The sequence below is a fragment of the Callithrix jacchus genome, chromosome 20, assembly GCF_049354715.1.
Source record: "Callithrix jacchus isolate 240 chromosome 20, calJac240_pri, whole genome shotgun sequence".
NCBI classification, from domain to species: Eukaryota; Metazoa; Chordata; class Mammalia; order Primates; family Cebidae; genus Callithrix; species Callithrix jacchus.
The window spans coordinates 7,016,906-7,141,104 of record NC_133521.1 but is presented as its reverse complement, the minus strand read 5'-3'; the positions used below and the strand labels follow the sequence as shown (position 1 = coordinate 7,141,104).

Sequence of the window (124,199 nt, the reverse complement as noted above, 5' to 3'; positions counted from 1 at the left end):
AGGTGCTCATGAGACAACTGAGGGCTTTTCAAAGTTGCAGAAACTCAGGTCACATGATAGCATCATGATCATAGCATCAGAGTTAAGAGCACAGGCTCTGTAGGCAAATCCACCATGTGCCAACTGTGTGACCTCAGGCAGGTTGCTTAACCTCTCTGGTCTAAGTTTTCTGTTCTGTAAAATAAAGTCAATAATAATCCCTATTCTGAGTAACTGTGAGCATCTAATGAGATATCTCTATCATGTGCCAGGCACACAGTAAATGCTTCATATGGGCCTATGATGACCAAGGGTGGGAGTAATGCTAAAATCCACAGACTGATGGCTCTGGGAAGGCCAGACCAGGGGGCCAGTGAAGGGGGATAAGCACAGAAACGGCTTCAGCAAAGTCCAGGTAATGGCCTCACCCTGGTTCCTCCTCCTGCAGGTCATCAGCACCACAGCTGGAGCAGCAGTGAGGCAAGAATCCAGGAGGAGGTGCTTTGGGGCTGGGCGTAGGCTCTTGGAGGGTTTGTCCTGCTGGGCACGATGACTCAGGGCTAATTTCCCTCTGTTGCACTCTTCTAGAGAAAGCTCAGTCTGGTAGCCTACAAGTCAAGCCCACTGGGTAGACAGAGGGTGGCTGACCTCAGATTCTAGGCAACTTGATCAAGCAGGGGCGATTTAGTCTGGACACCTTAAGCTAGTCCTGCTTCATACTGATAGCTTGGTTGACAAGTCCCAGCCTGGTTATAATCAATGTAATTTAAATAGTAACAACCCCCCACCCTCTACTGCCCTCAGGGGAGTGGCCACTTACAGTGCATACTGCAGGAAGGGATACTGGTGGCTGGCTTTCTGTTTTGTAGGAAGCCATCCTGAAGAACCAGCTTTGCAATTCTCTCCTTGAAAAGAGAGAGGCCTGGGTGTGAAGTTTCTGTACATAGCAGTGGGGAGAGGAGGCTGAGCTGACCCCTGCTCCTAGGTGTCCCAGCTTTCCAGTAGTTTGACTCTAGGATATGAGTATTGGGTTGAGAGTGAGGGTAAGGACTGGGATTCACATCTGGGGTGTGATGTGGGGCTGATACTGGTTCTAGAATGCTGGGGTCTTATCCGCTGCCGGGCACTGGGCTAGACGTTTCCATGTATTTTCTCATTTAATTATCCCAATAAACTGGCAAAAGAGGTGTTATAATCCCCACGCAATAGCTGGACAAATCAAGTGTCAAGGAGGTGAAGTTGCTGGCTGAGGTCCCACCAGTGGCAGGGAGTGGGGTCCCCATTCCTCTTGCTTCTCAGGAAACTGGAATTCTTTTCCTCATTGCATAGATGAAGAGGCTGCAGCTCGGGAAGAGAAGCAACGGTCCCACTGCCAATCAGTGGAGTCAAGAATTTAACCCACCCCTCAGGCTTCGAATCCACAGCCCTTTTTAGTCAGCCCGGTGGGGAAAGATTTCATGGTGGAACTGCCGGCCCCTTTGAAAAGCTTCACACAGGTGTTTGGCCACTTCTTGTGCCCAGAGGCGTCTCCTCTACGCAGTCCTGCAAAGGACAGGCCAGCTTTTCTGTCCCCTGGCAGGGGCCGCTGGAGTGTAACAGACATGTGTATGGACTCAGGGGTAAGGTCACTGGGATTTGAATCCCAGCTCTGCCATTGGGCATCTTTGACATATACAGAAACAGCAACAACAAAACCCTCTCTGCCTCCCTCTCCTCCTCTGTAAAATGGGATAAAACAATATTACACATCTTATAGATCACTGTTTAGTGTTCTGAAATCAGGCCATAGGTGTGAAGTGCTTACAGCAGTGCTAGGCCTATGGAATTGCCAACCGCCATTGTTCTGGTGCACATGGACAGCAGTGTGGGGCTGGGTTCCCATCCTTGAGCCCCCTCCACTCCCTGGGTCTGAGTTTCCCTGCTGCTGCTCAGTTTCTTAGCACCCACTCGCCTCCAGTTCCAAGTCTGGGATTTTGATGCCCCAGAGGGGTTTCTCAGTGACCCAACGCAAGCATTCATCTTTTGAGTGCGTGGGACACACAGCATCATACAGGTCTCCCTCTGTAGCTCATGAGCCCATGTGCTCAGCACCCCCCGGCATTCTTATGGCTGAACTTATTTCACCTCCTCCCTTCACCTTTGCTGTCAAGGCATCACTGAAAGCCTGTGGGTGCCAGGCCCTGCACCAAGGATAGATGCTGCCCTGCAGGAGCTCTCATCCGGAGGTGGCTTTGCCCTCTCCAACCTCCAGCAGACAGCAATGTCGGAAACGTGTGTGGTTTGGTGGGTGCTACTGGCATCTGTGGAGCTCTGCTAACTTAGAATGTAACCTAGAGGAAGCTCTTACCTGACTTTTTGTGCTGCCCCAGCCCTCCCTACCCCAAGGCCCTGTGGCTGTCAGTCCCCAGCTTTCTTCACCTAGAAAGATCATCTGGGACAGGGGAGCCTAAGCCACAGATGACATTTCTGGCCCTTCCTTTCTTTCCTATGAAGAAGTGTCTCTCTGCTTTGCAAGCTAACAGTGTTGTTAACGTTTCCCACATGCTTACTGTGTTCAAAACCTTTACACAGTTTTTGTAATGAGTAGTCCTCATCACCACCCTGGGAGGCAGGTGTTATGATTAATCCCAATTTTGCAGGTAAGATAATTGAGGAAGAGAGGTTAAACTCGTGTCTGTGGTCACACAGGCAATAGGAGAACTGTGATGTGTACTCCAGCCAGGGATGCTGCTGAACACCCCACCAGGCCCGGGACAGCCTCCAGGACAAAAAGTTATTCAGCCAAAAATGTCCGTGGCGCTGAAGTTGGGAAATTCCAGTCTGTTGGACAACATAGACACGTGGCCAAATGATTAAATTAAATGTGAGGAGGCTACAGCAGAAGGAGGGACAGGATTATTTCGAGGTCCAGAAGTGGGGGGAATAACCGCATCAGAGGGAAGCGAAGGCAGTGGCCGTGGGGGAAGTGACAACATCCCTGTCTCCTCCGTGTCTTTGATATGTTCCCCAGCTTCAGTTGACTTGTCAAGGCTGCAAATACAGCCCTCCTGACGGTTCAAGCCCCATCTGCCCTGGTAATTTCATTTGTACCCCTGGATCCAGCCATGCCTGAAGTCTTGTACGCTCTGGTAGGTGCCTCTACGGGTCTCTATTCCTTAGACTTGTTTGAGTTTAGTTCTAATAAATAGATAAGCATTATATTAGAAACACACTCACAGATCTTGGGCAGAGTTTGCGTCTCCCTGACGCGCCTGATGGCTCCAACTCATAGCTGCTGTCTTCCTTCTCCTTATAGTGCATTATTTATCCTATGGTTGGTGGCTTCTGTTAGTGGCAGCTGCCGTCCCTGCAGCATCAAAATATCCAAGCATCAATGGAGCGATTGAAGTGTTCCATCAGCCCGGACTGGGGGAGCCATGATCAGATGTGGCTCGTGGAACAGCTGCCCGTGCAGGGCTGGCAGTTAATTAAAAGCCCCACGCACTTAGTGATTAACTAATCACAGCATGGTGGCAGTCGGCGAAGCCGCGGTGACTTTTCTGCTGGAGTCAGCTGAGAAGCTCCAAATGTCTGCCTTCCGGCTGCCGGTAGCAGCAGGGGGCTTTGGGAGCCCTAGTGTAGGCGTCCCAGCAGTTTATGGAGCAGATTCCCAGCTGTGCCTCTTGTTTAAAGCTTACAGGAGAAAGAGTGAAAGGAGACCCTGGTGGGAGGAGGAAGGCGTGGCCATCACTGCAAGGGCTGGGCAGGGTGGGGGCTGGAGAGGAAGGGATAGGGTGCTGTCAGCATTTGGAGACACTCTGCAGGTAGAGGCTGAGCCTGATGAGATGTCAGGAAGGTGGCAAGGAGGGAGGTAGTTGGCCGTAGGTCCTGGGCGGAGTCCTGGGAGAGAGGACACAGGACTCTTTATCTCAGGGCAGTGTGGTCCAAAGGTTAAGGGCGTGCTAGAACCAGACTGCCGGAGCGCACACCGCGGCTCTGCCCTTACTGCCCGGATGACCGTGGACACAATTGTTAACCTCTTTTGCTCAGTTTCCTTACCTGCAAAATTTGGGTTAATAATAACACCTAGTTCCCAGGTGGTGGTGAAGATTAATCCACATAAAGGTTTTGAACACCATAAACACGTGGGAAATAGTGCAGAGAGACGCTTCTGCCCAGGAAAGAAAGGAAGGGCCATAAGCCTGAACCGTGATTTTGTTTCAATGTCCCAACCCCAGGGGCTCCTTTCAGATGAAGGAAGCTGGGGATTAAGAGCTATGGGACCTTGAGGCACAGAGGGCTGGGGTGTCAGAAAGGCAGGTGGGAGCTGCCCCCATGTTGCATTCTAGGCAGAGCTGCAGGGAGCAGCTCAGGGGCTTTGTCTCCATGGAAGACCCTGGGCTGGTGACCCTGGAGCCATGTGGCATAGGCAGCTGGCTGCCCCTTTCCCACTCTGTCCTGCCCTCAAGCCCAGTTCCCTGGCTCCTGATTCTGATCAAGCATCACCCTACATGACTGGGAGTAGCTGTGACTTCAGCATCATGAATGCTGCCTCCAATTCTCCAGGGTCCAACAGGAAAAGTTCATACAAGGCTTGTGCCCCTGTGGCCTGCTAAGTGTGAACTCCTCCAAGTCTCCCTTTCATGGGCCTGGCTGGGCCATCGGGCAGGCACTGGGGTTGCAAGCCTCAGCTGCTGACCTGACTCACCTGGACCAGACATTTGTTGGAAGGAGCTGGAGTAGCTCTAGGTGGAAATCTGGGTGTTGGGAAGCCTGAGCTGAGGGCAGAGCCACGTGCCATCTGCCTCTGCTGGCTGTGCCATCTTTGTGTCCCTCTGAACAATTTTTGGTGGGGAACAGAGCTGACCAGCTGGGCTGCTGCTCACAGGATACCCCTCTGCCGGGGGTGGGCAGGGCCCTTGACAAGGGACTCAGAGTGTATCCCATGAGGAAGGATGGTTCCCCAAAGCAGGATTGGGCTGCTAGCATCAGAAGAGGGAAGTGAATACTGAGGTATCCCTTCCACTGAGCTAGGTCCAGGTTTCTGGGAGGGGCATGTGGTTGGGCCCGGAGCCCCAGGAAGATGCCCTCCCTCTGCCCTTACATCTGTCCATGCCCTTCTCTGAGGGGCCGGGTCACAGCAGGGCAGCGGTCAGCAGGGGTGTGTCCCTTCTCGTCCCTCCTGTGTCTACCACCAAGGGCCTGTGTATCTGGAACATTTTTCACATTCTGAAGAATGTTGAAGGTGGGTGGACACAGTGTCCTGCAATCAGAAGATGAGGAGTGACACTACCACTCTCAGTGCTGCATGACCTTGGCAAGCTCTCTGAAGTCTCTGAATCCTTGTTTCCTCCCTGGGAATAAGGAGACAGCGTAGACAGGGAGTGCTTTGAAAAGTGTAAAGTGCGTGGGTTTGGTGACACCTTAGGAGGGAGTTGCTGGTGTCGGCCCCACTCCCCACAGTGTCCTCCTTCTCCTCCCTTTCCAGCCCTTTGCCCTGGGGGCAGGACCCTGTCCCTGCATTGCTGCTGAGGAGGCTGCTTTGGGAGCTGCCCCAGCACCTTGTCACTTCTCTGTTGCCCAGCGAGGAGACCTGGCTGAGAAGTCAGCAGAACTGGTGGCAAGCAGGGTGCCTGCAGGCAGAGGCCAGGTGGCTGCGGGTGAGGGTGTGTGGGCATCCGGGGAATGGCTGATGTGATGATGGCATTGGAGGGCGGGGCAGGTCCTCGCCACCTCAGACAAGCTGGTCCCCACAGCCTTGGTGCTGCACAGAGGACATTCAGGGCATGTTCCCTATAGAAGAATCTGAAGGATGGATCTCTCAGCCAGAATTGCTGGAAATAAATACATGCCCTGGGCTCAGAGACCGTCACTGATTTGGTGAGGAGCTGTAGGTTTTAAAGACTGGTCACTCACCAGGTCATACAAGTAAGTTCCTTGTCTTAATCACTTTGGGCTGCTGCAAAAATGCCAGAGGCAAGGTGGCTTACATAACAAACATTTCTCACAGTTCTAGAGGCTGGAAGTCTGAGAGCAGGGTGCCAGCGTGGGCGTTTCTGGTAAGGGTTGGCTCCCTGGGGTGCAGATGGGCACCTTCTCCCTGTGTCCTCACCTGGCAGAGAGCAGAGAGAGGACGAACACTCTCTGTGTCTCTTTTTATAAGGACACTAATCCCACTCAGGAGGGCTCCGCACTCATGACCTCATCCCCTCCCATAGCCTCCACTTCCTAATCACATTGTGTGGTTAGGCTTTCCACACGGATTTCTGGGGGACAAACATTCAGTCCACGGCATGCCTCTACACTTGACATAAAGTGTTCATGTCTACTTTCTCCTTTGGCTTTATCTGCATTTCACAGGTGAGAAACTTAAAGCCAGGGAGGCCAAGAGACTTTCCCCAAGCACACAGCAGTGGCTTAGTGGGGTTTGGTCCAGAGCCGACCCTCAGCTATGCTGGACACCATGTGGCTTATGAAAGACCAGCTGGGGAGGGTAGGGAACTCTTAGAATGGGCTTCCAGAAATCTGCCCATGGAGGACTTGTGTGAAAGTGAGTCACTGGGAAGTGTTCCAAGAAAGACCAGCAGGGACTGGAGAATAATCTACATGAGAAAAAGGACTTGTCCTGTGGAAAGGGAGGCCAGGGTGGCTGCTGTTACATGGGGCTTACGGCCTTGTGTCCTGCTGGGACCCAAAACTCAAACAAGGGAGCAGATTGGTGGTCAAGGGCGGGCCTGAGCCCCCTTTATCCTGGGCTCCACTGCCCTCAGTACATGGCTTCTTCCTATGGGACAGCACATGCACCAGCTATAACACCTGCCTTCCCAGCCAGCAGGAATGAGGGAGGGAGAGGAAAGGGGGCACCACTCCTTGTAAGAACACTTCTCTGAAGCCTTACATGATGCTTTGACTTCCGGGTTTTTGGCCAGATCTATGTTCGCGTACACCCACAGCTAGCAGCTAGCAAAGGAAGCTAGGAAATATGGGCTGTGTTCCCTCCAGCCTGTGTCTAGCTAGAAAACGTGGGTTCTGTTAATGAAGGAGGAAAAGAGATGGATGAAGGGGCACAAGTAGCAGCCATTGTCACAGCCAGAGGGTGCAAAACTTGGACTTGACACAGTTTGATTTCCCCAAATCACAGATTTGCGCAGCAGCCCTGTGTTTGGCCAGAACTTTCTCTGAGGGGTCCATGTGGAGCCCATCTTCAAAAGGGGTGGGTGCAGCTGGACTCTAGAAGCTCTGGGTCCACTGAGGGCCTCTCCTGTGGCATCAGTCTCTCCATGAAGGAGCGGCAAAGGATGGTAGTGTAGACAGAGCTCCCTGGAAGCTTACTGGGGGTGGGCAGCAGGGGAGCTGTAGCAGACTAAGCCCCTAGCTGGGAGCTTGGCTCTTGAGTTCCTGGTTCACCTCTAGTTTGGTAGGTGGCCTTGGGCAGACCACTTAACCTCTCACATCCCTCAGGCTCAGCCCCATCCTCTGTAAAATGAAGATGATATGGGGAATTCAGGGCTGGACATGGGCGAGACAAGAAGCTCTCAACTCATGCATAAAATTCAAGAAGGCACCAAAAAACTCAATAATGAAGATGAATAATCAAGAGGAAGAAATCATGCAGTTTTTTTTTATTGTGGCCGAGTATACATGACGTACAATTAGCCATTATGCCGTTTTAAAGTGAACAGTTGAGTGGCAGTAAGGACGTTTCTGCTGCTGCCCAGCCATCACCAATACCCTTCTCTACAGCGCTTTCTCTTCCCCGTTAACCAAAACTCTGAGCTCCCCCTTCTCCCCAGTAACCACCATTCGACTTGCTGTTTCTATGACTTGTACAACTCTAGGTACCTCATAACAGTGGAATCATACAGGATTTGTCTTTTCATGACTGGTTTATTTCATTGAGCATAATGTCCTCAAGGTAGCTGGGTTGTTGCCTGTGTGAGACCGTCCTTCTTTTCAAGGCTGCATATTATTCCGTTGCATGGATAGACACCATTTGGTTGATCTCTTCATCCAATGATGGGCACTTAGGCTGTTGACTCCTCTTGGCTGTCATGAATAACACTGCCAGGAACATAGGTGAATGAGTATCTGTTTGAATGCTCACTTTCCTTAATGCAATATTTTTAATAAAATCAAAATTTATGCCAAAAATCCACAATGAATGAAATATCATTTTTTGAGAGAGTATTACTTTGTCACCCCAAAGAGATGAAAACCAATTCAGTCCCCCAAACAGAACTGCCCCTTTAGCCATTGAACACTTGGTCTGCTCCTACTGTGTGCCAAGAGGGACCGAGAGGGTGGCAATGAAGATTGATAAGGAGAGGGGTCGACAGTGGCCCTGACTTTAAGACACTTGAAGAAATGGAGTTTTGCTCATTCATCAGGAATTGAGGTGGGTGGGGAAATGTGGTGTGCAGGAGGGCAAACTGGGGGGGGGGGGAAGGGGGGGAGGGGGCGAGAAGCCAGCTTGGTGCATCCTTGGCTGTGTCTGTGAGATATGTGACTGGGGTGGGTGGTAGGTGTTTGTGTAATGTATGTGTATTAGTGTGTATGCACACTTATGAGTGTGTTTGCATGTGTGAATGTGTGTGAGAATCTGCATATGTGTGTGCCAGTGTGTGATTGTGTGTGTTTTCACAAGTGCGAGAATGTGCAGGTGTGTAATTGTGTGTGGGCATGTGTATGAGTGTGAGTGTAGGCGTGTGCACACACGTGTGTGTGCATTGTGTCTGTATGTGTGTAAGTTGTGTGTGTATGCATTGTGTGTGCGTGTGACCATGTACGTGTGCCTGTATACATGTATGAGTGTGGGCACGTCCATTTGTGCGTGTGTGTGCATGTGTGTGCGTGTGTGTGCATATGTGTGTGTGTGTGCATGTGTGTGTGTGTATGTGCGTCAGGGGTGGGGTTGCTGGCTGAGGAAGGGCCATGCTTGGCTTGGGCTGTCTTAAAGGAGACAGAGTGGCTCCAAGGCATGGACCTTGCCTGCTATCTTGAGATGGACCAGCAGATGGCGGAATTGCAACGGGAAAGTCCGGGACCGGGATGTTGGGGAGGCGGAGGAGGGAAGGAATGAGAGGGAGGAGGCAGAGCATCTGTATCTGTTGGAGCTGCCATGATAAAGTACCATAGACTCGGGGGCGTAAGCAACAGAAATTTATTTATCGCAATGCTGGAGGCTGGAAGTCAAGATCAAGATACCGGTGAAGCAAGGCAAAGCAGTTGCCTCGGAGGCCTCTTCTGGGGCGTGTGGGCAGCTGCTGCCTGGCTGTGGTGGTCCCTGCATGGGGAGCGACCACTCTTCCTCTTCTCATAAGGAACCCAGTCCCATCGGATCAACCTCATTTAAACTCAGTCCCCTCCTAAAGACCCTGTCTCCAAACACAGTCACAATGGGGGGTTAAGAATGCATTCATGAGGGATGCAAACATTCAGTCTATACATACCATGGAGTGGGAGAAACAGATAGGGAGAGGGGAGAGGGGAGAGGGGAAGGAGAGAAGGAGAGGGAAGAGAAGGTGGGGCAGAGCCAGTGGCAGTGGTTCAGGTCCAGACACCTGTGTGGGCAGCCTGGCCGTGACTCCACTGTGACGCTGAAAAGCTCCTTCTCCCTTTGGCAGCTCATCCTCACCTCTAAAGGAGGTGATGGCTCACCCGCACCTGCTGAAGTAGCAACAAACTTGCAGAGAGCAGCTCTCAAGTGCATCCCCGCCTTTACACCGAGTGACGCAGCAGCCTGGAGGGGGCACTGCCACTGTCTCCACCTGCAGATGAGATTGGGGAAGTGAAGCAGCTGCCCAGGACCCCAAGGCTTCGTGTGGTCTAGGTGGTAGGGAGGGAGCTCTGAGGGATTGGAAGATATAATACAGACCCAAAGGAAGATCAGAACTCCTTGGCACAGCCCATGTTGACAAGCTGGGCCCCCAATGGGGGTCTTTCCTGAGGCCTGAGAAAGGGCTGGCTTGATGGGTGTCCTTTTGCAATGAGCATAGGCCCTCGAAGCCCGCCCAGAAATAAAGGCTGCAAGAAAACACTCCCAGACACACAGTTGCTGGACAAAGCTGCCTGAGACGGGGGCCTCTATCCAGCTTGGGTGGGCTGGTGGAGAAGCCCTTCCAGCTCTTAGTTTTCACTGTTGTGGTGTGCAGTGCCGAACCAGGAGGACAGTCTACTCCTCCTCTCTTGGAGACACACGAGGGATGCTTAAATCTAATAAGTTAATCTAGACTCCTAGAAACAAGATTAAATTTTCAAATAAAGGCAGGCTCTGACAGCTAAGGCATAAATCTTTTATTTAAAATAGAGACTAAACCCATTCAAATGCAATCAGCAATGACAGATGCAGATATAAACAAGCTCTGATGGAATAGACGCGGTGCGGGTTTGTCCGCTCCTGGTGACAGATTGCCAAGGGTGACCTTAAGGACAGTGTATGATTATCAGCAAACACTGGCACCTCTGCATCCATTTCCATGGGGCTTGCTGGCTCAAGGTGGTGCCGGGAGCAAGGTAAGTGTCCTAAGGAAATTTCCCATGCAGGTGGAAGGAGCCCGCCATGGACGTCTTGGTCCCACTCTTGCCTTGGACGTCTTGGTCAGCTGCCACAAGAGGGTAGCAGAGAGGGGTTCGCCACGTCTGGAGGTGCCTGGAGCACCAGCAAAGGAGCTGGAGCTGTGGGGAGCTGTCAGGATCAGGTGGGATGTGTAAAGGCAACAGGAGCCACGTGGCAGCATTTCCAGGAGCTGCCAGGGCAGAGGGTAAAGGGACCAAACCCAGATGGGCCATCTACTGCTTTGGCTGTTTATGGTGGACACTTCCAAGTGCCAGACATCGTGTTCCCTGCATGATCTCATTCAATCCTCACATCAAGCCCTTTTTACAGATGGTGGGCTGAGGCTCAGAAGGGTTAAGTGCCATGCCCAGAGGTGCATAGCCACTCAGCAACAGAGCTGAGACTCCGCGCCAGGCTGGTGGTTCCAGTGTGCATGCTCCTCCCTCTGACACTCCAGGGCTCCCAGACACCAAGACACACCAGAGACCATATTTATTCTAACTCAGGCCGAGTGATTTCTCCTAAATATCGCCCCCTTTTGGAAGTGTTCAGATGCTTGCTGTCAGAATGCTTCACAAGGGCACAAACTCAAAGTCACCACCACGAACACACATCCCGTGAGGACGAGGGTTCCCCAACCGATAGCCCATGAATCCGCCCTCAGGAAATGTGTAATAAGATGCTGCAAACCAAATGAAACTCCCACAGAAACAAGACTTTTATTAGGTAAGTCTGGGAAACATTGCCTATGCTAATCCCTTCTAGAGTGTCACAAAGCATGTTAAAATATTAAAGGCTCTGAAAAGTCCTGCAGAAAAAAGAATCCCGTCAAATTTCCCCAACTAATTTGAACATGAATGTGTTTTCTTTTCCCTCACTGGGCATCATATCATATCAACCTGTATTCCAAACGTTGATCTGAGACTTTCATCTCAAGTTGGCCTGTTGCTTCCTGCTTCTCCAGAATGTATAATACGGCACATAACATTTCACCTTAAAACCTTAAGGCTATTTACAGATGCCCAGAGGAGCCAAAATTGATGTTGGTGGTTCTCAGTCTCTTTAGAATAAGTCTCCCTGAGTAATTTGATGAAAGTTGTGGATGTTTTCCTGTGGGGAAAGGAGAGGCACTCACATTCATAGGTGCAGACTGATAAATTCAGATTCAGGTGTTCCTGGGTTAGCCTGAAGCCAAAAACCCCTGATTCAAGTCACTGTCAGCTAATGTCCTTGATGCCACTGGCAGCCAAGCTCTGGGCCCTGCCAGGGTGGGGTTGGAGCAAACCTGTCGGGGGCAGGGTCACTGAGAGGGTCTGAGAAAAGGGGTCAAATCCACTCCTGGCCTTCAGACAAAGGAAAGCAGGAGAGCGATGGCAATCACACATGTTCAGTGGACTGGCACCCTCCAGTGGCCCGTGGTGTGAGCCGGGGGGGTTGAACAGGTTGGTGGGCAGAGACCCCCATGAAGGTCTGAAAGACCATCCCACACCCTGTGAGGGCCTCAGGGCTCCCATGCCTTTCTGAGCCCCACATAGCCTAGTGCATAAGGATTCTGCTGCTGATGCTGGCCTGGCAACAATTCTCTGTCCCCCTTCTTCTAGGAAGAGCACCCCAGTTGTCCTTGGGGAATCACCATGCCCCACACCTACCTCAGGTACATTGCATAAACTGGACCTAATCCTGGACATAGGGGTGGGCTCATGACTCAGGCCTCGACAATCAGAAGATACCACCTTTTTGGTCACAGTGGTTGGTTTAGGGATAGGAATGGGACCAAGCCAGAACAATGAGTGCTGAGGGATATATTGTGGGGTTTTACTGAGAAAGAGAAGTTATTCTGTGGCTGTTGATAAAAAGATGTATCTGGAGCTACTGGTGGCCACCTTGACCCATGAGGGGAGCCTGCCTGAAATGGTCAGAGGTGGGAGAGAGGCTGGTGTCCTGAGAGACAGTTGGTGTCTGCAACCAGCTGTGCCTGACAGTGGTGCACTTGAAGGAATCAGTACATTTCCTTTCTTGCTTAAGACCGTGTGAGCTGGATTCCTGTCACTTGCAGCTGAAATAATCCTAATAAACACATTCCCAGGCCTGTGCCAGGTGGCTGAATTAGAATCTCCATAATGTGAAATGCACCTGTCTTTCTGGGGAATCTCATGATCTAACAGCTCTCACTTCAAAAAGTGTCCTCTGACTTTCTACCACGGAGCATGCAAGAAGCCCAGTAGGGAAATCCAGGATTATCCACAGGTAGGGGTGGCTCAGGCTGAATGCACCCAGAAAGCCCAGGAGTCAAGGCATTTTATGGGATTTGTCCTTAATCTATTCCTGCTCTTAAACTCTCAGATGGAACTCACACTTTCTGATTGTGGCAACTTCTCAGCTCTGGACAGGAGGGAGACACAGTTCTGTGGTTCTGTGTTCAGTAAGACCCATTTCCTCATCTTTCTGCACTCCCAGCTCTCCATGTATGAGCTGAAGTGATGTGTACCAATTTCAGGCTTGTGAAACCATTTCATGGTTTTTTCCTCTGGCTTGACACAGATAAATACAGTGACCTTAGAAGCCATGTCAGAGGTGCAGAGCAACAAGGAGCAGGGTGCCTGGGTACCAGAGTGTGCCCTGTGACAAGTGCCAGGCAAGCCTTGTGACAGGCAAGAATCCTTGTTTGGGGCTTTACACAAGTCAGAAAAAAATATCTACTGTGTTAAACCACTGATTTAGGAGTTTGTCTGTGATTGTTGTCTCCTTAACAGTGAAGTTTTATGAATTCCAGATAACTTCCCTACCTATTGATTCATCTGTGCCTTTTACAAACTCTGGGTGGCAGTCTGAGAATGGCACTTTACAGATGACAGTGCTTGTCCTATTTTACATCCTTGGTGGGAGGCTAGAAAATGGTTCTAAACAGAACTCAATTTGATACAGAGGTAAAAAGATGACCATGATGTGTCCTTCCTGAGCTCTGGCTCCCCCCTCATCATTCAGGTCATTTGGTGGATGCATCTCTTCCCTGGAACTCATCTTCCCACCCTCGCTGCCCCATCCCAGCTACAGGGAAGACTGAGGGCTCTGCCTCTGTCCGCAGTGCTGAAATGGGCAATATTTACAGAGCAGTGTAGCTGAATGGGCTGGGATTTAAACGCTAGACAGAACTGGGCTTTCTGTGTAAATATGTGTTTCCTTGGGTAGTCTTTCCACCTCTCTAAAAGTTATGTTTTTGGTCTGTAGAAGGAGAATGTTGTAGCTTCTTCATGGGATGGTTCTGAACATCAAATAGTGTGGAGAAACTATTGATGTAGTTGTGTCCTTTTCCATCCTCTGTCTTCCATTTTTTATATTGAACTTCCTCCTCTTCTCTAGCAAAAGTAGCCTCCAAGGGCTAGACCTCTCATTCTCAGAGGTTTGAGTGAATTAAGAGAAAAAGCAAACAGTCTCCAGAGAGATTGTCTCTCATGAATCGAGCTGCGATAGGCCACAGGGAGTTACAGGATACCCTAAGAGTTTAAAGGGAATCTGAAGCTTGAGGAAAATATGGGTTTCTTTGTTCCTCAGGTTCTCATTCTTTTGTGAAATGATGGGTAGTGGGTGGTGGCTTAGGGGCTTCCAACCCTGCAGAATGTGAACATGTTTTAGTATTCCTGCAACCCATTGATCCTCATCTTTGTAAAAGTTTTGTCAGCGAAACACACTGCACTTATTAAAGAATAACAAATTCATTTCCCCAATTTTATTAATAAAAGACATTTAGAAATGATTGTGCAATAAAAACAGTATTAAGCTTCCCAGTTTAATGAGGTGGCTGATGCTTTAGTTAGTCTGTGTGGCCTCATTATCATCTAATGCATGGATTCCCTTAGGTTTTCTGAATTTTTGCCAAGAATTCACAGGCCCCAATGCCACTCCTGTGAACCTCAGCACAGGAATCATTGCTTCAGGGGGCTCTCAGGATCTTTCCAGCTTTGACCTGATCCTGTTGAGCTCTGATGTACTAAGAGGGGCGGAATGGACCCACAGAGATCTCCCCTGGTACACAGCTTAATCCACACCTGGGAGATGGAATTCATCACCCCCATGACTGCCTTCACAGTGAATGGAGGATCTGGAGTAGCAAGAGGCTGAGTGTGTATGTGTGGCTGGAGAGTTAGTTTATTAATGAAAAATATTACAGCCAAAGGAAATAATCATTTGGCCCCATTTCTGTCCACACACACTCTCCCAGTTGCACATGGCATAGGAAGCCCATTTGAAATCAGGATGCTTGGTGGACACAAATTGGAGTTAGGGAGTTATCTGGATGGTCTTAACGACATTGTCTGCAAACTATGATGGCTGTTGGGATCCAACTTCCCAGAGTTAGATCCATTCAGGCCCACTGAGGAACCAAGACCCCACTGTGGCCCAGATAATGCTAGAAGCAATGTGCTAACACTCTGTCTCTGGGCTCTGAGATGCTCAGGCTGCAGCCCTTGTTACCTGCATTCGGGTTCAGTGAGAGCTGAGTCTGATCCCACAGTGGGATGGGCACCTTGGGCTGGTCTCCCCGCACTGGCACAGGGGACAGCAAGCCCCCTTCCTCATGCTGCCAGCCTCCTCTTAGGATAGCTTGTCAGTTTGCTTTTGCCTCACAAGTGCCACCCTCAAGTTTGGATGACAGCTATAGACAACTAAACTGTATCAGTCCTGGTGCAGTGAGAGAGGTCAGGCATTTATAGCGAAGGGCTGATCAAGCATGTTCATCCCATCCGCATCCAAGGAGAAGAGGAGGTCGCTGTGAGAGAAGTGAGGATCCAGGGAGGGGACATCAAAGCTGACTCAGAGGATGCTGCCATCACAGCAGGTGATTTCTGCATCTTAAGCTTAGGTTCTGTTGCCATGCCCTGGACCTTCAGCAAGGAATTGCTTCATGCTGCCTCATTTCACAAAGGATGTGCGATAATTTATACAAGGAACACACAAAACAGGACAAAGAAAATAGGTGAGTAACCCAGGGTGGGACTAAATTAAGAGTCTTCTGCAATGGCCTGAAAACTTGGGTCTTAGCCTCCCAGTAGCCAAAGCATAGATGAAAACATGATTGGTCCCAGAATGACAATACAGTGAGGTAGAGGATTACATGGAGCTTTAATGTGGGCACAGGGAGAAAAGCTCCTGACTTGGCCAAGAAGGCTCAGGAAGGCTCCCTGGAGGAGGTGACACCCAAACAGGATGCTATCTCTTTCAGGGATCTGTGGCACAAAAATAATTGAATTCTAATGAATTGGACAGAGCCTGAAGGCCAGAGTTGCCTAATTAGTGGCCCCATCCTAGTGAGAAATTGTCAGTATAATAATTGTATTAATTATCTATGGATGTATAACAAATCACCCCAAAACTTAATGGCTCCAAAAAAATGAACATTTGTGATCTCATACTGTTTCTGTGGGTCAGGAATTCAGGAGCTTAGCTGGGTGGTTCTGGCTCAGACTCCCTCATGAGCTTGCACCTGGGCTGAGGGGATCTGCCTCCAAGCTGCCTCATTCACAGAGCAGGTAAGTTAATGCTGGCTGTGGGTAGGAGGTCTCAGGTGCTCACTGTGAGGACTTTTCCATGGGGCTGCTGGAGTATCCTCATGACATGACAGCAGCCCTGCCCCAGAGTAAGTGACCCAAGAGAATCAGGTGAAAGTCACAGTACCTTTCAGGACCTAGCCTAGGAAGTCACATTTTGCCATTCCCACAATATCCAATAGTACATAGATCAATCCTATTCAGGTTAAATAGCAGGCATGAATACCAGGAAGAAGGGATCATGGAGGTCATCTTGAGGCTGGTATAATTAAAGTGTTAATAATAATAAATGATAAAGGTAACAACCACAGCCAATATGCAGTGGGAGCCTGGGCATTGATCTGATTCTTAGAGAAGGATCTGACGTGTATGATTCTCATTGAATCCTCTTAGTGACTTACAGTTTGGGTACTGTTATCAACCCTACAATAGAGAGGGGAAATGATGGCTCCGAGAGTTTGTGTGAGTGGCCCAAGATCACACAGCAAATAAGTGGTGAAGTCTGAATTTGAACTGATGTTTTTATGAGTCCAGAGTCCATTGTTTTGACTACAACCCTTTACTCCCTCCCTAAGGTACCTTTCCTTTCAAGTCTAGAGGCACAGTTCATCTAGACCTCTCTCTCTTCAGAAAGCAAGCCAGAAGGCCTTGGGAACTGGAGCAGGAGAAGCCACTCCCCTAGGCAGGCTGGCCCTGAGCCTAGCTTTGCAGGCCTTGGCAAGGCAGAGGATTTACTCTCCTTCTGAGGAAGACTCAGGCTTTTCTTCTTCCCTGACTTATGAGCTGTGTAGGTGAAGGGCGTGTCTGACCTTTTCAGTTACTTCTTTTCATGATCACTATAGCTGCTGCAGAGAAATAAACTTGGTTCATGTTTTCCCAGCTGCTGGAACCCCACCTTCCTGCATGCTGATGGCTGCCATGGCCCAGGTGCTCAGCAGAGGCAGGACAAAACTGCCCAGGCTCAGAGTCAGGAACTCCCAGGAGGGTTGAAGCTGATGGGGCCACATGGGGTCCACGGAGGCCACTTAACTTTAAATCTGCTCTCAAGACCCCACTCTCCTCTCCAACTCCCACCGTTGGCCCAGGTCACCCCCGGGGAACTTACCCCACCACCATTACAACCCGCTGACCCCCAGAGAAGGCACATCTCTCCCTGAGTCAGGGGGTCAGCGCCACCTGTGTCCTCCCGGGCCCCACCTCCTCTCGTTTCCCCACTCAGAATGAATGCTCCCTCATTGCTGTGCACATTGTGTGGTCTTGTTCTGTCCTCTACTGTGGCCCCCATTACTTGCAGCTGTACTTATCTGCAGACTTTTCTCTTTTAAAGAAACAAAGGGCCATGGTTCCTATCTGGAGGAACCATAGAGCCCTCCTCATCTTCTTTTTGAACGGCTCGGTGCATTTCTTGTCTCTACCCAGTGATCTGTTAAGGTGAGAATGTTAATTTCTCTGAGTGGGAGTATGGCAATATCACCCTGAGACAAAGGTGCTGGCATTCTGAGATGCACTTAGAATAAAACCCCAAATCCTTACCATGGCTGTCAAGGCACTGCAGGGTTTGGTACCAGCCCACCGTGATCTCACCGTCCATCACTCTTGCCCTGGCCCACTGAGCTTTAGCCACAGAGCTGTGACCCTGACCCTGCTCCTGTCCAGGGCCTTTGCCCTGCTGCTCCCTCTGCCAGAGCACACACCCTGCTTCTCTGCAGGCTGGCTCCTTCCCGCCACTTCCATCCAGCTCAGCCCTCCCTGACTTCTTTGTCTTGCCCAACATCTCTTCATTGTAGTCTCCCACTGTATTTTCCTCACTGCATTTATCAATTTCAGAAATCACTCTTTTAAAAATGAATTTCACTTTATTGTCTTTTTTTTTTTCTTTAGAAATGGGTCTCATTCTTTCTCCCAGGCTAAATGCAGTGACATGATCATAGCTCACTCCATCCTCGAGTTCCTGGGCTCAAGTTGTCCTCCCACCTCGGCCTCCAGAATAGCTGGGACTACAGGCACAGATCACCATGCCTGGCTAATTTATTTCTAATTTGTTTTTTGTGGAGACAGGGTCTTGCTATGTTGCCCAGATTGGCCTTGAACTCCTGAGCTCAAGAGATCCTCCTGCCTTGGCCTCTCAAAGTGCTAGGATTACAGGCATGAGCCATCATGCCTGGTCTATTATCTTTATCCTCCAGCAGGACATAAGCTCTGCATGGACTGGGATCTTGCCCGTCTTGCTGGCTGCTGTGTCCTTAGAGCCTCAAAGAGTGCGGGGCATGTGGGAAGTTCTTACTTCATGTTTGCTGAATGAATAACAAGTGGTTGCACACAAAGTAGTCCCATGCAAACCTCTGTCTTTCCCATCTGAGGAGTCTCCATCCTAGCCCCTAGTGTCTTGCCTTTACCATGGAACACATAGTGAATGAAGTGAATTAAAGAGTCACTTGCCCAGTAGGGTATCTTTTTAAGGGACAGAGCAAATCATGTGTTTCTCCAACCCCTCAGCGTCTTGAGGAGCCACTGCTTAAAGCGCCTGTTGAATTGAATAGAATCCTTTGAAACTGCTGTATCACCAACTTTCGTAATTGAAGCAAAGGGGCCTGTCTGGTCCTTCTAACGTGACTTGTTGGGGAAGCTGACACTTAGAGTTCTCATTCTCAGGTGTGGGTTCCGGATCCTGTGAGTGCAAAGGCCACACCTTACACAGCAGATGTGTTGATGGAAAACGGGGCGCATCTGCCTAAGACGCCAGGTGTCAGAGGAGTGGCACAATATCCTTCTGACACTTGAAAATTGCGAATTTGAAAGCTTCCTTCTCACTTGTCAGCTGTCCAGGCCTCCCCTGTAAAGATGGATTCCTTGCCCTCTGAGGCTGAATGCCCCACTGCCCCAGGACCAGCCAGCAGGCATCGTTAAGATCCTACAGGGGACACAACAGCTCAGGTGTCCTGGGCACTTGAGTCTTAGTGTTTTATCAGGATTATTTCAGTTACAAGTGATTTTTAAAAAGAATTATACCACCTTGAGCACTGAAAATTGTTGGGTAGAAGTTGCTTCAGGCGTAGCTGGATTGAAGGAAGAAACTGGATCAATTTCGGCTTAGTTTATTCTTCTTATGGGGAGAGGCTCACTGTGGGGCAAGATGGCCTCTGAAATCCTCAGAGTCACTTGTTTCATTGTCCAGTCATTATCCACTCACTCCATTCTAGCCATTCATTTTTTTCCCCCTGAGATGGAGTCTCGCTCTGTCTCCTAGGCTGGAGCGCAGTGGCGTGACCTCGGCTCACTGTGACCTCCACCTCCCAGGTTCAAGCGACTCTCCTGCCTCAGCCTCCCAAGTAACTGGGACTATAGGCACATGTCACCATGCACAGCTAATTTTCGTATTTTTAGTAGAGATGGGGCTTTGCCATGTTGGCCAGGCTGGTCTTGAACTCCTGACCTCAGGTGATCCATCAACCTCACCCTCTCAAAGTGCTGGAAGCTGCCATGCCCGGCCTCCAGCCATTCCTTTTATCTCTGGTCCTCGAACCAGGCACACTCCTGCCTTAGGGTGTTTGCACTGGTTAGTCCATGTGTCTGGAAATTCCTAACACCCACCCCTGCGTTGCTGCACTCCTCATTCCCTGACCTGCACAGCTTTGCTCACATTTACCTTCTCAGTGAGGCTGATCCTGACCCTCCTATTTAAAATTAGAACGCTTCAGCCCACCCAGTCCTTCTTACCATGCTCACTTTCCCTCATAGCAATTGTTACCTTTCTTTTCTTTTGAGGTGGTTTCTTGCTCTTATTGCCCAGGCTGGAATGCAATGGTACAACTGCGGCTCACTGCAACCTCTCCCTCCTGGGTTCAAGCGATTCTCCTGCCTCAGTCTCCTGAGTAGCTGGAATTACAGGTGACTGCCACCATACCTGGCTAATTTTTTGTATTTTTAGTAGAGATGGGTTTTCACCATGTTGACCAGGCTGATCTCAAACTCCTGACCTCAGGTGATCCACCAGCCTTGGTCTCCCAAAGTGCTGGGATTACAGGTGTGAGCCACTGCACCCACCAGCTGCAATGACTGCTTTCTAACATTCTCTATGTGGCACTTATTAATTATCTCTATTGCCCTATTATCCACTAGAATGTCTGTTGTGTTCACTGATATATCCCAAGAACCTGAAGGGCCCTGTCACATAGTAGTTGCTCAATTTGTTAGAAGAATGAATGAAGCAGAAGGAAATTAATTTAACATCCAGACATTGCAAATTCAGCAGTGAAAAAAAGTACCTCCCACTCCAAAACCTCCATGCTTTTGGATATTACTTTCTGGTGGGAATGGAAGACAATAAATGAGATTTTAAAGAAGCACTACATATAGGGCTTTGCAGGTGGCAGTGGGGGCTGGGCAGGAAACACAGCAGACGCACAGTTGAGATGAGCCCAGTCCCTGCTGTACGCCGAGAACCCAGCGAGGATGGAGACCGCTCTTCTTCTGTCATTTTAAGTTTATTCTTTTTGGAAGCAGCAGAGGACAAGCACACTGCTAATGATGGTAATAAAGCTTCTCCCAGATTTGTTGACAAGTTGCGTTGGCTTTATTTTCATTCCCTTCTCAATTTGGGAGTGGGTATGGGCAGCCTTCTGCCAACCCACCATTCCCTTGTCATTTCCCACTCTCCTAATTTAAATGAAGAAATATGCAGATTGGCTGGGAGCTGCTGGTGTTTGGAAATCCCACTTGGAGCCAGCTGCTGCGTGGAGAAGAAGCAACCCAGACCAATAAGCGGGTATTGATTTGCATTGACATTAATGTCTTTTTGTATTGACACAAGTATCTTATCAAAATTTGCCTGGGGGGAAACATCCATCTTCATATTGACTTAAAATAGAAGATACTGCAGGGTGGGAATTCTATCTCTATCGTATAGACCTCTGCATACAATTGCATAATCAATATTTCATCATCAAATTATGATCTGGCTTTCAATGTTTTGCAGAGGACCTGGAGATGAGTCATAAAGTGCAATAATCTGAAATGCAAAGGCTTTTTTTTCCATTTTAGTAAGAGCTGGGGACACTCTGTGGCCATCCTGTGTAGGCAGCAGAAAAGACTCACCTGGCTGCAGGAGAGATATGGTGGAAGCGTTTGTAGACAAGAAGCTGCCTACACGTTACCATTGCTAGAGAATTAATGATATGAATGACTATAGTTATTATTCAGCCACTTTGCTGTGCCCCACCTGAACCCTCTCTGATCCCTTCCGTTGCTTCACTATACCAGTGCCTTCAGTGTTCGTCAGGTGCCGCTCTTGAGGAAGTGCTTGGGTGATTAAGTCCCCTGGGGGCAGCGCTTAGCCTGAGACTGAGGAGTAGGGGATTAGGAAAGCCCAGCTCCCTTGCCTCCAGGACAATGCCAGGAGTCATTGACATCCCAGAGGTCCCCTGGGGATCAGGTGGAAGCTACTCCCAAGGGGCTTTGTTTGGATGACTGATTCCCTGTGCTTGGCTCCCTGACCCCCTTGTCCCATTTCTTCCACTCTGTTATTGTCCCCTGGGAGCATTTCCTTAACACAACACATGTACCTGAAGCCTTGTCTCCAGGTCTGCCTCCGGAAAATCCCACTGAACATGCACCATTCATTCTTCAAATGGTTATTGGTTCTCTACCATGTGCCACGCACTGTGGTCGGAGCTAGGGATGGAGCAGTAAGAGAAGTAGGCATGGCTCACGTCTCTGTGTTCATTTTGGTGCTGTTGGCTATAAAAAGAGATAAATTAAACAGTGTCTTATCATCTCACATTGGCGGCAAGTCAGAGGGCTCTGTTGCTACAGCCGCTCCGTGGTGTCATTAGGGTCCTGGTTCTTCCCATTACTCTGTTGGCTGTGTTGGAGGTTGGTTTAGTCTTCAGGCTGGGCGTGAGTGGCTGTAGCACTTCCAGGCACCGCATCCAGACATGGTGACACCCTGAGGAAGGAGAGAGGCCGCTTCCCGTGGCTCTTCAAGTAAGGACACTTTGCTTGAAGCTCCTGCCTCCCCAGCAGAATTACCTTTGTCTCATTGGCCTCATTGAAATGGGTCCTGTGCCCCTCACCGAGTCATCCTGGCGAGGGGATGGAATTACCAGTCAGGTTTCCTCTGGACCTAGGAGTCGGGCTGGTTTCTCCTGAGGCTCAAGTGGGGCTTGAGTGGGACTGAGATTGTGTTGGAAGGAAGAGGGGAACTTTGTCCCGGGCTTTCTCTGTCACCCTGCCCTTTTGGTCTCCTTTGTGGCACTCCCGTTGGGCTACAATCAGGCTCACATTCCTCTGTGATTTCGTCTGTCTCTCTTACTACATGGTAACTCCCTGAGGGCGGGAGCCCTGACTGTTCTGCTCAGTAGTGGTCAATACGACCATGATTATAATTAGCACAATGTCATGCAGATAATGATGATCAATAAATACTTGATGAATAAATGGTTGGTAATATAAAGGGAATGAATGCATAAATGAATGAATGTGTGCGGTTTAAAGAGATGTGAAGAAAAGGTGGGAGTGGAGCTGTCCTGTGACAATAGTGGCAGCAAGGGGCCCCTCCTTTCCAAGGCAGCTCAAGGATAAAACAGGAGGGGGCTTCCTTCTTCCCAAGGCAGCAAGGTGGCAGCTCTGGGTCAAAGAGACTGAGGCTCATGCTTTGGCTCTGATGCCAGCTGTGTGGCTTCAGGCGTGACTCCTCCTTTTTTGAGACTTGCCGTCTTCTCTAGAGATATTGTGAGAATTCAGTCATTGGACAATTTGCTGAGCACCTATTGCATAAAGATGCTGGAGTGCATGTAGGAAAAGTACAGGGTGTTGTGGAAATATTTATGGGATCCAGCTGCAGGCTACAGGGGCGGTGCTTAAGCTAAGGTCTGAAGGATGCACAGGCATCAGCAGGTGACTGGGGTGGAAATGAGGGGAAGGGAATAAAGCAGGCCCTGAGGCTCTGAGATAGGAGCCAGGCTTGTGTGAGGAAAATGAGGCCTGAGTTTAGGGTGAGAAGGGGGGCATGGCATGAGAGGAGGCAGTGAAGCCAGCTGGGCAAGACTGAGGAGGCTGTGGAGGCCACAGCATACCTTCTACTGTGTGGTTCTTTAAAAAAATATTTAATTTAATTTATTATTTTATTTTATGTTTTAGATAAACTCTTGCTCTGTCACCCAAGTTGGAGTGCAGTGGCACAATCTTAGCTCACCGCAGCCTTGAACTCCTGGGCTCCAGTGATCCTCCCACCTCTGCCCCCTGAGTAGCTGGGGCTACAGGTGCACCCACCACACATAATACTGTAATTTACTCCATGTAGTGGATACTATGGAAGGGATCTGGATGGAACGGCAGCTGATGAGATTCAGCTGTTAAATGGAGGAGACACTCAGCCATGTGGAACCATGCAAGCGGCTGCTTCGCTTTCCCAGCAAGTGGCTTGAACTGGTGCAGCAGCAATGGTGAAGGAGAGGGATGGACTGATTTGAGAGCTGCTGCGAGGCAGATCTGGTAAGCCAAGGAGAGTCAGAGATCATGTCCTTGCTGGCTTCAAGGACACTTGTTCGCACCTGCTTACCGAAAAGTACAAACCAGGTCCTCCCCGTCAAGGAGGATAAACCCAAGGGTTTGCAGAGGGAAGCTTTCTTTCACTCTGAGCCCAGGGTATGAGAGGAGAATCAGGCATAATGCAGTTAAGAAATACCATGTAATCAATCACACCAGCTCAAATAAAATGCAATGTCCAGACGCGTTGCCTAGCATTTTCTCACATCAAACGGAGGCCCAGGGGAATCACCAGCATCGCTAGAATATTGTTATTTGAAGCTGGAAAGGGGATCCTCATTTTTGGTGGATGGAAATGTTGGTGGGGGGCAAATGTAAGAAGTGTTCAGGGTTCTAAGTTCTAGAAAAACGATTACACTTGTGAGAAGGGGCTACAATGCCATCAAAAGTGTATGGGATTTGGAGTTGGAAGGCCTGCCTTTGAATCCCAGATGGCTACACATTAGCTGTGTGAACTTGGTGGGTCACCTAGCCTTGCTGATTCTTTTCCTCATCTAGAAAAGGGAGCTGATCACAGTTGCTTCAGAGGCTACTGTGGAAATAAAAGGAAATACTGATAGTGAAAGTGTTTTGTCAACTGCAAAACAATATCAAATATTGGGGATTATTAAGAAAGTATTTTTTAAGCAAAAAAGTCTAATTGGGTGATATTATTGAATCGATGTTAATTGAGTGTTAGGAGAATGTCTTTATCCTTAAGAGAAACATGCTGAAATATTAGGAGGGAAATGTCAAAATGTTTAAAACATTCAAATGGTTTGGAATAAAACAAAATTGTACAACTCAATGAATGAACTGTTTACCTATCTATATCTATTAATGTTTTCAAAAATGTAGCAAAACATTAACCACTGGTTAATCTAGGGAAAGGATAGCAGTGTTTATTAAGCTATTTTTAACATTTCAGTAGACTTGAAAACTTTCATAACAAAAATCAGAGGGGAAGTCACTTCCAGGTGGGCAGCAGGTCTAAATATGGAGGCAAAACAATGCCTCAGAAGGTGACAAAGGGCAGTGTCTTCATGGTCTTGGGTAAAGGTGGCATTTGGTAGGCAGGAAACACCCAGCCTCTCCCCCGGCCCTCCCATCATCTTCTCCTAGTTCCTCCCTTTGGCTGAAGTCAATGATAAGTCCAAAGGCAGAGCCCAGTGATGAAATACAGGATTGGCCTTCAAAGGCATGGAGCCAGGAAGAGGGTAAAGAAGGGCAGAGGATGGATCTGAAGGGATAACTAGAGAAAAACCAGCACCTCTCCTTTTGTGGGACTTGGCAGATGGAAGTTCAAATGCCAGATAATCATTTTTCCCAGCCTCCCAATGCAAACCTGGCTATCCCTTCTCCTGTAAAGTCTGTGGCTGGATCTGGCAAGTCTTTTCCTTTCTAACTAGAGAACAATGCATGATGAGGAGCTGTCCTTCCTTCCCTGATTTTGGATATTATGGTGTGAGGATATGATGTCAGGAGCTGCTGCAGCCACTCTGCCACCAAGAGGATGGCAGAGCAGCCACCAAGAGCCCTGACACTGTTGAGCAACAGGACCAACCCTGGGCCTCCTGCTGCTAGACTTCCCGATACATGAGAAAAAGTATCTGGTGTTGGGGTTCCCTTGTGGTCGGGTGTCTTGTCTCTTGCTGCCACTAACATCTTAGTCACAGTCGAAGTAACTTCCTTGTCTCTTTTCCCTTAGTCACACCCTCCCCCCAACATGCTAGATTTTCTACTGTGATAGTAACGAGAGAGAGAGAAAAAAAAAAAAAAAAACAGCAACAATGAAGGCAAGGAAATGGGAGCCAGACACAGTGGCTCACACCTGTAATCCTAGCACTTTGGGAGGCTGAGGTGGGTGGGTGGAATTGCTTGAGTCCAGGAGTTCAAGACCAGCCTGGGAAACAAGTCAAAACCATGTTTCTACAAAAAATACAAAAACTAGACAGTGTGGTGGCATGCACCTGTAGTCCTAGCTGCTTGGGAGGCTGAGGTGGGAGGTGTGGGAAGTGGGAGGATCGCGTCAGCCCGGGAGGTGGAGACTGCAGTGAGGCGAGATTGCACCACTGCAGTCCAGTGTGGAAATGGGCCCTGAGGAAGAGAAAAGCACTGAGGTGCCATCTATCATATCAGAGGTGGGGAATGAAGAAGCACACATCATGGTTTGCATTTCCATACAGGGTGCAGAGCTGATGGATGGCGGAGGCAAGGCTTCACTTATGGAGTACCTGCCACAGTGTTCGCCCAGACCTCTGGATCCCTAGTACCAGCTCTGCACACCCATCTTGCAGCTTCTAAGTGCTGTGCTGCTAAGAGCTCCCCACCCCAGGACTCTGCGAGGCATTTTTCTCTACATGGGTTAGTCATTGGCTACCTTGGGCTCTGGAGCTGCATCACTCTTGCGAAGAGCCCAGGTAGCCAATGACTAACCCATGTAGAGAAAAATGCCTCGCAGCTCCTTTGCCCAGGCTGCACTAATTCTGAAGCATAATTTATGCTGCAAAGCCCCTCATGGGATCTGGCTGAGGCTGAGGTTTCACCCCAATTGCTTCTCCACCCTCTTACTCATCTGTCCTGGGACAGCTCTGTAGAAGATGCAGTAAAGTCACATGCAGTGGCAAACAAGACTCCATGGGGCCTTCGCCCTGAGATCCTTGGCCATGGCACCCTGATCCCTGCAGAAAGCACCCAAAATCCCTCTGCAGGCTCTCCTGTAAGGCAGAGCTTACAAAGCCCACCACTGTCTGACTCTTTCAAGGATTTACTTCATTTGCAAGTGGCTTTTCTCAACACAATGTCATTAACTTCTGCAGAGACCTGAAAGTCGGCATTTATGTGAAGATGAAGCCTAAGTCCTCAGGCTCCCTGTCCTGCTCAGTGCCTTTCCTGCAGGGCAGAGACAGCCAGGAAGCCGGCAGCAGAAAGGGGACATTTGCCTGGACACAGACTTATTTATCTTCTCCCACTAAACTCTCTACTTTTGCAATGAAGTCTTTGCCCTCTGCTGACCCCAGGACCTGTCAAGACCTTGAGCTTGGTGGAGTGTGCTGCCAACACTGCTTCCCTTATTACCCATTTCAGTCACTAATCTGGGACTACATCAGTGGTTCCCAACCCTGGCTGCACTTCAGATTCACCTGAGAGTTTTTCCAAAATACACCACCCCTCCTTCCCAGGAATCTCTGGCATAGGTATGAGATCCTGGCAGGTATGGGAGAAAGGAAAATAAGAGAATTTGCCTGGTAACCATCAGGGGGAAGGAATTAACTGCTCTCTAAAACCATGTTAAAAGGTCAGAGCCCAGCACAGTGGTGCATATTTGTAATCCTAGCACTTTGGGAGGCTGAAGCAGGAGGATCACTTAAGCCCAGGAGCTCAAGGCTTCAGTGAGTTAAGTCATGCCACTGTACTCCAGCCTGGGCAACAGAGTGAGACCCACACCACTGTACTCCAGCCTGGGCAACAGAGTGAGATGCTCAGGCATCAGTCTTATTCTAGCACCCTAGGTGACTTCAATGAGCAGCAGGGGCTGAGAACCGCTGCTTCACATAAGGGAGCATGTCCTGGGGGAGCCAGGAAGGTCTTCTGAGACCTGATCCTGTTGGTTAACTTCATTTCTCAACAAAGGGCTCCTAGATCCTCCTGCAGTTCTCAAGTCATCCTTGTGGTTTGTAAAATACTGCTTTCTTTAGAAATTTAAGTATGTGGTGCCTCTGAAACTGTGAACATTTCTGAAGATCCTCATTAACTGTTGGTAACTGTAAAATTTAAGGAGGCAGAAGCAGAGGGACACGTATCTGGAGATATGGGTGGCTGCTGCTCCCAGCATCAAAGGCGTTCGTCTGCATTCATCCTGTAGGTGGAAGCTGCTGCTCCCCCGTGGAGGGCCACAGAATGTGCTGGATTAGGTGTGGCTGAAGTGTGCGATTATGCACTCTGTGTACAGACTTTCATAGAGCATGTTAATTGTAAAGTGCTTACTAGATCATAAACATTGCTTTTTAAAAAAAAAAAATCAGAGTTTATCACTTGACAAAAGACAGAATTTTCCCCCACACACTCAGAAGTACCACTCTGAGTAATAATTTGGCCCTTACAAAATTATCATTTTCCTGTTATTTTCACCTGTGTTCAAGGGAAGGAGCAAAGTTTGATCTTCAAATGAATAATATAAATGTCAATTAATTAGCCAGAAAGATCTGCTTTTTTTTTTCCAGTCTAAATCTTTTAATGCCCACCTTCAAAGGCAATGGGTATTTGAGGGAGACAGTTTCACATCAACTTTACCATTCCACTTCAGGAAATTCTGACTATTTATTTATTTATTTTTCAGAAAGGGTCTTTCTCTATTGCCCAGGCTGGAGTACAGTGGTGTGATCATGGCTCACAGCAGCTTTGATCTCCTGGGAGTAAGTGATCCTCCTGCCTCAGCCTCCCAAAGTGCTAGGATTACAGCATATACCACTGTGCTGGGCTCTGACCTCTTAACATAGTCTTAGAGAACATGTTAATTCCTTCCCCCTGATAGTTACCAGGAAGATTCTCTTATTTTCCTTTCTCTCATACCTGCTGGTTAGGAAAGACATTATCTTTCCATTAAATTCTTTATTTGACTTAGTATACAACATCCCATTTTGGGTATATATAGAAAACTAAGATTATTTGTTTGACCTCACGCAGGAAAAATAATCATTTAATGAATGGTATTTGCCATTTCTAGTCAGGTTTTTTTTGAGGATGGTGATAAATAGATGCAGCGTTTATCTACTGCTCAATACCACGTCACTTAGCTTCCTGATCCCTACAAATATTTTGTTCTGAGTTGTGGTTATGCACTGAAGAGAAGTATCACCACTTCCGGCTCACACACCTGCCACCTGCAGCTTGACCTTTGCCCATTGCTTTGTGGTTTTGTTACTTGTGTACCATCCTTCTACTCCAGCAGGGGGTCTCAGCCCTGACTGCCCATGGACAGCACTTGGGGCTTAAAAAAAGATGGGTGTGCCAGCCCTAGGCCCAGAAATTCTGATTCCATTGGCTTAGGATGGGGCTTAGGCACAGGTATATTACAGCAGACCCCCAAGGAAGTCTAATGTGCAGGTGGTTTTGAAAGCACAGTTGTTGCCCGTCAGGTCTTCCTGATAGCTGGCAACATTGTGTCCTCTGCCTGGTATCCATAGCACCTGCGATTGAGTCTGGTACAGGACAGAGACTCACGAGTCTGCTGTGAATGATGCACTGAATGTATCTGGAACGAACTTGGAATCCGGGTTTCCTCATGCCACAGTATCACCCTCTTCTGATGCATTCCTCAGATGCTAAATTAAGCAAGAAGCCAGAGTGTCAATTCTAAAGAAGCAGGACTGCTGGAACATGAATTCGCCACGGTTCGCCCTGGGTCCATGTTCCATTACTTGTTAATATTCAAAGACAATGCCATAGAATTTAGTCAGTAAAAACAAAAAAGAAAAAAAAAAAAACCAGGTCAGTATACTGAAAAGGAATATTAAGTTATTCAGAAATGCATGGCAATGGATTGCAGACATGTGAAGCAAAATCAGGGCTACCTAATTCCTCCTGAGAATGCTGTGCAGAACAGACGTCCCTTTCTTCCATGTGGCTTAAAAAATAGCTACCTACACTTTGGTAGGCCGAGGCAGGTGGATCATGAGGTCAAGAGATCGAGACCATCCTGGTCAACATGGTGAAACCCCGTCTCTACTAAAAATACAAAAAATTAGCTGGGCATGGTGGTGCATGCCTGTAATCCCAACTACTCGGGAGGCTGAGGCAGGAGAATTGCCTGAACCCAGGAGGCAGAGGTTGTGGTGAGCCGAGATGGTGCCATTGCACTCCAGCCTGGGTAACGAGTGAAACTCTGTCTCAAAAAAAAAAAAAAAATAGCTACATAAAGATAAATTTTTAAAATAGTTACCCGAATACAAAAACATAAACCCAAGTAATTCAAGTGACCTGTGCCTAGTCACATGGAACTTACATTCAAACGTGGAAGGTAGGTAAGAAACAAGAAAGCAGACAGCACAGAATTCAGGCAATGAGGGTGGTGAGGATGAAATCGCAGGGGCCAGGGAACAGGTGCAGCCCTGGCAGTCATGGAGGATCTCTGTGATGTGGCCTGGAAGCTTAGGTCTGGATTTCTGAGGGTAGGGGATAGCAAATTCATGGGTGCAGAGGCAGGAACGAGCTGGAAATGTGAGCAACAAAGTCTAGGGGCTAGAACTTGGCAGGAGAAGGAGGAGTGGTAGGAAATGGGACTCAGGAGCTGGGCAGCACGGGGTTCTGCATGCCAGGGAAGGACTATGCATGGAGATAGTAAAAACGGCAAAAGATGCCATCAGTTTTCACTTAACAGAATTGCTATCACAAGAGAGGTCTGTAATAGGAGATGGGCTGAGTGAATTTTCTAGCCCTGGGGAAGCCATTCCATTATTGGGTCAAGCCTCACAAAATCACTTGAGTAAAACAATAATTGCAAGAATTTTCTTTTTTTCCTGAGTGTTGGGATGAGAGAGGGGACTGTTGAGTCTATTCTTCCCCTAGATGTCCACATAGCCTTTTAATTTTATTTTTCTTTTATTAGACAGAGTTCCAGTCTATCACCCAGGCTGGAGTGCAGTGGCGCGATCTTGGCTCACTGTAGCCTCCATGTCCTGGGCTCAAGCATTTCTCTGACCTCAGCCTCCCGAGTAGCTGGGACTACAGGCATGCAGCACCACGCCTGGCTAATTTTTGTATTTCTGTAGAGATGGAGTTTTACCATGTTGTCCAGGCTGGTCTCAAACTCCTGGGTTCAAGTGATTTTCCCACCTAGGCCTCCCAAAGTGCTGGGAATACAGGCACGAGCCACTGTGCTTGGCGCCCCGTCTTGTTATTGTCTTCATTTAAACCTCTGTTCAAATGTCATTTCCCCAAAGAGGCCTTCTTCTCTGCTTCTGGTGGTCTTCAAGGTCTCTACTATTACAATATGTTATACTGTATGTCTATTTGTTCATTTCATACTTCCCCCTCCCTACTGGAATGTAAATCCCTGAGGTCAAAGGCTTCATTTATTTTGTTTTCTGCTGTACTCAGTACAGTTCTTGTACTCGGCACATGGTAAGTGCTCAGCAAATATCTGTTGAATGAATTAGTTTGAATAAATGCCATTGGGTTTTGCGGCATTTATTTGGGCACAAAGGACTTGGGAAAGCCCTTGTGTTGCTATGCTTCTGTTTCCCAAGCAATTCGTGTCCTTTCTAATCTTTATGCCTTAATCACTTTAAATGTACCGACGAGCACAATTGACCAATTAATAGCTCTTATGCTCTTGTTACATCATTTGTAATCCATGATGCCCTTTCTATTTGTAATGGCCTTTCAATTTTTCATGACCCAAAATGGACGACATGCATAATGAATACAAATAGCAAATTGATTAAATGTAATGCATATTCTACTGCTTGCTGGGCTTATGCCTGTTATTAATGACAGAAATCCAGCAAATTCTCATGAAAACACCGATGACATACAACCTTTAATGCAAGATGTTGGAGCACTAGGGGTCCTAAATTTTCCTAATTACTGAGCAACAGCAGACATTAATTTCCCAGATGGCAACCTTTGTAAATAAGAACATCAGCATGGCTGCTTTGTCCAAGTTCTTTTTGCTGAGCACAAAACCCATCATGCAACCCATTTTTACTCCACCAGACTATTTGTGTTGTGTTTCAAACAAAAATACACTTGAGAGATTGCCTTACGAGCAAAGTATAAAGGAGGCCACTTGTGCAAAATCAAATTTATTGTCTGCTCAGGGATTGCATGTTTTTTTGGAGCCCTAATACACCGTGATACAGATGCCACATAGCTTCAGTTTGTGCACTGGGCATTAAAGCATCACAAAAATGATAAAACAAAACAAGAAAGAAGACATGACGCAATGGACAATATGGTCAAGGACATGCTTTGAAGAGACCTGCCTGGCTAAACGTGCAGTCTTGGTTTCAGATTGCCAAAGAATGAGCTGGTTTACAATAATAGGCTGTGTGAACAAATCTTCTTTCCCCATTAGTGGAAAATTTCTGGGAAGCAGGCATTTTCTTTGACACATTGGGGCACATGATGACTGGTTTACCTAGGTTGGCACTGGAAAACAATGAGCGCTTGTTTGATGGGTCTATTAAGAGGGAATGAAGTGGATAGGAGCATTTATTGAGACACACCCACACTCAGAAAGTAATGTTCACAGCATGCTGACCACTGCTCCTGTACTCTTCCTCCTGAAGCACAAATGGGCCACTCTGCAGAAGGTAGGTGGGGTGAGAGAATGGGCAGCTGTGATCCTGGTCCACTTCCCCAGCAGCTCCTCCGATGAGACCTTGACAGGTCTACCTCCAAGACAAATCAGGCTCTGAGTCAGTGGAATTCCAAACCTGGGAAAAGCAGAGCTCTGCCAGAATGCACGCTGCCAATTTGGGGCCCAGAGTGGTTTTGATGATACCTGGGTCTAGGCTTAGTAGATTCCCTTCTACCTCTGAAAGTGTGCACATTGGGGTTGGAAACTCCAGAAGTGACCCTGAACAAGTGAGTGGTGTATCAGGAGACACAGAGAGCCTGGGTAGTGAGGGAGAAGTGAGACAGGGAAGGAAAGGTGACCACACAATATAAGATGCATTATTAAGTCAGCTACCACAGAGGGTGACGGCAGTTGAATCTCACAGGGTAACTCTGGAAAACTGCAAAGTAGGTGGCTTGGAATTACTTTAGCCAAGTGGTGAGGGAGCTGGGGTATTTATACCCATATAACCAGCAGCCATTGCTTAAGAGTGCCCCCAGAGAGATATCAATTCCTAGGCAATTTCACCTTTCTATGCCTATGGACAAAGTGGGTTCCAGGAGCCTGGGGGCCATATGTCTGACAAAGATGCAGTGGATATGGGTGGAGCGCCCATAGAGACTGCTTCAAAGTCACCCAAGGACTTAGGAACCCTTCCAGCATATACGAAACCCATGTCCCCACCCTACCTTCTGAAGGCATCACCATTACTCAAGATCAAAATGTCTGATTCATGTATACAGTGCATTAAGTACACTTTTGAATGTGATCTGAAAGGGGAACGATATTAGCAGACTCTACCTGTCGAATTTTCCACTCCATGGAGATGGCTAGGCAGACTTCCTGCTAACATTTAGAAAGCACACATGCCCTCCTCCCCTACTGTCATATGTCTATGTGAGGGAATAAAGAATTCACAACTAATTCTAAGAAAAGAAACTAGGAAGAGAAACACTGACTATAGAGTAAGAGAAAGCAACAGCACTGACAGAGACGGACAGAAAGGAAAGAGAATTTCATTTATTAAAATTGGAAAAAAACGCAAAAATTCTTGGTACCTTTAAATGTGTTCCCTAGATGAAGCCTGAGGTACTGTGCTGGAACTTTCTGACTGCCATATGGAATCTGGTTGTCAGACGGCCTCATTTCGTATGGCATTCATCTTGTAAAGCCAAAGAATTCCTTAGCATCTTCACTTCTTTGGTACTTTAGTTGCAAAAATCCTTTCTTAGTGCATAACAATGATAATAATTAGAATTTATTTCATGCTTACTATGTGTGAATTGTTTTACATGTATTAACTCATTTAATACAATAAACCTATGGTTAGCTATTTGTTTCCCCATTTCACAGGGAAAAAAGCTGCGGCTCAGAGAGGTTCAATGACTAGCACAAGATCACTCAGGAAGTGGAGGTAGATTTAAATCCAGAGGGTCTGATTGCAGAACCCCCACTTTTTACATCTCCATATTTTATTCCTTTCATGTACCCTAATCACTTACCTAGATAGGCACATGTTTTTACAAACATAAATCCTTCCTTAATTGTTTCTATCCCAGGGATGTGATGGCTTGACATTTTACACCGTGGTAAGTGCAATATTTTCACATTAGTAACATCCTAAAACAGTTTATTCAAGGAGCAGAGAGGCCTCACTTTCCCAAGGATGACATCTTGTTTCCCCGCCGCATGCCCAGGTCTCTCAATAGCAAAGCCTTGCGAGTTTTATTTCACATCCATCTTAGCATCACCTGTTCTCTAAATCTAGGGAAACTCACTGTGGGTTACAGGAAATCCAGCAAATCAATTTTGTTTGCTTCTCTTGGCTATCAGATGAGTCTACTCAACCAGTGGACTCCATATTGAGTAAAAATATAAAACATGCAAATGGCACTCCATTCTTGTTTGTTAGCTTTTTACTAAATAAAAGAAGGAAGTCTGATCATAGACAGAACCAGTGCTTAGAAAGCACTTAAGTGATTGTTTATATTCACATTTATTATGGTGTGATCTGAGTCTAAAAAATAATTGACTTTTTTTTTTTTTCCAGCAAGGCTTATGTTTTTAAACACAGACCCCGAGAGGCTTCTCATTCTCCTAAACATCTTTCCAGGCAGAGATGAGAGGGAAAGAGCTCATGCCTGACAGTGCTAAAAGCCTATGGTTTGCTTTTCCGTGATGTTTCTATTACAGTGTAAGTGTGTATATGGTTTAAGTACATATGCACAGAAATGCTATCTGCTAAATTTGAAAGAAAGATGGCTCTCCCACTCCTAACACTTAAGAACTCAGAAAAGAGAATGCTTTAAGAGGCAGCAAAATCCACGACTACACACAGATAAAAGACCCTCTTATTTTTCTAAGTATTTGGAGAATTAGTCTACAGAAGGACTATAACAGGAACTACCAAAGTGAGATGGGATAAAATGATAGAAGTGCACCTAGGGAACCGTTTCAGTATGCAAGAGTGTGGAGTGTGTGTATGTGTGTGTGTGTGTCCCCATTTACACACATACAAGAGAATGATTAATTTTAAGCAAAAGCATTTAAGGATTTTATCATTCTGTCTTGATTTATTCTTTCCACATGTTCATGTTCAGTAATAACAGCAGCTCTGAAAGTGTCAGAACCAGATCAGTCAGGAGGATTCATTTAGGAATTGTGACCAGTCACAATGTGCCTTTATTTAGCCAACCCTCATAATAAGTGATTTCTATTACACGGGGCTGCTGTGTGATGAGGTGGAGAGCACGTAACCGAGGCTCTCTAGTCAGACACCCGCAGAGCCTATGCCGTCTACACACTCACCACAGCTCCTGCCCCGGCATGGGGGAGGCAGGTGGAGGGATGAATGCCCTTTTGGTTTGGGGCCTGTCAAGTCTCCTGAGTCTGGAGAGGGCTGGGCTGTACTGAAAATTACTCTAATTATGAGATGTGAATTTTTGATGCATCATTGTTTCTATAAACTCCTTCTGAGTCTATCTAACCTCAAACACCCAGCTAGAAACAAATATACGGAGATGGTAAGAGATTGTGCATAGAAGTCTTTCAAGATGGCATTAAACATACTAAGACTATTAAGTAAATAATACCCATGTAAATTTCAAAGAGCCATTAGCTGAGTCTTATATTTACAAAATACAGTCCACCATCTACTGCTGACTAAGCTTTCTTAACTTCTTAATAATCTGGAAAATGAGATGCTAGGACATTAATAGTAACCCAGAGAGATTGATGAGAAATTGAAAATTCTGCAAACACAAATAAAAAAGACAGATAAGCTTAAAAATGGAAATGAATGCTAAATCAAATGTCTGTCTCTAACAAGTTGACAAATTCTGCAAGCCACAGATGCTCATAATTGGAACACTATAGAAAATAAGGATGTTAAATTAGAAAAGAACTCAGTAAGGTTAGAAAATCTATCTACGGTATTTAAGTGTCCTGGGTAACAGACAACATGAGATAAGAGGAGATCTTGGGCCAGGCACGGTGGCTAACACCTGCAATCCCAGCACTTTGGGGGGCCAAGGTGGGTGGATCGCCTAAGCTCAGGAGTTCATAACGAGCCTGGCCAACATGGAGAAACATCATCTCTACTAAAAAAATACAAAAGTTAGCTGGGTGTGGTGGTGGGTGCCTGTAATCTCAGCTACTTGGGAGGTTGAGGCAGGAGAATCATTTGAACTTGGGAGGCAGAGGTTGCAGTGAGCCAAGATTCCACCACTGCACTCCAGCCTGGGTGACAGTGGATCTCTGTCTCAAAAAAAGAAAAAAAATCTTGAATATCATGATGGGAAAAATCTCTAGAATCAACTTGGTGGTGAGGAAGGGGATGTTCAGAGATGGAATTTAAGGTTGAATCATGGACAACCGAAGGTTTAGACTAAAGGAAAAATAAAGGTACCAAGTGCAAAACCTTGCTAAAATCAACCTGTGAGACAAGTAGCAAAGCCTTGCAAGTTTTATCTCATACCCATTGAGGCATCGTTGTTTTGTGGAAGATATTGAATGAAAACTAGAAGTGTTCTTTATCCCCTCAATATTCAACTGATTTCCAAAAATGCAAGCTGTTAAAGTATGACATAACTTCATAAAAGAGTGTAATTTCTGGCCGGGCGCAGTGGCTCAAGCCTTTAATCCCAGCACTTTGGGAGGCCGAGGCGGGTGGATCACAAGGTCAAGAGATCGAGACCATCCTGGTCAATATGGTGAAACGCCGTCTCTACTAAAAATAAAAAAAAAAAATTAGCTGGGCATGGTGGCACATGCCTGTAATCCCAGCTACTCAGGAGGCTGAGGCAGGAGAATTGCCTGAACCCAGGTGGCAGAGGTTGCGGTGAGCCGAGATCGCGCCATTGCACTCCAGCCTGGGTAACAAGAATGAAACTCCGTCTCAAAAAAAAAAAAAAAAAAAGAGTGTAATTTTTACTTCTTGGGAAAGTCAGAAGAATTAAATGCAGAAAGATTTATAAAATAACATTTTGGTTTTATTTTATTCAATTTCACTATTTTTTTTGCTTAAACTAATGCTTAGATAAAACTTACCATGTATATCATGCACCATTTAAAACACTTTGTAAACATTAACCAATTTAATCTTAATGAACCTAGAATGTACTATTATTAAGCCCTTTTACACAGGAGAAAACAGGCTTGGAGAGATTTAGTGACTTGCTCAAGGCCACAGAGCTAGTAAAATGTGGAGCCATACACAGGCCACCGGGCTCCACAGTGTTTGGAATCACTATGCAATGCTGCCTTTATAAGTAAAGGAATCAACAAGTGACATATTTTGATGATCTTGCTCTAATTTCTCAGCTTCTAAACCTTTGAAAGATTGAGAGAACATATGATACAATTGTACACTCTTTAGAACAGGAGAAAATTTGAACTTAAAATATACCCATTTGTCTTTATAATTATATATGGAACCTTAAGGATCCTTTAAAAGATTAAATTGGTATTTCACATACACACAAAACAAGAATAGATGGATTGGAAACACACATCTTTCTGTTATTCCACCATATCTTTTACATTGAGATCAGATTAGAAAATGATCAGGATAAATGGCCAAGAATAAAATTCCCCCAAATGCTGCATAAACATTCTACCGGAAAATGTGTGACAACATTTTTAAGAAGTGTTTCCTGCCACAAAGGCTGAAGAGGGTGCCAATGTTAACATTAAAAGCTGCAGCCTGAAAAGAATAATGTCCTGAAGGGTAAACTGCATTTCCCTACAAAGGTTTAATGAAAAAGCACCCTTAACTTCAGTCTTGACTCTCTTAACTTGTAATTTCACCAATAAGACAACAGTATTAACTCACTAATCCAGTCAGGAAACATTTATAGAGCTTCAATTTAGCACTGAGACTATCCCAAAGTGAATGAGACACAGTTCCCACTTCTCAAAAAGTCCATTTAGAGAATATAAACTTGGACAAATAATTAACAAAACCACGAACTAAGTGTTAGAGGCTACAAGCTCAGAAGCAGCAGCATTAAAAAAAAATATACAATGTGCTCCTGGGTCAATACAGTGGAATGAGCACATGCATTATTTCTTATCCTAACTAAAACCCCACTAAAATGCGAGTAAATGCCAAATTTCCACCTCTAGCCAAAATGGAATAATAGGAACTTGATTTATCCTCCCACCTAACCTCCCTCACTCCATCCCAGGACAAAATATACGAAACAAAAGTACACAATACGCTGGACATCAGCCAACACTCAGTGATCCTTGAGAGAAGGGAAGCAAATGAGATGGGCCTGGTGATTTTTGAGCTCCCTGCCTGGAGAGAAGTTCCAGGCTACAGCATGAGAGGGCACATGCAGGCAGAGCCCAGCGGGCTCCTCATATTGAGTAGATGAAGCTGAGTCTGAGGAGACCGAGGCAGGTGGAGTTTACAGAGAAGAGTACTGGAGTTGAGAGTGCTTCACAGAGAGAAAACACCAGGACTTTCTTGCTGGGCATGGTGGCTCACACCTGTAATCCCAGCACTTTAGGAGGCCAAGGAGGGGGGATCACTTGAGGTTAGGAGTTCGAGATCAGCCTGGGCCAACATGGAGAAACCCCATCTCTCTCTCTCTCATATATATATATATATATATATATATATATATATATATATATATACATACACATATATATATGTATACATACACATATATACGTATATATGTATATGTATGTGTATACATATGTATATATGTATATGTGTATATATATGTATATGTGTGTGTGTATATATATATATATGTATATATGTATATGTATACAAAACAAGTAGCCAGGCATGGTGGCATGCACCTATAGTCCCAGCCACTTCGGATGCTGAGGCAGGAGAATTGCTTGAACCTGGGAGGAGGAGGTTGCAGTGAGTTGAGATCATGCCACTGCACTCCAGCCTGGGTGAAAATAAATAAATATAAAAATAAATAAAGATAGTCCTTCTTGAGTATTCAGCAGAGTACTGAAAAGTATATGTATGTGAGTAAACTACCTAAGGCCAGGTGAAAACCCACACAAAAGGGCTGAATAACAGTGCCTGCTACTCACAATAGACCCAGAATTGGGAAACCTTACATTTCTCTGACTTACACAGAACAGTTTGCCTCAATTGTAGGGAATAAAAACACCGAAACCAAGCACTGCTTTGGTATCACCTAACAAATCTTAAAAGTGAGGACAAAGGATAAAACTGTTTCTAAGCAATGAGACTGTGTCTCAGATCAAAGCTTGAGAATATTGATAGGAGTACAAAAATGTCCGGTAGCAACACAGTAAAATATACAATATCTGGTACCCAGTCAATAATTAACCAGCACACAAAAAGCAGGAAAATCGGACCATAAGAGGATATCTTATCAATCAATCGAAATGGACCCCAAATTAACACAGAATTACTAGTTACTATAACTGCATTTCAAATGTTCAAAAAGTTAAGTAGATACATGGAAGATATTTCCAAAGGTTAAAATAAAATTTCGGGAAAATTACAATGTCTAAGATAAAAATTACATTGGATGTGAATGATGACAAATTAGAGACTGCAGAAAACAAGATTACTGAACTTGAAGACATGGCTATAAAAATATTTAAAATGAAAGACAAAGGGAAAGAGAATTTATAAAATGAGAGCATCCGTGAGCTGTGGGCTAACTTCAAGTAGTCTATACTTAGGAAATTGGAGTCCCCGAAACAAAGAGAGGGCAGGAAAGAAAAAACTTAGAAGGCATAAGGATGTAAAATGTCCAAATGTGATAGAAACAATAAAACCAGAGATCCATGAAATTCAATAAACTCCAAGTGCAAGAAGTATACAGAAAATTAAAGCAATGTACATCATAATCAACTTGCTCAAAACAAGTGAGGAACAGAAAAGCTTAAAAATACCTTCAGATAAGGTACATTATATAGAGAGAATCAAGGCAGGGATTATTGTATAATATATTTCTAGACAGAAATAATGCATGTGAGAAGATAATGATGCAGTATTTTTAAAATACTGAAAAGAAAAAACTGTCAAACTAAAATTTTATATTTAGTAAAAGATCTTTTAAAAATAAAGGGGAAATAAAGACTTTTTCAGACATACAAAAGCTAAGAGAATTCATCACTATCAGATTTTACCATAAAATTAAAAAAATTCTTTAAGGATTATGAAAATAATACCAGATGGAAACAAAAATTTATACACAGGATGAAGAGTATTGGAAATGGGTATGTATGTACATATGTGTATGTATACGCATGTACATATATATATACAGATGTGTGTGTGTATGTTTTACTTCTAACTTAAAAAATCACTTTAAGAGACAATTAACTTTATTTTTATTGTTCTTTAGGTTCTGGGGTACATGTGCAGATCATGCAGGATTGCTGCATAGGTACACACATGGCAATGTAGTTTGCTGCCTCCATCCTCCTGTCACCTACATCTGGCATTTCTCCCCATGTTATCCCTCCCTGACCTCCTTACCCCCCCGCTGTCCCTCCCTTGGACCCACCAACAGACACCAGTGTGTGATGATCCCCTCCCTGTGTCCATGTGTTCTTATTTTTCAACACCTGCCTATGAGTGAGAACATGTGGCTTTTGATTTTCTGTTCTTGTGTGTTTGCTGAGAATGATGGTTTCCAGATTCATCCATGTCCCTACAAAGGACACAAACTCATTGTTTTTTATTGCTGCATAGTATTCCATGGTGTATATGTGCCACACTTTCCTTGTCCAGTCTATCATTGATGGGCATTTGGGTTGGTTCCAGTCTTTACTATTGTAAACAGTGCCACAGTGAGCATACATGTGCATGTGTCTTTATAATAGAATGATTTATAAGCCTTTGGATATATACCCAGTAATGGGATTGCTGGGTCAAATGGAATTTCTATTTCTAGGTCCTTGAGGAAGCGCCACACTGTCTTCCACAATGGTTGAACTAATTTACACTCCCACCAACAGTGTAAAAGTGTTCCAATTTCTCCACATCCTCTCCAGCATCTGTTGTTTCCAGATTTTTTAATGATTGCCATTCTAACTGGCATGAGGTGGTATCTCAACGTGGTTTTGATTTCCATTTCGCTAATTATCAGTGATGATGAGCATTTTTTCATATGTTTGTTGGCCTCATATATGTCTTCTTTTGAAAAGTGTCTGTTCATATCCTTCACCCACTTTTGTATGAGTTTGTTTGTTTTTCTTTTCTTGTAACTCTGTTTTAGTTCTTTGTAGATTCTGGATATTAGCCCTTTGTCAGATGGGTAGATTGCAAAATTTTTTTCCCATTCTGTTGGTTGCCAGTTCACTCTAACGATTGTTTATTTTGCTGTACAGCAACTCTGGAGTTTAATTAAGTTCCATTCGTCTATTTTGGCTTTTGTTGCCAATGCTTTTGGTGTTTTAGTCATGAAGTCCTTGCCTATGCCTATGTCCTGAATGGTTTTGCCTAGGTTTTTTTCTAGGGTTTGACAATTAACGTTAAATAAAAATAATATCACAATGTGGGGTTTATAAATCTGTAGAGGTTAAATATCTTCCAATAATTTCAAAAAATATTGGGAGGGGGAAAATAAATATATACTATTGCAAAATGATTACACTATATGTGAGCATAAAATCACTTGAAAGTAAACTGTGATATATACTGTAAGTCCTAAAGTAATACCTAAAAGACAACCAATGAGGAACACAAAAAGAAACTGTAAAAACTGTTCATTTAATCCAAAATCATGCAGGAAAAGAGAGAGAGAGAGAGAGAAGAAAAGAAGAGATGGGAGAAAACCCTCCCACAAAAACTAGCATATAAACCTAATCACATCACATATCACATGAAATATAAATGCTCTAAATGACCCAATTAAAAAGAAGAGATTGTCAAATTGGATTAAAAAGCAAGACTCAACTATATGTTACCTACGTGAAACACATTTCAAGTGTGATGGCACAAACAGGTTAAAAGTGAAAGGATGAAAAAAATATATACTATGCTTGACACCAATCAAGGAAAGCTGTAGTAATATCAAACAAAAGAGGTTTCGGATCAAAAAGTATTACCTGGGATGAAAAATGTCATTTCATAATGATAAGGAGTCACTTCATCAAGAAGACATAAATAATCACAAATCATGTCTATGCACCTACTAACAAAGCTTTAGTAGACATGAAATAGAAACTGGTATAACTGAAAGAAGAAACATGCAAATCCAAAAATATAGTCAGATTTTAAATACTTCTGTCTCAATAATATATAGAACAAATAGAATGAAAATCAATAAGAAAATAGAAGATCTGAGCAACATCATCAAGCAATTTTTAAAATGAACATTTATAGAGCATTTCACTCCCAAAACAGCAGAATACACATTCTTTTCAATAACACATGGACATCTATAACAATAGATCAGACAGTGGTCCATAAGTCTTTTTAAATTGAAAATAATTAAAGTCACACAAAATGTATTATCTGACCACAGTGGAATTAATTAAAAAACGTCAACAGAAAGATCTCTGGAAAATCCTCAAATATTTGGAAACAAAACAACATACTTCTAGATAATTCATGGATCAAAGATGAATTCAAAAGGGAATTTAGAAATTATTTGGAACCAAATGAAAATCAAAATACAATATATCAAAATTTGGAGGATGCCACTAAAACAGTTTTTAGAGGAAATTTTATAGCTTATATTAGAAAAGAAAAAAAGTCTTAGTTTTTTCCCTTAAAAAACTATTAAAGAAAAAGAGCAAATCAAACTTTAAGTAGAAGGAAATAATGAAGATAGGAACAATGACACAGTAAGAAGAAAAAAATAGAAAAAGTTAATGAAACAAAAAGCTGGTTCTTTGAGAAGAACAATAAAATTGATAAACCTTTAGCCAGATGTTGTTGGAAGGAGGACTGGCAAGATAGCCAAAAAGGAACAACTCTGGTGTGCAGTTCCCAGTGAGAGGGATGCAGAAGGCTGATGATCTCTGCATTTCCAGCTGAGGTACCTGGTTCATCTCACTGGGACTGGTTAGACAGTAGGTGCAGCCCAAGGAGGGCAAGCTGAAGCAGGGTGGGGCGTTGCCTCACCCAGGAAGCACAAGGGGCTGGGGAGCTCCCTCTCCAACCAAGGGAAGCCGTTAGGGACATTTCCTGGCACTCCGGCACTCTGGCTCAGATACTGTGCTTTCCCCACAGTCTTCACAACCCACAGACCAGGAGATTCCCTCTGGTGCCTACAACACCAGCACCCGGGGGTTCCAGCTCAAAACTGGGTGACCATTTGGGAAGAAACTGAGCTAGCTGCAGCAGTCTTTTTTTTTTTTTTTCCATACTCCAGTGTGCCTGGAATACCAGCAAGACAGAACAGCTCATTCCCCTGAAAACGGGGGCTGAAACCAGGAAGCCAAGTGATCTGGCTCAGCGGGTCCCACCCCCCACAAAGACCAGCAAACTAAGATGCACTAGCTTGAAATTCTCGTAGCCAGCATAGCAGTCTGAGCTCAACCTGGGACAGTCGAGATTGTGGGGAGGGGCGTCTGCCATTGCCGAGGCTCCAGTAGGCGGTTTTAACCTAGCCTCTGTAAACAAAGTCACTGGGAAGTTTACATAGTGACTGGGCAGAGCCCACAGCAGCTCAGCAAGGCCTCTGTGGCAGACTTTGTCTTTAGACTCCCTTCTCTCCGGGCAGGGCATCTCTGAAAAAAGGTAGAAGCCCATTAGGGATTATAAATAAAGCCCCCACCTTCCTGGGACAGAGCACCTGGGAAAAGGGGCTGTTGTGGGTACAACTACAGCAGACTTAAAAGTCCCTGCCTGCCAGCTCTGAAGGAAGCAGATGATCTCCCAGCACAGCATTAGAGCTCTGATAAGGGTCAGATTGCCTCCTCAAGTGGCTCCCTGACCCCTGTGTATCCTGATTGGATATACCTCCCAGCAGGGATTGACAGACACTTCATACAGGAGAGCTGTTGCTAGCATGGGGCAGGTATCCTTCTGGGACAAAGCTACCAGAAGAAGGAACAGGCAGCAGTCTTTGCTGTTCTGCTGCCCCCGCTGGTGATTTCTAGGCAAGCAGGGTCTGGAGTGGACCTCCAGCAAACTCCAGCAGACCTGCAGCAGAGGAGACTGACTAAACTAACAAACAAAGAAATAGTTTCAACATCAACAGAAAGGACATCTCCTCAGAGACCCCATCCAAAGGTCACCAACTTCAGTGATGAAAGGTAGATATATCCATGAAGAGGTGAAGAAACAAGCGCAAAAAGGCTGAAATATCCAAAAACCAGGACACCCTTCTCCTCCAAGGGATCACAGCTCCTCACCAGCAAGGGAACAAACTGGATGGAGAATGAGTATCAAACTAACAGAAGCAGGCTTCTGAAGGTGGGTAATAACAAAATTCTCTGAGCTAAAGAAGCATGTTCTAACACAATGCAAGGAAGCTAAGAGCGTTGAAAAAGATTAGATGAAATGCTAATTAGAATAACCAGCATAAAGAAGAACATAAACAACTGTTTGGAGCTGAAAAACACAGCATAAGAACTTCCTGAAGCAGACAGAAGTTTTGATAGCCAAATCAATCAAGTGGAAGAAAGGATATCAGAGATTGAAGATCAACTCAATGAAATAAAGCCAGAAGGCAAGATTAGAGAAAAAAAGAGTGAAAAGAAATGAACAAAGCCTCCAAGAAATATGGGATTATGTGAAAAGACCAAATCTACGTTTGATCAGTGTACCTGAAAGTGACAGGGAGAATGAAACCAAGTTGGAAAATACTCTTCAGAATATTATCCAGGAGAACCTCCCCAACCTAGCAAGGTAGGCCTACTTAGCAAAGCAGGCGAACATTCAAATTCAGGAAATACAGAGAACACCACAAAGATATTCCTCAAGAAGAGCAACCCCAAGACACATAATCATCAGATTCACCAGGGTTGAAATGAAGGAAAAAGTGCTAAGGGCAGCCATAGAGAAAGGTTGGGTCCCACAAAGGGAAGCCCATCAGACTTACAGCAAATCTCTCAGCAGAAACCCTATAGCCAGAAGAGAGTGGGAGCCAATATTCAACATACTCAAGGAAAAGAATTTTCAATCCAGAATTTCATACCTAGCCAAACTAAGCTTCATAAATGAAGGAGAAATAAAATCCTTTACAGACAAGCAAACGCTCAGAGATTTTGTCACCACCAGGCCTGCCATATAAGAGCTCCCGAAGGAAGCACTAAACCTGGAAAGGAAAACCAGTACCAGCCACCACAAAAATAATCCAAATTGTAAAAACCATCGACACAATGAAAAAACTGCATCAACAAATGGGCAAAAACACCAGGTAACATCAAAATGGCAGGATCGAATTCATACATAACAATATTAACCTTAAATGTAAATTGGCTAAGTGCCCCAGTTAAAAGACACAGACTGGCAAATTGGATAGAGTCAACACCCATCGATGTGCTGTATTCAGGAGACCCATCTCACATGCAAAGACACACACATAGGCTCAAAATAAAGGGATGCAGGAAGATTTACCAAGCAAATGGAAAGCAAAAAACAAACAACAACAACAAAAAACAAAAAAAAAAAAAAAGAAAAGAAAAGAAAAGAAAAGAAACAAAAACCAGGAGTTGCAATCCTAGTCTCTGATAAAAACAGACTTTAAACCAACAAAGATCAAAAGAGACAAAGAAAGGCATTATATAATGGTAAAGGGATCAATGTAACAAGAAGAGCTAACTATCTAAATATATAGGCACCCAATACAGGAGCAGCCAGATACATAAAGCAAGCTGTTAATGACCTACAAAGAGACTTAGACTCCCACACAATAATAGTGGGAGACTTTAACACCCCACTGTCAATGTTAGATCAACAAGACAGAAAATTAACAAGGATATGTAGGACTTGAACTAAGAACTAGACCAAGTGGACCTAACAGACATCTACAGAACTCTCCACCCCAAATTCACAGAATACACATTTTTCTCAGCATCGCATTGCACTTATTCTAAAACTGACCATATAATTGGAAGTAAAACACTCCTCAGAAAATGCCAGCAAATGAAAAAGAATGGAAATCATAACAAACAGTCTCTCAGACCACAGTGCAATCAAATTAGAAATTAGGATGAAGAAACTCACTCAAAACTGCACAACTAAATGGAAACTGAACAACTTGCTCCTGAATGACTACTCAAAAAATAATTAAATAAAGGCAGAAATAAAGATGTTCTTTGGAACCAATGAGAATGAAGACAAAATATACCAGAATCTCTAGGACACATTTAAAGCAGTGTCTAGAGGGAAATTTATAGCAATAAATGCCCACAAGAGAAATGAGGAAAGATCTAAAATCAACACCCGAATGTCACTATTTAAAGAACTAGAGGAGCAAGATCAAAGAAATTCAAAAGCTAGCAGAAGACAAGAAATAACTAAGATCAGAGCAGAACTGAAGAAGACAGAGACATAAAAAACCCTTCAAAAAAATCAATGAATCCAGGAGCTGGTTTTTTGAAATTATCGACAAAACAGACCACTAGCCAGACTAATAAAGAAGAAAAGAGAGAAGAATCAAATAGATACAATAAAAAATGATAAAGGAGATATCACTACCAAACCCACAGATATACACACTACCATCAGAGAATACTATAAATACATCTATGCAAATAAGCCAGTGAATCTAGAAGAAATGAATAAATTCCTGGACACCTACACCATCCCAAGACTAAAACAGGAAGAAGTCAAAAGTCTGAATAGATCAACAACAAGGTCTTAAATTGAGGCAGCAATTAATAGCCTACCAACAAAAAAATGTCCAAGACCAGACGTGTTCACAGCCAAATTCTCCCAGAGGTACAAAGAAGAGTTGGTACAATTCCTTCTGAAAATATTCCAAGTAATACAAAAGAGGGAATCCTCCCTAGCTCATTTTATGAGACCAATATCATCCTAATACCAAAACCTGGCAGAGACACAACTAAAGAAGAAAATTTCAGACCAATATCCATGATAAACAGCGATGCGAAAATCCTCAATAAAATACTGGCAACACAAATCCAACAGCACATCAAAAACTTATCCATCACAATCAAATTGGCTTCATCCCTGGGATACAAGGCTGGTTCAACATACACAAATCAATAAACATAATCCATTGCATAAATAGAACCAGACAAAAACCACACGATTATCTCAATAGATGCAGAGAAGGCCTTTGACAAAATTCAGCAGCCTTTATGCTAAAAACTCTCAAACTAGGTATTGATGGAACATATCTCAAAATAAGGGCTATTTATGACAAACCCACAGCCAATATCATACTGAATGGAAAAACACTGAAAGCATTCCCTTTAAAAACTGGCACAAGGATGCCCTCTCTCACCACTCCTGTTCAATATAGTATTGGAAGTTCTGGCCAGGGAAGTCAGGCAAGAAAAAGAAATATAGCATATTCAATTAGGAAAAAAGGAAGTCAAATTGTCTCTATTTGCAGATGACATGATTGTATATTTAGAAGACCCCATCATCTCAGCCCAAAATCTGCTTAAGATGATAAACAACTTCAGCAAAGCATTAGGATACAAAATCAATGTGCAAAAATTACAAGCATTTCTGTACACCAATAACAGACAAACAGAGAGTGAAATAAGGAGTGAACTCTCGATAACAATTACCTCAAAGGAAATAAAACACCTAGGAATACAACTAACAAGGGATGTAAAGGACTTCTTCAAGGCTAACTACAAACCACTGCTCAAAGAAATAAGAGAGGACACAAACAGATGGAAAAACATTCCATGCTCATGGTTAGGAAGAATCAATATTGTGAAAATGGCCATACTGCCCCAAGTAATTTATAGATTCAATGCTATCCCCATCAAGCTACCATTAACTTTCTTCACAGAATTGGACAAAACCACCTTAAATTTCATATGGAACCAAAAAAGAGCTTGCATAGCCAAGACAATCCTAAACAAAAATCAAAACAAAACAAGAAAAAACAAAGCTGGAAGCATCATGTTACCTGACTTCAAACTACACTATAAAGCTACAGTAATCAATACAGCATGTTACTTGTACCAAAACAGAGATATAGACCAATGGAACAGAACAGAGGCCACATATCTACATCATCTGATCTTTGGCAAACCTGACAAAAACAACAATGGGGAAAGTTCCCTATTTAATAAATGGTGTTGGGAAAACTGGCTTGCCATATGCAGAAAGCTGAAACTGGATCCCTTCCTTACAACTTCTACAAAAGTTAGATCCAGATGGATTAAATATTTAATTATAAGACTTAACACCATAAAAACCCTAGAAGAATACCTAGGCAATACCATTCAGGACATAGGCATGGGCAATGACTTCATGACTGAAACAGCAAAAGCAATGGCAACAAAAGCCAAAATAGACAAATAGGGTCTAATTAAACCAAAGAGCTTCTACAAAGTAAAAGAAACAATCATTAGAGTGAACCAGCAACCATCATAATGGGAAAAAAATTTCTGCAATCTACCCATCTGACAAAGGGCTAATATCCAGAATCTACAAAGAACTTAAACAAATTTACATGGAAAAAACCAACAACCCCATCAAAAAGTAGGTGAAGGATATGAACAGACACTTCTTTTTTTTTTTTTTTTTTTTGAGACAGAGTTTTGCTCTTGTTACCCAGGCTGGAGTGCAATGGCGTGATCTCGGCTCACTGCAACCTCCGCCTTCTGGGTTAAGGCAATTCTCCTGCCTCAGCCTCCTGAGTAGCTGGGATTACAGACACGTGCCACCATGCCCAACTAATTTTTTGTATTTTTAGTAGAGACGGGGTTTTACCATGTTGACCAGGATGGTCTTGATCTCTTGACCTTGTGATCCACCCGCCTCGGCCTCCCAAAGTGCTGGGATTACAGGCTTGAGCCACTGCGCCCAGCGACACTTCTTAAAAGAAGACATTTATGCAGTCAACAAACATATGAATAAAAACTCATCATCACTGGTAATTAGAGAAATGCATAACAAAACCACACCAAGATACCATCTTATGCCAGTTAGAATGGCAATCATTAAAAAATCTGGAGACAACAGATGCTGGTGATGATGTGGAGAAATAGGAACACTGGGTGGTGAGGGTGTAAATTAGTTCAACCATTGTGGAAGACAGTGTAGTGATTCCTCAAGGATCTAGAACTAGAAATACCATTTGACCCAGCTATCCCATTACTGGGTATATACCCAAATAATTAGAAATCATTCTAGTGGGAAGACACATGCACACGTATGTTTATTATGACACTGATCACAATAGCAAAGACTTGGAACCAATCCAAACGTCCATCAATAATAGACTGGATAAAGAAATTTTGAGCCAAGTCAATTCTAAGCAAAAAGAACACAGCGGGGCGGGGGGGGGCATCACACTACCGGATTTCAAACTATACTACAAGGCTACAGTCATCAAAACAGCATGGTACTGGTACCAAAACAGAGATATAGACCAATGGAACAAAACAGAGGCATCGGAGGAAACACAACACATCTACAACTATACAATCTTTGATAAACCTGACAAAAACAAGCAATGGGGAAAGGATTCCCTGTTTAACAAATGGTGTTGGGAAAACTGGCTAGCCATGTGCAGAAAGCAGAAACTGGACCCCTTCCTGACACCTTACACTAAAATTAACTCCAGATGGATTAAAGACTTAAACATAAGACCTGGCATGATAAAAACCCTAGAAGGAAATCTAGGCAAAACTATCCAGGACATAGGAGTAGGCAAGGACTTCATGAACAAAACACCAAAAGCATTGGCAACAAAAGCCAAAATAGACAAATGGGACCTAATGAAACTCCACAGCTTCTGCACGGCAAAAGAAACAGTCACTAGAATGAATCGGCAACCAACAGAATGGAAAAAAAATTTTTGCAGTTTACCCATCTGACAAAGGGCAGTTTACCCATCTGACAAATATCCAGAATTTACAAAGAACTCAAACAGATTTACAGGAAAAAAACAAACAAGCCCATTCAAAAGTGGGCAAAGGATATGAACAGACACTTTACAAAAAAAGACATATATGAGGCCAACAATCATATGAAAAAATGCTCATCGTCACTGGTCATCAGAGAGATGCAAATCAAAACCACATTGAGATACCATTTCATGCCAGTTAGAATGGCGATCATTAAAAAATCTGGAGACAACAGATGCTGGAGAGGATGTGGAGAAAAAGGAACACTTTTACACTGTTGGTGGGAGTGTAAATTAGTTCAACCATTGTGGAAGACAGTGTGGCGATTCCTCAAGGCCTTAGAAATAGAAATTCCATTTGAACCAGCAATCCCATTACTGGGTATATATCCAAAGGACTATAAATCGTTCTACTATAAGGACACATGTACACGAATGTTCATTGCAGCACTGTTTACAATAGCAAAGACCTGGAATCAACCCAAATGCACATTGATAATAGACTGGATTGGAAAAATGTGGCACATATACACCATGGAATATTATGCAGCAATCAGAAATGATGAGTTTGTGTCGTTTGTAGGGACATGGATGAATCTGGAGAACATCATCCTCAGCAAACTGACACAAGAACAGAAAATGAAACACCGCGTATTCTCACTCATAGGCAGGTGATGAAAAATGAGAACACATGGACACAGGGAGGGGAGTACTAAACATTGGGGTCTATTGGGGGGAAAAGGGGAGGGCCAGTGGGAGGGGGAGGTGGGGAGGGATAGCCTTGGGAGAAATGCCAAATGTGGGTGAAGGGGAGAAAGGAAGCAAAACACACTGCCATGTGTGTACCTACACAACTGTCTTGCATGTTCTGCTCATGTACCCCAAAACCTAAAATGCAATAAAAAAATTTAAAAAAAAAGAAATTTTGGCATATATACACCATAGAATACTATGCAGCCATAAAAAAGGATGAGTTCATGTCCTTTGCAGGGACATGAATAAAGCTGGAAACCATCATTCTCAGCAAACTGACACAAGAACAGAAAACTTATAAATGGGTGTTGAACAATGAGCACATGTGGACACAAGGAGAGTAACGTCACACACCGGGGCCTGCTGGGGATGGGAGGGCTAGGGGAGAGACAGTAGGGGGTGGGAGGATAAGGGAGGGATAGCATTAGGAGAAATAGGTAATGTAGATGATGGGGCAATGGATGCAGCAAACCACCAAGGCACATGTATACCTATGTAACAAACCTGCACATTCTGCACATGTACTTCCGAACTTAAAAGTATAATAATAATAATAATAATAAAAGCTTTAGCCAGACTTATGAGGAAAAAAAGGGAGTTGACAGAAATTGCTAACAGCAGAACTGAGAGAAGTGGAATCACTGTACTGTTCCCAGATGCTAAAAATATAGAAACGGGGATGTGAAGAATTTATGCCAACAAATTCAAGAACTTAAATGAACAAATTCCTTGAAAGACACAAATTACCAGAGTTTACTCAAGAAGAAATAGATAACCTAATAGCCCTTTATCTGTTAATAAAATTGAGTTTGTAATAAAAAAAAACCCTTTCCAAAAAGAAAACTCCAGGCCAAATGGCTTCAGAGGAGAATTATTTCAAGTATTGAAGAAGAAATAATACCAATTCTACACAACTCTTCCATGAAATTGGAAAGGAAGGAATATTTTCCCATTTATTCTGTGAGGTCAGCATTGCCCTAATACTAAAACTGGACAAAGACACTATAAGCAAAGAAGACAGACCAATATCCTCATGAACCTAGAAAAATTCTAAACACAATTTTAGCAAATTGAATCCAACAATATGCAAAAAGTAATGTATTATGAACAAGTACAGTTTATCTCAGGAATGCAAAATTGGTTTAACACTCAAAAATCAATCAGCAATCAATATAATCCACTATATTGCTAAACTCTAAAACAAAACCATATGATCATCTTAATAGATGCAGAAAAGGCATCAGAATAAACCTAACATACCTTCCTGGAAAAGCTCTCAATAAAGTTAGAATTAGAGGGAACATCCTCAATATTACAAAGGGCATATACAAAAGAAAAAAACATCCAACTAATATCATACTTAGTGGTGTAATACTCAAGACTGAATACTTATTACTTAAGCCCAAATTTCCCTCCCTAAGATCAGAAACAAGACAAGAATGTCTGCTCTCACCACTTCTATTCAATGATGCACCAGAATTCCTAGCCAGGGGAATAAGTTAAGTAAAATAAATAAAAGATCAGATTGTACAGGAAGAAGTGAAGTTTTGTTTATTTACATATGACATGATTGTCAACATAGAAAATCCAATGAAGTGTAGAAAAATGCTGCAATAAATGACTTTAACAAGGTGCAGGGTACAAAATTATTCTATAAGCATTAGTTGTATTTCTATATGTTAAATGAATAATCAGAAAATGAAATTTTGAAAAAGATACCATTTACAACAGTGGCAAAATATATGAAATACTAAGAAATTACAGGAAATAACTGAGTTGGCATCTTTTTAAAAATCCAAACTACTTGGGCATAAAATCTTATATATTATTGTGAAATTTCAGAATCACAAAAATAAAGATCCTGAAAGTTTCCACAGGAGTAAACAGATCACCTCTAAAGAACTGCGAATCAGACTGACAAGAGACTTCTCAATGGCCAAAACATAATTAAGCTAGAGGAAAAGGTTAGGATAGTAATATTAAGTATCATCTGACACAGCAAAAATTGCATGTTGTTTTAAAGTGGCAAAGTAAAGGTGTAAGCATACTATTCATACATGTGGAGCCAGCCACCAGAAGGTCTATCAATAGAATGGGTTAAAACTGGCGCCTTTGGGAGTACAATGAGAGGAGAAAAAAGATGGGGTAGGAAATAAATTTAATACATAATCATTTAATAACCCTTTTAGTATTATGTGGTTGTTTTTTAACTATATGTATGATTTCAATGTATTTTTACAAAACACAGTGGGTGCATGGTAACATCAGAGTCCAGAACAAAAGAAATGGACCCTTGAGTAACATGGCTGCACTTTACATACGGCTGTGACTGTGTGCATTATAGCTAGTATCCTGCTGTTTTCTTCCCAATATAAGCTTCAATTCCTCTGGAGTCATTGTGCTGTCTCCCTCCTGCCACTTGCCCCATCTCTGTCTCTGTCTCCCTCTCTCATGGTGACAAAGAGCCTTGTTGCTCTGTGACTCTGATGGAACAGTGCTTATGTGTGAAGCCAAATAGTGTGGAGACAGATGGCCTGGCAAAGTATGTGCCCTGAATACACAGATGATGACCTCGTACCAACAAAAACAGACACCCAAAGTTCTGTATGTTTCATTCATTCTAAGTTGATGCATGATTTTAATCAGTAGGGCCCTGAGTCTCATAAAAAAAAGTTATTCCTTTTTCAATCTCTTTCTATTTATATTTCAATCTCTCAATTCTATTCATATCAAGGAGGATAATCTTAGTTTGGTAGGCTTTTAAACAAGAACTCTTGTTAAAAGATTTCATTCTCAGACCTCTGGCTCAGAGTATTTCGCTAATATTTGTTGTATTTGTGTTTACTTTATGGTTACTGTCTATTTTATATATGACAAGTGAAACTGGTTTTCCATCTATGGCTAGTGGCAAAGGTTAAATTTATCCTTTTAAATAAATTTACAAACAATAAGTAGGTAGTTTAAGAATATTAAGCAAACAATAGCATAGGAGGCAAGTTGTTAGGGCAACATTTGTCAAGATGGTTTGCAAATAACTGAAGTTTGGGGAACACCAAACTGGTAAAAGCCCTGTCCTGGCTGACCTTTTTCAAAATTTGTTTTTATTTATTTTATATGTGTATATTTAGGGGTGCGAGTGCAGATTGCTTACGTGTGTGTATTGTGTAGTGGTGAAGTCTGAGCTCTGGTGTACCCATCACCCGAACTGGCTTACCTTCTTCATAGGGCTCCTGGCAGGACTGTGAAACAGGAAGGGAAGAATGTCCTCATTTAGGTTGGACACTGGCAGCATTTTCTGGGCGAGAAACTCTGCATTTGCTCATGGTTTTTAATAATCACCCAATTACATGCAACTGTTTTGAGATATATCCCAATTTGAAGTGCACAATAAAACCTAGAATACAGCCTTGGGAGTTGTGGGCCCATAGTTTCTGAAAAGTAGATGGCAGGGAAACTGCTGAACTGTTTCTTTTCCTTCCCAATTACAAAAAAAAAAAAACCCCACCAAAACATAAAAATGAAAAAACCCTCCCACGTTTAATGAATGTGCTCACCCTCTCCACATATGCATTGCCCCAAACTTCAATCCATATAAATTTGTGAAAGAAAAGATTCGGATCAAAGCTGATTATCATCCCAGGCTGCTGAAAATGGATTTTAGTAGCGATTACCACTCCCTCCCCACATGAGGCTCCCCTACAACCGAGGGATGGACAGCAAGGAGTCAGCACTGAGTCTCAGCTCCAAACCTCAAATGAATCTGGTTATTTTTCTAATAATAAGTTTAAAGTGATAACTGCAGCATATTTACAAGGAAATTTGGAGGGAAAAAAAGAGTAAGATTGAAAAAAATTAATCTATGTCAAAAACAATGGTGACAAAGGCACCATAAATAAATTGAAAAGACAAGCCATAGTATGGAAGACTAACATATGGAACACATACATACAGTGTGTATATGTATATATATGTGTGTGTGTGAGTGTGTGTGTATTCATATGTATATGTGTGGGTACGTATATATATACATGTATACACACAAAACTTCTACAAATTAATTAGACAAATTAATAACCCAATATAAAAATGGTCAAAGTGTTTGAATAAGCAAATAATAGGGAGGAAACACCAATAGCCAATAAACATATGACAAGTGGTTCAATCTCATTAGTAAGAAGAGAAATGTACATTAACTCCGTTTTGGAGAGCCATTTGACTCTATCTAAAATGTGCATATTCTGTAACCCAGAAATTCCATCGGTAGTATAAACCTAGAGAGGCACTCATGTGCATAAGATGTCATGCACCACAGTGGCATTTTTAATAGTGAAAAACTGGAACTCAATTGCCCCTGAATAGGAGAAAAGCTACATAAATTACAGCACAGGCACAACATGAAATGTTATGAAACAATGAAGTAGGTCTATATGAATTAACAGGGAAAGATCTTAAAGAAATATTAGCAAAAAGCCAGCTACAGACACATTCGATTTTATACCTAAATAGGGGAAAAAGCCTTTTCAAAACAATGCTCTCTAGTTGCTTAGTGCTATAGATTCACACTATTGTGCTTAAATGTATAAAAAATATTTCAGAGGATTCAGACTAACCTGGCAATTGTTACTGGGAGGGACGAGGATCTTAGGGAGAGGAGGGCTTATAGGAACTTGTACGGTGGTAGGGGTCCAAGGTGATTTTTAACTTATCTATAATGCTTTGATGTTTTCAAGGAGTTGATATTTATGTATTACTTGAGTAATTTAAATAATACTTCAGTAATTTATATAATGAAACAAAAAGTTGATTAAAAAAACAACACTAATGATCTAAGAAGGACTGAGAGAAGTGGACAGAGAAATTAGCCCAGCAGCATAGGGTCTGTCTGTTAGTTTACCGAAATTCGTGAGAACATGAGTTGTCATAAATTCATCATGTGGAAGGCCTTTCACGATGGGGTCCCCTCCTATTTGTAAGCGAATTGACTCTGTGACTGTCCAAGGCTCACAGGCTCCTGGGGCCCATCCCTCCCTCAACAGGAGAAAGGATTGAGACCTCACTAATAAGACTCAAAGCTACAGTCTAAGAACCCTTGGTCAGAAGGAACTGAAGAAGAAAATAGTACACATGCAGTGTAAAGGAATCTTTGTCTGCGGCTGTATTAAATTGTTATATCCACATATTGCACGTTAGCAGCCAAAATGAAGCTCCCTAATGTGGTCTCATGGCAATAATACTGTAAAACAATACAAATTGGTAATAACTCGCCAGTTTCTCAAGGTGGAGGTCTGGAATTGACAATGCTTTTCTCAAAAACCACAACTTGGTAAAAGGCACAGCTATTAGAAAACAGATTCTCTTCCTAAATGCCTTGAAATCATGTCCTTTTTAATTGCCCAGAATTCATGTCACTTGTGTGAAAAGCTATAAACATACACAATCATAAAAACACACTTAGACATCCTGAACAAAATCAATGCCATATTATTTTAGTTTATTATTCCTTGTAGAATTCACACGGGTCTTCCTACTTTGATATTTATTTATACCAAAGAAGCAAAAGAACATAAATGCCACACTTGGGACAGCACTAATGCTAGAATTGAGTAGAATACATATAGCTTCCACCTTAATTTAAAAAACTAAAGCAGTCTTTACAAATCAACCTCACATAATATAGGACAAAGCTGAAGGTCACTGTATTATTCATTTTAAAAGGCACTGATAAGGATTAAAATTAAGGTTCATGAGGTTTGAAGGACTGTTAGCTTGCATAAATGGCTTCTTCCTTCCTAACAGGGGATGATAGAGGGGGTGTGAGGGGGGGTTGATGATAAATAGTACAAAAAAGGATATACTTTTTTCTTCCCCCCTGGGCTTTGTTATTCATCTCTTATTGGAACTCCTAAGCTCTTTATTCAAGAGGTCCTCTGCTATTCACAACTTTGCTGCTCTTATGAAAAATTAATGATTGCTTTCTCTTTAACAGAAAACTGCCTTATTTTGCAGAAGATTAACAAAGAGGATGCAGTGCAGAAGTGACTCCCTCAGCAGGAGAAGCTTCTCTCACACCAACCCATTTATGGCTGGGGGAAAATACCCCGTTAGTTCAAGGATAGCAAATAAATAGATGCTGTGCAGCCTGGTACAGATGGCAGAACAAGGACTACATCCGTCATAAAAGGGATGTGCCAATGAAAACAGCCTGCCCCCAACAGCAGTCTGACCCCACGCCCTGCTCGCTGACTCCTTTATGCAGGCACCGAGTGCCATGCTGCGTTTGCAAGCTATTGTTCAGCAGGCGGATTTTCTGCTTGGGGTTAACAGGTGAGAGCAGTGATCCCATATGCAACAGCAAGAGCAAAATAGAGAGAATGCTTTTAGTTAAGCTGCCAATGCTCAGCAAACACTTCTGAAAATATCACAGCTCAATATTGCATCATTCATGAATGGAAGGGCTGCAGGGTGGGTGGGGAGCGGGGTGCTTGTTTCAAAATGATTTACCAAGGTAAGGAGAGAGTGCAGAAATGCAAACATAAAATATTGTGGCTTATGTTCGGTCCTATGCATGCATCTGTTTTCATTTTAACATCTAGTTGTGGCCATCAAAGATTTCTGGTGAAATTCCACTTTCACTATTTAAAGTCCCACATTGTTACATGATTTCACATGTTAATTTCACTCAGTCTTTCATGACCACATGTCTGCTAGAGTCCCTAAAGCCAGAGAGGTTATATTAATTAATAGTTTGTTAGTAAGGGACCAAGCCTCAAACTCAGCTCTTCCCACTCTGAGCCCAGCACTCCGGGGAAGCTGTGAAGGGGCATTCACACGCCCTGATCCTGGCATCCAGCCAGCCAGGAGCTGCGGGCAGAACACATGAAAAATGCTTGGAAAGAACAAAGGGACCTGATTCCCTCACACCTGTTAAAATGGCTATTATAAAAAACGACTGCGCTATGGCACTCCAGCCTGGCGACAGAGTAAGACTTTGTCTCAAAAAAAAAAAAAAAAAAAAAAAAAAAAGGTAGTTTTGTATTGATCAGTTGTGCTGGGCACTGTCTGTAGCTCATCTATTTTTTGGTGTCACTAATGGCATATGAAATGACAGTTAGAGACGTCAGCTGCTCTTTGACTTGAATATACTTTCCAGAGAGCATTAAATCTACAGTGTTTCTCCTCATTTGTTAGAATCTTAAGGTAGTTGAGGGACAATGACTGCGGGCCTTGTAGTGTGTTTTCTCTATGCCAAGCACTGCTGCAGGACCCTCTGAGGCGTTACCACTCAGTTCATCTTCACAGCAGTCCCATAACACTTGCAATGCTATTTTATAGATACCCCATTTTGCAGATTAAGAAACTAAGAAACAAAAAATTAAAGTGGCTGACCTAAGGTTTCCAGCTAATAGGTGGGAAGGCTGGGATTCAAAGCGGGTAGACTGCCTCTAGTCTGCTATGATTTCTGTCTAAAGACAGATGATATCTAAAATAATTTTTAAACATATGACATCATTTTCAGCATAATTATAGATAGCAGACCCAAATAACCAGAAAAATCCAGGAAAAAGAGCCATTAATAAATACTTTCAAAGTGTGCAAAGAAGAGAAAAATCCATTTTTGCTATATAAGCTCTTACAAGGATTTTACTACTGTCAACATTTTATTGTTAGATATCAAAAAATCATTACCCCCACAACAAAACATTCACAATGATATAAAAATGGACTTTGCTCCTTAAGGAAATGCTATAAATATGCACAAGAAAGTATTTTTCTCTGAGAAATGGCAATCAGCCAATAATTCAGCATGTCACATATGAGTCTCCTCCCTTTTCCTAGAATTTAATACATGATGATTTAACAAGGCTTGTAATCAGTTCAACAAGAATGAGAAAAGAAATTTTAGAAGCCACTATTAAATCTAAAATTTTAAACTTCTACATGACAAAATAAATCATAAGAAGGTTAAAAGACAAGCTGTACATAGGGAGCAAATATTTCCAACATGCTCAGTAAGAGAAGATTGCTAACCAGAAATGATAAAGAACTCCTACAAATCAGTAAGACGAGCAACTCGAAAGAAAGCAGCATAATTAATAGGTTCAAGGATTTCACTGAAAAGGAAATTCAAATGGCCAATGAACATGGAAGGATGTTGAACTTCACTAGCAATCAGGGAAACTCCAAATAGAACCACAATAAGCTACTTACTTCAGATGGACAAAATTTTTAAGTTGTTTGGTATCAGATGTTTCTCTCAGTGTGGGGAAATGAGCGTGTTCATATGCTGCTGGTGGGTGTCCAAGCCGGAAGTGCTTCGCAAGTACCTGGTAATATCAAAGATGAGTGAAGCCTATAATCTTAACATTATCTGCGCAGAGAAATATTTGCACAGACGCACTGGGGGATATGTACGAGGACATTCACTGTAACATGATGGGAAATAATGAAAAACTGACACAACCTAAATATCCGCCAGCAAGAAATGAATAAACTGTGGTGTGTGCCTAGAAATTAATAATTATAGAATGACTCTGGATGTAAATCTATCAAAATGCACACAGCTCAGAAATGACAAGTGGAAAGATGGTGCACAACAACACACAGTGTGATATCATTTATAGAAATGTTTTCTAAAAAATTCCCACATCAACAATATCATGTACTTTTAAGTATATGTGAATATACATGTAAAAGTTTACAAAATGCACTGAAAGCATACACACCAAGTTCAGAATAGTATCTATTTCTAGAGAATAAGGAGAGTTACTGTGATTAAAGTGATAGACAAGGTGGGGGAGGGTTAAGTCAATAATATGCTTTTTTTTAAAAAAAGGGGAGAATTAATTCACATAGTTTAAAAAATATTATATACAAAGGAAAAAAGACTGACTCAAATATGACCGTGATTAATTCCTGTTGGTGAAGATTTCTTGGATTGTTCTTTCCTCTTCTTTTTAAAAAAGTTTTATAAATTTAAAATTTTCCAAAATAAAAAAGTACAATAAAAAATCAATAGAAATAGAACTTGTAAATTTCAGCTAAATCTGCAATGTCATGCCCTACTTCTTATGATTAGATTTTCTTTACTTTTATCTTACACACCTATGCCCCTAAGTAAGGACAAATTAGAGTCAGAACACTTTGGTTGTCCTCTATTTCTTTCAATAAAAAGGAACATAATGTATTTGGAAAACTGTTTTTGGTCTGACAGTGCTTTAAAATTAGAGAGGCATATGTTTCATAGATTATGGATGGCACCATTTAGAAGACTTCACATTCATGGGTGGCAGCCAAAATCCCATAAAGATGTTGTATCTTTGGATTTAAATAACCGTTGCAACTAAGAGTTAAATAACTGTGCCACTCTTCTGGTCATATTTAAAAAGCATAATAGTATAGTGGTTTAGAGCTGAGCTGTTTAATACAGTCACAATGTGTTCTCATTTAAATTGAAATGAATTAAAACTAAATACAATTTAAACTGAGTTCGTGGCTGACAATGTGTTCTCATTTAAATTGAAATGAATTAAACTAAATACAATTAAAAACAGAGTTCACGGTCAGGCACAGTAGCTCACACCTGTAATTCCAGCACTTTAGAAGGCTGAAGAGGGCTGATAAACTTGACATTGGGAGTTCAAGACCAGCCTGGCCAACATGGTGAAACCCTGTCTCTACTAAAAATACACACACAAAGAAAAAAAATAGCTGAATATGGTGGTGCATAGCTGTAATCTCAGCTACCTGGGAGGCTGAGGCATGAGAATCACTTGAGCCTGGGAGGCGGAGGTTGCAGTGAGCTAAGATAGTGCCACTGCACTCCAGCCTGAGCAACAGAGCAAGACTTTGTTTTTTAAAAAAAAAGTTCCTCAGTTGAACTAGACACATGTCAAATCCTCAGTAGCTATTTGTGGCTAGAGGTGACCATATTGGACAGCACAGATACAGAACATTTCCTTCATCACTGAAAGTTCTATTGGACAGCACTGGCTTAAAGCCTGGAGTCTAGAGGCAAGCTCCCTGGATCCTGGTCCCAACTCTACCATTTGTGAACTACCTGGTTGAAAGCAATTTTCAAATCCATGTGTCGGCTTCATCTCTAATATCAGGAAAATTGTGAAACCATCCTCACTGGGTTGTTGTAGGGATTAAAGGACTTAATTGACATATACAAAGCTTATATTAACAAAATAAACATCATATAAACCACAAGCGCTGATTATATCTGCCAGGTGTCTACCTGATGGAAGGAAGTACCATCCGCCCTCATCATCTCTTACTTCCAAGGCCATCAACACATGGCAGAGGAAGAAGCAATGGTCTGGTCATGGTGAGAAGATCCTTGCTCTTCTGGGCCTGATGGCTCCTGTACTGAGAACAAACCACAGGGCCCAGAGCGGGGGAGACAGAGACAACGGTGAGGAGGCCACTGTAATAATCTTAGCAGCAGGTGATGTCCCTGGGCCATGATGGTGGCTGGGCCACTGAGAAGCGGTCAGGTTTTGGAGTTGAAGTTATATCCTGACGGACCAGCTGTGGCATATGAGAGAGAGGAGTGAGAATCTGCAGGTTATCTATTCAACTCTTGTTCACTGTCCTTATTTAGTACTTAGATCCAGAAGCCCAATACAAAGACTTGCATTTGTCACTACGAGGTCGTTGCCAGGATATGCCAAGTAAGAATGACACAGAGGAGAAAAGTATGTCAACATATTTTCTTATATAAAAAGGGAAGTGATAAATCATATATTTAAATGGTTACGTACAGGAAAAGAGAGGGAAGTGAGGGGATGCTAGACTTCGAATAGCTCGTTTTGTGGTTTCGACTTTGCAATCATGTAAATATTTTTATAATGATAAAATTAAATTATGTTTAAAAAGAAATTATTAAAAATTTAAAGAAAAAGCAAGTGAGCCCAACTATATAAACAGTTGGTGGTATAGCTACACACAGAGGAACTACTCTAAGTAATTCTATAACATGATAATTTGACAGTACATCCTTGGTGGGATATATCTGAAAGACAAAGAAAAAACTGAACTCTTTTCACCAGCCATATTGTTATCACAATTTCTGTATAATTACTCTGAGGGTGATTGTGTGTCATGTGGGATACAGCAAATCAGTAATTACACGGAAGTTATTTACAATCAGGATTTTCAGCGTAGGAGAAGGGATATGTTTACAGGTGTGATGTCCATGAAGTGAAGTAAAAACAAGGTTGTCCTGAATTTGAATTGGACATGTCAGATTGGATTAATCTTTTTGTTTAAAAATTTGTGTTTTCTTTGTCCACTGTCAATAATAACCAGCCCAGAAGCAATGAGCACACTTACCGCTCAGAATGTGGTCTCTAAATAACAGTTCCCATTGAAGAAACCAGGAATCCTAAGAGAAATGGCTGATTCCCGGTCTGGGGTAGGATACATACAAGATGCACCTGGAACATACCAGAAAGCAAGGAAGCTATCAAAGACAATTAGGGCCATGTCAGAAGTAGTCCAGAGCTGACTTGATTGGGCTCCAACTGGTCAAAGACTGAACAATTTAAATATTGATAAATATGATAACTGCAATCACCATATAAAACATATTTGACACACGAACTCTTAATAATATTAATTATAAAATTAACAAGTACACATTCATTCATCACCTTTGGAAGATGCCAGGAAACACCACATTATTTGAAAACTGGTACGTATAGGGAAAAATAAAGCACATATCCTACCTATTCTGTCTGAACTATACCCCAAGGGAGCCAAATGAAGGAAGAGGAAAATTTTCTCTTTACAGAACACTTAAGTTGACGAATGAGAAAAACGATAGAATATTTGTTACAGGTTGCTGTTTTTACAAAATGTAATTAATGAACATATATAGGCAATAATCATCAATAGCTGTTAATGTCACAAAAATAAAGATTACAAGACATTATGAACTTTCTGATGGAGGTATAAAATACTATGAAACAATCTTGCTGTCCCCTTCCAAAGGCAACAAAACAAGGAAACCCCTGTGTCTGATAAAGCCAATTCCCAGCAAATAGAGGAGACACAGAAACAGGTTTACAGCACTGGAAAGAAGCAATCAGAGAATTTCTGACACTTTATAAAACAAACATCCAGGTTTCTTTAACACAGTAACAATGCTAATAACAACAACTAAAATAGGAAAATGAGTGAGGGAGAAAGAGGGAAGGGCAAAGAGGGGAGAGGAGGGGCAGGGGAGACACGATGGGGGATTTAAAGAGACTTAAGGAACATAGCAATGAATCAATATACACGAACAATTTAGATCCCAATTCAAACAAACAAACAACAAAAAATAAAATAATTGGAAAAAAGAAGACAAGCAGGAAACTGTAAACACTAAATGTATACCTGGTGATATAAAGCCATATTATTAATTTTTCATTAGTTCTTCATTAATATTTTTAGGTGTGGTATTATATGGGGTTTTTTGTTTTGTTTTTGAGATGGAGTCCCACTCTGTCACCCAGGCTGGACTGCAGTGGCGTGATCTTGGCTCACCACAACCTCTGCCTCCTGGGTTCAAGAGATTCTTCTGCCTCAACCTTTCGAGTAGCTGGGATTACAAGCACCCACCACCATGCCCGATTAATTTTTTTGTATTTTTGAGTAGAGATGAGGTTTGACCATGTTGGCCAGGCTGGTCTCAAACTCCTGACCTCAGGTGATCCACCTACCTTGGCCTCCCAAAGTGCTGGGATTACAGGTGTGAGCCACCCGGCCCAGCCTATGGTTATGTTTTTTAAAGAGTCTTTTTATTTTTGAGATGGGGCTGGAATATTTACAGATGAAATTATGAAATGTCTTGGATTTGTTTCCAAATAATTCACTATGTGTGTAAGGGTGGGCAGGGGGAAGAGGCAGGTAAGAGTATAAAGAAAAAAAATGGACTCAGGAGTTGATAGTTATTGAAGTCAGATAACGGTATGTAAATATTTTTCCTTATAATTTTGTTCCTGCTGTGGTAACTGCCTACTCTGATTAGGATTCCTCCTGGATCCCTCCCCTCCTCTCTCACCCGCACATCCAATCCTTCGGCAGGTCCAGAAAACTCAACATTTAGAGCATGTCCTAGGCCTTCTCCACTCCCTTCTGTCAGCTGCTACCCTAGCCTCAGTTGGACCATATCGGTAACCTCTAACCAGACTTCCTGCCCCATTCCTGTCACAAGGAACAAAGCAAGTGTAAAGGGAATAACTTCATTTGAACTTGAAGGGTGAGAAGTTTGCCAAATCATCTGGGGTGGAGGCATTCCAGGCAGGGGGACATGATGGTGTCTATCAGCACCACGTGGTTGGTATGGAGAGGGCAAGCAGCTCCATGTGACTAGAGTTCAAGAAGCAATGAGACATAAGGCTGGACAGCAAGACACAGGATGAGGAACAAAATGCCACGTTATGTTTCCCTGTTAATCCAAGGACAATAGCCAGTCATTGGGGAATTATCTACAGAAACTGACGTGGTAAGATTGGCACATTCAAGAAAGAGCTCTGGGGGCAATTCAGGGGAGGTTGGGTTGGAGGTTCCTGAATTTGGAACTCAGAGGCCAATTAGCAGATTACTGCAATCCTTCAGGCGAGACAAAATAAGTGACTGCACTAGCATGATGGCAGCAGGAATGGAGGTGGGCAAGATATTTGTTTGGCAAATCAGTGGGATTTGGTGGTTGATAGGCTGTGCCATCAGCAAGCCAGGAATCTAGCTCTTGGTGGGTTGTAGAGTCATGAACTGGGGTATTGCAATGAGAAAGAGATCAGAGTTTTTAGGGGAAGGCATATAATGAGTTAAGTACTGCATATATTGGTTGGTAGGAAATCCGGGTGGAGGTGTCCAGCAGGCAGCTGAGTATTTGAGTCAGGCTGAGGACGAGGATCTACATGACAAACATTTATTTTTATACACAGCATGTAGTCCAAAGGAAGATATTAAAAGAAACTGATTTTAGCAAATTCCACAGCAGAACTGCAACAACAAAAAAGCAATTTTAAGTCGTAAGTGTGGAAGCACTTGAATAGTTTTAAAAGTAGGCACCTGAGCTAGTGTTTTAACAATCTTTCAACTTCCTTCACACCTTCTTTACTCTGTTCCTACTTTCTGTTCTCTCTCTTCCTTCTTTCCCCTCTTTATGCATTTTATTTTTTATTATTTTATATTTCATTTATGATTTTATTTACTTTTAAGAGATGAAGTCTCATTCTGTTACCCAGGCTGGAGTGCAGTGTTTTGATCGAAGCTCACTGCAGCCAAGTGCTCCTGGGCTTAAGTGATCCTCCCACCTCAGCCTCCCGAATAGCTGGGACCATGACAGGCTAGCTCTTGTATTTTCTGTAGAAACAGGGCCTTGTTATGTTGCCCAGGCTGGTCTTGAACTACTGGCCTCAAGTGATCCTCTTGCCTTGGCCTCCCAAAGTGCTGGGATTAAAGGCCTGAGCCACCAGACCTCTTTCTGTATTTAAGATAATATTTATGGAAGAGTTTACCATGTACCAGATGTGGTGCAGCAGACATAACGATGAATAAAACCTGGATCCGAATACAATGGATTTGGCATATGCCCTCACGGACTTCAGTCGTATAGGAAAGACAGACATTAAACAAATGCTCAAAAATAATTGCTTAATTATCGACTGCTGGAAATCTGAAGGACAGGTGCATGGCAAAGCTATCCACACACGGGACCTTAAGGAAGGTTTCACTCATAAAGTGTTGATTTAACAGAGAATGATGAATAGGAAATTTTACTAATTGAAGGGGATTGGAAGAGCCTTCCAGGTAGACTTAGCATGTGCAAGAGCCCAGGGGCAGGGGAAAGCAACTGAGAACCGGAAGAAGGCCAATGGGACTTGGGGGTTGGAGACAAAGGGGAACTTATTATAAATGAGTTAGAGAGGCAAGTGGGGTCAGCCCACGCAAGACCTTCTAGGCTCTAGGAAGTGTTGTCTTTCTTGAATGGTAAATAGGAAGCTATTGAACAATTTTAAGTAAGGAGTTATACAATCAGATTTGCATTTTAAAAATGTAACTCTGCTGTGTAAAGAACTGATGGGAGGCCTTCAGAATGGATGATGGGAAACCAACTGCGGTAACCTAGGAGAGATGATGGAGTCATTCCACAGTGTGAGTGTGTGTGTGTGTGTGTGTGTGTGTGTGTGTGTGTGTGTGTGTGTTTGAGATGGAGTCTTTCTCTGTTGCGCAGGCTGGAGCGCAGTGGTGCGATCTCAGCTCACTGCAACCTCTACCTCCCTGTTTTATGTAATTCTCCACCTCAGCCTCCCGAGTAGCTGGGACTACAGGCGTGTGCCGCCACACCCAGCTAATTTTTTGTATTATTAGTAGGGATGGGGTTTCACCATCTTGGCCGGGCTGGTCTTGAATTCCTGACCTCGTGATCCATCCACCTCGGCCCCCCAAAGCGCTGTGATTACAGGTGTGTGTCACCACATCCGGCTGTGTGTGTGTGTGTGTGTGTTTAAGGAGGTAACATCTGTGGTGAATAGGCTATGGGTGAGAGAGCCGGCTGCCAAGGGTGGGCATTTGTATTCGTCCAGCATGGATATTTGCCATAGTTGTAATGAAGACAGAGGTTTGGGGTCTTGTAGGAAAGCTATGGAAAAGAAGGATGGAGGAACTCAGTCAAATGGCTATTTGTGTCATCCTGGAACAACTTCCTTGCCCTCCAGGAACTTCGAATCTGCTCAGATGAGCCTGGTACACAAAAGCCAGCTCATTAACACTACTTGCGATCAGAAGAGGGATACTGACACCATGTGATCCAGGAGTCAAGAGAAGAGCCAGGGTGGGCCAGGTCAGGGAGTTCTTTCTGAAAGACAAAGCACAGAAAAGCAGCTTTCAAAATCCTTGCAACACATCCCTAAAATCCATATAGAAAACTGTGTTTGGTGCAACACTGGAAACAAGCATTTCTTATGCTCACATTAAATATCAATTATATTCATTTCATGACACTCTAACAAAAGCATATATATTCTGCTCTTGGCAAAGAATTGGTGTCTACAAATGTCAAAAATCATACCTAGAAATTTCAGATATTTATTATTAGTTGATTCCTTCACCTTTAAAAAATATAAGACAGCAAGTTCCTATTTTAGCAGGAGAGTGGTAAATCAGAAATGAACAATTAATCCTTAAGTAAACAGAAGTGGCTCTGGAGTCCCCTGGAAGTGGCTGTCCTGGGACACCACCCAAGTTTCCAGCTTTGCAAATGGGTTTTGTTCTCCCAGACTGAGACACGGTGTACTTTCTGTCTTGGGCTTGAAGACCCACGGGCTGCCTGGACCTTGAAGGAGAAGTAAATACTGTTCCAAGACCACATCCTCAGCCATCCCTGAGGACACACTTGTAATCATGTGGTTAGAAAAATCTTTTTCTGCCGTATTGTTAATATTGAGGGGGGACCAAGGGAAGTGGGCACACAGAAAGGGTGACTTTTGCCCTTTCCTGTGTCCTTCTCCATCATTTGCATCTAAAAAATAATTCTATTATTGTAATTTTTAAAAAGGAGAAATGGATATTCTTTTACCTAAATAACACATGATTACAATTCTCATAGTTAGGGTTTATGAGAAAACAATGTTTCCATATTCTGTAATGGAACCCAACATCCATGCAAAGACAAAGGATGAAGCTTTCTCTTCAGTATGCTTTTTCAAAGTAAATGGTTATTTTAGCACAAGTTACCAGATGCTTTGAAAGGATCAGGGGTTACAGTGCCTGAATCCTTGGGGAGACCCACAGCTGCTAGTAATTGTATGGGGTTCAATTTCATGACCATTCTTCCATGTGCCTTATTTAGGAGGGTAGATATTAATGAAGAGGAGGCAGAGATGAGCAGCAGGGAATCTCGTGTGCTGACACAAATCCTGGAGAATTTCTACACGGAGACTTGCAAAGAGAGATTCTTGACACTGTGTTTGTGCAGGTCACATGCCACATCCTCTTTTCCCAAGCCCAGGAAGGAAAACCATGACTTTTTGGCTGGCATTTGCTAACCTTTAATGGTACAAATTGTTGAGCCATATGATAGAGCATTCTAAACAGCAAATGAGGGGGGGAAATAGCAGTTTGTTAAATTCAATAGGAGAAGGACACTTTGAGATCACATCGATCTTCTGGGCTCAGGTTCTTAAAATGTGAAGTGACATCCCCAAAGGAGATATTGAATAAAGTGAATAGAAAAATGTTAGTGACATATTGATAAAGTCTCATAGGCAGCTTGTCTTCTACTTGGTCCTCCAGATCCACTCTCTGCCCCTCTACAACATGCTCTGTGCTCATTTAGAGGACTAAGGGCTCCCTGGCCCTCTGGCTTCCACACAGGGCTTTTGAAAAGCCCCCGTAGGGGACCGTAGGGAAGGAAGAAAGAATTGGAGTACTTAACTCCCTACTGAGGAGTTGCCCTGGCTGGCTGTGTCTTTCTAATGCAGTCTTGGCTCCTGCCAGGGACCTCTCCACACATAAAACCTTGTGTTTGTCTCCAGGTCTGGTAAGCACCCTTCCCCTTGCCTCTTCAGGCCTGGGGTGGTAAAAGCTCTCCAGTGCTACTGGCCCTGGAGTGCAGCTGTTCCTGGTGGCTTCCCTGCATCCTGCCCATCCTTTGTAAATGTTCGCTTTATTCAATTATCCTCCAGTCACTCAATTTGAGTATGCCATGGTTTTCCTGCTAAGTCTCAGACATACCATTAAAGGAAGCTCTTAACCAGGGTTCTGGTGTTCTGAAAGTTCTAGTGGACATCTGTCATTCTTTTTGCACCTTCTATCACCCTTGCCCCTCATCTGCAGCGCCACCCAGTAACTGAGCTGAATCTGGGGATTTCTCACCTCATGAGTTTGTTTGCATGAATTTATCAGTGGGGTAGGGACAGGATCTCACTCTGTTGCCCAGGCTGGAGTGCAGTGGCACCATCACAGCTCACTGCAGCCTTGACCTTCTGGGCTCAAGTGATCCTCCTGCTTCAGCCTCCCCAGTAGCTCGGACCACAGGTGCACACCACCATGCCTGGATAATTTTTGTACTTTTTTCTTTCAGTAGAAATGGGGGTCTCACTGTGTTGTCCATGCTGGTCTTGAAATCCTGGCCGTAAGTGATCCCCTTGCTTCGGCCTCCCAAAGTGCTGGGATTACAGGTGTGAGCCACCATGGCCATGCCCAGTACCTCATGAGTATTGATGGGGGGCAGCGACCAACAACTCCACAGAAGCCAGATGCTTGCTTTCCCAGCCTCCCTTGCAGCTAGGGCTCAGACATGTGATCCAGGCTCAGTCAATCAGATAGTGTTGACTTTTGGCATGACATGGGGTGAGGAGGGGCTGTGGGGAATCCATTTGGGTTGGGGTGGCAGCTGCACTGGGAGCCACATTCCTATTCAGAGGGAGCAGCAGAGTCTGGCATCAGGCTTGGGGTATGGGAGATGCAGCCAGAGTCTGCACCCAGCAGCAGTGGGAGAATGGGTTCTCTGTGGAGAGTCTTTGTATTGCTCCTTCCTCTGGGGCCACCAACATCTGTCTCCATGAACCTCTCAGAGCCTGTAAGCAACTCAACAGCCTTGAATTCTTTCCCTTCCTGCCTTAATGAGCTAAGGTTGTTTTACTACTTGAAACAAAGAGCCATGACTGATATAAAAACCAAGCCACATCTTTTTGACCCAAAGATTCTGGCATCCTCAAATACTCATCTCATTTGAAGTTAAAAATAAATCCATGTTTGAGCATCTACTCTGTTTCAGTTACTGTGCCAGGTGTTAAAAAGCTAACTAAGAGTGACAAGTAAATAACTATCATTGCCATGATAAACAGAGAATGGAATCTTGGTTTTAGAAATACGAATACAAAATGACTAATTCTGCCTGGAAGGGGCTGGAACATTTCAAAGAGGTAGTGAGCTGGGCCAGTGGAAGAGCATAGGCAAGGAATAGTGGTGTGAAGTTGCCTGGCATGTTGAGAGAAGAGAGACGGGCTCAGAAGGATTGCGGTAGGGCAGAGAGGGGGTCACTGAAGGTGAGGCTGGGAAAGTGAGCCGCCAAGGCTCAAATGCAAACGGAACTTAATTTTCTGTGCAAGCAGGAGAAGCCACTGACATGGGTTTGGAAGATGGATTGAAGGTTGGGTGGGGGGAATGGAAGCAAGAAACCCTCTCTCAAGAGGCTATCTACCCACAGCCAAGGCCATGAGATTGAAAATGAAGGCAGATATTTGAGAAATAGTTAAAGAGACATGAGGGGTTGCTGCCCTGTGGGTGTGGAGAGCTGAGGAGAATTCAAAGATGATCCTCATGTCCCAGCTGGAAGAAGCAGGCAGTGGCAATGTTTCTAATATATGCAACTCATCACATAGCACAGGTTTGGGGCGGAGAGAGAAAAATGACATGGGCTTTAGGCATGCCCAGATCTTTCCTCATTTAGGCATTTACTAATACATGCATTTTCTAAGCTGATACCTTGCATTTAATCACTGGTCCATTCAGAAGAGAGAATGAGGTTGCTTTAAACCTGGTTGCTATCATTTGACTTCCTTGCTATTTCACAGGGCTATTTTATTTGCTACCGGTATACCAAAGCCGTAAACTGCACAGTCATCCAGGATATTGTTGGTTGGAACATATAATTCTTTGGAAGGGCTAAAAGTCAGTTCTTTACATTCTCTCCATATGAACCTTCTCTCCACCCTAGGGTTGATCCACTTATTTAGTCCACTGCCAGTACCGCACTAGAACCCGGGCAATCACTGGACTTCAGGAACAATACTAGCCGTCTCTGTTCTGTCTGCTGTTGACTAGCCCTGCTCCATTCCTGACCCTGATTTCTCCTGCCAAGCTCAATTTTTTGAGAGCTGATGGCAAGCCATGGCTTCCCAAAACATTATTTTTAGGTCAACTTATAAATTTCAAGAACATATTTGGCTCCGCTTCCTGAGATACTAAGCCTACTTCTTGACAGCATTTGCCTTTGTTGTAAATAGCAAAGTTCTTCTAGCTGAAGTATGTGGATGTGGTGTCTGATGACATCTTTAGCTTGGATTCTAAAAAGGCACTACCACTGTGCATTTGGCTAAAGGGAACACATGCTACCCATGAATGCCTTCCATTTACAAATGCTCAGCTAGCACACAAAGCTAAGGCAATGCAATAAGTACTATCCTACAATGTTACTCATTTCTGAAAGCACAAAATGATGACTGGTATAGCTTTGGAGATGTTTTCTGGAAACCAAATACAGGAACAGCTTTGTTATTCCACACCTACAGCGTCAGAAGAGGCACAGTCTTTTATTCATGTTTGAACATCCTTCCTTCTTGAACAATCATCTACAAAGTGAAATGATTCTCTACTAGACCAGGAGCAATTTGAGGACAGAATCAGTTTCTAATCCATATTCTAAATCCACACTACCTGGCACAATGCATGTTACATGTTAGGGTCAAATAAGAGTTGGTTGAATTAACCAATAATACACAACAAGGGAATTCATAAAGAGAGGGGAGTAATTCCCTCAGCTTCAGTCACTGGGCAAGTGGAATTGCTTGGGTACTGGTCGTGCCTAAGACAGAGCTGGCGACTATTGTACTGTGATGCAAACATTTCAAATGAACAGGAAACGAGACTCACGGATAAGCAGTGTAGTCTTCAAGACAACACCGTCTTGGAGTTATAACCATGCTACATAAGCAATAAATTATGAAGGCTGAGCATGTGAATAAAATTTAATGTTGTCATAAATTTTACAACAAAGTTAAGCTGACACATTTAATGACATGCGTATCATTAGTGTGCAGCATTGTAATCAGACATTGATAATGAGCAGTTCACACCAGTGACTGTAAGTGTCTTTACTTGTGTTCAGCCAAACCAACCGCTTGGTATTATTTTCTCCCTTCTTTGTCATTAGTTTCCATACCTACAATAACCATCAGTGGTGCATCCAAGCTCCCTGAATACCAGCCTGCTGCAGGTAGCAGAGAGCTGCACTATAAGCCCAGGCTGCTCCCAAGAGCCGCTCCATCTGCACTGGGGCCCCACAGAGATGAAGGAATGCAATCACCGGAAGGATGGAGAATGTTCTCTGTATCACCGTCAAGTCGGAAGGAGTGGAGGGCAAGAGTCCACCTGGTTCAAGTGGAGACAGGGAAAGAGCGAGAGAGCCTGGGCTGAGAAGGCCATTGCTCAAAAAAGACAGCTCCAAATGCCAAATCTACAGCAATTGTACAGCCCAAACATCTCTGAGCAATAGGTCTCTGGTTCTCTTGATGTCTAGACCAACAATTCCCAGTTTGTTATTCTCAGGGAAGAAGCCAAGATATCCAGAGACTCTCATTCTGCTATTAAATTCTAATCTGAATTACATTAAAATGATTAGGCCAAACAGCCTTGGCGAAATCAGGAAGGCACATTCACACTAAAGTGAAAATGACTCACAGCTCTTTTGCTATTTTTGGGGTGGGGAGGTGCTTTAGAACATAAGGGGAACTAAAGAATATTCCCGTTAAATACAAGGCCGAGAAAAGGGAAACTAGTGGTGACCGAGACAAATCATCTCTTTTACACTTGGCCTGCTCTACCTATTACAACTCCGGGGTGAGGTGGGAACAAAAAGATGCTGTGTATCGAAGCATCTTATGCCATCCTGCTGTAGTGGGGTGCAGTTTGGAGGGGTCACTGATCAAGCAGAGACCCACAGAGTGTTTTGTTCCAAGCTAGAAACAGAAATGCATAAAATACATCCTTTCCAGCATCAGCAGGGAACCGAGTAGTGGTAGTGGAGACCTATTCCAAACAAGAAAGAGGACCACGAGAGGTAGAGTGCCAAGACCCTACATCCCAGTGCCACTGCTCATGACTATAATTTTGGGTAGGTCACTTAAAGTCTCTGGACTTCAGTTTTGCCATCTGTGAAATGGGGATAATACTATCCATCATAAAACTGGTTATGAGGCTCATCACGTAGGGCATGTCTGGGACAATGCGCTGCTAATGGTTAAGAACACAGCTTCCATTTTCTGTTCTTGTGTAGGTGGGTGATGAAAAATGAGAACACATGGACACAGAAAGGGGAGTACTAAACACTGGGGTCTATTGGGGGGAAAAGGGGAGGGCCAGTGGGAGGGGGAGGTGGGGAGGGATAGCCTGGGGAGAAATGCCAAGTGTGGGTGAAGGGGAGAAGAAAAGCAAAGCACACTGCCATGTGTGTACCTACGCAACTGTCTTGCATGCTCTGCTCATGTACCCCAAAACCTATAATCCAATAAAAAATTAAAAAAAAAACAAAAAACAAGACAATAAAAAAAAAAAAAAAAAAAAAAAAAGAACACAGCTTCCAGGGTCTGACTGAACAGGCTGAAATCCCTGCTCAGCACGTTCCAGCAAGGCCCTGGGCGATCTATTTAACTTTTGTTTTCTTACCTGTAGGCCAAGACAAAAGTACTTACTTTGTAAGATTATCTCAATGATTAATTGTAATAATGCATGCAGAGAATGAAGCACGGTACTTGTTATTTGTTAGACTAGCTATTAAAATGTATAAAATACAGAGTACTATAAGGATTTTAGGATATTACAAAGACTCTTTGCTTGCCGCAATAGTTCTGGGCCCTTTCAGATAGCTAAAGGCAGAATTCGTATAGGTAAATGTGGTGTTCTAGTCTCTGCTCTGGATACAGAGGGCTTACCCTGTTACTAAAGTTGTTTAGTAAACGTTGAACTGTCATGAGGCCTAACAGTTAGTTCTAGTTACTAGATAAAACATTTGCTTTGAATGGTATTTCAATTGCCAGGTTCCAGATTATTCTGGTTCACAAACTCTTCTTCGTATTTTACAAAGAGGCTAAAACCAGTATGCTATCACAGAACAGATGTGCCATTTTCAAGGTATATTAAACCATGATTCACTATAAAATTGCTCCTACTGGCAACAAATTCAGAGCAGACTGGACTTTATTTGGTAAAGAAACATTGAGTGGAAGAGAAAGGACATTATTTAGGTATTTTCATTTTCAAATTACTGTGGTTTAAACCTGATCAGCCATCGTTACCCATCTTTGGTCTGCTAAATAAAGGATTCAGTACATTTCTAATTTACAGAAATTCTTTTAACAAAAGAAAACTGAATTTGATGGCCAAATCAACATTAAGCATTATACACTTAAAAAACCACAGGCAAAGACACAAACATGATGGCACTAACTTTTGTTACAGTATGCTTACCTGTGGTCTCCTCTCAACCATGTTCTTTCATGTTAAGCTTCCAACATAATGTGAAAATGAAGCAGACACATTTTGCAAAGCAAAGCATACCTTAAGCAAAATATTATACATCTCAAATTAACATTGTTACAAAGTCTTAAAATTTAATAATTTTATTAGTTTAAAAGTTTGGATGTCTGAGTCCTTCTATCCCAAAACAAGATCTCTGACAGACTTCCATAGCTGTGTAATACCATGTTCACATGACCCTTTCTAAAATTACAAATCTGAATATACCATATGAGGATAAATTCCATCTTTTTGAAAACATTCAGGAAAATGAGGTTGGTATTTATAAAATGAAGCTGTCCTTGGGTGATATCCTAAGACATGTCAAGCCAATCAGCTTCTAACTGTAAAAAAAATATTGGTAGGAACAAAAGTTGGGTGGGAGAGGAGTAGCTTAACTTTCTGTTAGGTGATGGGAAAGAAACAGTAATACCATATCTCAATAAAATGGGATTTAAAAATATTTAAAATACTAACTCACTGAACTGACAAAGAAATATAAATCATTCAGAAATAAACTCATTAGGTCATCAAATCCTGTTAAATCTCCAATTGGGAAGAGCAAGGTGTACAATCCATTTATTCAAACTCATGGGCTCCCTTTGCACACCGTCAGTTTACTCCTTAGCATGTTATTAACACACATTTTCCAAAGGATGTATTAGTAAATTGTACACATCTACTTCTTGGCACCATCATACAACATATGCACTCTTCTCATAGTTAAAACGTGGATGGTATGAAAATTAGAAAAATAAATGCCTATTACTACGTCATGGTCAGGTTTAAGGCACGTGAATTTTATCTTCATACAAAAGATTAAAACCTAGATATGAAAAGGTAGTGCAGTATCAGTGACACATTACCCCTCAGTTCCCAAAATGTCACATCACAAAAATATCCTGTAATTGCTTGTGGCTTATTCCTTGGCTTTCCTCTTTTCTCTCTGCATCTTTGTAACAATTTTTTAAAACTGGAAATATAATTGTTGGCAATGCTAACAGCTGCAGAAATGATTACAAGGTGTGGAGAAGCTTAACGGGAACGTCAAGAATCTGTTTCTGGCAGTAATACATATGGAACATCGTTCAGGACAAAAGAGAAGAAGAAAAAAAGGAGAGGCGTTTATCATCTTTAAGAATTTTCAAACTAAACCTCATTGCTTAATAGTAAAATGAAGATTCCATATTTAAAGTTAAGTCACAGCTAACTACTTGCTAAAGCATGACATCACCATCATTGGAATCAGTGGAAGTGTCTTTTTGAAGGATGGTGTTGCAGGAGAATCCAGACAGGTTTTTAGAGCCAGGGGATAGAAAATAATTCTACCTCTGTCAGTTGAAAGACCTTAGGCAAATAAGTTTACCTCTGCTGGATTACACCCCAAAGTTTGGACATTCAAAAATGTGATATTAATAACCACATGAAAGTCTCATGTTGAGGTAAATACATATTTGTTGGTGAAAGATATGTTGGTTCTTAAAAAGACCGCACTCTGCAAATGTAGGCTATTGTTTTTTTGTCAGTTGTCAAATTCTATCCAGCTATACACACCTGTGTGGCCTCCTAATGGTGTCTTTCCAATGGTTAAAGGTTTATCAATAAGACAGTTTTTCTAATGGAATTAACCCGATGCTTTTCTTAAACATGTAACCTTGAGTTCACCTCACAAAATGATGCTTTGATTAGAGCAATGTACATAATAAAGGTTACCTAATTTCTTAGACACTAGACATCATTCACAAAAAAGAGAAGTGATTTTGAAAGGAATGTACTTGCACTGGGAAGAAAAGTTTTCTAGTTCTAATGATGAATGATGTATTGGTGAAAGCAAAGGAACAGCCTGTCTTAGAGGCACTCTACGAGCTTCCTCACATGTGATTTGCAAGGCTGAAAAAGAGGGAAAAATGCCTCGACGGTGCCAATGGTGAGAAAACACCAAAACTACAAAGCAGGTTTCAAAAACTATACTCATAACCAAGGAAAATAATAAAGCAATGTGTTTACTCTACAAATTTCCCTCCATAGTTTATACATTTTATAATTTCTGTAAATGCAGCCTATAATAATTTTGCATCTTGCTTTTTTTTACATTTAATATCAAATGGATTTTTAAAGGGCATTTGAAAATTAAATACATAGGGAAATATACATCAAATGGAAAAATGCAGTGAGTGATGGAGATATCATGAAGCACCCCAAATATTCTCATCTCATTGAACAGAAACAAACATGTTCTCATTTAGAATGAGTGGGAGTAAACTGATTTAGGCCTCTATATTTAACCTCTAGGCAAAAAAGGTAGTCCCATCTAGCAACAATATTATGGGGAACAAAAGAAAAAAATAACTCTCTAAATTTGCAGTAGGGTCTTTCTTTTGGAAGTTTAAATCCCATCTATTACCAGCTCCGTGCTTCAGGCCGAAAATGGATCTCCCTGAAGGAATGACAGAATTTTTGCCAAGTGACTAGGATATATACACCATTTTCTTTGCACAGTGAGACATATGCTTTAAAGAAAACTGGTTCAAAACAGGCAAGTGGGTTTCCACAAAATAAATGAGAGCCCCATCAAGGGTTTCCTCTTCAGGGCTTTGGGTCTGTGCTTGCGTGGTGGCTCTTTGTTTCATCTATGGGTAATGGCGCCACACAGTTTTTATAATTTCTTACACTAATGAACTGCTATAAATTTGTTTTTGGTATTCCAGAGAGTCCTAACTTCAGCTTCTGGGCCATGCTGAGGAGGCACCCCATATTCTAGACTTACCTTTTGCAAGGTGTACTCTCAGCATTGTGGGTGATTTCCATGGGAAAATATTCTATTTAAAAAACTACTGTCCCAGCATAAAATAAAAAATCATCTATGAAGATGCAGGAGACTCGGAAAGCTTTCAGTTATGTTCGCACAAGCACAATGTCAAAGCCTCCTTTCCCCACTCCACAGGGGGGTCAGGAAGAGAGTACTCAGCTGTGAGAAAAGACATACAGAAGAATTCATGTAGTCATGGGAGCAGGGGCATGGTAGATCCTCCAAAGAGGATGTGTCAGACACTTCATGAGCCCAAGTGTGCTGTAGGGTCTGACCGGCAAGATGCTGGTTCACTGATGTAAAGGAGGGAGGGAAAAAGCTTCAACCAACTAGAAAAACAGTCTCTATGCATGCTATTTTTTATTTTAAATGCAGGTATCAATTCCTTCTCTCAGAGAGTACATTTTAAAATAGGACATATTTTTAAAAATATTTAAAGGGCACATTAAAATTAAAAACTTTTCAAGACATAAAAGGTATGAATTTTCCTTAATCCTTGAGGAAAAGTTTCTTTTCTCATCCATGTAAATCATTGATTTTGTTTTTCTTTACCTCCTTTATTACTCTACATTGGAAAAATAAACTTTTCCTACACTAAGAAAAAGGAAACCACTCTCAGTTGACAAAATGTACTAATGCAACACAATGATTACCTTCACCTTTAATTTACAGGCAGCCAAATTCAAAATCCCTAAAGTGGCTTAAACTTAAAAAATGGCAATGACAACCTAAAAGGTATAATGTTGATTGGAATAGAGATTTAATTGAAAATGGAAAATTATCAATTTTCCAATTAAATCTCTAGATAGAAATTTTAAAAATTAAAAATCATATTTAAGAAAAGCCAAATATTGAGTTGTGAGTTATCTTTTTAAGGATGCTTCAGCAGAACAAACAAAGGCTTTCACAATTGTGTAGCAGCCTGGATTAGGTGGGTACCCTGACCAAGGAGATGGGGATGATCTGGCTTTAGTATTCCAGTGATAAAGTTTATAATGAGAATCACATGTTGCTATGAAACCCGGTCTCTTCCTCAGACGCCTTCCACAGAAGGCAAGAAGCTTGGTCAGTTGTTTGCTGATGATACCTGGTTCCACCAACAAAAAATATCTGTCACATGGTGGGTAGTCAAAATACATTTGTTGAATATATATAGAAAAAAAGAGAAATGTATGGTATGTTTGTGAAGCTGTGTCAACTGTGTGTACACTGCTATTGAGGTACACGAAGAGTCTTTGTTTTAAATTTGAGAATGAGGACTTTCAGTGGACTATATCTATAAAAATAAATGACAGACATTATTGTCTGAAATTTTGTACAGCAAGAGAAGAAAAACCACCAGAAAGAGCCAACTCACCTGATAGGCCTGGATCAAGCATGTGGTCATGAAGAACACCTTGGGACTCTAACTCTGGCACTCCTGCAAGCTGGGTACCTGGGCAGGAGGACAGCAGCAGCACTCATGAACTGGGCAGCATCTGTCAGTGAGGGTTGATTGCACGGATTCTCTCATCCCAGCCTTATAATTGGCACATCAGGTAGATACTTTTTCTGACTTTGCTGATGAGAAAACTATGCACAGAGGTCATATAGCTTAACAAAGGGCTCTCAACTAATGAACACTAAAATGGGATTTTAGCCTTTCTTTGTTTCTGGTCTTAAAGCCAGTACCCAAGAACCACTGCACTGAATATATTGTTTCAGAGAAACTTATACTTCCTGGGTCTCGGTCTTTAAAAAGTGAGCAGTTAACTTAATAAGAATTAAGGATCAATGATTAAGGTTCAAGGCACTCCAAAATTCTGATCTTTATTGAAAAGGCTATGGAAGCCTCACGTTCACAATTCCCTATCATCTTGATATTCTTGGTTCATTAAATATTGGAAACCAACTTCATAGTAATTGAGGTCAGAAAAAAGTACTCATGACATTTTAGAATGTGGTGACAAAGCCACAGATACATTTCGATGCACCTGTAATGACTTAAAACTGTTACAGCATGCAGTATGTTACCACAACAACCAAAGAAATACTAATTCACTCAGTCTGTTTTTCTAGACCAGTAAACACTAGGATTAAATAGATATTTTCATTGAATTTATTCTAGCTTTCATTGCCATTTATAGATAGCTTACTTGTCAAAGATTACTTTCTAATTGTTTTGTTTCCTAACTAGCCTGTAATACTTTGGTAAGGGCCTCAAATAATAGTAGACAGTAGGTGTAAAATCGATGGTTACCCTGAATGGATAACTAAAAGGATGCCTCGTTGGTATCTATATCTTGAAATACACTTTATTGTGCCTTGCTTTCAATCTGTGACTTTAAAATCTAGAAATCACCTATTTTATGTGATAACAATAAAATCCTTCTTTGTTGTAAACATGTGCAAATAAAGTTTACAAGCTTAAAAAATTAAATAGGAACACTTTTACACTGTTGGTGGGAGCGTAAATTAGTTCAACCATTGTGGAAGACAGTATGGTGATTTCTCAAGGGCCTAGAAACAGAAATTCCATTTGACCCAGCGATCCCATTACTGGATATATATCCAAAAGATTATACTATTATAAAGACACATGCACATGTATGTTCACTGTAGCACCCGTTTACAATAGCAAAGACTTGGAACCAACCCAAATGCCCATTGATGATAGACTGGACAGGGAAAATGTGGCACATATACACCATGGAATACTGTGCAGCCATAAAAAAACGATGAGTTCCTGTCCTTTGCAGGGACATGGATGAACCTGGAAACCATCATTCTCAGCAAACTGATACAAGAACAACAAGAACAGAAAATCAAACACCGCATGTTCTCACGCATAGACCGGTGTTGAACAATGAGAACACATGGACACAGGGAGGGGAGCATCACACACTGTGATCTGTTGGTGGGAACTTGAGGAGGGACAGTGTGGGGTAGGGAGTTGGGGAGGGACAACACGGGGAGTAATGCCAGATATAGGTTATGGGGATGGAGGCAGCAAACCACATTGCTATGAATGTACCTATGCAACAATCCTGCATATTCTTCACATGTACCCCAGAACCTAAACTAAATAGCAGTAATTGTCAAGCTTTCCAATAGCGAAACACATTTTGGTAAGGTTTTCATTTTACAAAAACTCAAAATGGCTTTATGAGTTCACAAAATAATGTGGTATTCCTCAAGATATTAGCATATTCTTACACTGTAAGAGCATTCAGGCCAGGCGTGGTGGCTCACGCCTGTAATCCCAGCACTTTGGGAGGCCGAGGCGGGTGGATCACGAGGTCAAGAGATTGAGACCATCCTGCTCAACATGGTGAAACCCCATCTCTACTAAAAATACAAAAAATTAGCTGGGCACGGTGGCGCGTGCCTGTAATCCCAGCTACTCGGGAGGCTGAGGCAGGAGAATTGCCTGAACCCAGGAGGCGGAGGTTGTGGTGAGCCGAGATGGCGCCATTGCACTCCAGCCTGGGTAACAAGAGCGAAACTCTGTCTCAAAAACAAAAAAGAGCATTCAGTAAAATTTACTTGGAGATTGAGCATTTGTTTCTTTAAGAAATACTTCTTTCAGTATTTTTACTTTAATATTATAAAAGCTATAATTTACTTTAATATTATGAAATCTATAATTACATTCAGATCCAGTAACTATTCCAGTAGTTAATTTTTAAAACTTATGACGAATAGTTTTGTTTAAAATATGTAACTTTGGTAATATGAAAATCTGAATTTGTAATAAAGAAGAGTTTGCATTTCTGATTTTTTTCTGATACACCAGTGATGGAATAACTAATGGTTCCACAGAGGACAAAATGTCTCAAATCTGTTGGCTCCGAAGGTGAAGCGAGATTTTGTACGGATACTTTGTTCCCTGAGATGCCAGGAGGAAATGGAATTAAACTCACATAGCTCAAATGGAGAGGTTTTAATGAAGGGACAACCTTCAGAGGTGTTGGCAGGGTCAGGGGGAATCAACAAGAGATTTTTAGAACTCACGACTGGCAAACCTTCCCATGAAGATGGAGAGGCAGGAAGAAGTGTTACTGGAGTGAGAGCTTGAGCCCAGGGGAGGAGGATGGGCCACGGAGCACGAGGCACTATCCTGAAAGAATCCTCTGCCAGAAACTTTTCAGGGTCATTTCTTCACACTCTCTGCAGGGAAGCAGGGAGACAGCAGGAAGAAATATCCTGACCTTGCTCTCTTCCCTCTGCTGGTGCCTTCCATCGGCCAAATCCACCCAGAGGCCAGTTGGTGGCAGTTAGCTTCCAGGGGCAAGAGGAGGGAAGAGGAGGGCAGAGACTAGCTCAGGGGTGGGGTAGCATGTACATTGGGGGCTCAGTTGTTCAAGTACCTGTTACTGAGGCCTGATGAGGGTGGGAAGACCAAGCTCCTCTGACCGAATTTCTAAGAAATCTACCAGAAATAACATTTGGGGATTTTTTTCCACTTAATGATTTTTTTTTTAAATCCTCTCTCTCAGCCCCATTTCCCATGCATTTTCCTCCCTTCAAGCTGTGTTTAAATTCCTTCTTTCATTTTCCTTCTGGTAACAAAGAAATCTGTGGTTCAAAAGACTTTTCTCTAAGACTCCATCCTGTTAGTTCTCTGAGCTGTGGGAAGTATTTATACAATTGCCAGTGAATAGAAGATCCAGGAAATTTCCTTAAGATCCCTGACAAAATTGCTGATAACTTGCCCCACATGTTAATACAGCCACTCACGGATGACAACACTTACCATTTCTTTGATAAATGCCAAATGCATTTCAAGTATATACCTGAAATAGTTGTTTAAATGCTTTCTAACCTATTCATTTTATATATGTGCATGTGTCCGTTTTGCATATCTTCTGATGATAGGACAAATGTAAATAAATCAAAGAATAATCAAAGCTACCATTTTCAAGAAGCCTTCTTTGTAGAACCAGAAGAGTCTTAAATAGGCTTGTCAGGTATGCGTCTCTTCTTATCGCTCAACACCAAGCCCTGCAGGCCAGGCATCGTGTGGGTCATCTTTACTGTAGGCCCAGGTCCTGAAACGGCGTCGGGTACATGCAGGTACTCCATAGATGTTTGCTGAATTGGCTAAACCTTGGTTTGTCCCCATAATCAACCACTGCAAACAGCACACAGATAATTACTTGTTGGAAAGATTCCAGCTAGTGTTTGATGTTACCTATGTGGTTTTCTCTCAGGAACAGCTCTGTAGGGTTACATTATTTTCTGTTTTTTTTCTTTGACCTTAATATCATCTACTTCAATAATAGCTTCATACAAAATTTCTACCAGCACATGCCACAGCAGATTCAAGGCCTTGTTTTAAAAATGGTGCCAGTAGCTCTTAATTTAGAATATATATAGTCTCTCCTGAACATGGGCTAAGAAAATGCATAATTTGGTAATAACAGAAGAGCTGAAGACACTTTAAATATATTGTTTCATTTCTATAAGATAAAAACACTTAAGAATAAAAATGTTATCAACAGACCTGTCCTTCATTAAAAAGTAAAACTGTGTTTTCCTGCATCTTATTAAAGTGTCCAATTACAAACTATTTTGAACTGTAACTTTTAAAAATGTAAACAGCAAAAATGTTGTATTTAAAAAGAATTTGAACAGGCAAAAAAAAAAAAAAAAATACATCCAGAAGATAAAGGTTTTGGTGACAGTTAAAATACTATTTAATCTTTGGACAACTTGGAATCATTCCTACATTTTATAGTCTAGTTTAGGCATTAATTTGAAATAATCTTGAATCTTGAAATCCTAAATCTAACACTCTTCATAACAAAGTAGCCTTTCTCTTCTGCTTTATGAGCAAATGGACTAAATACCAGGGAATGGTACTGTCTGGGCTTTTGAAACAAGACTGAAAGAGATGAAATCCTGTTTGATATGTATAAACATTAGAAAATCCATTTTGAATTAATAAAAGGATAAATTCATTCTATATCCTGTGAGAAAATGGTTCCCTTTCCTAAAAATGTTCTCTCGTTCCAACAATAGAGGGTTGGTTTTTTCCAGGGTGTGGTGTGGAGAGTGTGGGGTGGACGGAGTTGCCACGAATATGGCATCTAGCAAGATTGCTGTTATATTCATTTCTCAAAATGCACTGTGGTAGGAAATTTAGAACGCAGTGAGAGAAAATAAACCTTTGACTTTAAAATAGGAGGCCACATTTAAAGCAGCAGGTAAAGTATAAAAACAGTAACAGTATAAATTCTTTATCTGCAATCTTACAGTTTCCTAAATCTCTGTAACACATCACTTTAAAAGCCTCAGAGAAGTGGTTCTATAATTATTTACCAATAATTCAACCCCTCAAAAGCCTTAGCAAGTTAAACCTTATAGTCTCACATTTTAGAAATGACCCAATTTGATCCTTTTATTCTTCAGAATCTCTTTCTCAAATTTTCATTTGTTTTCATTAATTGGTAAATAATGAGAAATTTTAGGTACCTTTCCACAAAGAAATGAAATTTCCACCTTATCAGGAACCTAACAAATGAAGAGATAGAAATCAATTCCAACAGAATATTACCAAAGAAATCTTTTGGTATAGACTGTTACAATTATTTATTTATATTTATCTGGCTCTACTGTTTGAGGTACATTTCCACTTCAAAGCTAAACCTCAAATAACATCATAGTGATGCTTAGCTGTGGTCTTGAAGACCGAAAAAAACCATCTATTGTCACACATCTATTGTCTTGACTACTGTATCTGTTTTTATCACCATTCTGATAGTCTGCAATGCATTGCAGCTCTCCCTTTGGGAAGGACTAAAGGAGACATCTGCTGGTTCCGCTTGCTCGGCATCCCTGCCCTAATTTTCCTTTGGAGAACCCCTTTGTTCTAGGCCACGTGAAGCTAATGCCAAACCCCATTCCAGGGGATGCACCTGAATCCAACCTCGATCATCTAAATAGTCTCTTCTCCATGTTTAGAGAAGAGCAAGCGACTTAAACCGCCCTCGGAGGAACAGACCTGGGACTTCAGCTGCAAATATTGAAGAATATGTGTTCTTCTTTCTTGCTAGGACTAAGCTGGTAGTACGTTCTACGAGGCTATCATATGGAAACAACTTGTCTGAAAATGGAGCCACAACTGTGAAACTTATCCTGGTAACCTTGATTGATAGATCCAGAGATCCAGCCCTACCTTAAATGGCAGGACCTAACTTGAGGCTTTTTGCATCAACCAAATAAAGTCCTTAAGCCAGTTTAAGTCGGTTTTGTCACTTGCAGCTAGCTAAAAGAATTCGGACTCTAACGATGTGACAATAGCAAAAACGAACATGACTGCTTTTAAGGTTTCTAATGGATTTTCCTTCCTATATACAGGATTTCATTTAATCCTCACAGTTCAGAAAATCACGTGTCTATTAACATTCATTATTTTGAACACATACTATGTGGACAAGGGACAGGGAAAGCCAAAGGAGTAATCAATGTGAAATCTCACTTATATGGGAGGGAAGTGGAAGTTACTCAGGGCACTTAACAGATATCATCAAATGAAAGAATAAACAGTATGGGAGAGCCAGGAGGTGATATTTCACCAATTCCTGGATGAAAAATTAGGAGATGAACTCTGGCAGCCTAATGAGAATGGCTCAAGCAACAGGACACAGAGAGGGAGTTAGGTTAGACATGGAGTTCTTTAGAGTTTTCACCTCTGCATGGGTGCAGCTGTTGTCAGTGCGACAGGGAAAAAGGAAGGGGCTGGGTTTGCAAGGCAGGGAGGGAGGAGACTGCGAGTCAGTGAAACAGGGCCCTTAGAATGACAAGTCTGAACCAGAGAGGCTAAGACTGAAAATACGAGATGGGTAACCACTGGCATATAGATGGCAGTTCAGGCTTGGGCAATGCCCACCCGAGCGTCAGCATGAAGTGCTGAGGAGGAGGCTGGCCACCACCTCCCTCTGGGTAATTGTAACGCTGCTTGTGAGCTCCTGAAAACAGGTTCTTTCACTGCCCCCATCTCTTGCTCTTGATTGCAACCCAACATTCAGGAGGTACCCAGTAAATACCTTGGAGTGATGGAAAACGCAGCACCAGGGCACTGAGAAGCCCCCAGGGCGCCAGGGGCTGGTTCTATAAGGGTGCCCCTCACGGTCCCCTTCAGCGCGCGGCCAGAGCTGCCAGTCTTGGCCGCTACCCAGGATGCAGTCTCATTATTCAGCTCTCACCTCTTAAATTAGTGCCTGCTCTCACATTAGATGTAATCACAGCTGGCAACGTTTTCTGGGGATGTCTCAGAAAAATCTGAGTTGAAAAAAATATTTTTGTGTCATTTAAATTCAAAGTAAAATTGCTGTTTCTTCCCCGCCCCTTCCTTTCCTCCTGGCCCATCCAGCGACCCGGCAGGGCTCACAACCGAGGCAGGGGTCGGAGGAGAGATTTCCTCCATATAATTCCTTAAACAGCTATAAATGAAATCTCAAAAAAAAAAAAAAAAAAAGAGATCTAGAAGCATAGACGTGGCTGCTGGCGATCCCAAAGCTGGGGGACAGCGTGCTCTGGGAATGGCCAGCCGGGCCAGAGGCGAGCCCCTAGGCCGAGGGCAGGAACGCTCTGCCTGTGTCCCGCGTCTCTACAGCTCCCGAGGCTGTGCTGGCTTCACCGAGCACGCCAGGTTCAAGGTCGCCCGGCGGGGACCCGAGCGCCTAGAGCCGGTGGGCAGCGTTCCAGCCAGCCTCAGCCTGGGGTCCGGAGCCGCGCTTCTGCTTTGGACTTGACTGACAGGTCCGCTCGCCCTCCCGCTGCCAGGTTACCCGCCCGCGTTCACCCTTCAGGGCTGGTATCTCCCGCACCCGGGCTGGAACGCCTGGAGCGCGCCCTTCCTCTCCCAATCTCGGCAGCTCTCCACTCTCCCCGAAACTTGGCGAAGCTGCATTTTGACTTTCACGTTTTTGACTAGGTGTGTGTAGTTCCAAGTCCATACTTGGGGCGAATATCCACTTAGGGTAAAAATTATTCTCGAAAAATTGCCCATAAATCTCAGGATCTGGTGTCTACACTCAAGGAAAGGCTGTGCAGGTACGTGCGAATAAAGCACGCCTTAAGGGTGCACAGTAAATAAAAAGTATGAATACAAAATGTAAATTTTAAGTGCAAAATAGAAAAGCAGTACTTGTTACCGCCCCGCACGCTGGATTTTAAGGGGCACGAAGGCTAGCCTCGGCTGCTTTTGCTCAGCCCCGCGTCCTCAGCACCCAGCTCAGTACCCGGTATTCCGTACCGGTTCAGTGATCTCTCCTGAATAAGTGAACAAATGAAGAAATGAATGAAGGACCGCTGGATCTGACCCCCGCGGCCGGCGGGGCAGTCGCTGCGGGAGGCAGGAGAGAGTGAGAGGTCAAGCTCCGCCGTCGCGGCCGCCAGCTGGGGCACGGGGAGCGGAGACGCTTGGCGCCCCGACTCCGCACCGAGTCCCCGCGGCGAATGCCAGGCCAGCGGCTCCTGGGCACCACGTGCGCCTACCCGGAGCCGCGCAGGCCCCGCCCCGCCGCGCGCGCACGCGCCCAGCAACCCGGCCGCCGCGACCCTGCGCTGGCTCGCCCCGCGCGCCGGCTGCCCTCGCGCCCGCGCCCGCTGGGGGGCGCTCCTCTCCCACCCGGCGCGCCCACACGCGGGCGGGCTCATCGCAGCCCTCAGCGGTTCCACTCCCGACCCCGGCGCGTGCCGCCTCCTACCTGAGGGCCGACGAGGGGGGCGGGCGAGAGGGCCTAGGGGGCGGAACAGGATCGAGGCTCCAGGCGGGAGGCGAGAAAGCGAGCGGCCACGGCGGACCCTCCGGGCGCGGACGCGGGCGCGCGCCCGCGCTCCCCGCCCGCGCTCCCTTCTTCGACTCCCGGCCAGAGCCCAACCCTGCTGCCGCGCGCCGCCCGCCTCGCCGCGCCTAATAACAACGGCGCCCGGGGTCAGGTGGCCGCGCGCGGACAGCGCCACTATTGGCTCGGTGGGGAGCGCGGGGCGTCAGGATTGGCTGAGGGGCGTGGCCACCGCCGGGGCGGGGGCGGGGCCGTGGAGGGAGGCGGGCCGGGAGGCGGCGGGGGGCGGGGCCAGGCCGCGATCCGCGCCTTTGTGCCCGGCGCGCGCTCTCCGCCCGCTCCGGCTGCGGCGCCGGCTGCATCAATAATTCAGAGCAGCGGTGGCGGCGGCAGCGGCGGGTGCGGGCAGGAGGCGGCGGCAGCAGCGGGACCGAGCAGTAGCGGCTATGCATCCAAGTGCGGCTGGGCAGCCGCGGCACCCCTGAGGCCCGGGCGGGGCTCCGGGAACACTGCGCTAAGGGGACGCTCGTCCCGGAGTGCGAGGAAGAGCAGTAGCGTCCAGAGCGGCGGCGGCGGAGCTGCGCAGGGAGCTGAGGAGGGGGCTTCGGAGCGGGACTGGGGCGGGGGGGCAGCTGGCGCAAGCAGCCCCGGGGGTGGGGGGCGGGGTGGGCGCCGGCGGCGCGATGCTGGGCGTCGTGGAGCTGCTGCTGCTGGGGGCTGCGTGGCTGGCGGGCCCGGCCCGCGGGCAGAATGAAACGGAGCCCATCGTGCTGGAGGGCAAGTGCCTGGTGGTGTGCGACTCCAACCCCACGTCGGACCCCACGGGCACAGCCCTGGGCATCTCTGTGCGCTCCGGCAGCGCCAAGGTCGCTTTCTCCGCCATCAGGAGCACCAACCACGAGCCGTCCGAGATGAGTAATCGCACCATGATCATCTACTTCGACCAGGTGAGTGCTCTGTCCTCCCGCGGCGTGCAGATTGGGCTGGTTAGGGAGGGGTGGATGGAAGACCGATGCCCGGTCCTCTCCAAGGGCTCTGCAGAGGCGCAGGGACAACAGTCCGGGACCGATTCCTGCCCGCTCCCCTTCGTTCCCGTCTCGTTGTAGGTACTAGTGAACATTGGGAACAACTTTGATTCAGAACGCAGCACTTTCATCGCCCCGCGCAAAGGGATCTACAGTTTTAACTTCCACGTGGTAAAAGTCTACAACAGACAGACCATCCAGGTCAGCTGCTGCCTCGGGCTGGGCCCTGGCCCCGTAGGGGGTAACTGGCTGTAGGGGTGCTCGGGCTGTTCGGAGGTGGAAGACAGAAGCGGCGGCTGCATGTGCTTCGGGCTGCTTGGAGGGACAAATAGCGGGGCCTCTCAGTTCTGCGGCTTCAGCTGCCCTCTGCTATCCCTGTCTCTGGCTCTTGGGATCCAGCCCCGTAACCCCCCGAGGCAGAATTTTCTGCCTCCGCCTTCTGGGAGCCTCCGAAGGGTTGCTGGACTGCAGCGACTTCCTTGTAACAGCTGTTGTTAGCGCCCCATACAGCTGCCACTTGGGGAACCTTCCGAGACTCCCCGGGAAGTACTGTCGACAGTACCCCCGATCCCTTGCCCCAGCTCGGAAGCCTAGGAGGCTGCTAGTGTGCTTGTCTTCAGCACCACGGACAGGGCACCTGTTTTCCCCACTTGCCCCCAATTCCCACCCTATGCTGATTCTGGGTTTTTGAGCTAGCAGCGTTTGGTCCTGGAGGGTGAGGGGAGGAGAGAAGAGGGAGGGAGGGGGCGTTAGTGCCACTCTCTCCCGGCTCCAGCCTTGTCCCAGCAAGCACTCGCCTGCTCTCCAGGTACCTAAAGGTGTCCAGATTTCCCTTGGGCGCCCAGAGAAGCGGGACACACAGCTGGGGAGAGGGCGCAGGCCCTTGGCTGACGCTGCCACCACAAGGGCAAAACCAGGCAGTGGCGGGCGCGGTTGGATGGGGGCGGGAATTGAGCCCGTGGTTTGGAGAGGAAATACGGAGTGCCGCTGGGAGCGAAATTTCTAATCAGAAATCACAGTGTCTTCTCCACTGTGTCCTGATAACTGGGACCAGGCGGGATCAGGGGCTTTTTGTTTGTTCATTTTTGTTTTTTCGGGAGCGCTGGAGGGACCTCGAGTTGCTGGGTGTTTTTGTTTGTTGTTTGTTTTTTGAGGCTGAGGGGAAACCGGAGAGAGGTCAAAGGTCTCAGGTCGCTAGAGCCACCTCACGGGTTTATTAAATTGGATCATAGAGCACAGTCCAGATTCACTTGGAGCGCTCATTTGAGAATCTGGAATAAGAGCAACTCCCGTTTTGGGAACAGATCCTTCCTCTCACCCAGGTGTTAGGTCTTTCGCCTCACTGGAGCCTCAGCAGTAAGCTGCAAAGCCCCTTTCCTCCTTTCGTCCCCCTACCCCTCCATGCTTCCAGGCCTTACAGGATGTTAGCCGAGTGCGGGGAGGTTCACTCCACCGCAGCTTCGGTGCCTGCCTAGGTTGCGCCTCTGAATCGGGCCTTTCTCTTTCTCAGGTGAGCCTCATGCTAAACGGGTGGCCAGTGATTTCAGCCTTCGCTGGTGATCAGGACGTGACCCGGGAGGCCGCCAGCAACGGAGTCCTAATCCAAATGGAGAAAGGCGACCGAGCATACCTCAAGCTAGAGCGGGGAAACTTGATGGGGGGCTGGAAGTACTCGACCTTCTCTGGATTCCTCGTGTTTCCTCTCTGACTGGCTCATAGCCGGAAGGGAGGCAGGGAGAGGGCGAAGCCAGGAAGGGGAGTGAGAAAGAGGCTGAAATTAAGAGGGCGAGAAAGCAGCACGACTTGAAACTTCCTACAGGTTCCCTAACTGTATCTGAGTAAAAAGGTGCAAGCCCGGCGGTGGGACAACTTTGTCCATTTCCTTATTAGGAGAAATAAATTCCGCTTAGCTCTGCGCACTCCCATTTCCAAAAATAAACTAGCCTCCCCATGCCAGTTACAGTAATCAAGAAAGAGACTGCCTTGTCATTGTTTCTTATCCCCAACTTCATGTTCCCTGCAAATTATTTAAAGAAACTATGTATTTCGCTACATAATCTGAAATCTTTCTCCCAAGCCCCCTCTGAATTCTTCTACCTACTGAAATCTAATATATTCCCCACCCCCAACCGTTTTTTCCATTTGGAGAGGGGGTAAGTTTTTTATTTATTTATTTATTATTTGGATGGGGGAGGTAGTTTTAATTTGGCAAGTGTTGCTCTTCTTAAAACACCGCTCAAGTTAATTAGCTGAAGATACTTTGAATCCTCGGCTACTTGTTAGCAGAGAAAGGACTCACCCTTAGTGGTGACTGGTTTAAAAATATGAATATATATCATTTGTACACGAAGAACTCTTCCCAGTGGAAACTGGCTGTGTTTCCGTATTTCTATGTCCTATTCGGAGTGATCGTGAAATCTAAGGCTGCTTGATGTTCTGATGCTTGTCAATGCCGTCGTGCTCTGTGGCTCCATGAAACGCCACGGAGCTTCTTCCGGACGCTTCCTCTTCCTCTGTAACATACGTGTGAATAGCCAAGATTTAATTTTGCTTTAATCCAATAAAGTCGAAGTGGGACTTTTATTTTTCTGAAATAGCTTTCTAAACTCGGCATCTTCTCCAGCTGCGAGGTTGGGGGTCGGGGGTGCCTGAGGGCGAGGTTCGGAGGGGCAGGAGACTTCGGGGAACGCAACCAGAGAAAGGCCTGGGCGCGAGGGCTTCATCTCAGAGCCGGCCTTGCGCTCCTTCCTGCGCCAGGCCGGGGCCAGCACTGTATTCGCCTGTGTTCACAGCTTTGGGGCAAAAGAAATGTGGCGGAAATCCTGCTAGGCCAGTTGCGGCCGCCCGCCCGGGAGCGAAGTTTGATTTTTTTCTTTGCGTTCCAAATGCATCAGGAATAGTTCCAGTTTGAGGACCCAAACCATCCTGCCTGGAGCGGCAGACGCCACACGCCTTCTGTCCCTGGATGTCTCCCACGGTGTCTGCCCGGCAGTTCCCGAAGCAGCATAAGTTTTATATACCGCCTCTGAATCCGGAGTCCACCCGCCGCATACTCTGGCGCCCAGGACCTATGAATCTGCTCATTCACAGGACTTCATTCAAGAGGTTCGTCCAGGAGTCTTGATTGTATCGGAACATAATGTGAAAGCAAAATTGAAATAAACGACTTCGTTTTAAGGCTGACCCAGTTGCTTCAGCAGCGGGGAGGTCGGGAGCAGCCTAGAGCCAAGGGCGGGGAGCTGGGAGCTGCAGCCGGGTGGGTCCCTGCAGTTGTGGTTCATTTCAGAGAAACTTTTTCCTGGCTCAGTATTCAGGAATGAATTTAATTTTCTCCAGGGGCGTGGGGAGAAGGGAGAGTTAATAATAGAAAAATAAGCAACGTTTCTCGGATGGATGTATCCCAGTGGCTCCTTCGAGTTAGAAATTCACGGAGCACAGGGCCTCTGTTGAAACCCGGGCTCGCTCTTCTCCGCGTGCAATCGGGAGAGCCTCGGAGCAGCTCTTGCGGGAGCCCTCGCAGCCCAGTGGCTCCGGGTCCGCTCCTATCTCTGGTAGGGACTTCGCCCGGCAAGGAGTGGACCCAGTACTTTTCTGTTTCGGTCCAATAGTTTCCCTTCTACCCTGTCAGGCCCCAGGGAAGTGGGAATGAGAAAGAATAAAGGGCCTTAAAGGGATTTAAAAGAAAAACTGTGCTTTTAACTAAGAGACGTGCTTTCTCAGCACTCTCGGAGACAGTTGGAGCCTTTGGCAACAAAACTAGCTCGACCCAGCAGCTCTGCTGGAGCACAGTCAGCCCTCCTGGCACGTGGAGACCCTACAGTCAGTAGGGTGCGCTTAGGCGCGAGGGTCTGGGGTCCCGCAGGTTGAAAAGGCACTGCTCAAGGAAGCTGCCCCTGAACGGAAGGTGCTCGCTGGGCTGCAGGTGGGTGGGTCACCTCTCTTCCTTAGGGCGAGAACCACTAGGGTTCTGGTCTCCATGGCTTCCTGTTCTGTGGGACCACCAGGCTCTGTGCCAGTGGAGTGACTTTGGCAAGTCCCCTCTCAGGCCCTAAATTTTCCCATCCAAATCAAGACAGGGAAAAATCTAAACATCTCCCAGAGTTCCTCCTGCTCTGTGGATCCAGCCCTCCTGTACTCCAGACCAGGAGTCTGCAGATTCTTTTGCCTGGGTGAGTCCTGGAGTGCTAGGCCTCTGGCTAGGGTACAGATCAGGGAAAACCTGTGCATCCCAGAACTGGGGCTCTCTCCTGATCCCCAGCTCTGGAGCCTGGAAGGTGAGTACAGTGGGAGCAAATTGTCCCCAAGTTGGAAGGAGAGGGGTTGATTTTCCTTTGATTCTGCTGTAGCTCTGCAGACCTCCTTCCTGGGAAAGGATTCCTGCCTCCCACAATGTCCAGACTTGGTAGTGGAGACCCTTCTTAATTGAGCTCTAGACTCCCTCTTCTTTCTCCACCTGCTGACTCCTTCCCTTGCCATTGGATGACTTCATCTGCCATTGTTGTCTTTATGCCTCCACACCTGCTGTTCTGATTGAAGTTCAAGCATCCCTTCTCTCCTTCACTTTGCAAAATCCTGTCTTGCTGAGGACCCAAGAAGCCCAGCTGAAAGGCTGCCTCCTCTGGGAAGGTGTTCTGTCCACCCAGCACAAGCATTGCTTCCCTGAGTTTCAACGCCCCTTTTGCATCTTCCAACCAGGCCTTGTTTCATGCTAGTTGGGAAGGGAGACATCTGGGGCTGGGCTTGTCTTTTACTTTGTGTGGGTTCCACAGGGCAGAGGCAGCCCACACAGCACTTAAGTGCTAACTTGGTGAGCTGCCCCAGAGGGCTTTCGTAAGATGTGGGGCTCCATGTCTCCCAAACTGCCCTTACCATCAGGCCTGAGCCTCCCAGTGGCCTGAGTGGGGCTGTGGATAGCTCTCCCCAGGGACCTGGAGGTTCAAGGCCTTAGGGGGATGGAAAAGGAGGGACACTAGGTAGAGACTACCTTCCTGCCCCCAGCCAGAGGTTAGGGAGGGGACCGATTCTGAAACCTACACCTCACAGTGGCATCCTTTAATGCCTAGAATCCTTTGGGCTCTTGCGGATCTGGGCCCCACCTCTTGCTTTCACCTAAAATAAAATCCTACGGATCAGAGTCTGTAGGGGTTCCAAGGCCACTTCCTCATTCATTCTTATCCTGGTTCCAAAGGCTCCTCCCCAGCCCAGGTCATCTTGGTCACCTCCTTGGAGAAGACTTCCATGCCTTTCTTCTCCAGCCTCCCTCTTTGGAGTGTGTGGCCTCTATTACCAGCCTGCCTCCTCCTTCCCCGCACCTCGCCAGTTCTCCCAAGGGCAGAGGCTATGTCTTACTCTGTGTAGCGTTTCCAGCACCCAGTCAGGCTTAAAGGTACGGTGAGAGGAACTCAGGGAGGCTTCTAGGACCCAACGAGCCCAGACCTGGCTACTCCGCCCCGGTTCTCCACACTGCGCTAAGCGCGGGGGAGCCGCGCAGGCGAGGAGCCCAGGGTGATCACTGTGGTCTCTGCTGTCTGCGTAGCAGCGCCCGGATGCTCTGGGCCCCGCGCCGGCCCCCCAGCTCGCTTGCTCCCCAGCCGCTGCTTCTACCGTTAGCCGAGCTGGGAGCGCGCCTTCCAAGCTGCACTGGAGCGCTAAATGCTCAGAGCCCAGGGGCATCCGCTCCTAATGAGAACATAATTACCCAGATGGAGAGGGAGCCTCACCCCGTTCCCTAATTGTTGCCTTAATGGGGTGGTGGTGGCGGATGGTGCAGGGTGGAGGGAAGGCGTGGGACTCTGTCACAGGTTGTAGGTTGGGTCCTGGGCCGCTTGGACCCAGTGGAAGACGAAGGACCCTACGCTGCGGACGTGTGCCCAGCACTTGGCCTCTGGCTTCATATGATACCTTAGAATACTCTTCCCGAATCTAAGCCTTACTTCAGGGGACTTTCACAAATGCGAGAGGTGGGCTGGAAGACGTCTCGTGTTACTTCCAGGCGGTCTTACTTTTCTGATCAGTGTTGGTGAGTCTAAGCCTTCCTCCTGGTGTCCAGCCACCCACCTTCTGCAGGTGCTGGGCCTAGTCACCTCCACAGGCTTTCAAACAAAACATTGAAACCTAATATTGACTCTGGGTGAGGAAGTTGGGGAGCAGGAGCAGTGGTGCCCTGGAACCCAAGGTCAAACAGATGGAAAACTCAGGCACATCCCTTTGAGCTAATTCCGAGAAAAAAAAAAAAAAAAAAAAGGCGGGGCCTGGTGGGATTGCCCAGGGGCAATTACAAAGGTCTCTCAATCTCTTTGCATAGCCAATACATACACATTCCCCGTGATCCTCAGCGTCTTCGCATTTTAAATGGGAACCACAATGCCTTTACAACAGGGTAGTTGTGAAGACTGTGCTAAAAGGTCCAGAAAGTGATCATCACTGCCTGACACACAGTAGGTGCTGAATAAGTGGAGCAACACTAGGGAGCGATGGATACCTGGCGTATCCCAGTCACAGAAAGAGGACATACAGGAACATCTGGGTGGATTCCCAGCGGCATCAAACAGATGTGAAAACCGAAACCAGAGAGCAAGCGAACCTGAATGGGGAAAGTAGGAAAAGGATCCTGTGTTCTTTTTTGTTCCTGCACACTATCCTATCCTCATCTACGTCAACCACAAGAACGGGAGATTTTACCCACTAAATGTCTTTCCTCTTCATCCCTTTGCTTTTATATTTGCATCGACCATTGTAGATGAATGTTCTCTGTGTGTCTGCAGGCTCTCCCATCAGAACAAGAGCTCTACTGGCATGCCTGTGTCCCTGTCGAGGGTGAGCCTCCAGAGTAAGAACTGTGTCTTCCTCATCTTGCCTGTCCCTGTGCCTCCTACTCAGTGCCTGGCACAGAGCAGGTGTCCTGCGATTGTGTCATAAGCTAACCCAAATTGTGCCTGGCACAGTTGCAGGATATGAACACAGCCAATGAAAGTGCCCTTCAGGGAACTTCCTGAACCTCTCAGTCCCTCCTGTCTCCCCATCCCTCTGTAACAGTGGCAGGAACAATGCTGAAGTGCTCCCAGACCTTGGGCAGAGAGGGAGATCTTTCTAGGTACCCGCACTTGCTTTGATCTCTTCTTCCCATTTCACTCTCATCCCAGCCTGTCCCCAGCAAGTCCAGGTTGTGATCCTGAGAAGGCAGTGAGCAGGGACAATGAGAAACAGACCAGGATCAGTTGTATGGGTTGGCGTTTGGATTTGTTGCTACGTTTTCTCACTGGGAAAATGCTTTGCTGTGCATCGATGAGGCTGCCTGCACTTCAGGAGGCAGTGAGGAAGCACAGCACTGCTGATGTCAGGAAGGAGAGCCTCGTGATTCTAAACAGAGGTCTTCTGGTCATGTGGCCACAGCCCAGAGCCTAGGGAGATCTTTGTTCATCCTGCTAAGCTCTGAAGACTTCAAGGAGGGGGGTGTAGGGTGAGGGATAAGGGTGCTTCATCTGAGCAGACTCCAACCTGACCTCAGAGCTCTGAGCTCTGTATAACCCTTCGTATACCCTATACTTTATTGGCAAAGTCCTCCTCGACCCTTACTCATCAGCTTGTTCTCTGCTGACCACCTGAATTCTCCTATTCAGATCACACCCGACCATATCTCTGCTGCATGCTAAGCTCCAAGAGGATCAGATCCTCATCTGCAGGCTCCCCACAGTGTGCCCAGTGCCTGGCACAGTGCCAGGAGTGGTAAATGCTCTTTCAATGTTCCTTGAATGCATGAGAAAGTGAGCACATGACTGTGTGGACAGATGGATGGAGGGATTCCTGGTTGCATTGTGAGTACATCTGCCTGGCCCACAAGACTGGGAACTCCACAAAGTATCTGTTTTCTCTGCCTTGTTTATAGCTGTGTCCCCAGTGCCTAGCACACTGTTTAGAATACAGTCAGTATGTAAAGTGTTTCTTGAATGAATGAATAAGGAATTACATGTGTAATACTTTTGAAGTGTGACTCATGGGATTCTGAGATTCTAGGGTGCAGGCTTGCCACTGTGCTCCTCTGTAAATCCTCGCTGTTCCCCTGAATGTTAATTTTGGAATGGAATTGCATTGTACCTATTGTCTGGAGTCAATCCTATAGTACAAGTCATTTATGTATGCTGTTTGTCCCCATGCCCAACATACTGTGAGCGCCTTAGAGGGCAGGGATCATATTTTATTTTCCTTAAAGGAGAGGGACACTGTCCTTTCCCCACCAGCATTTAATAATGGGATTCAGTATTGATTGATTAGTTGTTTAATCCAGGATTAAGCCGTTCAGCTTATGACAGTGAGTGGGCATTGCAGCCTTAGTGATGGTGGTAGGTGACAAAGATCACAGGATCCTAACTAGCAGGCTTTCCCGTGGTACTGGCACACTGGCCAGATGTAAACAGTAGCCATACAGGGTCTTGACCAGTGAGGGGGCTGGTAATTCCTTGTTCATGGATGGCCATAAGGTCACTGGGTTTTTGTTCTAGCTGAAAGCAGAATGAACTCTGAAATCCCATCATAGCTTTGGGTTCTACTGCAGATCATGGAGTGGAATGGGCTCAGGTGGTTTCTTCTAAATAAAATCTAAGACTCACTCTCCCCTCTCAATTTCTCAGACCCAGGTCCAGCTGGGAGTTCAGCCCAACAAAGGGTTCTCTGGAATGCTCTGCTAGCTGCAGCAACCTGCTTACTCAGGTGAGGCTGAAGAGCCTTTTCTTCCGTCATCAGAAGTTACTGTACACTTCCAGGGAAACTTTCAAAGAGGGAAGCGGGAATTACTAACAAAGGAGAGGCAACTGGGCATTTTCTTCCTCCTCATTTAAAAGGAAGCTGTGTGCTCTGCCCACATCTTGTATTGGAAAGACTCTCCTTTGTATTCTGAGAGACTCAAAAATAAACTCCCCAATGTGTACTTCTGCTGAGAAGTTCAGATGATTTTATAATGACTGAGTGGCTCCAAATTTGGCATTAAAATGCAGCCGATGAGGAGCCTGCTATTTTACTAACTCATCTTGATCAAAGTTGGACAATTTAGGTCTCAGCAATGTTCCAAATACTCTCTCTCTTTCTCTCTTTTTAGAGTTCATTTCAGGTAGATGGATTATTTACTTATTCTGAAGTTGCTGAGGGAGAGGGCATGTTAGCAATACCAATTGAGCTGTGGGTGCGAACTCACGGTTCATCCTCACGTGACATCTGGGTGTCTGGTGTGTTTTCTTCCTCTGCATCTGAGCTCTTGATGCTTCCCAAGTGGGGGGGTTACTTGGGAGGTTCGGCAGCATGTGGGTCTCAATGACCCTCTGCATCAAAGTGAGTGACAGTGGTTCTCTTTGAGGCTGTGAAGCTTGCAATGTTTTTCTTGATTGCCTAAATATGTCCCTGTCTCTGTCATGAAAAGTTGGGATACAGGCTGAGAGCAGAAACAGGTCTGTTCCCCTGGAAGTGACACCACACAGCCTCGAGGGGCCCATTCTAATTCAAAGTCTATGCAATGCAAAACTCCACAGACAGCATTGAGGTTCTTAGTGTCTGCCTTTCCAGCTTAATTTGCATTGTCACCAGCATCCTGCCTTATAACCCCAGCCCACAGAAAAAGCCATTGGTGGCTAGTTCTTAGAGATCTAATGGGAGTCTTCTTTGTTTTTTTGTGGGGAGCGGGTGGGGACATAGAGTCTCGTTCCATTGCCCAGGCTGTAGTGCAGTGTCTTGATCTTGGCTCACTGCAGCCTCCGCCTCCTGAGTTCCAACAATCCTCCTGCCTCAGCCACCCCAGTAGCTGGGACTACAGGCATGTGCCACCACGCCTGGCTAATACACACACACACACACACACACACACACACACACACACGTATTTTAGTACAGATGGGGTTTCACTGTGTTGCTAGGCTAGTCTCAAACTCCTGACCTCAAGTGATCTGCCTGCCTCAAAGTACTGGGATTACATGCATGAGCCTGACTGTGAGTCTTCTTTGGACTCTTCTTAACCCATTTTTTCCTCACTTTCCAGAGTGAGCTTCTCAAAATGTAAACCAAGCCAAGTGACCCTTCTGCTTAAAACTATCCAGTGTGAACCAAAATTCATTATAGTAGTCTCTACAACTTCCGCGATGGGGCCTCTGCTGACCTCTAAGACCTCATCCTCTATTGTTTTTCTCTATTGCAAAGTAGCTCATTCTGGATTTCTGTTAGTTCCTAGAATATGCCAAGCTGTGTCCTGTCCCAGAACCTTTGCATCTGTTGATACTTTATGGACAAGGGATACTCTTCCATCTCCCACTTACTGCTGTGGCCATTTCTTTCTCTGCTTTTGTATCTGAGCTACAAAGTCATCTGTGCAGTGAGGGGCCATCCTGATCACTCTGTCTGATATTAAGACAATTCTTCTACCAGCTGAGCTCTATCATACTGCCCTGCTTCATTTTCCTTATAGTAGTCGTGACCCTGGGAAATGCTCATTTATCTGTTCACTTGTTTACAGCCTCTCTCCCTCCCTGGGGAGAGGAACCTTGCTGTCTTGGGCCTTAATGTATTCCCAGTGGTTAGAAGAGAGCCTAGAATAATAGGGGCTTGATTCGTGTATGAATGATGGAAGGACAAACCAGCCATCCAGTCCTGATTCCCAGAGCTCAGAGCTTCTGCTCCATCAGAGCACAGCTATCTCCTCATTAGTCCCTGTCCTCGGGAACTCAGGAGGAGCCGAGGTCCAGGGGAGCCATTAAATGTGTCACCCAGAAGTGCACCAGGAGCTGTGAGCTCAAGGATGGGGGCTGGTAAACTGATCTCTTAGCCACATGCCCAATAAATGGGTCTTTTGCTTGTTAATATCTGCTGTTAAAATTGCATAATTCAGCTCAAGCATGTGATTGAGCTAGGGAAAACTGAAGTTAGCTGTGAATTATTGAATTTTTTCTTGCAGAAGTTATCCTGCAACAGACAAGCAGGAAATAAGGAGAACAAGGAGCAGAGGGACTTTGGTCTGGGGCAGAGGTGAAAAGCAGCCTGGATGTCATTCCTGGAGCAGTTGCTCGACATGGAGCAGAAGTGGGTGATGTAGTGAGGACTCAGGGATGAGAGTGAGGCCTGAAAAGTCGTGCACCAGGCAGAGGCAGCTTCTTGACTCTCCCTAAGATGGGAGAAGGGAGCAGTGGGGGCAGAAATAGCAGCAATGCGAGTCCAAAGCTGCTGAGAAAAGGTATTTATCCTCACACTGTAAAATATCCACCACAGAAATACACAGGTGGCCTGGAGTTGTCAATCAAAACATTGGTTCGACAATGCTGACCTCAGAATCGCTGCATGCCTGCCCAGAAGCAGCTCGGCTCTGCAGGTCTTGTAGAAAAACCAGGCGGGGAGCCTGCCTCACCCACGTCCGGCAGAAGAGAGTGCAGTACAGAGAAGGATAAGAAAGTAGAATTAGGGGCTGGCTGGCTATTTCCTTTGCATTAAGCCACTCCCACACCACTGTCAGTGCCTCATGGTCCAACTCAATTCTCATGACCTTTGGATTTCACCCCTGTTATATGGGAGAGTAGCAAGCACTGATGAAGAGAGCAGACTTTGAAGCAGAGCTGGTTTTGAAGGCTGACTTTATAACTGTACTCAGGACTCTTGTGGTTTCAGATGGCTGAAACTCAACTCAAACCGGCTTCAGTACCACCAGCCCAAAAGAATTTGCTCCCAGAACCAAAAAATCTAACAGGTGTTGAATTCAGATGTGGCTGAATCTGGGTGCTTAAACATGTTATCAGAAATCAGTCTTTTTTTCACATGCAGGCTTAATTCTAGGTCCCCAGTTGTGACAATTTGACTCCAGCAATAACAGACTCACATTCTCCTTGGCTAGTTTCTCCATTAGGAAAAGAACACTTTTCTTCCCCACAGTGCCAGCAAAAATTCCTCGGATGATTGATACTCAACTAACTCGAAGTCATATGCATTCCCACAACCAATCCCTATGGTCACAGAAAAAGAAATGAGCTAATTGGCCAAGCATGGAGCCAGGTGAGGGTGGAGATGGAGTTGGGAAAAGGTAGCCTTATCTGGGAGCATCTGTTATCAAAAGAAGGGGCTGGTTACTTCCTGGCTGTGTGACTTTAGGTAGAGAGCTTAACATTTCTGAGCTTTTGTTTCCTCATCTGTTAAAATAAATTGAGCAATAATGTCTAGTTCTATTAAGATTGATAAGTCATTACCTATGAAAATGGGAACTAGAATTTCCACAGGGGTTCAAAAGCAAAGGTCTGTAATTTACTGAACGGTGTAACATAATTTTGAGCATGTCTTGGTCTTTGTCAGAATTGTGAGATGCCTCGGGAGCATGCTCCAAAGGCTCTTCTTCGTTCACAGCTGTATGCCAGCTATGGCTGGATCCATACCATTAGTCAGCTGGTATCTCTTTGCATTGCTGTAGAGCCAACTGATAGTGAGATGGGCAGCTCCTTCTCAGAGTTAGTGCACAGTAAATAGTAGAGTAGTTATTACTGTTGCTCCCAAGGCAATTGTTGCCAATGCTCGTGCACCCTGGCATTGTTATTTAATTATATCTCAAATGTGTCTTTTTTTCCGCAGAAGAGCACAAGCTCCTTGTGGCCTAATAATGCTTATTCATGCATACAGATCATCTGGAGGTCTCATTAAGAGGAAGATTCTCAGCCTTTCGATATGGGCTTGGGCCTGAGATTTTCCAACACTAACAAGCTCCCATGTTATGGGTTTGCACAACACGCTTGTGTAGCGATGGCATAGGACCATATATAGAACATAGTTATTGCCAAATACCAGTCCACAGACCTGTTATATCAGAATCACCTGGAAGTATTTTCTTTTTTCCTTTGGAAGAAAATGTACTGGTGGTTCATGTAACAGGAAAGTAAGTATGAGAGACAAAGATCACTGCAGACATAGTTTCATCACTCATGCCTGCCTGGTCTTTGTCTATCTCATGCACTCAGCTCCCTTCACTCCTCACAGTCACAATGTAGCTGCAGAAGCTTCAATCCTTTCATTGTTTCTGCTTCAAATCCTCCATCCCAAAAGTCTTTAGAAAGTTCTCATGCTCATGGATTCTGGTATTGTTATTTAATTATATTACAAATCTGTCTTTTTTTTCTGCAGAAGAAAAGGAATCTTCTGTGGAAGGAATTGTGAAGGAATCTCATGCCAATCTCTAAATCCATTTCTATGGAAAGGCAATTCAGGTTCTGATTGGTGGTTTAAGTCATTTCTCCCTCATCAAGTTGGAGAGTGGAATTCATTTAAGCATCAGCGATTGTGTGTGTGTGTGTGTGTGTGTGTGTGTGTGTGTGTGTGTAGGAGGTGGAGGATTTCTAAATGAAAATTGCAAAATAGCACAGGAAGTTAAAGGACCACACAGCCTCTATCCTAACCCTAAACTCTGATACCCAACTCTCCATTCTGCATATTCACTCACAGGGCTAACATGCAACTCAGATATACATGTGTAAAATGGAGCCCTTGGTCTTCCGTCTCGGAAGCTGCTCCTGCCAAAGTCTTTTCCATCTCAGTTAATGGTAACCCCATTCTTCTGGTAGCCCAGACCAGACACTCTGGCATCATCCTGAACTCCTCTTTCTCTTTTATACTCGGTATCCAACCCATCAGCAAAGTCATATCGGCTCTATCTTTAAAATAAACCCAACAGCCAGCTGATCCAGGCCACCATCACCTCCCCGTTGGACAATGGCAGTCACCTCATTTGTCTCCTGGACTGCTTTCTTGTTGCCCTACATCTGTTCTCCCCACCGCAGCCACAGCATGTGAGTCAGATCATGGTGTTCATCTGCTAAACTTCCACATGGCTTTCCTGCTCACTTACAATAAAATATAAGGTATTTGTCATGGCCCCTTATAATCTGTCCTGCATCCCACCCTACCTTGCTAAATCTCCGGCCTCATCTATTCTTCACCCAGTAGCTTCACCCACTAATGTGTGTGAAATGCACTTGCTGGTTCCTGCTCTTAATATTCTGATCCAATAGCTCTGGGCTGGGTCTAGACTCTCTGCAGTTTTACAAGTCCTATGTGTGATTTTGATTTGTAGTCCAGTTTTGTAAACAATTGCTCCCAACACCTGGCATGGGTGATGGCATAGAGGTGGTGGATCAACATCTGCTGAATCAGCATCTCATCCTTCCCTGATTGTGGTTTTCAGGGCGGAGTGGAATGTGGGAGGGGGAATCAGGTCACTTATTATTTCCCATAGTGAAATCTGATTATACAAATGATGTTACTTCGGTAATACTGACGAGTTGATCTGAGAAGTGTAATTAGCATCAGTGCATGTTGCAGGAGAAAGGGGCATCCTGCTCATATTGGCTAACACGTTCACCTCTCCATAGGATGCCTGGGAGGGAGGCTATCTGGTGACTGACTGCATCCTTCACTTTCTGCTATAATGGTGACAGCCCATTGTAGCACACTGTGTTTCTGCCTGACTTCTGCATGGATGATGAAGGTGGCCTCGCAAAGGCCTTTATACAAACTGTACCCACTGTAGAGCCTGCCCGTCTGACTCTTGGACTCATTTTGATTTGGCCTTTCACCCTGCCAAAGCCCGCTTGTCTGCTGTCCCTCCTTGCCCATTGCCACTCTTGAATCTGCTTGCCCCCTTGAATGTGAGCATCCACCTTCTTATCTTTCTCATGCCCATTCCTGGGCTGTTCATCCCTGATCCCCCACCTGGTTGAGGAGGCCCCTGTCCACCCTCCACTACCTCCTTCAGTTTCCCTGTGACAGGTACTGAGCTCACTGCTGCCTCTTTTTTGTTAGAATGTTGGCTTAATTTCCAAGTATAAGAAAACCTGCCATAGAACCTCAAAGGCCATAGTCCATGATTTGAGCCTCAACTGGAAGTTCTATGAGAACTCTGGTTGCAAAGAACAGAAATTGGCTATTTTAGGCAGAAAAGGGATTTCTTTCTTTGCCCTTGGGCAGCACACAGCATCGAAGTGAGGGCTAAAGAAGCGAGCTCAGGAAAAGACAGGGAGCAGGAGGACAGCTCTGAGCTAGGGGTTCTAGAGGACAGGAACAGATGACAGTGCCTTTGGGATCCCACCTTCAGAGGCATTGACAATAGTGACTTTTCTTGTGTCACTAGTTTCAACATTTAATGCCCCATGGAGAGAGGATTCTTCATTTTTCACATAAGAAAACCGAGGCCCACACACACAAAATAAATAACTTTCTGAAAGCTGCAGAGCTGATCAGGGCAGAGCTAGGATACAAACCCAGACAGCTTCATCTAGGGGCAGACTGGGCATCTTGATTGTCCAGAGCTGTAGACAACACAGCCAGGTATGTTCCTCCAGTTGAAGCGATGGCTGAAAATGTGGGCTCTTGAAGCATACCCTGTCTGGGTTTGTATTCCAGCTCTGACCTCATCAGCTGTGTAGCTTTCAGCAAGTTATTTACTTTTTTGTGTGGGACTCAGTTTTCTCCTCTGAAAAATGGAGATAATATTAATGTCCAAGTCATCAGATGGTGGTGAGGCTTAGTTAAAGGAATATGGGAGACACTTAAGATGGTGCGAGGCACACGGTGGGCACTCAGCAAATGTTAGTTATTATTCTTAATTGTTTTAATCTCTGTAGGCTATTGGGGAACAGGTGGTGTTTGATTACACAAGTTCTTTAGTGGTGATTTGTGAGACACCTGAGCAGTATATACTAAACCTGATTTGTAGTCTTTTAACCCTCAACCTTTTCCCACCCTTTCCCACTGTGTCCCCAAAGTCCACTGTGTCATTCTTATGCCTTTGTATCCTCATCGCTTAGCCCCCACTTATGAGTGAGAATATATGACGTTTGGGTTTCCATTCCTAAGTTACTTCACTTAGAATAATAGTCTGCAATTTAATCCAAGTTGCTATGAATGCTGTTAATTCATTCCTTTTTATAGCTGAGTATTATTCCATTATATATGTATATATATATATATATATATCACAGATTCTTTATCCACTCATTTGATGGGCATTTGGGTTGGTTCCACGTTTTTGCAATTGTGTATTGTGCTGTTATAAACACGTGAGTGCAAGTATCTTTTTCGTATAATGACTTATTTTCCTCTGGGTACATATCCAGTAGTGGGATTGCTGGATCAAATGGTAGTTCTACTTTTAGTTCTTTATGGAATCTCCACACTGTTTTCCATAGAGGCTGTACTACTCTACATTCCTACTGGCAGTGTAGAAGTGTTCCCTGTTTACCGCATCCACGCCAACATCTATCATTTTTTGACTTTTTGATTATGGTCATTCTTGCAGGAGTGAGGTAGTATCACATTGTGGTTTTGATCTTCATTTCTCTGATCATTAGTGATGTTGAGCATTTTTTCCTATGTTTTTTGGCCATTTGCAGTAAATGTTAGTTATTTTTCATAAGATCAACAAAAGGTGTGTCCATACGGTGGTGTGCTCAGTGGGCAGGAAGGCAAGTGCTTTTTCTGTGGGATTTGTGTACATCTTGACATCTACACCCTGGCTCTGTGGGGTTTGTTACCCTCTCCTCCTGCATGAGTACTGTTTAGTCAGGAGGAAGGAAATCTCGGGACATTCCTGGCCTATAGTTCCCATGAATAAAGAGGGACAAGGCAGTATAAATACTGATCAGGAGCAATGGGCTTTGGAGGCATCTAGGCCTTGTTCAAAGCTTGTCTCTGTTACAAACAGTGTGTGACCTGGGTAAGTCATAGATTATTTGAGAGACATATATGAAGGAGGATAATAAAATCCTACTTGTCAGAGTTCTTAGGAGGTCCTATGTATTTATATAAAAGCAGCTATTGAGCCCCTACAATAAGCCAGACATGGTTCCAGGGGCCGAGACTACATCAGGAACCAGACACAGCCCCTGCCCTCAAGCTAACAGACATACCTTAATTCAACAATCACATGGTGTTACATAATCGCAAAGAGTTATAAATACTATGAAGCAAATGCCTCATGAAAAACAATGAGCTCTCAGGGAGTGTGATGTTGAGCTGAGATTTGAAGTTGGGAATTAGCTAGGCCAAGATTGGGTGGGGAGAGAACATTCCAGGCAGAAAGAACAGCATGGGCAATACCCCAGGCTGGAAAATATCATGAATCTGTGGAAGCACTGGAAGGACTGGGGAAGGCATAGTGTTGCCCTAAAAGTAGGAGTGGGAAAGAGGTCAGGATGAGGCTGGAGAGTGGCAGGAATCAGACTGTGGAAGGCCTGGAAGGCCAGGGGGAGGACTTGGGCCTTCATTCTGAGAGCAGTGGGCCCCTGTGGGAAGATTGAAAGCAGAGGAGTGCCATGATTGTCTGTACATCTCCAGAATGTCATGGGGCTGTGGGGAAGGGGGAGGTCTGGATGGGAACAGGAATGGAAGCAGGCAGACGCTGGCGAGGCTGTGACGGCCACCAGGCTCAGGGATAAAGGCAGGTGGATGAGGGCTATGACTGTGAGGTTAAAGGACACTAGATGGATTTGAGAGCTATCTAGGAGTGAAATCCTTAGGTCTTAGCGATGGGTTAGGATGCATAGTGGGGAGAGAGGTGTGGAGGGTGATGTCAGATTTCTGTGAGATTTCTGGTTATGTTATGCACTGCCACTGCTGGGGGAAGAACTGAATGGTGGGGAGGGGTAGTGAGGTCAGTTGAGGACATGTGGAATTCGAGGTTCCTTTGAGATATTACATATCAATGGCAAACAGATAGCAAGATATCAGGGTCTCGAGACCGGAGGACAGGTCTGAGCTAAAGGAATCTACTTCGGCCTCGCGAGTATTAAGGTGGGTCAGGAAACTTTGGCAGAGAGGAGCTGACCAAGACGACTGGGGAAAAGCTTTAGCCTGTGCTGTTGTGTTATAAAGACTTCAGTGGCTGTTGTGTGTGTGTGTGTGTGTGTGTGTGTGTATGTGTATATATGTGTGGGTGTGTATGTTTTTGTATGTGTGTGTGTATGTGTGTGTATCAGTGTGTATGCATATGTGTGCATAACTGTGTATATGCATGTCTCTGTGTGTGTATGTGTTTGTGTGTGTATCCATGTATGTGTATGCATGTGTATGTGTGTATATGTGCATGTATTTTTGTGTAGGTGTGTATGTATACGTGTGTATGTGTGTGTATGTATATGTTTGTATGTTTGCGTGTGTGTATGTGAGTGTGTATATGTGTGTGTATGTGTTGTGTGTGTGTGTTTCCTGTAACTACATCTATCCTCTTGAGGCTGCTGCTATGACTGGCCTCTAATAGAGGATTGGGACTAGTTTATTTGATTAGCTCCTCTGGTCAGCTAATAAAGGTTATGATCCAGAAGGGCCTACAGTATGGTGGGGTGGGGGTGGGGAGAGAAGACGGGGAAGACTGAGGCACAGAGGTAGTCTTATTAAGCTCCTCTCACCTGCACCTCCACACACAAACAATTCAGACCCGACACTTTGATTGAGCTTAATTTCTTTCTTTCTAATGCCTTCCCTGGAAGAATTACGACCCCAGCTTCCCTGACAGCTCCAGGGGGAGGATGATATTGGTGATGGCATAAAACTCGAGGAGAGAGAGAAGAGCAAAAGATGAAGCATTTATCCTGAGCAGAGTCCTGGAGCACTAGCCACCCTCTGAGCGAGACAGACAGAAACCAAGGAGTTTAAAAATAGAACCTCTTAACTGCTTCAGGTGGGGAAAACAATCCCAACTAAAGCGAGCATTTCTGATTCTAAGCAACTGATCGCCATTGAGGCAGAGAGGGTCCCCGAGCCCCAGAGAGGAGGTGGAGAGCAGTTGGGCAAGAAGCAGGGGGTGGGGAGAGGTGCTTAACTGGATTCTGGTCCTGGAGCTTCGTATTGGAATGGGCCAAGGCCATCGCTGGCCTCTGAAGGGAGGGTATCAGTCCCCATGAGATACCCAACTCCCCTAATGGAGACAGCAGTGTCCCTGGAGTTGGTGACAGGCAGTAGGATGGGCTATTTCAGGAACAGGCCAGGACATCTGCATGCAAGCACAGGTTGTTGTCTTCAAAGCAGTTCTCAGAAAATGCAATGCTCTTTTCCCAAATGATGGCGGGGTGGTGCTGTAGTGGAGGTTTAGGGACTGCTGGGGATTGACATGCGCAAATTTGATCAGTGTCACAGTAAACAGAGGTACCAAGACCCACAGAATCTTGGGGCAGGCAGATGACTTCAGGGAGGAAGTGATTTTGTTTTCTTTTTTATAATCTCTTTCTTGTTTTTTGAGAGGGAGTCTCGCTCTGTCACCCAGGCTGGAGTGCAGTAGGTAGGGTGATCTCGGATCACTGCACCCTCTGCCTCCTGGGTTCAAGTGATTCTCCTGCCTCAGCTTCCTGTGTAGCTGTGATTACAGGCAACCGCCACCATGCCCGGCTAATTATTTTTGTATTTTTAGTAGGGATGAGGTTTTACCATGTTGGTCAGGCTAGTATCACCTGACCTCGTGATCCACCCACCTCTGCCTCCCAAAGTGCTAGAATTACAGGCGTGAGCCGCCGCCCCCAGCTGTGATTTTGTTTTCAATAGACTTTATTTTTCAGAACAGTTATAGATTCACAGAAAAATTGAGAAGATAACACAGAATGTTTCCATATATCCCTTTCACCCAGCTTCCCCGTTATTAACATCTTACATTAGTATGGTACATTTGTTGCAGTTAAGAGCCAATTTTAATAATCACAAATTATGATTAACGTCCATGCTTTTTCAGGTTTCCTTAGTTTTAATGTAACATCTTTTCTGTTCCAGGATCCCATCCAGGACACTAGATTATATTTAGTCAGATGTCTCGCTGGGCTCCTCTTGGCTGTAATGGTTTCTCAGAATTTCCCTTTTGATGACCTTGACAGTTCCAAGGAGTACTGTCAAGTGCTTTGCAGGATACCCCTCTATGAGAATTTATCTAATATTTTTCTCGTGATTATAGATGAGTTACAGACTTTTGGGAGGAAGACTGCAGAAGTAAAGTGCCTTTTTCAACACATCTGTTAATGGTACATGGTATCAGGCTGACTTAGCACTGTTGATACGGACTTTTGTCACCTGGTGAGGTAGTGTTTTTCAGTTTTCTCCACTGTGAAGTTAATCTCCACTTCCTTCCCTCCTTTCTGTACTGTATTCTTTGGCAGGGAGTCACTATGTCCAGCATATGTTTTAGGAGTGAGGAATTATTCTTCCTCTTGTTGAGAGCCAAGCACATAAATTATTTTCAATTCTCTTGCAAGAAGAATTTGTCTCTTCCCTTTATTCAGTCATTTGTTTATATCAGCATGGATTCATGGATATTTATTTATACACTAGATTATAAGGCAGTACCTTTTATTTTGTTGCTCAGATTCTTCCAGTTTGAGGCATTAAGAATTCTTTCAGTTAGCTGGTGTGTCCACTTAACATATCCCTTTCAAAGCAGTTTTCTAACTTCCTCACTTTTGGCACTTCAAGACACTCAGGATTGTTTTAAACATTTCCTGCTCTAGTCCTAGAATCAGCCATTTCTCGAGGAGCCCTGTTTGTTTGTTTGTTTTTAATTAAATAATGGTATTAGAAACCAAGGTCTGGGCATTGGGTATTTTCAATGTCATGGGGTGTCATTGCTTGTAGGACCTCTTAGCTGACAGAGAAAGAAAATATATGTGAATATTAACCCTTGTATATACATGTATCAATAAGTATTTCTGCCCGTAAACATCTATATCTATACTAGGCTAAAGATGAGTTCATACTGATGTCTCTTTTACCACATGGATAATTCTAGCCTCCATCCCTTGCTTTTCTGTAAATTCTCACTCTAACAGCAAGAAAACTAAACTCCCAGCATCCACCATTCATTTACTTAATTGTTCAGTTCCAGCATACATGTATAGTGGTTTCAAAATGATTAACCTGTACTCATGTAGAAAATAACTTTATCAATTACAGTACAGAGCTCATGTGAAGTTCCTTTTGCCCTTAGTCTTACAGTCTGCTCATTTCCGAAGTTACTCAGTCTGCTCAGTTCCGAAGTTACTCAGTCTGCTCAGTTCCGAAGTTACTCAGTCTGCTCAGTTCCGAAGTTACTCAGTCTGCTCAGTTCCGAAGTTACTCAGTCGTCTGCTCAGTTCCGAAGTTACTCAGTCGTCTGCTCAGTTCCGAAGTTACTCAGTCTGCTCAGTTCCGAAGTTACTCAGTCTGCTCAGTTCCGAAGTTACTCAGTCGTCTGCTCAGTTCCGAAGTTACTCAGTCGTCTGCTCAGTTCCGAAGTTACTCAGTCTGCTCAGTTCCGAAGTTACTCAGTCTGCTCAGTTCCGAAGTTACTCAGTCGTCTGCTCAGTTCCGAAGTTACTCAGTCTGCTCATTTCCGAAGTTACTCAGTCTGCTCAGTTCCGAAGTTACTCAGTCTGCTCAGTTCCGAAGTTACTCAGCCTGCTCAGTTCCGAAGTTACTCAGTCGTCTGCTCAGTTCCGAAGTTACTCAGTCGTCTGCTCAGTTCCGAAGTTACTCAGTCTGCTCAGTTCCGAAGTTACTCAGTCTGCTCAGTTCCGAAGTTACTCAGTCGTCTGCTCAGTTCCGAAGTTACTCAGTCTGCTCAGTTCCGAAGTTACTCAGTCTGCTCAGTTCCGAAGTTACTCAGTCTGCTCAGTTCCGAAGTTACTCAGTCTGCTCAGTTCCGAAGTTACTCAGTCTGCTCAGTTCCGAAGTTACTCAGTCTGCTCAGTTCCGAAGTTACTCAGTCTGCTCAGTTCCGAAGTTACTCAGTCGTCTGCTCAGTTCCGAAGTTACTCAGTCGTCTGCTCAGTTCCGAAGTTACTCAGTCTGCTCAGTTCCGAAGTTACTCAGTCTGCTCAGTTCCGAAGTTACTCAGTCGTCTGCTCAGTTCCGAAGTTACTCAGTCGTCTGCTCAGTTCCGAAGTTACTCAGTCTGCTCAGTTCCGAAGTTACTCAGTCTGCTCAGTTCCGAAGTTACTCAGTCGTCTGCTCAGTTCCGAAGTTACTCAGTCTGCTCAGTTCCGAAGTTACTCAGTCTGCTCAGTTCCGAAGTTACTCAGTCTGCTCAGTTCCGAAGTTACTCAGTCTGCTCAGTTCCGAAGTTACTCAGTCGTCTGCTCAGTTCCGAAGTTACTCAGTCGTCTGCTCAGTTCCGAAGTTACTCAGTCGTCTGCTCAGTTCCGAAGTTACTCAGTCTGCTCAGTTCCGAAGTTACTCAGTCTGCTCAGTTCCGAAGTTACTCAGTCTGCTCAGTTCCGAAGTTACTCAGTCGTCTGCTCAGTTCCGAAGTTACTCAGTCGTCTGCTCAGTTCCGAAGTTACTCAGTCTGCTCAGTTCCGAAGTTACTCAGTCTGCTCAGTTCCGAAGTTACTCAGTCGTCTGCTCAGTTCCGAAGTTACTCAGTCTGCTCAGTTCCGAAGTTACTCAGTCTGCTCAGTTCCGAAGTTACTCAGTCTGCTCAGTTCCGAAGTTACTCAGTCTGCTCAGTTCCGAAGTTACTCAGTCTGCTCAGTTCCGAAGTTACTCAGTCTGCTCAGTTCCGAAGTTACTCAGTCTGCTCAGTTCCGAAGTTACTCAGTCTGCTCAGTTCCGAAGTTACTCAGTCTGCTCAGTTCCGAAGTTACTCAGTCTGCTCAGTTCCGAAGTTACTCAGTCGTCTGCTCAGTTCCGAAGTTACTCAGTCTGCTCAGTTCCGAAGTTACTCAGTCTGCTCAGTTCCGAAGTTACTCAGTCTGCTCAGTTCCGAAGTTACTCAGTCTGCTCAGTTCCGAAGTTACTCAGTCTGCTCAGTTCCGAAGTTAGGCAGCACTTTTTCTCCCACTCCTTGCACTGCAATTGCTTCATGTACTTCTATTGCACATAAGATTCTCTTGTCACGTTTGCATTCTTTCCAGGGATTCCCAAGCCTCCTAATTTAAAAAAATGTGCCTACATTAAGGAACATTCCTACCAAGGGTGTACAACGGTTCTCTTTTCTCCATGTCTTTACCAACACTGGTTGTCTTATGTCCTTTTAATAGTAGCCATTCTAAAAGCTATGAGGTGATATCTTGTGGTTTTGATTTGCATTTTCCTGATGATTAGTGACATTGAGCACCTTCTCAGATACCTGATGGCCATTTGTATCTCCTCATCTGAGAAATGTCTATTTAGATCCTTTGCCCATTTTAAAATTGGGTTATTTATTTTCTTGCTTTGGAGTTGTTTGAGTTTCTTACATATTTTGAATATCAACCTCTGATCAGATGTATGGCTTGCAAATATTTTCTCTCATTCTGTAGGTTGTCTCTTAACTCGGTTAATTATTGTCTTTGCTGTGCAGAAACATTTTAGTTTGATGCGACCCCATTTGTCTAGGTTTGCTTTTGTTACTTGTGCTATTCAGGTCATATTAAAAAAAATCATTGCCCAGACCAATGTCTTGGAACTTTCTCCTCTGTTTTCTTCTAGTAGTTTTACAAGTTCAGGTCTTATGTTTAAGTCTTTAATCCGTTTTGAATTGATTTTTTACATGCTGTGAGATAAGGGCCCAATTTCATTGTTTTGCATGTAGGTATTCAGTTTTTCAGAACCATTTATTGGAGAAACTATGATTTTCCTATGGTGTGCTCTTGGCACCCTTTCAGAAGATCAGTTAACCATAAATGTGTAGATTTATTTCTGGGCTTTCTATTCTGTTCCACTGGTCTATGTATCGGTTTTGAATACTATAGCTTTGTAGTATATTTTGAAGTCACATAGTGTGATACCTCCAATGTTGTTCTTCTTTGCCAAAGATTGCTTTGGCTATTTGGATAATTTTTTAGTTTCATATAAATTTTAGGATGGATTTTTTCTACCTCTATGAAAAATGTCATTAAAATTTTGATAGGAATTGCATTAAATCTTTAGATCACTTTGGGTTATGTAGACATTTTAACAATATTAATTATTCCAATTTATGAACCCAAGATATTGTTCTATTTGTGTGTTCTTCGGTTTCTTTCCACCTTTTGGGTTAAATTTATTCCTAAGTACTTTATTGTTTTGTAAGCTATTCCAAATGGGATGGTTTTCTTTATTTATTTTTCAGTTAGCTCATTATATGTGGAGAAATACAACTGAATTTTAAATGTTGATTTTGTATCGTGCTGCTTTACTGAATTCATTTATTAGTTCTAACAGTATTTTAGTGGATATTTAGGATTTTCTCTATATAATATCATGCCATCTGCAAACAGTAGACAGTTTTACTTCCTTTTTTCTGATTTGAATGCTTTTTATATCTTTTTCTTATCTGATTGATCTTGGTAAAAAATCCAGTACTATATTGCTTAGAAGTGGTGACAGTGGGCATCCTTGCCTTGTTCCTGATCTCAGGAAAAGCTTCCAGCTTTTCACCACTAAGTATGAGGTTTGCTGTGGCTTGTCATATACAGGCTTTATTATGTTCAAGTATGTTTCTTCTATTCCTAATCTTCTCAGAGTTTTTATTATCAAAGAATGTTGAGTTTTGTCAAATGTTTTTCTGCATCTGCTGAGATGATCATAATTTTTATCCTTCATTCAATTAATGTTTTGTATTACATTTATTGATTTATACATGTTAAACCATCCTTTCATACCAGGGATGAATCCTGCTTGATCGTGGTGAATAATCCTTTTAATGTGCTGTTGCATTCTGTTTGCCGTTTAAAACTTTCGCATCTATGTTCATTAGGGGCATTGACCTGTAATTTTCTTTTCTTACAGTGTCTTTGTCTGGCTTTGGTATCATTTGGTATCCATTTTTGTACCTATTTCCTTTCTAAAATGTGACTTGAAAGCATTTTTTTCTTTTTGACAAACAGCAATTGTATATTTAGGAAATACAATGTTGTGTTTCATTACCTGTATACATTGTGGAAAGATCAAATCAGGCTGATTAGCATGCTAATCTCTTCAAATAGTTATCATTTATTTGCATTGAGAATATTTAGAATTGTCTCTTTTAGCTATTGAGATGCACAATATATTATCATTTTACTTTTAATCTATATGTGTGTTTTTGGTTTTTTTTTTTTTAAAAACAATTCAGCTTTGACATTTCTGTCTTTTAATTGGTATACTTAAAACACTCACATTTGAAGTATTTATTGATATCTATCTACCTAGTTTTAAATGTTTTTTATTCATTGTGCTTGTCCTTCTTTTCTTCCTTCTCTGTTTTTAATTGGCATTATTTATTATTTTATTTTCCCTCTTCTTTTTTCATATTCATTGAGCTTCTTTTTCAAATTTGTTAGTGGTTGCACTAGAGTTTGCAATGCATCTTTACAAATAATCTAAGTATATTTCAAATAACACTATACTATTATAAACTACCTATACTACAAATACAATTGAGATACCTCAATTTTATAAGAGATAGGTGGGAGGAATTGGGCAAATTGTACTTCATAATAGAATTTGCCCAATTTCTTCCCCATCTCTTATAAAATTGCTGTGATTAATTTCAACTATCCATATGTTATAATCACATAGTACATAATTACTATTATTGCTTTGAGTAAACATTTACTTATTAGATGTTATAAACATAACATCTTTTATGTTATAAAACATAAAAGATTTTATTTTACCTTTATTTATTTCTTTTCTGATACTTTTCCTTTCAACATGTAAATCTGCATTTATGACCTATATACTTTTCCTTGTTTCTGAAGAGCCTCTCTTAACATCTCTTATAGGGCATATATGCTGGTTATAAATTTCCTGTTTTCAGTTGTCAGCCAGTCTCCATTTTCTCTTCACTTTTGGAAGATTTTTTTTTTTTTTTGCTTGATATAAAAGCCTAGGTTTGTGTTTTTTTCTTTCAACACTTTAAATATTTTACTCTACTCTCTAGTTGCTTGCATAGTTTCTGATGAGAAGCCCACTGTAATTCTCATCTTTGCTCCTCTCTAGGTAGCAGCAAAGGTATTTGTTTTTCTTTTGCTTCTTTCAAGATTTTCTCATTGTCTTTGTTTTTTTCTGAAGTTTGAATATGCCATTCCTAGGTGTAGAATGTTTGGCTTTTATCCTACTTGATGTTCCTCTCCGCTTCCAAGGTCTATTGTTTGCTGCCTGTCATTGATTTTGGAAAGTTCTTGGTGGTTATTACTTTAGATATTTTTCTGCTCCATCCTCTTTGCTCCTTCTAATTCAAATTATGTTAAAACTTTTGAGACTGTTCCACAGTTTTCGGGTATTCTGTTCTGGTTTTTCCCCATTATTTTTGCTCTTTGTATTCCAATCTGTAAAGCTTCTATTGACACATCTTCAAACTAATGAATTATTTCCTCCTTTATGTCCAGTCTACTGATGAGTCCATTAGAGGTATTCTTTATTTCTGTTGCAGTGGTTTTGATTTCTAGCATCTCCTTTTGATTTCTTCTAAGAGTTATCATCTCTCTGTTTACATTCCTTATCTTTTCTTGTATGTTACCTACTTTTTTATGAGAGATCTTAATATATTAATTGTCGTTATTTTAAGTTTCTTATCTTATAATTCCAAAATCTGTGTCATATCTAAGGCTGATACTAATGCTTGCTTTGAGAATGTGTTTTTTCCCTGTCTTTTAACATGTCTTGTAATTTTTTGTCTAAAGCCAGATATGATGTATAGGGAAATAGGAACCAAGACGTAAGTAGACCTTTTGTGTAAAGTTTTATATCAATCTAAGTATTGGTGTATGTTTAATGTTTGCTGTAGCCATAAGTGCTAGGGACTTCAAATTCCTCTTGTAACTTTTTTTTTTTGGTCTCTCCTCATGTTTTTGAGTTTTCCTAAAATTTACTTCTTAAATAAACAGAACCTGAGCCTTGCAGCTCTTTCAGCTATGTTCCACTGCTAAAATACTGACACTCTGTTATTGTGGTCACATGATATGAATAGGGGAGTCATTCTTAATCTCGTGATTAAATATTAGTGTTTTGGTGGGCCTTGGCCCCTGGGCTCTGACCTTCACAAGTGTTTCTTATTGCAACTCCTTCCTCCACCTTTAGGTGAGGCAGGAAGGCAAGAAGGGGCTGAGATTGGAATAATTGCCCTTCTATTTATGTGAGATTAGATTCTAGTAAAATCTTTTTCAGTGGAGAGTAGGGCTTTGTTATGGAGGGTAGAGTGAGCATATTTCAAAATGGTTAATTTCCCCCTTCTTTGCCTGAAACACAAGGGGCTTGTCTTGGTTCTTCACATAAGAATCTGGTGGGGTTCTTGGAGGTAAAACCCATGAAAGTATGGGAGTATTTCTGGGACTATTGCCCCCATGATCTTCTCACTCTCAAGCTAGTCCATACTCAACCTCCAGCAATTCACCACAATTACCATTTAAGTGTCCTACTAGTTTATACTCCAGTGGCTTCTGCTCCAAGGAAGCTGGTCTTGACTGTTTCTCTGTATTTGCTTGGTTGTCCAGATTTCAGGATGTCAGCCTTCCCTGCAGCCTTAATTCTCTAATAAGTCCAAGAAAAGCCATTACTTTTTGGTTAGCTAGCATTTTTGTATAGCATATTTGCTGTAAGGATGAGAATGATGACTACCAAGCTCTTTATATGTAAGAACTAAAACCAAAAGTCCAGGAGGTGACTTTTGAGCTGGGTCCTGAAGGACAAGTATGACTTTTTCAATAGAAAAGACCACCCTTACCACACCTTGGGACTGCTGTCATCACTGAGGTGTCCAAAGCAATGGGGGCTGAGAACACTGACAATGCCCTTCGGGTCTCTGGCTCCCAGGCCTGGTCTTCTCCCTTTTTGGTTTCCTCACCTCTGGAGGGTGATTCAGATCTCCCATCCAGACCGGTCTTCCTTGAACAATGCCTCTATCTATTTTTCCTCCTCTGATTCTGGGGTTATCACTCAGAAATTTACTTGTGTAAGAGTCATGTCAGTGTGGATATTGGTTATATTTTGACCATCCAACCATACATATGTTCTACCTTTTGTAGCAGCTCACAATTTTCCATTAGTGATGCAACTCAATGCCTAGGCAACAATCCGTGTGCTTCAGGTGAAGCCAATTCCTTCTCTGCAGCCAGGCACATGACTCTAGCCAGGCTAATCAGTCTTGAGTTTACTTGAGTTTATATAAACACAGTGATGGATTCAGAAATGTTCCGATTATCCCACTGGAGCCAATGAGATGTGACAGGCTACTAGTAAGCATCATGTGATCATAGGGAGGAGCTTGATGACAATCACACTGATATGGAGAAAATGACTTGAGTAATACAGAGGAAAACCATGTCCTAGTGACACTGTTTAAGCTTCTGCTTCCGGCTGTTCCTGAAAACTTTTCTACCTGTGAACTTTTCACTTACAGGATCCTCTTGTTATAGGATTCCCTTTTGTTCAAGTCATGTGTGCTGGGTTTACTTTTGCTGTCTACCAAATAAAAGTTCTGAGTGAAAGAGAAATCTGTGGTCAATAAATTCTATTATGCCAGAAAACAATGACTAAATGCAGGAGATGACCCTTTAATGCAAGAATTTCAGATCTCATAATGGGAGATACAGTTCACCAAATATGTCCCCAAGACCTGGTGACTGTATCATAGTATGTGGCATCAGGATGTGTGCTTATTTGCTGAGGCTCTTTTTACCTTCTTATTACCTACTGTTTACCCAGAGTTTCCTGGGAAGTGTTCTCAGTATTAGATTCTAGGTGGGCCATTCTTGCATGGGATTTTGAGATTCTAAAATACTTGACTGAAGATGATTGTGCCTTTTTCCCTCAGCTTCTTCAGATACGGATCCCCAGCTAGTGTGGGGTTTAGCCTTCCTCTGCAGCTTTTTCTCTGAGGGAGCCAATCAGAGCCATTTATGCTCACAGGCCTCCAGGGGTCTTGCAGTGCGTGAAGCAATGGAATAGTGGGGGATCCTGCCTCATTTAAGTCAGATGATTAGAGGGAGATTGAGCAAGTGTACGAATAGACTTTCAGAATTCCCGCTGGCAACTTGAAGAGCACTTAACCCAGGGTTTGGCAAACTTTGGGCCAAATCCCATCTACTACCTATTTTTGTAAATGGTTGAAAACAAATAAAAGAAGAATATTTTTTCATGATAGGTGAAAATTATCTGAAAGTCAGTTTTCAGTGTTTATAAATAAAGTTTTACTTAAACACAGTCATGCTCTGGTAAATATCATTAACATAATGTCTATGCCTACTTTAATACAACAATAGCAAAGTCTCATGGGTAGTTGCAATAGAGACCATGTGGCAAAGCCAAGTGCAAAGCCAAGAATATTTATTATCAGGTTATTTATAGAATAAACTTGCCAAATCTTGGTTAAATAAATGAACTATAGATACAACTGGCAACATGGATAAATCTAAAAAAGTGTTGAATGATAAAATCAAGCTTCAAAATGAAGAGTACAATGACAGTATTTGTGTGAGATTAAAAATATGTAATCTGAGAATTTTTTTACTTTTATTTTCTGAGTACATGGTAGGTGTATATATTTGTGGGGTACATGAGATGCTTTGATTCAGACATGCAACATAAAATTAGCACATCATGGCGAATGGGACATCAATCTCTTCAAGCATTTATCTTTGTGTTACAAAAAATATCCAAGTACGTTCTTTTGCTATTTTAAAATATACAACTAAGTCATTATTGACTATACTCACCCTGTTGTGCAATCAAATAGTATGTTGTGTTCATTTTCTCTGTTGTTTTTGTACCCATTAATCATCCCCACCTCATCCCAAATCCTCTACTACCTTCCCAGCCTCTGGTAATCATTTTACTCTCTACCTCCATGAGTTCAATTTTTCTGATTTTTAGATTCCACAAATAAACAAGAACATGGAATGCTGGTCTTTCTGTGCCTGGCTTATTTCACTTAACATATTGATCTTCACTTCCATCCATGTTATTGCAAATGACAGGTTCTCATTCTTTTCTATGACTGAATAGTACTCCATTGTGTATATGTACCACACTTTCTTCATCCATTCAGTTGGTGATGGATACTTAGACTGCATCCAAATCTTAGCTGTTGTGAGCAGTGTTGCAGCAAACATGGGAATCCAGATTGATTTGAGATTATGTAGGACAGATATATATGTTATATGACATATTAACTTCATAAAAAGTGTAGAAACATGAATAGGAATAATAGGTACCAACTCTAAGGAGCCTCTGGGGAGGAGAATGGGATCTGAAAATATACAAAACCAGCCTAACATATTCTTATAATGTTTTATATCTTGAAAGAAAACAAGATTTGAAACAAATGTTGCAATGTACTAAGATTTGTTAAGCCAATGGTAATACACAGTGTTCATACCTTAGTTTTTTTTATTTTTTATTTTTTATTGCATTTTAGGTTTTGGGGTACATGTGCAGAACATGCGAGACAGTTGCATAGGTACACACATGGCAGTGTGTTTTGCTTCCTTTCTCCCCTTCACCCACATTTGGCATTTCTCCCCAGGCTATCCCTCCCCAGCTCCACCCCCCCCGCTGGCCCTCCCCTTTTCCCCCCAATAGACCCCAGTGTTTAGTACTCCCCTCCCTGTGTCCATGTGTTCTCATTTTTCATCACCCGCCTATGAGTGAGAATATGCATACCTTAGTTTAATTATTTTTTCTGCAAGTTTGAAATATCACACCAGTTAGAATGGTGATCATTAAAAAGTCAGGAGACAACAGATGCTGGAGAGGATGTGGAGAAATAAGAATGCTTTTACACTGTTGGTGGGAGTATCAATTGGTTCAGCCATTGTGAAAGACAGTGTAGTGATTCCTCAAGGATCTAGAAATAGAAATTCCATTTGACCTGGCAATCCTATTACTAGGTGTATACCCAAAGAATTATAAATCATTCTATTATAAAGACACATGCACACATATGTTTATTGTGGCACTGTTCACAATAACAAAGACTTGGAACCAACCCAAATGCCCATAAATGATAGATTGGATAAAGAAAATGTGGCACATATACACCATGCAATACTATGCAGCCATAAAAAAGATGAATTCATGTCCTTTGCAGGGATGTGGATAAAGCTGGAAACTATCATTCTCAGCAAACTAACACAAGAACAGAAAATCAAACACCGCGTGTTCTCACTCATAAGTGGGAGTTGAACAATGAGAACACAGGGACACAGGGAGGGGCACATCACACACCAGGGACTGTTGGGGGGTTGGAGGCTAGGGGAAGGACAGCATTAGGAGAAACATCTAATGTAGATGATGGGGTGATGAATGCAGCAGACCACCATGGCACCTGTATACCTATGTAACAAATCTGCATGTTCTGCACATGTATCCCAGAACTTAAAAGTACAACAAAAAATATTTTAAAAGGAAAATATAGTGAATACGTCAAACCTATAGCTTCATGGATATTACAAGGCAAGTAAAAAAGGGAACTGGTTTAAGGTCAATATAATACAAATATTTGGCATATGCAGTGAGCTGAATAGTATCTTCTGAAAAGATAAATGCAAGTCCTAACCCCTAGAAGCTGTGAATATGACCTTATATGTAAATGGGGCTTTTACAGTTGTAATTGAGTTGAGGATCTCAAGATGATAAACTGGATTTAGGGTGGGCCCCTTCAAATGACTTGTGTTCTCATAAAATGAAGAGAGGACACAGAAACACAGGCAGGATTACGTGCTCTGTGCCAGTTACTGTATGGGGCATTTTGAATACAGTCTCTTTTTTGAAAATCTGAATTAAATGGGTAATGACAGTAAACTATATAGTATAAACTAAGCATAGTGTACATGACATACATAGGGTTGGGCTCTTAATCCCATATGACTGACGTCTCTATAAAAGAGTACAAGAGGCATGGAAGATAAAGCCATCAAAAGATGGAGACAGAGATGGATGCTGCCACAAGCCAAGGAACTCCAGGAACCACCAGAATCTGGAGAAGGAGGAGGAGGAGGAGGAAGAGGAGGAGGAGGAGGAAGAGGAGGGGGAGGAGGAGGGGAAAGGGGGGGAGGAGGGGGAGGGGGAGGGGGAGGAGGAGGGGGAGGAGAAGGAAGAGGAGGGGGAGGAGGAGGAGGAAGAGGAGGGGGAGGGAGAGGAGGAGGAGGAGGGGGAGGGGGGAAGGGGACGGGGAGGGGGAAGGGGAGGGGGAGGAAGAGGAATCTTCCCCTGAAACTTCAGAGAGTGCCTGGCCTTGCCAACTCCTTCAACTCAAACTGTGAGAGAGTAAATTTTTGTTGTTTTAAGACACCTCAGTGACGGCAATTTGTTACAGCAATTCTAGGAAATGAATCCAGGAGATAAAAGTTCAGTCGGCATATGAGTGTGGCTAACATTATGGAGCAGGTACTTTAGTGACTGACTTTTGGGAACACTGATTCATAGCAGTGATTTTGTTTTAGAGATAGAAGAGGAAGCGCCAAGATAAGCCTGGCGCAGGGATACACAGCTGGGTGGTGGTGGAACTAGGATTTCAGTTCATGAACAGTGATCTATTGACTTGCTAATTTTTTCTCTTTGCTGGACAAATGCATTCCATGTCTCCCACTGCCACCACCTCATAAAATGGGGAGAAATCCCCGCATAACACCTGAATTGACCGCTGAATAGAGAGCATAGGCGCATTCCAGTGTCTCTCAGAGGCAACCCCACACCTACCATTCCACAAGAGCGGTTTTGCTGCCTGACAACTCTTTCCATTCCTATCTAAATGTGTTCTGGGCAGTGGATCAATCAACGCCCCATCCACAGGAGGACATGGCATCAAATCTCTCCTCTGTCTGTCTTAGCTCAGGCTGCCACACAGAATACCACAGACTGAGTAGCTTAAACAACAGAGATGTATTTCTTACAGTCTTGGAGGCCAGAAGTCAAGATCAAGGTTTTGTCAAGATCTACAGATTTGGTTTCTTCTGAAGCCTCTCTTCTTGGCTTGCAGATGGTCACCTTCTTCCTGTGTCCTCACATGGCCTTCCTCTATACATGCATGTGTCTGGTGTCTCTCCTTCTTCTTAAAAGGCCATCAGTCCTATTAGATTAGGGGTCAACCCTCGTAACCTCATTTAACCTTAATTACCTCCTCCAAAACCCCATCTCCAAATACAGTCCCCGCACAAGAAATTCAAAAAGAATTTTGAGGGGACACAATTCAGTCCATAACACCACCTTTAAGTCAGTCCCAGCAATTTCTCTTTATTCCAGATGAATTTTAATTGCCTTAGAGGAATGATGATCACAGAAGTTCTAGTATTGAAAATGTTGCTCAGCAGACATTGGTTAAGCACCTCTCTGTACCAGCTGCTGCACTCCGCCGGAAGGACTGCATCTATCCCAAGAAGACATCCCAGCCTAGAGCACAAATGAAAGTAGGGCTGGGAAGCTTGTTCTCAGCACCTTCCTCTTCCCTCTCAAGCCTGTTCCTCTCCTGTTGTCCTCTCATCATCCAGTATCTCTCATTCAGGCCTCCTGTCTCCCCAAATTAGCCCTCTGTACTGTACCATCCTAGGCTGCCCTTCATCACCTATGCTTGAAGAAAGTGAGCCTGTAAACAAGTCCACACTGAAATATTAGTGATGGTTACTGTTTAGGGAGCTCCCTCTCCCGGGGACCCAGTTCAGGAGCCAAATGAACAAACCTGAATGGTGGAATTTGAGGCATTGAAGAGGGGCTGCTTCGAAGGTCCTTTCTGTTGCTCTTCTCATTGTACCAAGAAGGTGTTATTCTTACTTGCAGATTCTGGTAGGGGTGGCCACTGGACAGGCAGAAACATAGCTTAACAAAAGGTCACTAGTAAAGACCTGGGCTTTGGCCAGGCGTGGTGACTCATGCCTCTAATTCCAGCACTTTGGGAGGCTGAGGCTGGTGGATCATGAAGTCAGGAGTTCAAGACCAGGCTGGCCAACATGGTGAAAACCCATCTCTACTAAAAATACAAAAATTAGCTGGGCGTGGTGGCAGGCACCTGTAATGCCAGCTATTTGGAAGGTTGAGACAGGAGAACTGCTGGAACCTGGGAGGTGGAGGTTGCAGTGAGCTGAGATCGTGCCACTGCACTCCAGCCTGGGAGACAGAGTAAGATTTTCAAAGAAGAAAAAAAAAAGACCTGGGCCTTAATGCTGATGTTGGCCCTGATGTGTTACATAATCTTGGGAAAATTCCTTCCCTTCTCCAGGCCTCAGTTTCCCTCCTGGCACAGCAGGAAGGATAAGCCTCCAGGGACACTGAGAATGAATGCCATAATAGGCAGAAAAGTGTTTTAGATGGAAAATGCCATAAAATAAATTCAAGGTGTTATTATTTTAAGGCACTAAATCAGAACTTATAAAACCAAGCATAAAAATGTCCTGGTGGATATATTTTCATTCTGGAGAAAATTAATGGCTACATCTTGGGCTTGAATTTCTCATGGAGTCAGTCTCAGGATGTCAGAATTAGAAAGTTCCTTAGAGAGATGAACTCCTACCCTCCTGATAGGGAGTCTGAGGCTCAGAGAAGGAAAAAACTTACTCTGGGTCACACAGCAGTTTAGGGACTCGGTTGGGACTGGGACTGGGTAGTCCTGGTGCCTTCTCCATTCCATTTGTCCTTTTAATGGAGATAGCAGAGAGTGGATGGCTAAAACTTTGAACCAATCATCTTTAAGTAATACTTAAGGCTTGTGAGGCCACCTTAGCATTTGGGCACTTCTTTCCCTGATGAAGGCTTCTGATTTGCAGGCCTAGTGGCCTCTCAGAGGAAATTTTTGTCGCAGTTGCTGACCTCAGCTTCTTAGTCCTATAGACTGGCTGGACCCAGAAATTCTGCTGCTGGTCTCTTTTCCCCCACTGGGATTCCTCCTGTAGAGTTTAGCTTGGTCTGGTTTGAGTGCAGAGGTAATTGCAATATATTGAGGTTTGGTATTGTAATAAAAATAGGGGCCATTACAACTACCATTTATGTCATTAGTATTTAGTGGTGGTGTGTTGCAGCTTTTTTACTGCTCATAAAACTGTCGCTGCTCGCAGATATGTCACGGCGCTGATATAAATTTAAAGGGTTGGAAATCCATAAGTCATAAAAACTAGATAGTAAATAGCAACAGAACAGGATGGACAAGAACTGTTGCATTAGGCATGCAAATGCTTATGGATTTGCATGTCTAGTGTTGTATTAGCATAATGAGAAGCACATTTACATTACAGATGGACTTGATTAACTAGGCCCTTATAAATAAAGTCCACTCAGCCTCAATAGAGGGTTTTTGGGTACCAGAGGAGAAATTGTTACAAGACCCAAAGGGCAAGTAGAGTCATTTCTTGATTCCTTTCTGGTGATATTGACTTAGAGGAGAAGTCTTCAGAATCACTGATGATGTTCAGATGGGAATGGATTTGGCCTCATTTGACGTAATCATGGTGACTAACATGTTGAGTGCTTACTACCAACTAGCTACTATTTAAACATTCCACATATAATTAGCTCACTTAATCCTTACAACAGCCCTATTATTATTCCACTTTTACAGACTAAGGAAGCTAAGGTACAGAGAAAATACGGGAATTTGTCAAGGTCCAATTATGCAGGAGTGGCAGAACTAGAATACAACCCTGCGCAGCCTGCCCCCGAAGCTCACCACTACACCAGCTACCTCTTGTTTACTCAGTCCGTGCAACTAACACTTATTAAACTTTGACTACCTGCCAGCCTCCATGCTACTGTCAAGGATATAAACATAAGTAAGTAAGCGCTCTCTTCTTAAAAAGCTCATGCAGTCAAGTGGAGAAAGACGAAAGCAAAATTTCCCACCATGTACTTAGGGAGCTCAAGGAAGGACACTTAACCTCTAGGAAAAATGAGTCAAAGAAGACCACTTCAAATGTGCTCCCCTTAAACTAAGATATGAAGGATATGTAGAAGCCAGCAGGTGCACGTAAGAGAATTAGAGCAGTTGCTTAGGGAACAGCAAATGCAGAATCGTGGAAATGGAGCATTGAGTGTGTTCTCACATTCCAATTCACTCCACACTGGAGCGTGGGGTCCATATGAATTGGAGGCAGGAGAAGCAGGAGCTGTCCGTGAGGACCTTGTAGGACATGGCAAGCCTTGTGGGGGCCAACTGATCCCTTGGTCCTATGGCCCTCTCCAAACAGAAACCTCTTTCCAAATTAGGCACTCGGCTTTGCAGCTCAAATACCAACTCTATTGCAAAATCCAGAACCAAATCCTATTCTGAAGCCCTGTGCCTTTTTCATTGTTTCACAGATGCATAAACTCCCAGAATTGGTGAGGGTATTGTGGCCATTCAGATCGGCCCTTGCAAGATGCATGAATCTTGACATAAGCCCCTCATAACTGTTGGGTTGTTTAGTTTCTGCCTGAGGACTCCCATCTGAAGTCAGAGGGAATGTAAACTGGCTCATTCCTGGTACCCGGTTGAATGTGAGGCCCAAAGAATCCCCAATATTTCAGGGTACCCTCCATCAAAATGCATCTTTCCCATGAGCTCTCCTTGTACTAACAGCTCCTGACAGTAAATATACTACTTGTTCCAGGTACATTTGAATGGAAGCCTCCCATAAATAATCTTTTTTTTTTTTTTTTAAATGGTGGAAGAGAACATATAGCAAACAACCTGGAGAATTCCTGAGAGTCGGCATCCTCTCTAAATCATCCCAGGGAGTCAAGGCGGGCACAGTTTCTTCGTAGGTGCTTTGCTTTTCCTTCGTCCCTCTAGATAACAGACAATGTAGATTGTTTTAGGCTGAATATTCAGTGAGGCCAGCAACACTGGTCATCTTCTCCACCACTTAAAACCTTTTATTTTTCATGGTCGTGGTTCCGAGGTCTTCACTGAGTGGGCACAAGTTGTCATCTTAAGGTGGGCAACAGGTGCCAGGTGAGAATGCTGGTTCTGAGATTGCAAGCCTTATTTGAGGGGCAGAAGGAAGACATTTGGGATAGTAAGCCACAATCAACAAGCATCAGAAAGAAACGTGACAGAAATTCCACAGTGGGGATTTCTAATAGAAAAAGCAGAAGGTATGCCAGAGGATCCATGGATTACAAATTCATGTATCATGAAAGGGCCAGTGTGAATGGCCATGAAATCCTGACGAATTCTGGGAGTTAATGATGAATCTACAAAATGGTGTAAAAGACACAGAACTTTGGAATAGGGTTTGGTTCAGAAATTTGCCATTCAGAATTGTTTTCTAAAATCCAAATCTTAATGCTTAA

The 124,199-nt window shown here is 43.8% G+C and overlaps 2 protein-coding genes across 33 annotated transcripts; one reads left to right on the top strand and one right to left on the bottom strand.

The window, feature by feature from the left end:
• Nucleotides 1-31,372: 31,372 nt before the first annotated feature.
• Nucleotides 31,373-86,130, bottom strand: LOC128930265 (uncharacterized). 32 transcript variants are annotated; one of them, XM_078357692.1, is made up of 12 exons: nt 85,948-86,130; nt 77,610-77,824; nt 76,211-76,411; nt 73,396-73,485; nt 71,093-71,301; nt 65,947-66,004; nt 61,489-61,592; nt 60,392-60,684; nt 58,360-58,475; nt 53,366-53,390; nt 32,983-33,151; nt 31,373-32,021 (listed from the first exon to the last, which is right to left on the bottom strand). In XM_078357692.1, exons 8-11 carry the CDS (start codon nt 60,422-60,424, stop codon nt 33,083-33,085), a joined length of 243 nt encoding a protein of 80 aa, XP_078213818.1. In that variant the 5' UTR covers nt 60,425-60,684; nt 61,489-61,592; nt 65,947-66,004; nt 71,093-71,301; nt 73,396-73,485; nt 76,211-76,411; nt 77,610-77,824; nt 85,948-86,130; the 3' UTR covers nt 31,373-32,021; nt 32,983-33,082. The 32 variants fall into 32 exon arrangements, 17 of the variants coding, with proteins under 17 accessions (XP_078213818.1, XP_078213819.1, XP_078213821.1 ...); XM_078357693.1 differs by having other exon boundaries at nt 31,373-31,980; XM_078357695.1 differs by having other exon boundaries at nt 31,373-31,976; nt 65,949-66,004.
• Nucleotides 86,131-86,396: 266 nt separating this feature from the next.
• CBLN1 (cerebellin 1 precursor) lies at nt 86,397-90,227 on the top strand. Its single transcript, XM_002760927.5, has 3 exons — nt 86,397-86,972; nt 87,132-87,251; nt 88,561-90,227. Exons 1-3 carry the CDS (start codon nt 86,709-86,711, stop codon nt 88,756-88,758), a joined length of 582 nt encoding a protein of 193 aa, XP_002760973.1. The 5' UTR covers nt 86,397-86,708; the 3' UTR covers nt 88,759-90,227.
• The last annotated feature ends 33,972 nt before the right edge of the window (nt 90,228-124,199 follow it).

Coding starts and splice junctions, on each gene's coding strand:
- LOC128930265 (XM_078357682.1), bottom strand. CDS start 60,424: ATGATGAGGGCGGATGGTACTTCCTTCCATCAG. Junction 58,476..60,391: donor ATGGTACTTCCTTCCATCAG/GTAGACACCTGG, acceptor TGATATTACCAG/GTACTTGCGAAGCACTTCCG. Junction 32,022..58,359: donor AAAAATTTTGTCCATCTGAA/GTAAGTAGCTTA, acceptor TGCTTTTCCCAG/GTTTGGAATTCCACTGACTC.
- CBLN1 (XM_002760927.5), top strand. CDS start 86,709: ATGCTGGGCGTCGTGGAGCTGCTGCTGCTGGGGGCTGCGTGGCTGGCG. Junction 86,973..87,131: donor TGATCATCTACTTCGACCAG/GTGAGTGCTCTG, acceptor GTCTCGTTGTAG/GTACTAGTGAACATTGGGAA. Junction 87,252..88,560: donor ACAACAGACAGACCATCCAG/GTCAGCTGCTGC, acceptor TCTCTTTCTCAG/GTGAGCCTCATGCTAAACGG.